The sequence below is a fragment of the Rattus rattus genome, chromosome 6 (genome assembly GCF_011064425.1).
Source record: "Rattus rattus isolate New Zealand chromosome 6, Rrattus_CSIRO_v1, whole genome shotgun sequence".
In the NCBI taxonomy this organism is placed as follows: domain Eukaryota; kingdom Metazoa; phylum Chordata; class Mammalia; order Rodentia; family Muridae; genus Rattus; species Rattus rattus.
The window spans coordinates 158,674,072-158,817,946 of record NC_046159.1 but is presented as its reverse complement, the minus strand read 5'-3'; the positions used below and the strand labels follow the sequence as shown (position 1 = coordinate 158,817,946).

The 143,875-nt window shown below is 44.2% G+C and overlaps 1 protein-coding gene and 1 pseudogene across 4 annotated transcripts; both read left to right on the top strand.

Moving 5' to 3' along the window:
* The first annotated feature begins 2,959 nt into the window (after positions 1 to 2,959).
* Positions 2,960 to 8,993, top strand: LOC116904500 (annotated as a pseudogene).
* Positions 8,994 to 60,363: 51,370 nt separating this feature from the next.
* Dnajb6 (DnaJ heat shock protein family (Hsp40) member B6) lies at positions 60,364 to 125,289 on the top strand. Of its 4 annotated transcripts, none has more exons than XM_032907203.1 (10): positions 60,364 to 61,009; positions 72,306 to 72,396; positions 74,411 to 74,520; positions 75,857 to 75,919; positions 77,019 to 77,129; positions 87,583 to 87,714; positions 97,531 to 97,672; positions 98,686 to 98,756; positions 120,092 to 120,388; positions 123,875 to 125,289. In XM_032907203.1, exons 2-10 carry the CDS (start codon positions 72,332 to 72,334, stop codon positions 123,955 to 123,957), a joined length of 1,074 nt encoding a protein of 357 aa, XP_032763094.1. In that variant the 5' UTR covers positions 60,364 to 61,009; positions 72,306 to 72,331; the 3' UTR covers positions 123,958 to 125,289. The 4 variants fall into 4 exon arrangements, with proteins under 4 accessions (XP_032763094.1, XP_032763093.1, XP_032763095.1 ...); XM_032907202.1 differs by lacking the exon at positions 123,875 to 125,289 and adding an exon at positions 70,315 to 70,371 and having other exon boundaries at positions 120,092 to 120,637; XM_032907204.1 differs by lacking the exon at positions 120,092 to 120,388.
* Positions 125,290 to 143,875: the final 18,586 nt, after the last annotated feature.

The window sequence follows — 143,875 nt, the reverse complement described above, 5'->3', positions numbered from 1 at the left end:
CAAGTCCCACAGAGAGGATGTGCCAGCCTCAAAACGCCCCAGGTACTTTTGCTGCAGGACACAGGAAGGAGAATGGAGACCTCTGGATATGGGAAGGAAGAGGGAGGAAGCAAGATGCAGCATGGGGGATTAAGGATACAGGATCTGTGGTGGACAATATAAGACATGGGCTAGAAGGACAATGCAGGACACAAGGTGCAAGACGCAGGGTAGATGAAACAGAGCACAGGAGGGAGGATGCAAGGTAAACACAGAACAGAAGATGCAGGATGAAGGACATAGGGAGGTGCATGGGAGATGAAGAACACAGGACACAAAATGGAAGGTAGATGACACAGAAGAGAGGATGCAGGAAGGAGGACACAGGGAAGTAACAGACAGTTTTGCTTATCCAAAGCAGCCATCTAACAGCCCCAGCATAAGAAATGAACAAAAATTCCCTGCTGACTCGTTCAAACCCTGAAGAGAGCAGTTGGTAGGCTGGGAGCAGGGCTTTCCTGTGGAAGGCTGTGTGCCTGTGTGCCCAGTACCTCAGTGCACTGCCCTGGAAAACCTCAGGGTTCCTGTCCGGGTGCCCTGCCCAGACCTAGAACTTACCTTTGCCCTGAAAGGGCCTCTGTCTAGGCCTCTGAGATGGCAGAGTTGGCTTGTTCTGGCTATCGTGTAAATGACTGAATGACTAGGAGCCTAGCCAAGAGCAGAGGAGGACCCAGAAGCCCACTGTTAGGGAGACCATAAGGACTTTCTCAGGGTTATTTGGAGGATGTTTCTTAAGGGTGGCATTGGGTGGAGGCTGCTGCTCAGTCCCAGCTTGTCCCAGAAGAGTGGATGGGAGGAATTAGGGACTCCTCAGCAATGTAAGTGTGAAAGATGGTGGAATGTGGGTGGCATGAGTCATAGGTAGGTAGAGCAAACAGGTCTGCCGGGCTGTGCTGGGAAGCAGGCCTCAGGAATAGCTGGTTGAGTGACCTTAGAGGTCAGATGTGACTATCTGTCTGAAAGGGCTTCTGTCCTAGTTATTCCCTCATCTGTTAGTCAATGTCTGGAAACATCCACACAGCACACCACACTCAGCATCAACAGTCTTAGAGAAAAGGCCGTGCTCCTAGATGGGTGCACAGCTATGTGTCTCACCTGAAACACCTATGACCAGAGAAGGGCTGGACAGATGCCATGGCCAGATGCCCAGGAGGGTGGGGAGAGAAGAGACACCACCCCATGCAGCAGGGGCAGAGCTGGGCTTGGAACTACCCTGGTCCCTGGAGAGCCAACGGCACAGGCCTTGGCCTTCTACTCTGAGCTACGTCACTATGAGGTTTCACAATCCTCAGGACTGCCCTCCTGGTGGCTAGCATATGGTGGAGCCCTCACAGCCCAGAGGTGACAGTCCAGAAAAATAATGGCAAAATGGAATGGAGACAGACTCCCAGGTCACTTAGCCTTGCCGAGGAAGGACATTCTGTGCAGGCTGCATGCAGATGGTCAGGTCCAAAGGAAGCTCCAGTTCCCCGAGTCCCAAAAGACAAGACAATCCAAATATCCAGAGATGGGCTCAACCTGGGCTATAGGAGGATCTCCGACAGTTAGATAAAAGCCAGTGTTCCTCAGAGACTGTGAGGCTGTTCTGTACCGAAAGGAGTCATTGCCCCTACATATGGTTACCTGTGACGTCTTTGGCATTTCAAAACTTATGATGGTCTCCAGGTTCCTCAATATCCTAAGTACCTGTTATACATTTCAAAATCCACACCAGTACTCTGGCCCTTTTCACATCCTCCCCTACCTCAGCCACTCCTTCCTGCTCATGGACTTCCTTCCTCTCAGCTACTCATTCTCCCATTCTCCTTACAACCTTGTCATCCACCCCACCCCACCCCTGTCTATCTCTCTCTCTTCTCCTGCTTCTCTCACTGTGGTTTCTCCATTATCTTCTCTAGTCTCTTTTTTGGGGGGGTGGGAGTGGGGGTTGAGACAGAGTTTCTCTGTATAGCTTTGGCTGTCCTAGAACTCACCTTGTAGACCAGGCAGTCCTTGAGTTTGGAGACCCACCTGCCTCTTTAACAGCGCTGGAATTGACGATGTGTGCTGCCACCACGTCTGGTTTTGTATTTGTTTAGTTGTATTTTGTATTTTTTGTTTTGTATTGGTTTTGTTTTGTATGGCCACTATATCTCATTTTATGTTTGTTTAGTTGGTTGGTTTTTTTTTTTTTCCTCTATTCTATACCCTGCTATTCTCTCCTCTGTCACAGATAGCTTGGCCATGTTCAGTCTACTATTTTTTTTTTTAATTTCCTGTATATAAGTATACTGTAGCTGTCTTCAGACAGAAGAAGAGGGTGTCAGGTCCCATTACGGATGGTTGTGAACCATCATGTGGTTGCTGGGAATTGAACTCAGGACCTCTGGAAAAGCAGTCTGTGCTCTTAACCACTGAGCCATCTCTCCAGCCCTTAGTCTACTAATTTCTCCCTCTGCTCTGTACTCTTCCAGATGCCTCTGACTGTGTTCTTTTTCATCTCTACAATAAAACCCTCTCCCTTATCCAGGGAGTGGTAGTTCATACCTTTAATCCCAGCACTCAGGTAGCAGAAGCAGGTGAATCTCTAAGTTCAAGGCCAGCCTGGTCTACAGAGCAAGTTCCAGAACAGCCCAGGGTACACGGAGAAACCCTGTTTCTAAATAAATAAATAAATAAATAACCCTTATCCTTAACCATATCAGTTTATACAGAGATGAGTCTTGAGGACCCTGCAGCACTGCACCAGTGTGGTGAGTCAGTCAGAAAGCACAGGTCCTAGAGGAGCTTAGGGGAAAAATTAAGGTTGTAATTTTATTGTCTCCTGCCTATAATTCCCCAGCAGCTCTGGGATGACATTTACCCACTGGAGAGAAAGGAGAGAGCAACTGAGGCTTTTGGGAAAAAGAAAACAGCGTTTTTAGTAGAAAGATGTGCCCACATGGGTGTAGAGAGATACCCGGTGCAGCAAATCAGAGCCAAGAGATACGACAGGATATCCAAGCACCTGTTGTTGGAAACCAAGTGCTCCCGCCTCACCCGCCTCGGCCGCGCCCCGCCCACTTTTAGAGGCTCAGTGGGAGGAGCCACATCATCACCCAGCACCAAATGGATCTCCACTATCACCAGGAGTCCCATAGTCTCCAAGTGTGCATGGGGTATGAGTGCCCTTTTAGAAGGGTCACCACAGCCTGCTCTGTCTCCCATCTCTGCCAAGCTTGGTCTCTCAATTCTGAGGCAGCCTTTGCCTATAAACTACCCCCAATAAATCTCTTCTGTGAGATATGTTGCCTGGTGTGACTTTTCAGTATATCTTAGCCCACAACTGCAAAGGTACTCCAAGGTTTTTATGTTTTTATATTTGATATTTTTTTTTTTTTCTTTTTCTTTTTTTCGGAGCTGGGGACTGAACCCAGGGCCTTGCATTTGCTAGGCAAGCACTCTACCACTGAACTAAACCCCCAACCCCTTGATATTTCTTATATGTGAATGGGCAGGTGTACACAGGCATGAGTGTGGGGACCTATGTGTGTGCGTGTGTGTGTGTGTGTGTGTGTGTGCACGCGTGCAGGCATGATAGTGATGTGTATATGTGGATGTGCATATGTATGTCCTGTTGTGGGTTCACAGGACTCTACAGCACAGCTGGGAAAGCCATTTGCAGGTCCCAGAGGGAGTATAAGGCTCTCAAGCCTACACTGGTGTTAAAGCTTCCATACTTAGCCCTTAAGTCTGTCTTTCCAGGTGTCCTCAGAAGAGTCCACGGCAGCATAGACAGCAATGTCATGAGGAAGTGCTAAGGGCACAGATGGCTGCTGTGGACAGAGCTGTAGCTCGCTGGGGCCGTGAGTGTTCAAGAAGGGCCTGCCTTGTCTGGTGCAGATGCGAGCTGGTACAGGCTGGAGGCAGTCAGGGTGTGGCTGCCCATGGGGATTCTCAGGTCTACCCCACAACGCCTTCCTAGACTGACTGAGCTGCCTCAGGGTATTTGCCTAGACTGACATCAGCCAAGACATCCATAAAGAATGATTGTCTTCCAGGAAGGCCAAGGGCCTCAAGGTTGGCTTTCCCCCTCATGGTAATGTGTCCTTAAGCCTACTGGCCCTGATTAGGCACAGAAGGGTGCCACACACATTGTATTCTGACTGTTTGAATGTACTGCATCAAGGCTAAGTGGATTCTGGGAGAAGTGGCTGCTGGGCAAAGGAAAGCAAGTATCCCTTCCTGCCTAGTGATCTGTTTGAGATCAAACTCCATGGCTATATGTGATGCCTCCTCACATAAGCATTGGCCCTGAGGGACCCTCAGTCCAGCTCATCAAACTTCTAGGGAGGCTCTCCTCTTGGAGAAGAAACTTCTTAAGAATGCAGGGCTTCCTGGTACTCAGGGTGGATATGCTACTCACAATGAGGAAGGCCTCAATGGAAGTCACAATCAGCCCAGCCCTGTGTCTGACAGACATGCCTCTGTGTGACTTGGTCACTCATTTGGTTGTTCACCACTGATCTATGCTGGGCATCTACTATGTATGGTGCAGTGTCTACTGACAGCCAGGACCAGATTCAGCCTGTGGTACAGGAGACTGTGCTAGTACAGGTGATTCCCCTGGCCTGCTCTCAGAGACCCAGAACTGCTTTTATTATCACCTGCCATGGCCAGGTGTGTGCTGGGAAGAACGGACCACCAGCTACCCCAGCTCTCTTTGTTCCCATTCATCTGTCTATCTACATGTCCACTTTCCACTTGTATGCCTCTATTTTTTTTCTTTTTATTTATATGTTAGTATACTGTAGTTCTCTTCAGACACTTCAGAAGAGAACATCCCATTACAGATGGTTGTGAGCCACCATGTGGTTGCTGGGAATTGAACTCAGGACCTCTGGAAGAGCAGTCAGTGCTCTTAACCGCTGAGCCATCTCTCCAGCCCCCTCTATCCCTTTTGTAGATGCCCCCTTCCCTCAACAAATCACTTTTACACCAGATCTGTTGTACGGTGTAATTTCTCAGGGCTACAAGTTGACATAGGCTGGCCAAAAATACCCCGCAAGGGGCATATTTTTTGTCATAACAGTGCTGAGCCAAGTTACACAGTACACCTCACTTATCCCTCAGAGAGTGCCACAAAAGCCAGGTGTGATTGCACGCAACAGTGGTCTCAGCACTCAGTCCAGCCAGTCAGATGTCCAAGGATAGCCCCACTAGTGAGAAGTAGCAAGTCCGGGTATTATAAACTCATGTCTCAAAAAAACAAAATATTTTTTATTTTTTACAAATACAATTTGGAGGGGCTGGAGAGATGGCTCAGCGGGTAAGAGCACTGACTGCTCTTCCAGAGGTCCTGAGTTCAATTCCCAACAACCACATGATGGCTCACAACCATCTGTAATGGGATCTGACACCCTCTTCTGCTGTGTCTGAAGACAGCTACAGTGCACTCATATACTCATATACATAAAATAAATCTTAAAAAAGTATGATTTGGAGCCAGGCATCCGATAGATAGAGATAGACAGACAGACAGATGGAGACAGACAGACAGACAGACAGACAGACAGACAGACAGGGGCTGGAGAAATGGCTGAGCAGTTAAGAGTACTGGCTGTTCTGGTAGAGGACCAAGGTTCAGTTTACAGTATCTACACTGGATTTGGCACCTTTTTCTCACCTCCTTGAGCACTGACTGTATATGGTACACAGACATACAGGCAGACAAAAACATCTATACATATTAATTAAAAATAAATAATAAATAAATAAAATATGAGCTAGAGAGATGACTGAGCAGTTAAGAACGCAGACTGCTCTTCCATCAGCTGTGGATTGATTTCCAGCACCAACAGTCCATCAGACAATCATCAGTAACTTCAATTCTCGGGGATCAGAGGTCTTCTTTTGGTCTCCAATGGGCACTGCATGAATATACACACAGGCAAAACACCCACACACATAAAATAAAATAAATCTTAAGAATGAATAGAGACAGTATAGTTTTTGCATGCCCTTATTCCTAGCACTTGGAAGGAAGAAAGGTGATCTTGGTGAGTTTGAAACCAGCATAGTCTACATAGAGAGTTTTGGGACAGATAGGGCTACATAGAGAAATCCTGTCTCAAATGAGCAATAAACAACAAACAAACAAACAAATAAGATTTGGGGTAAACTCTGAAAAATGAGGGGAATCTAACTAGTGGTGGGTCAGATAGGGAGAGGATCCCAGAAGAAGGACATAACTGTCCAAAGGAACAGATATAAAGAAAGGACAGGAGGCCTGGGTTGCTGAGCAAGGCATCTGCTTGTTTTGGGGTTGACTGCCTGACAAAGTAGAGTGTGGTATTTTAAGCTGGGGCTTTCTGGCCCTGGAAATACAGCTTGGTAGAATGCTTGCCTGGCACACATGAACCCTAGCATCAATCTCCATCACTGTATAAACCAGGCATAGTGACTCAGACCTGTAATGCAGTATAGACCCTACTCAAAAAAAAAAAAAAAAAAGTGGGCCCAATCTTGCATTAACCTAACCCCTCTTTCAGAGTCCAGCTCTAGACAAAGCCTGCCCACAGCACCACAGGCCAGTGAGCCACATCCCAGATGACAAAGAGAGAGGCCCAGGAAACAGGAACCTCTCACCAGGACATGCTCAGCCAGGAATTATCAGAAATCACATGACCTAGTCTTCAGGGCTAAGAGCTAGAACCTTTCTAGCTCTGAAACCCAGGGTGGGTATTCACACATTAGCTCTCCTATATACAGAGGAGCCCTTGGCAGGAGCCCTCCCCAGGTCTGATGGACTCTGAGTCACCAGGGCCCAGTCACTCTGGAGGCTGATGTCACCTCCAGTGCTTGTGAAAACAGTGTTTTATTGCTGGGATGGCATCCAGAGCCTGCTGTATACTAGAGGCCCCCACTATGGAGTTGTCGTGACATTGTTGTTGGTCACCCAAGACTGTCCTTAGACCTCATTCACCCTTGGAAGAACCTGGAGATGTAAGATTTTTTCTACCCCTCCTCTGAACTGCACTCCGTTTCTAGCCTCCATTCTGGTAGCAAGACTTCTCCACCCAACTCCCATTCCACTCACCTACCAGCACCCACCACAGCCCGAGGCCTAGCTCCAGAGATTCCAGGGGAAATTTGCTGGGCTGAAAACAGAGGTGCAAAGGTTTGACCGATGAAACTCTTCCCAGTGTTCCCATTGTGGCAATCAGCAGCCTACTAAGATCTTCAGATCCCAGGGCAAGAACGGGTTGCCATTAGGAGGTACCTAGGCAGCAGAGGCCACATGGCAAGATGGGTGGCTACATGTGGTCTATGACCAAGTTGACCTTGCTAGGGCATTGATTCACAACTGTTAGTCTATGTAAATCTTCTGTCATTTGGTTGTGAAAAGTATGTTTTAACATTTGTAATGTCGGGGTTGGGATTTAGCTCAGTGGTAGAGCGCTTGCCTAGGAAGCGCAAGGCCCTGGGGGGTTCGGGTCCCCAGCTCCGGAAAAAAAAAAAAAAAAAAAAAAAAAAAAAACATTTATCATGTCAACCTTGCTAACTTAGCACAGCCTCAAGTCATCTGAGAGAAGTCTCAACTGAAGAATTACTTGGATCAAATTGGCCTGTGGCCATGTTGCCATGTTGAGAAACTATCTTGATTAGTAAATGATATAGGAGGACCTAGTACATTGTGGGAGGTACCAGCCCTAGGCAGGAGATCCTTGGCGATGTAAGGAAGCAAGTTATGCATGTGCCTATAAGTGATTAAGCCAGAACGCTATTCCTCCATGACTTCTGCTTCAGGTTCCTGCCTGAGTTCCTGCTCTGACTTCCCTCAGTGATGGACTATCACCGAGGATTGTAGGTCAGGTAAAACCTTCTCTCCTCTAAGCAGCTTTCTATTAAAATGTTTTATTACACTCACTGAGGTTTTTTCAAAGGACCCAAATTCTCAACATCCACATAGCAGCTAACAACCATGTGTACTTCTAGTTCCAGGGGCTCAGATGACCTCATCTGACTTCTGACTTCTGTGGGTACTGGGTACATGGTAGCACACAACTTCAGGCAGATCTCTGTGATTTCAAGGTCAACTGAGTCTACAGAGTGAGTTCCCAGACAGCCAGAGCTAAATAGTGAGAGTGTGTGTTGAAAAAAACAAAAACAAATCAAAACAAAATTTTAATTAGTGCGGTTTTCCAGTAATTTCATTATTTATTGAATGAGACAATCCCAAGGGACCCAAAGCCTACTATAAATTCAGTGATAATTTATCTTTTGTTTTCTTTTGCCATGCTGGAAATGGGACCCAGTGCCTCCCATATGCCAGGTAAGCTCTGTACCACCAACCTGGATCCTAGCTCTCAGTAAAGCTTAAATGAGACTTCAGTCTCTGCTAGTTGGGACCTGAGTTTAGGTCTTTCCAAAGATTAACTAGCAATTTTGTTCAGAGCGAGTGTTTGAGGCTTCTGCCCACTGCTGTGGACGAGCCATCAGAGAAAGTCGACCCGGTTGTGTACCAGAAGCTCAGATGAAAGATGGATCTCAGAGGAAAGGTGAAGAGGACTCATCCGATGATTCAGAAATCCTACAACCAGAGACACTAGTAAAGGTCATGAAAAAGCTAACCCTGAACCCCAGTGCCAAGTGGCCAACATATTGTTGTCGTCATAGCCTTCGTCACCAGATTCAGAACCAGCCTGTGGAGAACAGAAGTGAAAGAATCATGAGGGAAGTTCAAAGCGCTTTTCCCAAGAGAAGGGTCCGCACACTGTTGTTGGTGCTGAAAGAACCTGTAGCAAGGATGAGAAGATTTGTTCGGATTGAGCAGAGACAAAGACAGCTTGAAGGAAATGAGAACAGAGATGAGCCATTCAGATGTCTCTGCACTCTCTGCCATTATCACAGATGGGATCCTTCTGAGAATGCTAAAATCGGGCAGAACAGGAAGAATTAGGACAGTTCGAATTGTACACTGTCCTTGCCATTAACGGTGCCACGCAGCAGATGTGAAAGCTGTTTTTTGTTTGTTAAGATTAAACTTTTCTTAGTGCTGGGGAATCTCTTCTACTTGTTAACCTTTAAATTATATATGATGTGTGACATTTAGATTCATTGAGAATTGAGCATGAGTCAAAGCCTTCTGTGAATTTTAGAACCTCAAACCTGGGGCTGAGAAACAATGTAACTAGTTTGATTTGGAAGGTAATTGGAATAGATCTTTAGGTTTTCTAGTTTGCAGAGAAATTTGTAATAAAGGCAAATTTGTTATCTTTAATAAATACACAGAACAGATTAGAATAGGCCATTGGAGATGGGGGACTTGTTTTTACAGGTGCATGTGTGGGTGTGTACACACTTGTGATGGTCAGAGTTCAATGTGTGCTACCACCCCTGTTTATTTCTGCTTGAGGAAAGGTTTCCATGAGGCCTAGCTGGACTCTTAACTCCTAGTCCTGCATCAAGTTTCTCGAGTTTTGACACCATAGGCTTGTCAGCAAGATCTGGAAAATGCTTGATTTTTGTGTTTGTTCATGCTGTGTAGTAAACAGTTGGTTGATAAAAAAATAGCTTAAATGACTTTGTGCCTCATTAATTAAAACAGCCTAAACTGTTGTATGTAGTATTATATAACCTTCCTAGTTCCTGGACCGGCTGAGCTACCAACCTACCTACCTTGGTTCCAGGAGGTGACCACACACTACCTTCTAAGCTTCCCTTGAAGCCTCGGATAAAACACACACACACACACACACACACACACACACACACACACAATTTGTTACTTTACAACTTGCCTTTTAGGCTCAATTGCTAGGTGTTACTCTCTCCTGCCTAGAAAAGTGTGCCCTTACCAATTTATTATCTCTGTCTCTCCACCTGCCCTAAACTTCAGTGGCTAGTCCTACTAGCCCCTACCAAACATCCTTGGCTACCCCCCTGTAGTGGAGGCTCCAGCTCCCCTGCTTCCCCAAAGACCTCACATGGTTGCTGCGTTCTTCTTCTTCCAAAGCATAATGGAAAGACTCTCTCTCCTTCCTCATGTCTGCCTTTTCCTCCTGGGACTTGGAAATCCTGCCTGTACCATTCCCCCAACAACTAGCTCCTGGTTTTCTTTACTGACAAATCAAGAACCAATTGTGGAACAGGACCTTAGCATCAGAACCACTCCCTTCACTAAATGTTCCATGCCAATCATTTGTAGGCACTTATTATTCACCCACAAAGTTAACAATGTGTGTGAGTTTGCAAAGTCAATGTGAATCAGCTGTGGGTCTTGAAGACTGCAGTTCCAGTGAGGGTTTATCCTCCTGGACTGCTGCTTATTCTGAACCCAGACAGCCCGCAGGGGCAGCAAAGTCTTCATTAGGTATAAACAAGCCTCTGAAGCTGTAGTCTCTAAAAGCTATATTGATGTTCCAGTCTCGTGTGGGAAATAGGGCTTTTGCAGAGTAGGTAGTTAAGATGAGGTCATGCTGGATTAGGGTGACCCTGAGTACAATGACTGCTTTTCTTCTAAGCAGAGGGAAAGCTGGGGTGTGGCCCAGCAGTAGAATGCTTACCCAGCACACATGAGGGCTCTGACTCCAGCTGTATCAATGTGTTAGTTACTTTCTGTTGCCGTGATAAAAACACCAGGACCAGGGCTGGAGAGGTCCTAAAACACCATGACCAGGCTCACAATGGTTAAAAGCGCTTACTGTTTGTGCAGATGACCTGAGTTCAGTTCCCAGCACCTGTGTTCACAGTTCACAATCCCCTATAAATCCAGCTAAGGGAATGGGATGTCCTCTTCTGGTCTCTGTGGGTACATCTATACAGATATACATACACGGGATACATACATACATGCATACATACATACTCAAAAAATGTCTTAAATGACCAGAACCAATTTAAGGAAGAAGAAATTTATCTGAGATGTAGAGTTCGTGATGGTGGGGGACAAATGGGAGCTGACAGCTAAAGCATGAGGCTAAGAGGTAACACCTAAAACCATACACAGAACACAGAGAAAACAAACTGGAAGGAGGACTGGCTATGAACTCTCAAAGCTGGCCACCAGTGACTGACTTCCTCTGACAAGGCTCCACCTCCTAAGGTTCCATAATCTCCTGAAATAGTGCCACCAATGGAGGACCAGTCATTTAAATAGGTGAGCCTATGGGGAACACTTCTCGTCAAACACCTGAATGAACAACTGAATAATTATGATAGGAAAGCAAGCTGTGAGGGCCATCTGGCTGCCACATCTGTCATCTCATTGATGGAGAAATTTGAATAACTGATTTGGCTGGCGAGACCTGTCTGTCTTCCTCACAACTCCATTTAGGTCCATCTCAAAGCTGTTGATTGGTGGGAGATAGTGACCTTCCTCAATAAAGGAGAACCAGTCTTTGATCAAGAGTGTCAAAGCTATATGAATGGCTGCACCTCCCTGCTAGAACATCCAAACCAGCTCTCAAGGAAACAGGCTGTGTGACAACAGGTTGCTTAGAGAGAGGTGTGTTTACTCCAGGGATACCAGGACTTATGGCTAAGGCAGGCCTTCCAGAGGATAGACCCTCCTCTAGAAGGAATGGCCTGATGACACTTGATTCCAAATGATGCTAGACCGTATTTCTTTAGGGTAAGCCTCATGAGTGGGTGCTTTGCAGCCCAAGAAAACTAAAATGGGGCTGGAGAGATGGCTCAGCGGTTAAGAGCACTGATTGCTCTTCCGAAGATCCTGAGTTCAATTCCCAGCAACCACATGGTGGCTCACAACCATCTGTAATGGGATCTGATCCCTCTTCTGGTGTGTCTCAAGACAGTGACAGTGTACTTGCATACATAAAATAAATAATTAAATCTTAAAAAAAAATCCTAAGATAGTTTTGTGCCTTTTTAAAAAATAATTATGGGCAAACGCACCAACTCTCCCTCTTGAAAGTAACAGGGCCATTCAGTACAGGACATATTCAGACACCAAATTCTCAGCACAAAGGAGATGTGTTACCCTGGATAAGCCAGCAGAGAGTGTGTGTGTGTGTGTGTGTGTGTGTGTGTGTGTGTGTGTGTGTGTGTGAAGGAGTGCAGCAGAAGCAAGCAGAGGCAAGCAAGGAAAGTAAGAGAGTTGTTTCTGCAGGATGGGTTTTCAAGGGGAGTCTACATTAGGATGAATTGGCAAATACTGACTGGACATGTTAGCCAAATAATGAATTTTGACTGTTGGACCTTGATGTTTTGTCTCAGGAATGAGTCAGTAGCCAAATAAGGGAATAGACTTGAGGAACTCGCTTAAGGACTGTACCAGTTTTCAGGATGGAAGAGGAAAATGAGTTAAAGAGCAAAGCCTGTGGCAATGGCTGCTCCTCTCGAGCCAGCCGGAGCCCTCCAGGCCTGTCACAGCGAAGTCTACGAATCTCTGAGTCTCACTTCAACTCTCTAGTTTTTACGATAGTTTGTTGGCTTTTTTGCCTTGAACGCACAAACACTAGGACAAATCCCCATCACTGCACAAACCAGATGTCGGATGGTATAGGCCTGTAATCCCAGGACCAGAGAGGTAGAAGTAGGAGAATTGAAAGCTGAAGGTCATACTCAGCTGTACACCAAGTTTGAGGCCAGTCTGGGCTACTTGAGAGTTTGACTCATAAAAAAATCTAGTCAAGATGAATAAATAAGAATATAACAAAGTGACTAGAGAAAACACCAGGTATTGTGGAGATGTTTGGGCAGATAACAAAACCACAAGATAAACATTAAGAAACAAAACCTAAGGGCTGGAGAGATGGCTCAGAGGTTAAAAGCCCTGACTATTCTTCCTGAATTCAATTCCCAGCAACCACATGGTGGTTTACAACCATGTATAATGGGATCTGATACCCTCTTCTGGCATGCAGGCTTATATGTAGGCAGAATACTGTGTACATAATAAATAAATGAGAGAGAGAGAGAGAGAAAGAGAGAAAGAGAGAGAGAGAAAGAGAGAGAGAGAGAGAGAGAGAGAGAGAGAGAGAGAGAGAGAGAGAGAGAGAGAGAGAGAAGTCTATCAGGGCATGGTGTACCACACCCCCACACTTTCAATCCCTAAACTGGGGAGGCAGAGAAAGGAGAATCTCTGAGTTTGAAACCACCTTGGTCTATATAGCAAGTTCCTGGTCAACCAGAGTTACATGACAAGACTCTATCTCAGAGAGCAGGGTGGGAGGAGATGAGACAGAGGCCACATCTGAATACAGAGAAGAGAGCTAAGGCTGTTACTCAGTGGACGAACTCCTGACTCACATGTGCTAAGTCTTGGGTCTCATCCCCAACCCAGAAAAATAAAAGGGGATGGAGAGAAAATTCAAAATCCTTGACTTTTAATTCCATGCAGCATCCAGAGTGTATTTTTTTACATTTGTGGCTAGTATTTTATGTATATGTACCACATGTGAAATGCTCACAGTGCCCAGAAGAGGGGGTTGGGTCCCTGGTGTGGGCTGGGGGGTAGCTGTGGGGCTGATGAAGGCAGGTGTCTCTGTGTCCTTCCAAAAGGAAGCAAGAAGGCAGTTTGGTGCAACACAACTCCGTAGGGCTGGTGCAAACACGTCTTTCCCTTGTAGATGCCAGAGTCTGACGCAGGCTGACCTCTTCTAGGCTTGCTTAAGTACAGCGTTTCTTGGTGAAAACCATCTGGTGATAATTCAATCTCATGTGCACAACAAAACATAAATAAATCTCCTTGAGAAACACAGGAAGCTAAATACAGATCAGACGTGAGTACATCAAACGCTTTGTAAAGTCCATAAAGATATTCTATAGATCAAATGAGAAAAACAAACTCATGATAAGATCTGTTGCTAGGAAAGTCCCCAGGCCACACAGCTAGTACAGAGGTTACAGCACTAGAAAGCACGTCCACTCCAACCTTCTGGGTAGAAAACCGGTTTTGTATTCTTTCCCTTGAGGAACAATCCCTTGTGCTCAATATTCCAAGTTCCCATAGTGTCTGCCTATCTGTAAGAACAAAGACCTCTGTGCCCCTACACTCTGGAACTGAAGTTTATATATGCTTTGTGAGTGTTGGGAACCACATGTAAATCCTCTGTGAAAGCTGCTAGCATTCTTAACTGCCAAGCCATCTCTCCAACCACAGCTTAGAGTATTTACTCTGCTCTTCCACTAAGCATAGATTGTCTAGGACAGACAAGGGTATATAAACTTCATGCTTTGTGTAGGTATGAAAGAGAAAGTAGGGCTGGAGAGGTGGCTCAACAGTTAAGAGCACTGTCTGCTCTTCCAGAGGTCCTGAGTTCAGTTCCCAGCAACCACATGGTGGCTCACAACCATCTGTAACGAGATCTGATGCCCTCTTTTGTTGTGTCTGAAGATAGCTACAGTGTACTCATATACATTAAATAAATCTTAAAAAAAGAAAGAAAGAAAGAAGAGAAAGAGAGAAAGAAGAGAAAGAGAGAAAGAAGAGAAAGAAGAGAAAGAGAGAAAGAGAAAGTAGACATGGCCAGCAGATTGGACATGGCCAGGACTACTTAAAAAAGAGGCGAGAATAGCAAGGGATAGAGAACAGAGGCAACAGAGGCAACGTTGTAAAAGAAGTAGGAGGAGAGAACAGAGAGAAGAAACATGAGAATAGCAGGGTTGTAAGGAAGATAGCTGGGGAGAGGGAAGCTCATGAGCAGGAGGCAGTTTAAGGTAGGGGAGGAAGTAAAAGGGGACAGGGTGCTACCATGGACTTTGAAATGTATTATGTACCTGAGATACTGAGGGAGCCTAGAGAGCAGCATGACCTTTGACATGCTAATAGGCAGCAGTGGTAGCCAAAGGTGGTGGTTTGAATAGGAATGGTCCCCCATAGGCTCATAGATTTGAATGCTTGCTAATTATGGAGTGGCATTACTGGGAAAGATTAGAAGGTGTGGCATTTTGGAGGAAGTATATCACTGAGGTAGGCATTGGGGTTTCTTTTCTTGAAGGGGATTGAGACAGGGTTTCTCTGTGTAACCCTGGCTGTTCTGGAACTCGATCTATAGTCTAAGCTGGCCTTGAACTTAGAAATCACCCTGCCTCTGTATTTTGAGTGTTGCAATTAAAGGTATACCACCATGGCCCAGCCTGGCTTAGTTTTGGGGTTTCTAGAGCTCAAGCCAGGCTCAGTCTCTCTTTCTTTTCCTGCTGCATGCAGATCTGGATATAGAACTCTCAGCTATCCTGTGCTGCCATGCTGCCATGCTCCCTGCCATGAGGGCTGTGGGTCCCCTTCTGCCCAGGGTCATTGGCCACCAACCCAAGAGGACAAAGGGAGTACACTCAACTAAAGGGGTGTAGGAAAGCTGGTGAGCATGAACGGAAATGACGACATTCCGGAATCAGCTTCAGGGAGACAGATCAACTTTATTCAGGTGAATCAAGTGTGATATAGTTTTGGAGACAGGAGTATTAATACCGAGGGTGGGCAAAGGTCATTGGCTAAAGGCTAACGATGAGATACCTCATCAGCGTGGAGGGGGGGCATTCCAGGAATCTCAGGTGCTTCCTGAACCTGAACGAGTTCCTACTGGGAGAAAGGAGCTGAACCTATCACCTTACCAAGCCTACGTGGCATTCTGCTGGTAGAGGGATTGCAGGCCCCTCATACAAGTTCAGAGAAGAAGCCCTATTGGTAAAGGTAGTCCTCCATTTTGCACCAAGCTTAGGGTGGTCTTAGCAGGGCTCAACAGAGTATAATGAACTAAACCTCTGAAACTGTGGTCAAACCCCAATTAAACTCTTTCATTTATAAGAGTTACTATGATTGTGGTTTCTTTTTCCCAGCAATAGAAAAGACTAAGATACCACACGTCCTTTCTGCTAGGAGTAAGGGAAATGATTCCTTTTGGTAGAGGGAAACTGTTTGCAAGTTTGTGAGGAATGCTGGCTTTTCTCTACCTGCTGAAATTCCTCCTAGAGTCCATGTTGATATCATTTCTGGATGTTTGGATACCTTTTGGAGTTTTGGAAATTGGAGTTTTCTTTGGACCCAACAGAGGGCCATAGACTTGTATATTCAACACAAAAGGACAGATGGACAGACAGATATATACTCAGGTAAGAAAAGTAAGTGGTTTTTCTGAGTTCCAGAAAATAGTCTCAGATCATGTTTCAGGCTTTGAGGGATCTGCCCCAGGCTGCTCCTAAAGCTGGACATCCATCCTATCCCTTCAATCCTTTCCATTGTATGTACCTGTCCCTGGAGTAGCTTCCCCTTTATAGAAAGAGCTGTTGGATGAGGACCAGGCCTAGTGACCATTCTGAGGTCCTGGGGAGTGGGACTTCAACATACAAAACAGGGGGCCCGGATTCAGCATACAGCACAGCTGTAGTTGAAGTCAGGAAGTATAGTTCAGTCACACCGACAACCTTCTCTAAGAGGCAGGCTGGAGGGTGGAGCCACAATACTTACTCAGTCCTGGGCCCATCCCCAGCATCCCAGAGACAACGAGCTCTGCAGACTGCAAAGAAATACAGTGTTTATTTGTGTATTTGTTGGTGTTTTGAGACAAGGTCTCACTATATAGCCCTGGCTGGCCTGGAATTCACTGTCTTGCTGTGTAGACTAGGTTGGTCTCACACTCATAGCCACAGGAACCACTGGCCCTGAGACCCCTTTCTTGGGCCCTACTTAGTAGACACTGCAGAAGCAAGATGGTTCTGAGCTCTCTGTGCCAGAAAAGTGGGACATCCTGCAGCAAGCTCTATGACTAAGGTGCTGGTGGTGTGTTTCAAGTGACACACATGCTCATGTTCTTAGTCATCTGGTTGGCTTTTCTTTTCCTGGATTTACTTAAACATCTTTTGTTTTGTTTCATTGTTTTTGAAACAGGGTCTTGTGTAGCTCAGAATGGCCTCAAATTTACTATGTAGCTGAGTATGACCTTGAACTCTTGATCCTCCTGATTTCCAGGAATTTAGTGCTAGGATCACAGTGTTCGCAGTGTTCCTGGGCCTGGCTGCTTTGACTTTCTCATCCTCATCCCATCCCCACCTTTGGCTTTAACATGTTGTATGTGTACCGTGTACATGCCTAGTGTCTGAAGAGGTCAGAAGAGGGTGGCAGATTCCTGTAAGCAGCAGGAGCAGCTCTGCTTTTGTGTGGTGTATGTAAGGGAGTTCCACTGTCTGTTGGTCTGGGGCCTTCAGTGGGTTTATAGGTTTGGTTCCGTTTCTTTCTTTCTTTTTTTGTCTTAATACACTCATGTGTCCCTGCGTTCCTGATATAATTTGGTAAGTATGTATGTGATAAAACTTTGTATGGGGGGTTGGGATTTAGCTCAGTGGTAGAGCACTTGCCTAGTAAGCGCAAGGCCCTGGGTTTGTCCCTCAGTTCAAAAAAAAAAAAAAAAAAAAAAAAAAAAAACAAAAACTTTGTATGAACTAATTAGTTACATCAGTCTTAATAATCATGGATGTTTCCTGCCCAGTGCAGAGCCTACTGTCTCAACATTTACACTCAAAATAAGAGTGAAGAGTTGCTTTGTAAAATGGAGTCACTCTGGACAAGACATTGCCTGCAAGCTGTTGTCTGGTACAAAATGGAGAAACTTGGAGGCTCCTTTTTTCACCTTTGCTAACTTGTGAGAAGGGAAATGTTCAGCAGACATTGTGATTTCCTTTTGTATATGTTCTCCTATATTCTTCCTTGAGTATGGCTGGAGACTGTGTGACATTGGTGGTTATTAAATGCTATTCCACCCTACAGTTCTAGTGGGTCTCTGTGAGAGCTCAAAGTCTGTGTGTGCCTTCTTTCTTCCCAGAAACAGTCTCTCACTTCTTAAAGTGGGTCACAGGAAAACTTGCTAGGGGGGGCTGGAGAGATGACTCAGAGGCTAAGAGCACTGATTGCTCTCCCAGAGGTCCTAAGTTCAATTCTCAGCAACCACATGGTGGCTCACAACCATCTGTTATGGGATCCGATGCCCTCTTCTGGTGTGTCTGAAGACAGCTACAGTATATTCATATACATAAAATAAATAAATAAATCTTTTAAAAATAAAACTTTCTAGGGAAAAAATGGCTAAATTGCAGTCAGAAACTCCAGGAGTAGCCCCATAATCCTGTTTCCACGTCCTAGAGATACCCACATTCCTAAGAAAGGCTGAAATCCATTGACATATACTTTGTAATATACTCCGCTATTGGATCCAGGAAGACTTTTTTTTTAAAGATTTATTCATTTATTATATATAAGTACACTGTAGCTGTCTTCAGACACACCAGAAGAGGGCATCAGATCTCTTTTTTACAGATGGTTGTGAGCCACCATGTGGTTGCTGGGAATTGAACTCAGGACCTCTGGAAGAGCAGTCAGGTCTCTTAACCGCTGAGCCATCTCTCCAGCTCCCCAGGAAGACTTTTATGCTCAAAAAGAATATATTATTTCCCTCAGCTTTAATACCAGCACTCAGGTGGCAGAGGCAGGAATAGCTCTGTGAGTTCAAGGCCAACCTGGTCTACACAGCAAGTTTTGGACCAACCAGGGTGGCACAGTAAGACACTGTCTAAAAGAGAGGGAAAAAAAGAGGGCAGATCTGTGGTCGAACTTTAATCCTAGCACTCAGGAGGCAGAGGCAGGCAGATCTCTATGAGTTCAAGGCCAGCCAGGGCTACTCAGAGAAACCATGTTTTGAAAAACAACAAAAAAGAAATAACCATAGAAAGTATTGTGCAAGTGACATTTCATACCTATCAGGTTTGCCAGACATAGAAGCTGAATTACAGTGGTGAGTGCAGCTTTTCCTGAGCCATTTTGCATGACTGTAAATTAGAACAATTTTAGGGGCAGACAATATGTATTCCAATATAAATGGAGCATCTGGCCCAGGCTGCCTTGAGTGCTTTGCTCCCCAGAAGAGGCTCTACCAAGATCTCTATAGAGCAGAGACAGTCATCCTATACTTAGCAAACATTTTGATTAGGCACATGTCTTTAATTCCAGCACCCAGAGCCAGAGGCAGATGGATCTTTATGAGTTCAATGCCAGCCTGGTCTACAAATCAAGTTCCAGGACAGCCAGGGCTGCACAAAGTAACCCTGTCTGGGGCTGTGGGTGCAGAGGGGGTAGTCTTGCTTGGAAGTGGGGTCTGTTTAGATGTCTGAGTTAGAATTAGATCATAGTGAGTCATGGAGGCTTATATCTGCCATCTCAGTTCTTGGAAAGCTACAATAAGAAGGTGACTGTCAGTATTGAGCCAGCCTAGGCTAAAATATAAAACCAGTAGAAACAAACAACAAAAACAAAACCAAAAACCAAAAACTATGGGCTAGAGGGATGGGCCAGTGAGTGACAGTCCCTTATATATAGCCCTGAGGACCTGGTTCCATCCTCTGGTACTACAAGGTGACAGGAGAGGAAGTTATCTTCTGACATTCATACTACCGTAAACACATAATAAATACATGGATGAATAAGGATGGGCATGATGGCACACACCTTTAATCCTACATAGTACTTGAGAGGCAGAGGCAAGCAGATCTCTATTATTTCAAAGTCATCTAGTTCTGCAGAGAGAGCTCCAGACCACGCAGGGCCTGAGACTCTGTCTCAGTACATAAGTAAAATCGAAGGGGGAAAGTGGGGTCATGCTGCCTTAGGGTGGCTCTAAGCCATGTGGCAATATCCATTCCAGAACTTGAAGAAACATGTAGAGGGGAGAGGGACAGACAGAGTGGCATGAACTGCTGCAACAGTGAGCCAAGCAGTGTCCCAAAAGCAGGACAAAAAGTGTCCCCTCCAAGCATGCAGAAAAATGGCCCTATGACATCATGACCTTGGCTTCTGCTGTCCAGCCAGAATCAGTTGTGTTGAGTCAGGGGACTGTCCAGTTCCCTGCCTCAGCCTCCTTGGGGCTGGGACTGCAGGTGAGGCACCACATCTAACTCAGAGGTTTTGAGTGACCCCTTTCTGAGAACTGTCTCCACAGCCTATAACTTCTGTGTAAGTAAGAAAGCAAGTCCTGAAGTGCCTCCAACTTTCAATATGCTTATTCAAAATTGTATAATAGGGCTGGAGAGATGGCCCAGCCTGGAGCTGAAGGAGACTGGTGTCAGGTTGTAGAGATTCACTTGCCTCTGGCTTCCGAAACCACCGCACTGCCATGCGTGGACATTTTGTTTGCAGGTATGTTTGTACAGCATGTGCAGGCTTGGTAGGAGAGGAAGTCAGAAGAGGGCATCCAATCCCCTTGAGCTAGATGGTTGTGAAATACCATTTATGTACTGGGAATTGAGCCTGGATCCTCCACAAGAGCAGCAATTGCTCTCAACCACTGTGCCAACTCTCTAGCCCCTTAGGAGACAGGATTTCGGGGTTGGGGATTTAGCTCAGTGGTAGAGCGCTTGCCTAGGAAGCGCAAGGCCCTGGGTTCGGTCCCCAGCTCCGGAAAAAAAAAAAAGGAGACAGGATTTCACTATGTACCCATCCCTGGCTAGCCTTAAACTTGCTGTATAGACTATTTAAGTAGGTTGGCCTCAAACTTGGGGATCTTTCTGTCTTTCTGAGTACTGGGATCAAAGGCATGCACCACCACATCCAGCTTTGAGAATTTTTTTTTTTTTAAATTGTGTGATTGTGCGCGTTTGTGTCTGTGGAGGGGGAATGGGAATGGGAATGCAATGCTCACATAGGCCAGTGACATCAGGTACCCTGGAGCTGGAGTTGCAAGCAGTTGGGAGCCACCTGACATTGGTGCTAAGAATCAAACTATGGTCCTTTCTTTGCAAGAGCTCTGAGCCTACTCTCCAGTCCCATACACCCATGTCTAAAGATAGACTGTAATGAAATGTGGCTCAGTGAAAAAGACACTTGCATGAGGCCCTGGGTTTCATCCCCAGTACTGGAAAAAAGTAACTATTATGGTATGCTAGGTGAAAGGACCCTATCTTCTTTGGAGATGATAGTATTATATGAGGGTTCAAAGATGTTCACCACTTCCAGTCATCTTACCCATGCTACCTCCCTAATCCCCACCAACCACAGCTCCTCCTTGTTTTTAAGCAAATTTTAGACCTTTTTGGGGCTTATTAGATGACATTTCTTGGGAGCTATTATTCTTTTTTTTATTAAAAATTTTATTTCTCTGATACAGACAGAATTCCTATAGTCCAAATAAGGAAAACAGACCAAACCCAAAACACTATTAAATCATAAAACAAAACAGCATGTGAGATAAAGTCAAATAATATAGTCCACACCTGGTAAATTTATTCCCATCAATTATCATATTTCTAATAAGAGTAATTTTTTTTCAAGTTTCAAGTCCTAAACAATTAATAACACATTCTTTAAAATGAATGAAAAACTATAACCAACAGAAGACATACAAGTATTTAGCACAGGCATGTGACTGTTCTGGGTGTTGTCAAAATAGAAGGTCTTCGTTAAAAGCTGCTGACATTTGTCAGTAGTAACCATATGGAGACTGCTGGTTGTGACCATACTGTGTGCACTGTTGTTGACAGCAGGGCTCTGGTCTCTGCTGCGGGTAGTTGTTACCCCATGACTGTCCATGCCACTGATTTGAACCATTGTTACTTGGCCATCCTCATCTGTTATCCCTACCTCTAAACTGTCTGTTATCTTGGAGCTGGTTGCCTCTATTTCTTTGGTTACTATTGCTATTCCATTCTTCAACAATAGGAGGGATTCAGGAGGGTGTTTCAAGTATTCCTGGTATTGTCATCTTGTGTGAATCTGCTTGCAAGCAGAAGCTGGTATTCTAAAGTGGTTCTATTTGGCCCAGCAGACTGACCCAATGCACTGTCACTCCTGCTGGCCAGATACCAAAACAGCAAACTTTGAATGAGGCCATGTTTCCAAGAATCAGAGATTGAAACAACAGATGAAAAGAACTGGTTAAGAAAGCCCCTGCTCATGTCCTCCTGAGGAGAAAAGGCTACAAGCTTACCTAAGGTCTTCACACCACTGTGCCTCTGAAGATACCTCTGCCCTGCTCTGTTCACCAGACCTTCCTAAGTCTTCAGATGAGAGGAACCAGGCAGCCGAATCCTAACAGCAGCCAGTTTCAGGGCTGGGTGTGGCCCGGCAGCAGAGCCTGTCATGAAGGGAGCCCTTGGATGTGTCTCCAGCCTGACCAGAACAAAGCTGACTGAATGTATGTACCCCCTGGGCACTTCTGAGTCCAGAATTGTGTGACTGAGAACACGGGGCTGGGGCTGGAGCGATGGCTCAGCCGTTAAAGGCTCGGCTCACAACCAAAAAACATAAGAGAACACGGGGCTGTGCTCCCTAGGGGTCCTTTCCGCTCTGCCTGCAGACAGGCATGTGCCAGTTCTGGGTGTTCCTCAGCTTGCAGGAAAAGCTAAGAAAGGTCTAGCTTCAGAGCCCTTCACTTCAGGGTAGGGTCACACTGAGACAGACCTCACACTGATCCAGGACTACCCATCTCCACTTGTCTTTTGGGAGACACCATTTAGCCTTTGCTACCAGCCTGTGGAGCTTCCTGAAGACGTCTCTGACCATCAGGCAGGGGGATTTCCAGAAGACAGCTCATGCTGGCTGGGAGAGCACTGCTCACTGCTCCTTGAATCTTGGACTTAGGCTAAAGGAGATGTCCGTAGCTGTTATTTACCTGCTGGGGGCAAGTGAGTCCTATGTCAGCTCACAACAGCTTCGGGATCAGACAGCAGTGTGTCCTTTCACCCATTCTGTTCCTCTCCCCAAAGCACTCCCAAGCCCGTGTGCATGTGCACGTGCGTGTTTGAGTTTGTGTGTGTGTGGTGTGTGTATATGTGTGTACATGTGTGTGCATGTGTTTGTGTATATGTGTGTATATGTTTGTGTGTGCATGTGTGTGTAAATGTGACTATGTGTGTGTGATTGTGTGTATGTGTGTTCTGCTGCACTCACTCCCAAGAACAAATGTCCTTGCTCCTTAGGTTGACGCTCCGTCTCATGTTGCCTCATGTTGGGGTAGTGCTGGAACCCTCAATCCAGCTGTACCCTGCGCTGTCTCCTCTGCCAGAGCTGTCAGTCATGGCTACTTCATCAAGCTTACTTCTTTGCTGGCCACTGTCTGAGTAACATGGGCCTTGGGAGGGTTCCCAGAACCCTTCCGTCTCCTCACACCCTGCTCTACCTCCCCTTAAGGTAGTATTGACTTTTAACATGTATAGATAGATAGTTGTTGGGTGGGGCCTTGTGGAACAATCTTGACTTGAGCTTTTTTTTATTTGCAGTTTTCCTTCTTTTATGTGCTAGAAACAGGCATTTGGGAGCTCTCCTTCCCAGAAATTATTAGCTCCTCCTGGGGGGCTGCGGGATGAAAGGCCGAGTGAGGTCTCTATTTTTCCATGTCCGTCCAGCTCTCTCACTTTGGCTGAAGACCAAGACATCAGTGTCTTTTATCCTGAGTCACCTAGGGTCTTTGAACATGAAAACCTGCAAGGCAGACGAGCCCCCAGGTTGTGTTTGGAAGACTAGAATATGCCCTACAGCTGAAGTCATCATGTGCTGAGAGCCAGAGATCCCTTCAAGAAACAGAGCAGGAAAATGAGAAGGGAAAGAAACAGAACCTAGCTTGCTTTTCCTCCTGAGAATCAAAGAGCTCCACACATCCGATAGCCAAAGATGACGTGCTTTCTCTGTGCCTCTGTCTTTCTTTCTTTCAAGACAGGATTTCTCTGTACAGCCCTAGCTGTCCTGGAACTTAATTTGTGACCTGAAACTCAGATCCACATTCCTCTGCCTCCCCAGTGCTGGGATTAAAGGATTGTGCCAGCACTGACCAGTGATGTGTGCTTTCTAAAGACATCTCAAATAAGGATAGCAAACACAACAGAAAGACAGCACTGAACTACGTTTATGCAGTTCAGGGTTGTAACGTTGAGCTTAGTAACATCAACATGCCCCTACCCCACTCCTGCCCCGGGCTTTCTCTGCATAGCCCTGACTATCTTGCAACTTATTCTGTAGTCAAAATCAGCTCACCTCTGCTGGGACTAAAGGCCTAGGCTGGCCCAGCACCCCTGTTTTATCTTTAAACAGTGGTCTTCATAAGACAGCTTTATAAAGGAAAAGTCTTTCAGAGAAACAACTGAGTTGGGTGGTGGTGGTGCACAGCCTCAGTCTTAACCAGCACTTGGGAGGCAGAGGCAGCTCTGAGTTGGAGGCCAGCCTGGTCTACAGAGGTTGTACACGACCATGAGCCTTATACATGCTGAAAACCGAGCCCAGGTCCTCTATAAGATCAAGTGCTCTTAACTGCCCCCTAATTGAAAAGTAAAACATAAAATTAAGTTAAATTTTAAAAAAACCTTTCAGACTTTGGTGTGGATAAGTACATAGTGCATATTTGATATATTTTATACTGAAAGTGTAAAATGCACGTGGTGGCCCCATAGCTTCTGCTCTGAGTGCTTAATTCTAACTGTAGGAAGGTTTGTTGAGTTGTATAAACTTTAGGTCTGGTTAACTTTGGTGTGTGATTTTTTTTATGTATCTGTAAGTTTTGTATAATATAATTTATACAATTAAATTATGTTCACTCTTGAAAGATTTATCTGACCGGAGATCCTGAGGTGGGAAAGACGGCTCCTGGGCTTTCGTTGGCAGAGCCATTACCAGCAGCCGTTAACCATCCATGGCTTTTCTCTCTTCCTCTTTCAAAATACTCAACATCCTTTCCAGACATGATCACACATCTAGGGTCAAGAATCAAGAGGGCTGCCCAGCGGCCCTGGAATCTGTCTTTGAAATATTTGTTGAAATGAACTGAGGCAAGCCTTTGAAGCACACACCTTCAGTCCCTCAGGAGGCAGAGGCAGGTGGCTCTCTGGGTTTGAAGGCAGCCTACTCTATAGAGTAAGGTCCAGGAAAATCCTCGATGAGGAGGGAGAAGAGATAAAAATGAAGTTTTAAAAAATAGCCACACCTATGCTGAGTATCCCACAAAGCCGACCTGCTGAGGAGAACTTCTGTTTGGTGGAGAATTGGAATAATGTTACAGGCTGAAAGCCAAAAATCTTATGATATCTTCATTCAGTGGCCACCTCTGTGGGTGACCTAGCCTCTTTTCAGAATGTGCACACAAGACCAGTAGCTTCCTCCAAATCAAAGGGTATGTGTCATCAGCTCTGGGGTCTGTGACAGAATCTTCTGGCTTTGCTGTGTCTAGCCTACCCAATGTCTCTGCTCATGTATTTTAAAAGTCCTGATTCATGACTTTATTTCATCTGATTATTATGAAAACATCTTGAAACTGTTAGCCTGCCAAAACATGGTATTTGTGGGAGCTGAATTTGTGTTCCCAGGCCACAATCACTAATTATTTGAATAAACTATCCCATTGAGGAAACTGTGTTTTTGTGTGGACAAAGAAAACCCTCTCCATTTTTCTATAGAGTCAGCCTCCTCCTAGAGCAGGAGCTGAGGGAGGGAGTGTGTCCTAAGGAATGAGATTCTTCCTGTTCTTGAGGCCTCAGATCACTCCTGTTTAGAGTGAGCTAAAAAAATGAAGCATATTTACTTATTTATTTGGTGTGTGTGTGTGTGTGTGTGTGTGTGTGTGTGTGTGTGTGTGTGAATGCCTTTGTGAGTGAGTCTGCAGGTCAGAGAATAACTTTTGGGGGTTGGTTCTGTACTTCCTGGGTGTGATCCAGGAATTGAACTCGGGTTATCAGCTTCAAGTGCTCTTACAAGCTGAACCATTTCTCCTACCCTTAACATCTCCCTATAAGTAAATCTGTCTCCTTTTTCATCCATCCACCCCCTCCACAGTTGGGAATGTTGGTGCCGCTAATCCCAAAACAAAGGTCTTGGAGCACACCTGAACTGAGTTTTCCAGGGCAGCTCGGAAACACCCTGCTGTGGGGAGATTTGCAACATCATAAATTGGTGTTCTTGCCTCAAGAAATAATTTAATCATCCTCATGGCAAGGCATTCTTTATGCAGCCCTTAATTCCTTTCCTTTCCTCCTGCTTCTCAAATTTCTCACTGCACACACACACACACACACACACACACACACACACACACACACACGCAGCTTAGAAGCTCAATCTCTGGCCCTGCTTTACTAAGGTAAAAACACCTAAGGTGTTTTTCTCCTGTTAAATAGGTTGTGTCAATTGACCCTGGAGACTAAAGCAAAGATGCGGTGGAACCTGATGCATTCAGAAAGGAGTTGTTTTTCTTCCTGTGGCCATCACTGGAGCCATCTGGTTGGCTGACCATGGATTCTGAGTTCTCTTTTCTCTTCCTCTTCTTCTTCTTCAAGATTTATTTATTTATTATATGTAAGTACACTGTAGCTGTCTTCAGACACACCAGAAGAGGGCATCAGACCTTATTACAGATGGTTGCTAGCCACCATGTGGTTGCTGGGATTTGAACTCAGGACCTCTGGAAGAGCAGTCAGTGCTCTTAACCACTGAGCCATCTCTCCAGCCCTCTTCTTTTCTCTTCTTGACTCAATCTGGGATGGATTCCATGGTACTTTCTTTTTTTTTTCAGAGCTGGGGACCGAACCCAGGGCCTTGCGCTTCCTAGGTAAGCGCTCTACCACTGAGCTAAATCCCCAGCCCTCCATGGTACTTTCTACTCTGTGGGTTAGTCAGTACTGAGCCAACCAGAGACAGAGACCTACACTTGAGATGAAATTCCCTTTGGAGACTGGGGATTGAATAGAACTCTCTGTGTGGAGTTAAAATGCTGCAAATTCAAAGTCAAAATTATCATCCTTGAACAGTCAGTTGTCACCCACCCCTGTTCTTGACCTGACATCCCTGTGACTGAAGGCTGGTTGTGGTACATTCAGCCTTTTATCCCAGCACTCAGGCAGGTGGATCTCTCTGAATTCCATTGAGCCTGGTTTACATTACATATTCAGTCCCAGGACAGCCAGGACTACACATTGAGACCCTATCTCAAAACAAATAAGATTTAATAGGAGTTTTTAGCCCAGGCTCAGAAGTCAGTTGGTCACAGAGAGAAGAGGAGCAGACAAAGGGTCCAGTGCCCTCCAAGTTCATCTTCACAGTGCTGACATGGGTTTTGTGTTTAAAAGAGGAGGAACTAGGGCAAGGGGAAGAGTGTGCATACTGAGCTGTTCTAGTCTTAGCAAGCTCCTTCCGGTCACAGCCACAGTTCTGCAAAGTGGCTCAAAAAATGCTTCTTCCAGTCTTCATTTGGGGACTGTCACCTAGTTCCTACAAGAGGATCACTTCTGCTTTAGGATGGAGCCTCATCCTTGTGGAAGAATTGTCTTTATCAAGGTGATCTCAGCTTTGGGACATGCTTATTTCTCTTTATCTGTGCCTTCAGTCAAAGTAAAAGGCAGAGACACAAAATGAAGAGATGGTTTGGTGAGATGGGGGAATTCATTCTGTAGTCTAGGCTGGCCTAGAACTCAATGGTCTTCCTGCCTCAGCCTCCAAGTGCTAGGATTACATAACAGGTGTGGATCACCATGCCCAGGCCTTTATTCAGCTTGTTCAGGGGCCAAAGTGAGAAATCAATGCACTTTTTAGTGAAAACAACTGGTAAGTGACTGTTTCAAAACCTTTGGGGTACATTAAGTTAGACCAACCCAAAGTTGCACCAACCCAAAGGCCACAACTATCATCAGCTAACATTGAGACCTTTAGCAGAGATGTATCCATTTTGCTGTAACTGTCCTGCCTGATGTTCCTGCATATTTTTTAAAAAAGCCATATATATATATATATATATATATATATATATATATGTGTGTGTGTGTGTGTGTGTGTGTGTGTGTGTGTGTGTGTGTGTGTGTGTGTGTGTACACTGTAGCTGTCTTCAGACACACCAGAAGAGGATATCAGATCTCATTACAGATGGTTGTGAGATACTGTGTGGTTGCTGGGATTTGAGATTTGAGCTCAGGACCTCTGGAAGAGAAGTCAGTGCTCTTAACCTCTGAGCCATCTCTCCAGCACCTTGTATATGTTTTTGCTAATTGCATTGATTTATAGTGTTTTGATATGTGACTATAAAAGTTCATGCAATCACTTCTACCTGATGAGACATGTCATTTCGGCAAACCGAGTCTGTGCTCCAGTCATCCATTCTTCTCAGAATTATTTTTTTTCTCTTGTTTCTTTTGTTTTTTGAGACACAGTGTCTCTGTGTAGCCTTGGCTATCCTGGAGCTCACTCTGAAGACTAAACTGTCCTCCAACTCACAGAGTTCTGCTTGCCTCTGTCTCCTGCATACTAGGATTAAAGGTGAGTGCCACTATAACCCAACTCAGAATAAACTCTTATTCCCTTTGAAGCAAGAACTGTGTTTTATTCTAAGGGCAGTGGTGGGACCCTGAATGCAGCTCTGTCTTTTAGGCCACTATCCACAGGAGATATGCCTGCCTTGCCCTCAACAACAGCAGGGTCTGACTTCAGAAATACGAGTTTCTCAGTCACAGAGTGGTAAGAATACACTGTATATAGCTACTCCATATTAAAGGTCACAGGAGGACCAGAAGTTTAGGGTTATCCTTAGTCATGTAAGAAGCTTAAGGCCAGCCTGGGCCACATGAAAGATCTTGTCACAAGAAAGAGAGAAGAAGGGCTGGAGAGATGGCTCAGTGGTTAAGAGCACTGACTTCTCTTCCAGAGGTCCTGAGTTCAATTCCCAGCAACCACTTGGTGGCTCACAACCATCTGTAATGGGATCCGATGCCCTCTTCTGGTGTGTCTGAAGACAGCTACAGTGTACTCACATAAATAAAATAAATCTTTAAAAATATATATATAAGGAAAAAAAAAAAAAATATATATATATATATATATATATATATATAAAAAAGAAAGAGAGAAGGAGAAAAGGAAGAAAGGAAGGAGAAAACAGACAGAAAATAAAGAAAGAAAAGGAATGGGGTCTAGGGGTCTAGCATGTGTTGGACCCTTGGTTTAACTCTCAGTATCACCACTAAAACAAACAAACAAACAAAACTAGTTCTGAAAACACTCCTAATTACAGCACCTCTTCAACCAGCCCTCCTTAGTTATGTGGCCAGGCTTGGCTACAGAAATGCTAAGAGCTCTGACCTAAGATTCTATTTCTGAGAATACAATTCCCACCTTAATCTATCTGCTCTAGAATTCAAAACACTCTCCAACCTGTGTCCTGAGCTCCCTACCTCCCCACATCCTTCCTACCCCAGGGGAGGCTGAGGTTAGCTTCCATCTATCCTGAAAATCTGGCCTTAGAACCTGACAGACACTGTCAGTGCCTCACCTCCCTGCAGAGGCATCTGCAGCTCATGGGTCTGCAGCCATCAATGCCCTCCACGGCCACACCACAGGCTGCAGTTATGTCCAGTGTATATTGCCCAGGTGACTGACAGTTTGGGGGAACCGGAACAGATATGGATGGACTGGTATAGAGTGGAGTTGAAGCTCTGTGTCCAGCAGTCACAAGAGCCTGGCAGGAGCTTCTTGGGACTTAGGTGTTCTTTTCAAGATTTAATCCCAAGAGGGGATCCCAGGAGGGAGAAAAGAGACTCATTGTTGGGCTTCATTACTTGCCACCTTGGCACCTAACAATGAGACTACTGTGACTTCATTCTCACGAACGAGAAACACAGCTGCTGTGATTTTCCTACTTTAAAACAATTTTTACTCTGAAACAAGGAAAAGTACCAAACTGAAGGAAACAGGACTTTCCTGTTCTCAAGCTCAGTGGTTAAGAGCACTGACTGTTCTTCTAGAGGTCCTGAGTTAAAAAACAAGCACAATTCTTGTTTTTTGTCTTAAATGATTTATTTTTATTTTATGTGCTTTGCTGTTTTGTCTGCACATCTGTCTGTGTGAGAGTGTTGGATTCACTGGAACTGGAGCTACCAACAGTTGTAAATTGAACCAGGCTCCTCTGGAAGAGCAGCTAGTGCTCTTAACCTCTGAGCCAATTAAGGTAGAATTCCTATGTGTTCAAGCAAGTCTATTTTTATAATCTGCTATAATGTCTCATGAATTGTTGGCTGACTCTATCTATTATGTCTGAGTTAACAGTGTCTTTGAGGAGCTGGAGAGATGGCTCAGTGGCTATGTAAGACCCTGGCCCTTGGCTAGTGGTACTTACTTCAAGATGTCCCCCGAGTGAGATACTGAGACGCAGACTGATGCAAAAGCAACGAGAGGTTTATTTCCTGGCTGGTCAGGGTCAGGGTTAGACCTTCAGTTAGTTCCTGGAACTTTACCAAGGGTGTAAGGCTGGCAAAAGCCCTAGGGTCCTTTATTACTCCCCTTTTCTTGTTCCAACTCCAATCGTGGCTCAGGGGTCTCTGGTGACTCATGTTCCTCAGGTCCTGTCCTCAGGGTCTCACGTTGTTGGCACAGGACCATCAGCTGTACTGCACCTATTTTCTCTTCTGTGAAGACTATAAGCTTGTTCATTACACAGGGTCTGAAGGTCAACAACAGCAAGAGAACAATTAGGTGTCCTAACACCATGGATATGAGGGCAGTTAACCAAGGGGAGGAGTTAAACAGACTCAAAACAGCCCCGATTCAGTTCTCTTTCTCTCTTCCCTTTGGCTGGCCTTTCTCTCACCTTGGCCGTCATCACACCCCAATTTGTACAACCTGAGTCCCCAAGTTTTTCCCTCTAGCCATCTTATTGCTTCTTTGCTTTTCTGAGTGAATCTGATTATTATTGGGTTACAGGTGGCATTTGCACACGGGGTGTCTCAATATCCTCGGTCTCCCGGTAGGGCTCCTCAGCAGTGTAATTGCTTTTTATGTGATCAAGTCCCAAGAGGAGGCAGGAGTCCAGTAGGTGTGTAATGTAGTCTTGCATCCCCAGGCAGCACAGTGAAACTGGTCTGAACCCCCACATCGGTGAACTTCTGCCAGGCTCCTTCCATCTCAAGGGCAAATGAAAAATGGGGGTCTGCTGCAGGTGATAATCTCCGTGCAGAGAGTGCACATCCTATCGCCCCCACCCCAGCCCAGAGCCCTCTTTCTCCCATATGGGCAGTTTGCTTCCACCAGCACTCATGGGTAGGGATGTCCAATGAGTCAAGTCCTGCCACTAGCTGGCACAGGTCGAAAGTGAGGTCAGGCCACCAGGTGTTGAGGGGTTTGGAGGTTGTCAGGGAGGCGACCTCATCTCTAGTTCCAGTGAAAACCACAGTCCAGGACTGATGGACAGGTACATGGGGGCTGTGATGGTTTGCATATGCTTGGCCAAGGGAGTGGCACTATTAGAAGGTGTGGCCTGTGGGGGTAGGCTGGAGACCCTCCTCCTAGTTGCCTGAGGATGCTCAGTCTGTTCCTGGATTCCTTCAGATGAAGATGTAGAACTCAGCTCCTCCTGCACCATGCTTGCCTAGATGCTGCCATGCTGCCATGCTCCCGCTTTGATGATAATGGACTGAACCTCTGAACCTGTAAGCCATACCCAATTACATGTTGTCCTTCATAAAACTTACATTGGTCATGGTGTCTGTTCACAGCAATAAGACCCTAACTAAGACAGAAGTTGATACCAGGCATTGGGGTATTGCTGTGATAGGCCTGACCATATTTGGAAGAATGTGGATTTTGGGACTTTGGATTTGGAAAGCAGTGGAATGCTTTAAATGGGGCTTAATGGTCTATCTTAGTAGGAATGTGGAAGTCTTTGTTACTGAGAATGATTTGAATTGTGCAGGCCTAGCCCAAGAGGTTTCTGAGGAGAAGGATTTCAGTATGTGCTGTAAAGACTACTTTTGTGGTATTTGGTGAAGAATGTGGCTGCTGTTTGCCTTTGTTTAAAGAGTCTGCCTGAGGCTAAGGTGAAAAGACTCAGATTAATTAAATTGACAAAGGAAGTCTCAGAAATGCCCATCATAGATTTTGTTCTCTGGTTAAGTCTCATGAAGAGCATTTTAATGAAAAAAGGGAAGTTGAAAAAGGGAAAATACAAAATATATGGTTCGACTCATGGAAATGAAATGGAGTTGAATCCTGTGTTCTAGGATGTTAAATTGAATTAAGGAAGTAATGACCTGGGGGCAAGATCCGGCCCAGCTGAGTTAGCTCCGGGCAACTTAGTACAAACCTTTAATCCCAGAAGACAAGCACACAGATCTCTAAATTCAAGGTCAATCTACAGAGCAAGATCCAGGACAGCCGAGCTCTGGCAGGGAAGGAGTTAGAAAAGAGGAAGATGGTGACAATGTGATAGAACAAGGGGGCCATGTTCCAGCTCCTGCAGACAGCAGAACTCAGCAGCTTCAGCCATGTGTCCCTGGCTTTACATTCAAGAGGAGAAGGAGACGACTGGGACAATTGATGCTGGTCAGCTGGAGCATCAGCATCACTGAGGTGAAATCTCTGGGAAGTGTTTTTTGTGAGCTGCGTTTCAGAGATGCCAAGGTTGTACCTCCTGCTGTGGCTGTGGCTGTGGCTGGACTTGGTAGTGTGTAAGAGTCACCCAGGTGGTACTGGTTTTGAAGGCATGAAAGGATCATGAAGAGCAGCTCAGGTTTGGCAGTGTGAGAGGCCATGGAAGGCCATTGGTGAAGGTGCACCCTCAGTTGCAATTGATGGTCCAGGACTGAAGGAGATCAGGCAAAGGAGTTGAGGCTCGGGTTGGGGATTTAGCTCAGTGGTAGAATGCTTGCCTAGCAAGCAAGGCCCTGGGTTCGGTCCCCAGCTCCGGAAAAAAAAAAAAAAAAAGGAGTTGAGGCTCAGCACTATGAAGAGAGTCTAAGAGGTGCTATTGGTAAAACCTAGATGCAAGGGAAAACCCAAGTGTATTGGAGATGCCAATACCATGGGATGATCACCAAGAACAACAGCAACAGTGTAGTGTGGATCAACCTGAAGTTAAACTGCTACAGAGGGCAGAGCTGGAGAAGTGAAGCCAGCCCTTTGGAGGAGCATGTGTGGATCCCAGACACTGAAACAAGCTGTAACATTGAAGCTGCCTTGGAGACCCAAAGATGTTAAAGATACCAGAGCCACAGGCTATCTGCTGAGGAAAGCTGCTAACAGGGAGTGGAACCAGCTCAGGAGAAAGAGGTTTGTTGCAGTCAACAAAGATGAAAAAGGAGTTGAAGATCTGAAGACTACTTTGACCTCAGACATGGAGACGGCAGAGTTTGAAGTTTGCCCAGCTTAATTCGGGGATTACAGTTAAGTGATTGGATGGATCTTGGAAGAGACTTTGAACTTTGGACTTTTAACATTGTTGATACTGCTATAGACTATGGGGACTGTCGGCGCCTGCACCGACACGGTACCGAGAATCGGGCGATGAAAGAAACACACACACACAGGTTATTCGTGTCAAGCCAGAAGAGGAAGAGAGCTTCTGGTTTCTTTATTGACCAACTATATATCCCAAGTACAGCACTTAGCAGGTATCTGTCAAGCACAGTGGGGAACCCTGGCTGAGACTTCGGTAACAAAGGACCGACTATGTGGCCCGAATAAATTAGGGAAATAACCAGGAAGGCCAGCCTAATTCTGACTCTGGTGAGAAGTACCTGGCCAGACTTCCACATGCAAGGGCAGGGCTCAGCAGGGGTCAAACCTTGTTGGAGACCCAGAAGGGTCTTGTACCTGCTGACAACATTCCGTGAATGTAAACTCCTTGTGTTGTAAATTACAGGGAGAGGCTTTTGATCTTACAATCTAAGACTAAGGCCAAACAGTGATAAAGCAACCAGGCCCAAATCCAATACGGCTCCCACAGGGGACTTTGGAAGTTGAACTAAATGTACTTTTTTTTTTTTTGGTTCTTTTTCGGAGCTGGGGACCGAACCCAGGGCCTTGCGCCTAGGCAAGTGCTCTACCACTGAGCTAAATCCCCAACCCCTAAATGTACTTTTTTTATTGCTAAGTTTAGGTATGTCCTCCATAGACTCATGTGTTTGAACAAGCCTATTGATGCCAAGGAGTGGAATGTGATGGTTTGCATATGCTTGGCCCAGGGAGTGGCACTATTAGAAGGTGTGGCCTTGGGCTGGAGAGATGCCTCAGTGGTTAAGAGCACTGACTGCTCTTCCAGAGGTCCTAAGTTCAATTCCCAGCAACCACATGATGGCTCACAACCCTCTGTAATGGGGATACAATGCCCTCTTCTGGTGTGTCTGAAGACAGCAACAGTGTACACACATGTTAAATAAATAAATAAAATTTTAAAAAAAGGTGTGGCCTTGTTGGAGGAAGTGTGTCACTGTGGGGGTGAGCTTGGAGTCCCTCCTTCTAACTGCCTGAAGATGCTCAGTCTGTTCCTGGCTTCCTTCAGGTGAAGATGTAGAAGATGTAGAACTTAGCTCCTCCTGCACATGCCTGCCTGGATGCTGTGATGCTGCCATGATGATAATGGACTGAACCTCTGAACCTGTAAGCCAGCCCCAATTAAATGTTGTCTTTTAGAAAACTTACATTGGTCATGGTGTCTGTTCACAGTAATAAGACCCTACCTAACCCAATAAGACAGGGGCTTGCATAGGATGGGGACGGAATCAAAATCCAGAGGTACCACCAAGCAAACATGATCAGAGCTGATCTTGAGCTTGAGTGGATTGTCCCTCTTCTGTATCACCCAGTGGGGGAATCCCTGTGGAGTGGGTGTCTGCAGGTTTCACATGGGACACATGCACCCAGGCCGAAATACCATCTACCTTGAGGGCTGTGGAAGTGGTTAATAGTACCAGGAAGGGTCCCTTCCAGAGGGGTTCCAGCAACAGTGCCCAATGCCTCTGGACATAGACTCAGTCACCAGTCTGGAAATGGTGAGGGGTCTCTGGTGTTCCTGGAGCATATAAAGCAGACAGTTTTTGGGGGGGCCAAATCTCATGTATTGATTGAAGGGCTTGGAGCCTCAAGAAGAGGTTCCTATCAGTGAATTGGGATACCTCCAGGCAGGACCTAGTGGATACCAAGGGAGTTTGGGTACCAAACAGGATCTCAAAAGAGGTCAGGTTAAAATGGTAGGGGGTGTTCCTGGCTTGGAACAGGGCCAGGGGAAGGAGCACCACCTAGTCAGTGCCAGTCTCCAAAGTCAATTTAGTTAAGGTCTCTTTTAGGGTTCTGTTTATTTTCTCTACCTACACTGAACTCTGGGGATGGTATGCACAATGGAGTTTCTAATTAGTCCCCAATATCTCTGCCAACCCCTGACCTACACTTAGAAACAAAAGCAGAACTGTTATCTGATTCAATTACCTTGAGCACTCCAAACCTTGGTAAGATTTCCAATATCTTCTTGTCTACCACAGTAGCTGTTTCTTGCTTGATGGGGAAAGCCTCAACCCATCCAGAGAAAGTATCTACAAACACTAGAAGGTATTTGTAACCATATTTTCCCCGCTTAACTTCTATGAAATCGACCTCCCAATATACCCCAGGTCGTTCGCCCCTAGGTCTCTTGTTGTGTTTGCCTTGCTTTTTGCTGCATGAGCATTCACTTGCTGTCATGCCTTACACTGTCTACTGTCTCTATGGGTGAAACCCAAGGTCCATTACATATACCTTAGATCCCTTGACTGCTTGGATGAGCTTCCTATCCCCTCAATGAGTCCATTTGTGCATTTGGCCAAGTGAGACTTTTGCTTGTTTTCTGGGGAGTATAGTTTTCCCCTCTTGAGTGCACCATTGTCCTTCCTCCTCTAAGTAACAGGTGGGGGGGGGCAGCAATTTGGGCCTTTTCTTTTGCTGTATATTCTAAGTGAAGCCATCCCTTAGTCCAGTCTCATTTCCCAGTGTCTCTTGCAGGCCCATAACTGGGATAGGCTCCTGCATATCCACTTCTTGAGCCACTTGATCTGCCTGGTTATTGCCCCAGGCCACCTAGTCTCTTCTCTTCTGATGTTCCAGGCAATAAATAATACTCACAGTTGCCAGCTTCATTAGAGCATCCAAGAGATTCACAATTCCCTGCTTGTTTTTTATTTCTTTTTCCTCTAATTTGAGCAGTCCTCTCTTGGTATATAGAGTCATTGATGTAGGCTGTGGCAAAGTCATATCTGCTATCCATGTCGATGTTAACTTTCTTGCTGGGCCCAAGTTCCAAGGCTTTGGTGAGGGCAATTAGCTCTGCTTTCTGCACCGATGTGCCGGGGGTGGGGGTTAGGGATGGGTAGAGGTTCAGCCCAGATGAATTCATTTGTGAGGTCCACCACAGGCTGCCAGCACCTGCTCGTCCCTGACCTTCATGGAGAAAACTGCTTCCATCTGTAAACCATGTAACCTCGGCTCTGTGCAGGGGTCGGTCGGAGAGGTCTTTTGTCCACCCATGGGCCTCCGCCAGTATTTGACACTTGTTCTGTGGTGGCTCCAGGTAAAGGTTGGGCAGCAAGGTGGCGGGATTGAGCTCAACCAGTGGAGAATCTAGTCCAGGTCAGTTGACTGGTGGTCCCATCCTCTAGGTCTTTTCATTCAAAGGTGAAGTATTCTTGACTTTGGGGTGCCAAGGGCAGGCAGAAGAAAGCATCTTTCAAGTCTGAGACCATGTACCATATTCTGGAAGGTGGCAAAGAACTAAGAGTGTAGGGGTTAGGCACAGTAGGGTGAATGTCAGCCACTCGATGGTTTACCTCCCATACATCCTAGACTGGGTGATAATTGTTACTGCCCAGCTTCTTAACTGGCAGGAGTGGTGTATTTCAGGCCGAGCAGCACTTATGCAACACTCCAAGATGGAGAAACCTGGAGATGTCTTGTGCGTCCCAAGACATTGGGTATTGTCTGAGAGACACTGGGGTGGCCTGGGCCTTGAGTTCTGCCACCATGGGGAGATGACATTTTGCTTTGCTGATCTCTGCTGCTTCTGCCCAGGCTGACGGGAATGTTTCAAACCACGAAGTCAAGTCTAGTAGTCAGAATGTGTATGGGCTTTCCTTTTAGGCTAGTCAGTTGCAGCCCTCTGGGCCCCCATCTTGGAGAATAAGTCTTGTTCCAAGAGAGGGTAGGGACAGTCTGGGATGGCTATAAATCAATGGGGTACCTGGCCCATCCCTATGTTCACTGTTTTTTGAGTAGTCCATGAATATTGTTTAGTCCAAGTGGCCCCTTGGGTCCATGATTTTTTTGCTAGAGACTGGCCAATCAACTTGGAGGACCAAGTGTTGTGACCCAGTATCCACCAAGAATTAGGTGAGTTTCCCTTCCACTTTCAAGGTTACCCTGGGCTGGGGAGGGGGTCCAAAGCCTGTCTTCCCCCAGGGCTAACTTCACTGTTTTGGGGCGCTTTTCCCAAGGCCTGGGATTTCCGGAACCAGCTTCTGTTTGTTAGGGCACTGTCAGGCCCAGTGTCCCCTCTCCTTGCAATATGTACACTGGTCCTTTTTTTTTTTTCTTTTTTTCGGAGCTGGGGACCGAACCCAGGGCCTTGTGCTTGCTAGGCAAGCGCTCTACCACTGAGCTAAATCCCCAACCCCGTACACTGGTCCTTTTAAAGAGGCTTTCTGTCTCTCTTTGGTTAGAGTCTCTTTCTTTCCCCTAACTACTGTAGCTAAGATTCTCTGTAAATTCCTGTCACTTTTCTTTTTTCATCTTTCTTCTTCCTTTCTCTTTCTCTGCTCCTCTCCTCCTCTGTGTCTCTTTTATAGTAGACTTTCTCAGCAACCACCAAATCCCTCAGTGACTTATCCTGTAGTCCCTCTAGCCTCTGAAGCTTTTTCCTGATATCTAGTCTGGTCTATAAAAGCCATGGTCACAGTAGCTTCATGCTCCTTGCTGCTGGGGTCATAGGGTGTATATTGGTGGAATGCCTCCATAAGCCACTCCAAAAGGTGATTCATCTGATCCCTATCTAACCTCACGTGCCTTGGTCAAATTTGTGGGCCACTGGGCAGCCTTGAGACCTGCCAACAGACTGGTGGTAGACCTTAAGTTGCTCCTTACCTTTGGCTGAATTAAAGTCCCAATCGGGTTGGGTTAAAAGGAATCCTGCATCAGTGACAGCTGGGTTTGCCAAGGGAGCCCCCATGTCCGAGGGCACATTCTTTCCAGCCTCACTGAGGATCCTTTCTCTCTCCTCAGTGGTGAAGAGGACCTTTATAAGCTGTTGTATGTCATCCCAGGTGGGCTGATGGGAAAATAGGACAGTTTCAAAGAGATTAATCAAACCCTTGGGAGTATCTGAGAAAGAGGATGCTGAGACTTCCAGTTGTATAGGTCAGCAGATGAGAATGGCCAATATTGCATTGCAGGCCAATAGGCCTGATTACCTACATCATCTAGAGGCCCATATGGCCTCAGCTGGAGAGCCATCATAGTATCAGGGGAGGTGGCTTTCTGACTTAGGTCCCCATGGTGGGACTGGGAAGTTGAGGGTCTTCTCTGGCTCCTCCCTCAAGTAAAGGGGGTGAGGGTTGTATAAAAACTCTGGTCCCATGCATGGGCTGAGGATCCCAGGGCTGGCACTGGCGGGCCACGAGGGCAAGGGGATATGGAGGAGGGTCTTGGAGCAATAGGTCTGCTGTTGAAGGATCTTGGAGGATTGACTTCTCAGGTCCGGATCCCTCCTCCCGTGTTTCCTTTTTCCTGATGGCCAGAACCTGTGAGGTGGGTCTTGAGGAAAGAAAGACTTTTATCCACGGGGGAAGGGGTCCTCCACTAGATTCTTCCACTAGATTCTTCCTGTATAGGGCACTTGGTCTGGGTGCCGGAGGGATCCTGACTTAAAGATTCTTTACTGCTTTCGTCACCTGCAAGTTGAAGGTCCCCATGTCCAAAAATATTGTCAGTCCAAGTCCAAGAACATAGAATGAGATAACCAACACCAACAAACACAGAGAAAGACAATCAACACAGAGACAGTTTTCCCTTGCCACGGGTGCAGAAACCAGGTTATAGCAAGACTTAGGCAGCTCCCGCCGATACTGTGTCTTGCCATTTCCAAAAGGAGTGGAGTCCTCCTGTGGGGAGTGGGGGGCTCCTAAAGCATCCTCTAGACTTCCCATAATGTTAAGGCATGTCTGTCCGCAGCAATTGACCGTACCAGACCATACCAGATCAGAGGCTTTCCAGCAGACACCGTGCTTGCAATCCAAAAGTGAAAGCAAAAGACAGAGAGACAAACAATAGTGGTGCCTGTTGCTAAGTGAGCTGGATCTTTTCCCCTCTGATCAATCTAGTTGGTGGTTGCTGAGGGAGAGGGGGATCTCCTCAAATCCCAGATGAGCCCCCAAATGCAAGATCCCCCCTGTCAATGCTACTTACTTCAAGATGTCCCCCAAGTGACTGAGACGAAGATTGATGCAAAAGCAAGAGGTTTATTTTCTGACTAGTTAGGGGTTGACCTTCAATTAGTTTGTCAATGTGAGTGACTAGAAAGCAATCTCAAATGGTTATTACAAGCAGTTTTTTTTTTTTTTCTTTTTTTTTCGGGGCTGGGGAATCGAACCCAGGACCTTGCGCTTCCTAGGCAAGCGCTCTACCACTGAGCCAAATCCCCAACCCCTACAAGCAGTTTTTATACTTTTTAGGGGCAGAGGTTATCTCACCAAGATTGCAGCTCAAACTTATTGGCTAAGCATATTCACTTTAAATCTATTGACTAGCAAGCATTAGTCAGTGCATTCTGAGAATTTTCTATAAGGATGTTCCTATGGGTGGAGAATGGAACTTGGCCTAGGCTTGACCTGAGGTGGGAATCTGGAACTTGGCCTAGTCTTGCCCCTAGGCAGTTGGGTGTAGGTTGACAAAAGATCCTAGGGTCCTTCAGCTAAGAACACTTAGTGCTTTTCCAGAGGACCCAGTTTCAGTTCCCAGCATACACATGGTGGTTCACAATTATCTGCAACTCTAGTGTCACAGGATCCTCTGAGGGCACCGGGTACAGATATGTATAAGGCAAAACACACACACACATGAGAGAGAGAGAGAGAGAGAGAGAGAGAGAGAGAGAGAGAGAGAGAGAGAGAAACAGACAGAGAGGCACAGAGAAAGGGAGAGAGCCTTTGAATTGGGTGTGGCACTTACTCTCTGCTATAGTTTAGAGTTGGAGGCAGAGGCAGAAGGGTCAAGAGCTCAAGACCAGTCTTGGCTACATGAGGCCCAATCTTGAAGAAGATAAAAATAGAAAGAGAAAGAGAAAGAGAAAGAGAAAGAAAGAGGCAGCTGCACCAGCAGTAATACTCAAAGGATAACAGTGTTATGCTCACACAGGTGGCACGTGTCATGTCCTTGTCCAAGTCACTTACACCCCAAAGTTGTCAGCATATAGTCCTTCCAGCTCATAGCCCTGAGATGCTTGCAACCACACTTAACTCAGTTGGTGACCCTTTTGTCATTCACCAACCGGAGATATGAACAGGGTTCAGGTGATCTCACTAGAAAAGCAAGACTCTGAAGGTTAGAAAGATGACTCAGCAATTAAAAATGCATACTTCACACAGGACCTGAGTTCAATTCTCAATATATATGTCTAGCAAACCAGGCAGCTCACAAGTGCCTGTAGAGATCAGTGCATGTGCAAACCCATGCATACTCATGTACATAATTTAGAAAGAGGGAATAAACTGGAGAGATGGCTCAGTGGTGAAGAGCACATAGTGCTGGCTTGCAAAGAACCCCGATTAAGTACTCAATACCCATGTGGTGGCTTACAACTGTTCATAGCTCCAGTTCCAGGGAATTTGACACCCTCTTCTGGAACCTGAAGTAAGCCACTTCCTGTAGTGAGGTGGAACCCCCAGTAGAAGGATAAGGAAAAAACTTTCAACCCTAAATTTGTCCTGTCTACAAGAAAACAGGGACAAAGATGGAGCAGACACTGAGGGACTTGCCAATCAATAACCGGCCTAACATGAGACCTATCCCATGGGCAAGAACCAATCCCTGACACTATTTTTTTTTTTTCTTTTTCTTTTTCTTCTTCTTTTTTCTTTTTTTCGGAGCTGGGGATCGAACCCAGGGCCTTGCGCTTGCTAGGCAAGCGCTCTACCACTGAGCTAAATCCCCAACCCCATCCCTGACACTATTAATGATACTCTGTTATGCTTGCAGAAAGGAGCCTAGCATAACTGTCCTCTAAGAGGCTCCACCCAACAGCTGACTGAAACAGATGTAGAAACCCACAGCAACAGGAAAACATTGAACAGACCTCGGGGAGTCTTCTGGAAGACTTAGGGGAAGGACTAAGGAACCCAGAGGGGATATTACTCCACAGAAAGACCAACAGAGTCAACTAACCTGGACCCTTGGGACTCTGAGCCTAAACCACCAACCAAAAAGCATACACAGGCTGGACCCAGGTCCCTCCTTCCCCCCAAATATGTAATTTGGTTTTCTGGTGGGTCCCACAACAACTGGAGTGGAGGCTGTTCCTAAATTTGTTGTCTGCCTGTAAATTCTGTTCCTCTAACTGGGCTGCTTTGTCTGGCCTCAGTGGGAGAGCTATACCTAGCTCTGCAGAGACTTGATATGCAAGGGTGGAGGGGAGAAAGAGGGGCTCCACCCTCTTAGAGGAGAGGAGGAGGGAGGATGGGGAGAGGGACTGTGTGAATGGGGGAGGGTGGAGGCAGGGGGTAAAGACAGATGTGAATCAATAAATTAATTAATGGGGGAAATATCTGGATGGTGGTGGCACAGGCCTTTAATGCCAGCACTTAGGAGGTAGAGGCAGTCAGATCTCTAGATTTGAGGCCAAGCTGGTCTATACAGTGAGTTCAGGGACAGCCAGGGTTACATAGAGAAAGCCTGTGTCAAAAACAAAACAACAAAAGTATAGTATTTTTGAGACAGGGTCTCTGTCTTAGGGTTTTACCGCTGTGAACAAACCAAGGCAAGTCTAATAAAGGACAACATTTAATTGAGGCTGGCTTACAGGTTCAGAGGTTCAGTCCATTATCATCGAGGTAGGTGCATGGCAGCATCTTAGGTAGGCATGCTGCAGGCAGAGCTGAGAATTCTGCATCTTTATCTGAAGGCTGCTAGTGGAAGACTAACTTCCAGGCAGCTAGGATGAGGGTCTTAAGCCCATACCCACAGTGACATAGCTACTCCAACAAGGCCACACCTCCTAATAGTACCAGTCTCTGAGCTAAGCCTATACAAACCATCACAGTTTCATTTAACCCAGGTTGGCCTAAAATTTGCTATATAGATGAGGATGACTTTGAACTCCTGGTGTTACTGCCACAATTTCCCAAGGGCTGGGATTATGTGTGTGCTCTACCATTCTAAATTTTATTTGGTGCTTGGAATTGAACCTAGGCTTTTGAGCATGCTGGGCAAGCACTTAGCTTCTTTTCCTTTTAATTTATTTATATTTCTGATTTTGTAAGACAGGGTTTCTCCGTGTAACCATCCTGATTCTCCTAGAACTCACTTTGCAGACCAGGCTGGCCTCAAACTCACAGAGATCCACCTGCCTCTGCCTCCCCACTGCTAGGATTAAAGGTGAATGCTACTACCAGGCAGTATCTCTTCTCCTCTCCTCTCTTCTCCTCTCCTCTCCTTTCCTCTCCTCCCTTCTTTTCTCTTTCTCTCTTTCTGATAGAGTCTCACTGTGTAGCTTAGGCTGGCCTGAAACCTCAGATTCCCCTGCCTCAGCCTCCCCACTACAGAGATATAGGTATGCACATTGTCATCACTGTCCCAAACATTTATTTATTTATTTACTATTTATTTATTTATTTCTGATATTTGTGATGGGGTCTTGTTACTGGGTGAGTGGTAGAGAGGCTGCACAGTTTGGATTGAACATTCCATGGTAGATGTCTTATAATCTGTTTATAAAAAGATAAGAAAGGATATGTCCCATGTTTCAGCAGCAATTATGTTCTATGGAGGTGTGGTGAAGTATGGGGAAAGGGAAAAGGGGTGCCTCAGCAGGCCCATGCTGAGACATCCCTCCCCCTGAGAGACCAGCAACAGCAACATAGTATAGTATAGTATAGTATAGTATAGTATAGTATAGTATAGAATAGAGTTTATTCAGGGCATGGGGGTAAGTTAAGAGGGTAGTAGGGGCAGAGAGAAAGAGAGGGAGAGAGAAAGACAGAGAGAGACAGAGACAGAGACAGAAAGACAGAGAGAGACAGAGAGAGACAGAGACAGAGACAGAAAGACAGAGACAGAGACAGAGAGAGAAGTAGAGAAATAGAGTAGAGGCCGAATATGAGCACATGGAGAGAAGGAACGAAGTGGGAAGAAGGTCAGAGCAAGAGAGCAAGAGAGAACAAGAGGGAGCAAGAGAGTGAGGAGGGGGCAAGCAGCCCCTTTTATAGAGTTAAGGGTACCTGGCAGTTACCAGGTAATTGTGGGGTGGAGCATACCTGGCTGTTGCCAGGTAACTGTGGGGGTGGAGCTTAGAGAGAATGCTAACATCTTATTCATAAAAAATTAATTGCTGGGCTGAAGAGATGGCTCAGTGGTTAAGAGCACTGACTGCTTTTCCAGAGGTCCTGAGTTCAAATCCCAGCAACCACAATGAGATCTGACGCCCTCTTCTGTTATGTCTGAAGATAGTTACAGTGTACTTATATATAATAAATAAGTCTAAAAAAATGAATTGCTATGTGGGTGTGGTGGTATAGATCTTTGATCTCAATACTTGGGAGACAGAGGCAGGTGAATCTCTGTGATTTTGAGGCCAGTCTGGTCTACAGTCTAGCATACATTGAGATTATCTCAATAAAACAAAACAAAAAAAGAAAGAATAAATTGCACTTAGATTGGGAAGTGGCAAGGTCATCTTTTGCAAAGGTTTATTATTTTTCCTATGGACATACCATCCTGATGCACCGAATCTCATCCTAAAAGTTTGTTCTTGAGATCTCATTTAGAGTTTTTAGCAAGAAAGCAACACACACACACACACACACACACACACACACACACACACACATCAAACAAACAAACAAAACAAACAGCAGTGAACGAACTAAAGGAGGTGAAGTATGTGTGAGCAAACTCCTTTCCCAATTGTAATCTTGCAAACTTTAGAAACCTCACAAATGAAAGCATAAATTATTCTTTTAGCAAAAAATTTAATTCCCTGGTACCCTGTAGGGTGTTTCTAATCAGCTGTGATCCCAGATAGTGTTCTGAGGGGAACCTTTGATCTCGCTTAAGTTCTTTAGCAACTCTTCAAGATGTGACCTCAGGAGCTACCAAAATCAACTATATAGCTTTGCAGACACTCGAGGAACTGGCCCAGCACAGTGCTCTGGGTAAAGGCAAGTGGTTCTCTAAGTATAATGTGTTTACATTGTGAGTCCCAGGCCAGCCAGAGATACATAGTGAGACACTGTCTCAACACAGCAACAAAATACTTAAGAAAATATCTACCAGGGTTGGGGATTTAGCTCAGTGATAGAGCACTTGCCTAGCAAGCGCAAGGTCCTGGGTTCGGCCCCCAGCTCTAAAAAAAAGAAAAAGAAAAAAAAAAAAAAAGAAAAGAAAATATCTCCTGAGAAGCCCACCCACTTCAGGTATGTCTTTACCTCCCCTATTTTTCTCTTTCTAGTAGCCCTTGATTTCCTTTCAAGTGTGGTGAGAGCAGTGGCTCAGCAGTTAAGCACTTACTATTCTTGAAGTGGACCTGGGTTTGGTTCCCAGAATCTACATGTGGCTCACAACTATCGCTAATCTAGTTCTGGGATCACTGACCTCTGTGGGTACTACACAACCATATACAAATATGCAGGCAAAACATTCACATACATAAACAAATCTTAAGCATTTTTTTTTTTATAATTCCATGCTGACTTGTTCTGAAATTCTTTTTCTTCAAAATCATGAATCCAACCTTACCTGAGTAGAGGTCTCTTTAAAAAACAAACAAACAAAAAAAGGAAGGGGATAGGGAGCAGGTCAAGCCATTGCAGGCAGTACTGAGCTATTCTGATTCTTCTGGCTTGTGCCTATGCCACTACCACTGACAAAACAACTGACTGTGAAGAATTAAAATTTCCCTAAGAATCCCGTAAGAGAAGGAGAAGGTTGCTGTTTGTGAAGGCTCCAGTCTGAGGAGGATTTGTCTTGAGATTTCAAACTGTCCTGACAATTTGTCAATTCACTTTGCCAGAGAGACTAGAGCTGAGATAAAGATGGGTCATGATGGGTGGGACCACACCACAACTGGACTGTTTAGCTAGGCGTAACTCTTGCCCTGCACTTAAACCTAAACCTTGATGGGTGTGGTGGCTTTAATCCTACCTTCAATCATAGCAGAGAACATCTCTGTGAGTTCAAGGCCAGCTTAGTTTATATGAGTTCCAGAACAGTCAGAGCTAGAGACGCTGTCTCCAGCCAGCCAGCCAACCAACCAACACTAACCTTATGTTGCCACCCTGAAAACAGTCTTGGGAGACACCATAGAATCCCTTTATTTGTCTCTCTTTCCACTGTGAATTCTCTTTCCACACTGAATTCACCTTTCCCTGCTTTCTGCCCTTCCTTGTTAGTTTAGATGGTGTATTGAGGATGAATGGCTGACACTAGCTCCTTAGAGAGAGCTGCTGGGGCCCAGGCTTTAGCCTCACACCTTCAAGTGAGTGACAAGATTCAGTATCTGGAACAGGAAATGAGTCAGGGCTGGTGCTGCTCAGGGCTACACCAGTTCCTGTTCAATGCCAGAGGCCTTGGGATCCAGCCTCAGGCACCACAGCCCTCTAATAATAATAAATGATAATATAACTCAAAGAGAAAGAAAAAAACTGGAGGCAGTATGTGACTGTATGACGTCATGTACAAGGGACCCTGGCAGATTGTACCTTTTTTCCTAGCACTTGGGAGGCAGAAGCAAGTAGATCTCTGGATTTGAGGCCAGCTTGGTCTACATAGTCAGTTCTAGGACAGCCAGAGCTACCCAGAGAGACAGATGCTGTCTCAAAAAAACAAAAACAAGGGCTGGAGAGATGGCTCAGTGGTTAAGAGCACTGACTGCTCTTCCAAAGGTCCTGAGTTCAAATCCCAGCAACCACATGGTGGCTCACAACCATCTGTAATGGGATATGATGCCCTCTTCTGGTGTGTCTGGAAAGAGCTACAGTGTGCTCATATAAATAAAATAAACAAATCTTTAAAAAAAAAACAAAAACAAAAGCAAACAAACAAACATATCTACAAGAATAAATAATAAATAAATAAAATACTTTGGCAGGACCATCAGGGAACTCTCAGCTGCTAATAGCATTTTTAATTAAACCTTTGATTACTTCAGAATAGGGTTTTTTTTTTAAACTTATTTTTTTATTAATTTTTATTTATATGAATACACTGTTACTGTCTTTAGACACACCAGAAGAGGGCACCAGATCTCATTACAGATAGTTGTGAGGCACCATGTGGTTGTTGGGAATTGAACTCAGGGTCTCTGGAAGAGCAGTCAATGTTCTTAACCATGAGCTATCTCTCCAACCCCAGAATAGGGGTTTGTTAAATTAGGATATTCCAAAGGATTTTTTTTTTTATCACCATGTTATAGATGTAACAGAGTGGTCAAGGAATGGCTATTTAGTGAACTAAAGATAGCCTAAGATAAATTGTAATTAGATTCTCGACTTGCAACATTCCCTACTATCCACAGTCGTTGACGTTTTAATTAAACGTTTGCAGAAACAGCTTTCTAGGAATTCTGCTATAAAAGAACACATAATCATTAGGGATGACCCTTCCTTCACCCCACGTACCTTCTGATCCCAACTCTAGCAGAAGTCTCGCTTCTTGTCCCTGAGGAGGATTTGCACCAGGGCACAGGCAGAGCAAATCAGTAATCAAGGTTTACTTCCATGGGGGAGAAAGCAAGAGTGGGAAGCACTTTGAGTCTCCAGACGGAAGGCAGACTGACTGGGTGACGAAAGTCTAAGCCTAGTTAGTATGGCATCTGGAATCTTAAGTCTACCAGGTCTCTTGGGGCTGTTTTCCATCCTTGAATATGCAGAAGCTTTTCCAGAAGCCCTTCTTCCTCATTCAAAGCTCAGTCTGTTACAGTAAGAAGAATAACCCCGAGGAAGGAGTTACAAAGGCTGTGTGTGTAACGTTCCACAAGGTCACCTGTCTGAGCTATCTTAGGATCCAGTCACGTAGCACAGAGACTGGGAGCTTGAGAAGACTGAGGCAGTGAAAGCAGGCCAGGGAGGTCTGGGAGATAGTGCAGCAGGGGAAGGTGGGGGATGTGCAAGCCTACCCATTGACCTGGGTTGAATCTCTAGAACCCAGGAAAAGCTCCTCTGCAGTACACAGAGTGTGGGAGCAGCAGGAGAGACCCTGCTTCAACAATAGGAAAGAAAACAAGAGATTCCTAGAAGTTGTTTACTGACCTTCCCAGGAATGCTCACACAGGCAAGCGCTCAAAAGGACAAAGCAAACCAAAAGAACAACTGGGCATGGTATCCCATCCTTTAATCTTGAATGAATCCCAAGTCTCGGGAGGCAGAATAGGTGGATCTCCATGAGTGAATCAAGCTAGCCAAGGCTTCATAGTAAGATATCGTTTCAAAACAACAAAACTAGGAATATCCAAGGTGGCACCAGGTGACTGATGCAGCCTATGAAGTGAAGCTTTTAATTCCAGGACTTCAGAGACAGAGATAGGTGGATATCTGCAAATTCAAGGCTATGGAGTGAGACCCTGTCTTAAAACAAAAGAAAAAAGGAAGCAAGCAAACTAGCAAGCAAAGCTGGGAGTAAGTGGTTCATGCCTGTAATCCTAACTCCTGAGAGGCAGAAGAGGCCCATGCAGGAAGACTGCTGTGAGTTTCAGGGCATCCTAATCTACAGGGCAAGACCCTGCCTGGAGAAAAAGGCTCCCAATAGCTAAGCATGGTGAGACTCCTGCAATCTCAGCACTTGAGAGTTGAAGGCAGGAATAGCGAGAAATGGTCTTCAGGCTACACAGGGAGTTTGCAGCTACCCTGGAAAACATGTAACTTTGTCTCAAAAAAAAGAAAGAAAGAAAGAGGGGGTGGGGAAGAAGGAAAGAAAGAAAGAAAGAAGGAAGGAAGGAAGGGAGGAAGGAAGGAAGGAAGAATGAAAGAAAGAGAAAAAGAAGGAAGAGAGGAAGGAAGGGCAAAAATAGAAGGGTATTCTACCAGGCAATAGCTAAACATGTTTTTGAAACATGGGAATACTGGGTAGCTTGGGTTTCTTTCTGTAAGCCTCAGAGCATGGGGACTTTCTGACACTGGCCTGGATGGAGCCAGTTTTCAGAAAGAGCTGGTCTGCTTGGGGCTCTGCCATCAAGTGTGTTTGACTTTGGGGCATTTCCTCTGGGTGACTGATTTACTCTGTTGGTATCCTATGCAGGAGCTCAGCTCAAAGCAACTATGCCAAGAGCTTTAAATCTAGAGCAGCAAAGTTACATAGCAACCACCCCATTCCTAGGTTGTAAAATGATAAACACTTGGAGTGGAAATACATCTGCACCCTACTCTGCTTTCTTTTTCTCTCTTCTTTCTTGGGGGGGAACGGTAGGAGACTGTTTTGGTATGTTTATTTGTTTTTTTATCCAAGATAACTAGTCTGCCAAGATTCCACAAATCTATCCTACCTGTAAAACTTTGCTGCACATCTTTTTTTTTTTTTTTTCCGGAGCTGGGGACCGAACCCAGGGCCTTGTGCTTGCTAGGCAAGTGCTCTATCACTGACCTAAATCCCCAACCCTGCTGCACATCTTTTAATCAACATTTTGTTTATACAAAAGCACCACTGCCTTCCTAGAACCTGCTAGCCCTTCCCCTATCTTCTTCCGTTCTTTGCGCCAACTCTTTTAAACTAGCCAGTCACAAGACTGAGGTCAGATTGTCCCAGCCAACAGGAAAAAGACAAGTCTACACTGTGTCATGCTTGCTAACTTGGCTTGGGTCATGGCACACCATTCTGTAAAGAGAAATTAGATCTGTTCGTGTGTCTTTGTTGACATTGAGAATAGTGTTTTCAAGAGATTGAACCCAGGAGCTGGTGCACAAGGCTTGCCTGGAGCTCTGGCTTATACTACCAGATCCATGAATCCATTTTTTCCCAAATGGTTCAGTAGAGGGGTGTTGAATATGGTGGCTCTCACCTGTAATCTCTAAACTCTGGAGGCTAAGGCAAGAAGACCTCTGTGTTGTTACCAGTGAGGACTACATTAGCAAGACAGTAAGACCTTGCCTCAAAAATAAAAAAATTAAAAAATAAAAAGGAAAATGGAAGTGGTAACATCAGTGATGTCTGTGTTTACAGCCTGAGGATTTCTTTTCAGAGACCTATTTTTTTTTTTTTTGTTTTGTTTTTTCTCTTTTTTAAAACAGAAGTCTCATTCTACACCTTCCGTAGTTTTTGATGAGCTGAACTCACAGAGATCCTCCACCTCTCAAATTCTGGGATTAATGAGTTGTTCATTTCCAGCCTAAAAAAAGAGTTTACATAGATTTGATAATAGAGTCTTTTGAAAGAGAGGAGCTCAGAGGAAGGATAAACCAGGTATACGTGCAAACGTGCATATGTCAGAAGAGTGCATCACATTCCCTGGAGCTGGAGTTCTAGGCAGCTGTGAATCACCTGATTGTGAATTGAACTCAGGTCCTCTGGAAAGAGCAACTAATGTTCTTTACTGAGTCATCTCCTCAGACCTCGTGTTAGAATTCTTAAACATCATCTGGCAAGAGGTTTCAGCCAGACTCTGGGTGAAGGGACTCCTTTTCCCTTTCTCTGCCTTATAACTGGCTTTGTCTCTCCATGCTGCTGCAATAGAAAACTTGTGTTGATGGGCAGTCAGTAGGAGAATAGGGTGCCTTTACTGTGCCCTGGAGTATGCAAGCACACACACCTTCCACTTGTCACTAGGTCTGACTCCATTCAATCCATGGGGGGTGGGGGTGAGGTGGGGGGGTGGGGAGGATTGAGAGTCGGAAGGTGGAAAAAGAGGAGGAGGAAGATAAAGGAAAGGGTGGGAACTCTTGTGTCTAGTTTTCATTTCAGTCCCGGACAACCATCTTGTAGGACTGAAAAGTCAATTAGAAAAGAGATCTGGCCAAATTCCACCTTTTACAAAAGGGGAAGTATAGTGTTTGGGAACCTTGGTGACAGAACAAAAGCAAGGCGACTAAGGGGCTGTTTTGGAGGGCTCTGTCTGCAGAGGAGTCTGGAGAGGCATACATCCCACATGTGATTGAGCACCCCAGGATCTATGAATTCAGGACATGGGCCTCCACGTCTTCTGTGCTTGTCCTTCTCAGGCGTTGAGAAGGCAGTAGCCAACCACAGCGTTCTGGGAGCTGTATGTTCACTTTCATTCTTACTCTCCAGTGCAGTGTCAGTTGGCCTTTCGACTCTGCCGGGCATCCTTCTGGGTGTGAGTGGGAGTGCGGTGAGGACAGCCTCACCCAGCTCTTCTCTCTTCTGATGACCCAGAACAGCTGGGAAGCCACTGACATTATCTTGGAGCCTCTTCTCTGGTCTGGATAATGGAGTCCTGCTCTGCTCATTTCCAAGGCCCCTTTTGCTCTAAGTCTGGTTAATTTCATGCCAAATGAGGGTCATGGTAGAATGGACCTTAGGGCCCTGGAGAAAAATGAAAAGGCCTGCTTGGGAACTTCTCATGCTCACAATTCTTTTACTAAAAACTGGCCACTCTAGAGTTGTGTGCACTTGAAATTTTCCCTCAGGAGATACTCAAGTGATGGTTGGTACATGCCTGAAGTTTCAACTTATAAGGTGGAGGCAGAAAGATCAGACATTTCAGGTCATTTCCTGCCACATCAGTAAGGTAGAGATCAACTTGGGTTTTGTTAGACTCTGTCGCAAAGAAACAAAAGTCAGGCTGGAGTTGGAAGATCCGTAAAAGGCGTTTAGAGTACTTTGTTGTCATTAACATAGCTCTTTGCTGTACTTTGTGTGGTTAGTCCAGATGTGAGTGTTTTCTGGAAGACCACAGACAGATTTGATATGTGACTGTGACAAGGACTTCCACTGTGATACTGTCTTGTGCCACTCCACTTTTGCAGGTCACTGAGTAAGTATGGGTTGAATAAATGTATAGATGACTGACAGTAAGAGAAGCCAAGTTTGATGGATCCTGGGCTTTTACAACGATCTTTGCTTGAATACCTCTGGCAGCAGGAATCTCATTACTTTTCAGCTCATTTTTAAAATCTTATTTACTCAGAGGTGTATGTCTGTGTTTTGCTGGGGATTGAATCCAGGGTCTTGAGCATGCTAGGACTGGGAGGTCAATTCTCCGGAAGAATTCATTACAAATGATGCTCCTGCCTTTTTTGTTCCCTCTATTCACCCTGCTGAGCTTCTGGACAGAGCAGGAAACTTGGGATGATTGGTTAAAGCATACTCAAAGTGGAGACTAAAAGTCCAATGAGAGAAAACAAGGGTGGCCCTGGCTAAGGAAAACGGAGAGGGTCATTCACAGGATGACTAGAAACAGTGTTCAATCTCTGGTCATCTTCATTGTCACAGCTGATTTTCTAAAGTCTTGCATCTCATGTAGTTCCAGCTGACCTTGAACTCACTATTTAGCTGAGAATGATTGTCACATATCCCGTAATATTGGTATATACACACAAGAGCAAACAGATAAATGTACATTTTTAAAAAATTAAAAGATGGCTGGCACTGTAATTCAGAGATAGAGTTTAGCAGGCCCAGAACTTTCAGTGATGGTGGAATGAGTAGAGGCCCCCTCCCCCCTGCACCCCTACCTCCATAGGACTTCTCTGAGTAGCCCTGGCTACTAGCCAGGAACTAGATCTACAAACCAGGCTGGCCTTGAACTCACAGAGATCTCTTTGCCTTTATCTCCAGAATGCTGGACTTAAAGACCTGTGCCACTACACCTTCCTTTATTTATTTGTTTTGCATGTTTAAATTAATACCAGGGATCCAACCCAGTGTCACCACACATTAACCAAAAGGCTTCCATTGAGCCTGGTAGAATTATTTTCCTATACTCAGAAAAGAGTTTCCCAAAAGGTATCCTGAGAATGTGAAAAAGCTTGCTTTAAAAATAGTATACTATGGGGTCGGGGATTTAGCTCAGTGGTAGAGTGCTTACCTAGCAAGGACAAGACCCTGGGTTCGGTCCCCAGCTCCAAAAAAAAAAAAAGTATACTATGCCAGTTGGTGGTGGCACAGGCAAATCTCTGTGTTTGAGGCCAGCCTGGTATACAGAGTTAATTCCAGGACAGCCAGACTACACAGAGAAACTCTGTCTCTGAAAACAACCAAAACATGTCACCCATAGACATGACCTCTGCCTCTAGTATTCTCCATTGTCACCCTGGGCAGCCATTCATAGCACATACTCTCTGAGCCACTGCACTGGGTCTGGAGCCTGTATTAGAACACTAGATGGGAGTTTTCTTCCAGGATGATGCTCCTTCAGGGCCAGATCCTGTCCTGGAGTCCAGGGTAATGCTGATATACATTGGGAGTTTAAGACATGTTCAATCAAAGGCTAAGTAAAAACGTACCCCTCATACTTAACCTTGACTTTATTTTAACCACATGTACAGTATTCTGAGTCTGTTATCCATGGTTTTAATTTTGTAAATATTTCTTTTCTAGCTAAATCTGAAACCACAGCCCTATAATTCTAGCTACTTGGGAGCATAAGGAAGGAAGACCTTAAGTTTTTTTTTAAATATTTAATATTTAAATATTTTATTTATTTATTATATGTGAGTGCACTGTAGCTGTCTTCAGACACACCAGAAGAGGGCATCAGATCCCATTACAGATGGTTGTGAGCCACCATGTGGTTGCTGGGATTTGAACTCAGGACCTCTGGAAGAACAGTCTTAACCACTGAGCCCTCTCTCCAGCCCCCAAGGAAGACCTTAAGTTTAAGGCCCTCGTGAGCAGCAGTGTGTTCAAGATCAGTCTGGTCAACTTAATGAGACTCTATCTCAAAACAAACAGTAGAAGAGGCTAGAGTGCAGCTCAGTGGTAGAGCATGTGTGCTTATTGCAGGCAAGGTTCTTTTTGTGTGTGTGTTTGGAGATGATCTCACTTCATAACCCAGCCTGGTTTGGAAGGGATGTTGGACATCCCAGGATAGACCCAGGGACAGAGACCGAGCTGCCTATTTAACATATCAAAGTAGACCTGGCCTCTAGGTTCTCCCAGCATCCTTCAGTCCCTACTTGTTGCAAGGTATGGTTAGGTACCCCACCAACTATACTGGACTTTCCAGTCTGGAGTTTCCCCTCCCCCACCAGAGGCTCTTCCCTTAAATAAACCAGACATTTTGGTTCTCTGCCCCCTCCCACCCCCCACTTCCCCCTCCATCTGCCCCTTTCCTCTCCCCTCTCTCTTTCCTTTCTTTTTCTTTCCCCTTTTCTCTCCCCAACCACCTCCCTCTGCCTCCCTCATCTACTTGGTACCTTCCCTGACCTCCTGTGAGATCAGGGAACTTGCTTGAGAGTTGTCCCCAATAAACCTCCCTTTATACTCTCAATTTGGTCTTAATTGGCTTATTTCATTGGAGAAGAAAACCTGTTACTATGTTGATCAGGCTGGCCGGCTGTCTCTGGCTTCTGAGTGTTGGGATTAAAGGCTTGCACCACCATACCTGGCCTCTAAGCTAACTTTCTAAATGTTTCTATAAAGTCCATCTTAGAACCATACTGTCTCTTGTATGATGTATTGTCTCTTACAATGTTCTCCATCTCTTGGCCTCTGAGGTTATGTGGCCTCTCTCTTCAATAAAACTCATCTTCTGAAGATGAGTATCATCTCCATTCCTCATCCAAACCACAAACTGTCATTCATTTTTCATTAACAGCTAGCATTACAACCTAGAACCCATGTCAAACCTAAACACAGTAGCCAGAACGTTTATAATCCCTGGGTACCTATGGGAAGATGGAAGGTGAGACAGGAGAATCTTTGTAAGCACTCAAACTGGTTTATACAATGGGAAAAACAAAAAACAACAGAGTCTCTGTTTCAAGCAAGGTAGAAGGCAAAGACCAACACTGAACATGGTTCTCTGCCATACACATGAATATACATAGACTGAAAAATAATGAAAACATTTAAAAGCCATAAAAAGAAATATATCCTGGATATATGCTATGTCATTAAATATAGTTATATGTCTCTTCCTGATGTATTTACTTTTGCAGTGTTAGACACTGAATCCAGGCCTTCTAGTTGCTAAGCAGTCCCCTATGGCTATTTTCATGCCTTGCATTCAATTCACAGAAAGGAGGAACTAATTATTTACAAATTCAGGACTTATGTGTGTGTCTTATTTTTCTTTCCCACTTCTGCACTTATTGTCTTAGGGCAAATTTCTGCTATTAGATGAAAGATAAATTTTACAGTTTGATGAAATGGATAGACTGTCTTTTAGGACCTTCATTTAAGGTCCCTGGATTCAAGGAGGGTTGGGCAGTGTGTGTGTGTGTGTGTGTGTGTGTGTGTGACACATGTGCATGTTTGTCTACAAATCTCTCCTTGTCATTTGCACACTCTCTCAGGGTGCTATCCCCTTACCTGCATTTGTCAGAGTCCAGGAAGAAGAGCTGTTAGTTCTGAGTGTGAGTACACGTCTAGGAATGATCTAAACACACAGGTGACCTCCACCCAAGCCCATTATCTCTGCTTTACTGACGAGGAGAGAGAACACAGGAAACAGCTGGATCTCTAAAAGATCTTTCTGGAAACCACAGCTTAGTCATGTCATTGTCTCTTCTCATTGTGAACACTACTTGCAAGATGGACTCTGTTCTCTCCTATTGGCCTCCTGTTATCCCTGCTGGAGCTCTGCTTGTGAGGACAACATGCTTTCTGGCCTAACGCCTTCTTTGCTTTTGTATTTTGTCTTTTATCTCCAAACACTTTTTATTCAATTTGAGTCCTTTCTGGTGTTGGGGTCTGGGAATCGCTACACAAACACTGATCTCAGTCAAATAGGGATGGTTTATTAAACCCATACCCCAAGACTGATCGATCAGGCCCACAGTTCAGACTCTAGAGAATTGACTGCTGTGACTTTGAGTCAATGTCCCATAGGGCTTTTTAAGCCTGATATCTATAAATTATCTGTGCCGTTATTCCACCAATCAGGATTTAGGGATGCGCCTTTCTTCTTTAGGACATGTCTTGGGTGTACATTTATCCTGTTCCCATTGGTTGGGGTGTTCCCTGTAGCAGGGGACTTGTGTTGTCTAACATTCATGTCTTAACTTGTCAACTGGGATGTCAGCTACCCATGTACATGTCTCTTTCTGCCAAGTAGGATGTCAGTTCCCAGGGAGATCTTGGAACTTAAACTTTATTGGATCCCTACTCGAAATGGAAGTCTTATTTCAAATAGGTTCAGGTGTCTCCTATGTTGGGTTCCATACCAGGGGCAGCTTATAAAGGGAAGTACCATAAAAACTCACACACAGGCACAGGTGGGTGGATGGTTCAGGTCCAAGCTTATTGTGGCTAACTGTACAAAGCAGTTCTAGCTGACTTCTGTTGTGACTGGTGTCCAAGAAAACCATAGCATATCCCAGTAACAGCAGGAACAGTATATGAGAAAGTTTCCTTATGATATAAGTAACAGCACAAAATAGGTGATAGTTACTTAGGCCCTAACATCTGGTCCATGTGGAGGTCATCTTAACTCATTGTCTAGGTAAGTGACATTAGCTACAGTGTGGATCCTTAATCTCATGGCAGAGCTCTGCAATTCTTTGTTTTTAACAGAATTCACTCATGTACATAAACATAAGTTGTGTACTCATGTACACATTTATTTAGTCTGGAGTTTTCATACCTATTCTTCCCTAACTGCTGTAGGCTGTGTGTGGGGTTGGCTTTTGTCCTAGATATCTACATATTGCTTTTTTAGGTAATTTATTTATTTATTTTGTAGGGGAAGAGAGATTATCTCTGGCTATCTTGACATTGTACTATTTAAAACTCATGTTGCCTGCACCTCAAGATTAGCTCACAATGGCTGCACGGACTTATTTAAATGTGAAATGTCACATGATAGTACTGACAACACTCAGATGTAAATAAAATTCCCTTAGCAGGTTGGCAGATAGAATTAAATGTGACTGTGCCTGACTGGCTTGAGTGGTGTACAGCTGAATAAAACCTAGTTTTTGAGGAGATGATCTTAGACTCTATTATGAGATGCTAGATATTTGTGCCATTTTTTTATAATATTTATTTATTTATTTAGTATACATCATACAGCTTTCTGCCTGCATGTATGCCTGCAGGCCAGGAAAGGGCATTGGATCTCAATACAGATGGTTGTGAGCCACCAGGTGGTTGCTCGGAATTGAACTCAGGACCTCTGGAAGAGCATCTCTCTGAGCCATCTCTCCAGCCCAGGTATTTGTGTCATTTCTTTTTGAATAGACATTGTTTAACCTACTAAAAGAAAAAAAACCATAAAGCACTGTGTCTGAGTTAAGTTTAGTTTGTTTATTTATTTATTTATTGGGACAGAATCCTATTGTGACGATTGTGTACCCCAGGCTGGCCTCGAATTTACAGAGCTCTGCTTGCCTCTGCCCACCTCTCAGTGCTGGGATTAAAGGCATGTATCACCACCATGCCTGATGACTTTTCTTTTTTAAATAGTTTATTGTTAAAGCACTTGCTTAGCACTCATAAGGCCATTTACTTTCAACTCCCAGGGTGTGCATGGGCACGTGTGTGCTCACGTTCACACACACACATTTATCTAGCTTTTAGAGACAGAATCTCATGTGTCTCAGGCTGGTCTGGAACTTACTATGTAATTGATAATGAGCTTGAATATTACCCTGCCTCCACATCCCAAGTGCTAGAAGTACAGACAAGTGGTAATGTATTAGTCAGAGTTCTCTAGAATTACAGAATTTATGGAATATAATACATATGATATGTCATATATCATATATCATGTTATATAAACAGCATTTATTGGGATTACATTCAGGCTGTAGATCAACTAATTGAACAATCACTAGCTGTGAACGAAAGTATAAGAGCCTAGGAGTTGATCAGTTCCACAATGTTAGGGGACTCAGCTGGTCTCTGTATGTGCTGGAATCCCGAAGGAATAGGCTCCAATGCCAAGTGAAGGAATGGATGTGCTAGGAAAATGAGGACAAGCAGGCAAAGAGCAAAGCCTTCTTTCTACCATGTCCTTATATAGGCTTCCAGCAGAAAGTAAGGCCCAGATTACAGGTGTAATCCAAATATAGTTGACAACCAACAATAGCCATCACAGGATCTATAACTGGTTTAGGATAATGAATGCATTTCTTTTGTAACTTGGACAAGTTAGAAAGATTCATTTCTGTAGCCATTGTTATAGAAGTTAGAAGCCAGGAACTACATACACATATGCTGTTCTGTGAGATAGTATCATTCTGAGAGGCAAGCTCTTATCTTTCCTTCCCCCTAGCATGGATCCTGGGGAAATTTTAATTCCTTATTATTTATTATCTTATTCAATTCTGTATTATCTATTGCTTCAAGTCTGACAGCTGAAGAAAGGGGCACAAGGGTCTCTGTGAATATTTCCTTCCTGTGCCACCCTAGGCTACTAAATCACTCCTCCAGTACCCTCCCTCCCATTAGTAAGTACTGATGTAGAAACATTAGAACCACCAATGGGATGTTCCAGATGTCTAAAATGAGGAAACTTTAGTGGCTAAGTACAAAGTTTTCTTTTATCTTTTGAGCTAAAAGTACTGATGTCAAAGGACAAAATTACAATTTTTCCCCCTTTCCTTTTTAAGGCATCTAAAGTTTTCCTTGAATTCCTTTTTCTCTTGCCTCAGCTTTTCAAACGCTCAACTATGGGTATGAGTTCACTCTGGAACTCTATGTAGACCAGGCTGTCCTCAAACTTACAGAAATTCTCCCTTTTCTGTCTCCTGAGTGTTGGGATTAAAGGCTAACTTGATTGGCTACACTTTTTAAAATTTTTTTTTTATTTTTTTCTCCATCTTTATTAAATTGGGTATTTCTTATTTACATCATCCCCCTAACCCCTCTCCCTCCCCTTCTATATGGGTGTTCCCCTCCCCATTCTCCTATTACTGCCCTCCCCACAAGAATCCTGTTCACTGGGGTCCAGCCTTGGCAGGACCAAGGGCTTCCCCTTCCTCTGGTGCCCTTACTAGGCTATTCATTGCTACCTATACAGTTGGAGCCCAGGGTCAGTTCATGTATAGTCTTTGGGTAGTGGCTTAGTCCCTGGAAGCTCTGGTTGGTTGGCATTGTTGTTCATATGGGGTCTCAAGCCCCTTCAAGCTCTTTTAGTCCTTTTATTTTTTTTTTTTTTTATTTATTTTTTTTTTTGGTTGTTTTTTTTTTCGGAGCTGGGGACCGAACCCAGGGCCTTGCGCTTCCTGAGGCAAGCGCTCTACCACTGAGCTAAATCCCCAACCCCAGTCCTTTTATTTTTTAGACAGGGTCTCAACTTTGTAGTCCAGGTTGACTTTGGCTTTTGGTAATCCTTTTTTTTTTTTTTTTTTTTTTTTTTTTTTTTTTGGTTCTTTTTTTGTTGGAGCTGGGGACTGAACCCAGGGCCTTGCGCTTCCTAGGCAAGCGCTCTACCACTGAGCTAAATCCCCAACCCCTTGGTAATCCTTTTGTTTCAGTTTCTTAATCACCCAGTCTCTCAAATGCAGCATGTTTTAACAGTATTATATTATTATTATTATTATTATTATTATTATTATTAAGACTAATTCAAATAGTTTCAGATCACTGTGAACTCTTGGTAATCCCATGTCATCCTTTAGAATGCTGGAATTATTGGTTTGTGCTATCACCCGCAAGCCCATTTCCACCCCACCTCCGAAGCAGAGTTTTCTGTGTACATACATTCAGCTGTCCTGGAACTATCTGTGCATCAGGCTGGCCTTTGAACTCAAAGATCCCCACCTCTATCTTCCAAGTGCTGGGATTAAAGGCCTGCTCTACAACCACCACCCAGCCCAAGTTCAGTCTTAACTGACTTTATTTTCAATTCTAGAATCAGGCAAGTCTTCCTGATTTTGGTAGTTTATTGAGATGATCAAGGAAAGAAGGCATAAACAAAGAAGCCACTGGGCTTTTCAAAGTTACTTTTCTAGCATAATGGGCGGGAGAGACCCAGCCTTAGAAAGGCAACCAGTAGGTTAGAGTGAGGTTTCTGTCTAAATAAGGATTAAGGTAGAGTAACTTTATTATCATGTCAATTGAAACTGGCCAGCCAGCTGGAGGGAATCTTGTTCTAGGAAGAGCAGTTTTTAGTTAGGGTTACTATTGCTGTAATGAAAGCCACAAAACAACTTGGGGGCTAGGGTATTTGGCTTGTTTACACTTCCACAACAGTATCTAGGCAGTTCAGGTTCCTGGAGGCAGGAGCTGATGCAGAGGACATAGAGGAGTGCTGCTTCCTGCCTTGCTCCAGGGCCTTTCTTAATGGAACCCAGGAGGAACAGCTGAGGGGCAGCCATATTCACAGTGGGCTGAACCCTCCCACATCCATACTAATTAGGAAAATGCCCTACAGGATTGTCTACAGCGAGAGCCTTTTCTCCACAGAGGCCCCCTCCTTTGTGAAGGTTAGTTTGTATCAAGTTGGTCTAAACTAGCCGGCACAGACAACTTGTTTCCGTTTGACTTTTGACTTCATTTTGGCTTTTAGCTCACTATGTTGGCCAAGTGCAAAAGTTTTCTCTACATAGACAACCTGTTGTAATTTTTATCTAACAAGTCTATTAAATAGATGGACAGTAGGCACATTAACAAGAGAAAGGTATATACAATTTTGCACACATGAAGGCACTACATGAACATCAATATTCAGCCCTCCTGTTAGCTGTAGAAGTTTATATAACTTCTCCACATGGGGGGTGAGCAGTGGGTGGGCCACTGAGAAGAGTCAGAGCCCTCAAAATCAGGACAGACTGAGTATGGTGCTGACAAAGTCAGTTTTGAAGGGTGTGTCGCCAGGCAGATGCGGCTTGGGGGCACAGCATTGAAACTGTGTACGTACATTCAGCTGTCCTGGAATTAGCTGTGGACCAGGCTGTAGAAAATGTGCAAAATGCCTTTGGTTCGGCATCTCGATGAAAACTAGGCCCGGTGGTTGTGAAGGATGTCATCCCAAACCTGTAATCTCTGGAAAGTTCAAAGTCAGAGGGAGCAGCTAAGCTGCAACCTTTTCAAAAGAGGGCTGGGGTAGGCTTCTAGGGTAGTGTTTAGCATGTACAAGGCCTTGGGGTTCAATGTCTACCACTAGGAAAATCAAATTTTGCACTCAAAAACAAAACAAAAACGAGCAAAGGAAAAAAAAAGAATGCCATGTGGTAAGAAGGTGGTTGAGGGTCTGGAGAGGTGGTTCAGTGGTTAAGAGCACTGGCTGTTCTCCCAGAAGTCTTGAGTTCTATTCCCAGCATCCACATGGCAGCTCACATCACCTGTAATGGGAACCGATGTCCTCTTCTGGTGTGCCTGAAGACAGTGACAGTATACTCATATTCATAAAATAAATTCATCTTTTTTTTAAAAAGGTGGTTGAAATCCAGATTCGGCACTCCATGTAAGTAATGATGGGGCCTCTCACGGTTCAAGTAAGATCAGGGCTAGGGCTGGGGACGGGGCACTGAGGACGATCTAAGTCGGGACCACAGCTCTCAAGGTCCATTGGGAGTGTGAGTCATATTATGCTAGCAGCTCGTTATCTCAGAATCCACAGTCAGAGGCTGTGAGCGTCCTTCCTCCCAGCCTGCTTCCGGGCAAACGCAGGATTGTCTACAGGTCGCCTCAGGCTTTAGAGTCCTCCAGGCTCAGGGCTTGCGAAAGGTGGCGGCTTCCCACTCTGTTCAGTCGCCTATATAAACCCTCTAGAGTTCCACCATGCTCAGCTCCGAGAATCTTCAGGTCTGGGAGACGCGAGCTATCGGATCCGACGACCAAGGAAGCTGCTGTGCACGATAGCTTCAGGGCCGGGCGGAAGTCGACGTCGCCGCGCCGCCACCGCGTGACGCACTTCCTGTTTGTTGTTGGAGAAAAGGAGAGAAAGGAAAGCGCGAGGAGACGCCGCCACCGCCACCAGCGCACTGTGCCAGAGCCGCGAGGAGACCGGCCGCCTGACTTCCCCCCTCGCTGGCCGCCGCGTCCTCGGTGAGGTTCCGTGTATTGGGGCGGAAAGCGGGGTTGACTGCGGCGGGAGGGGAGGGTCTGCGGGTGGGCTAACCCGCTTGGCACCCACCCGGAATACGGGTTCTGGAAACCGGCTCGACAGTGGGGCCGGCGGGTATTGCTGGCTAGGGCCGAACGGGCCCCAGTCCAAGCTGTAGTCTGGTGTCTAGTTCTTGGTCTGGGCTGGTTCTAGGTTGGGTCTGTAGAGAGCGTTTGCGGTTCCTGGTCAGGCCTAGCTCGGGGCTTAGCTGCGGTCCGCTTCCCAGGCTCTCTGGTTGGCAGTGGCGGTTGGGGCCCGGCACGCGCTAGGTCGGCCGCAGAGCTCCAGGAGTCGGCGAGGCTGGTGTCACCGTGTCCTGGTGTCCTCAGTGCATTCTGTAAGCAAGGGGTCAGGTGGCATGCGAAGAGCAGAACTCCCAGGAAGGCACAGTCACTGGCCCAGGCCACCAGGCTGCGAAGGAGGCCGGTGAGAAGGCCAAGGCGGTTTGGTTTCCAGGATGCTCCTGGGACTGTTGGGAAGTTTGCTAGGCGATCTGCCTGGCTTAGTTTACTTTTAAAACTCGTTTGCTGTTGGCCTTGAAGGTCGCTTTGCTGTGGTTTATGTAATAAAGTTTATGTAACTGAAGTTTACATTAAGTCTTAATTTACTTCGGCTGTGTAGACAAGGGAACTCTGCACTGCAAACTGAAAGGTTGTCTTAAATTTTTTTTTTTTTTTTTTGAGACAGAGTGTTTTACAGAATGAGTTTGTCAAGTTTTAAAAGCTTTGTTACCGAAGCTGTTTGTGAACCGTTGATAGGGAATGGCGGGGATGGTACCAGCTAATAAGGTGGGGAATGCCTACAGTGAGGAGTGTGCGCCCACTTTCATTATTATTATTATTATTATTATTATTATTATTATTATTATTATTATCGTTTTTATTAGAATCATAGATTTGTGGTTAGGGTTTGTGCATTCGATCTAGGCCCTAGAATCTCAGGACATTCTGCTTGCTAGGGAAATAAGTGATAGCTACTATAAGGCAACCGTTTTAGTAGAAATATTGGATGTAAAAGCCAGAGGAGGGAACAGCTAAAGAGCAGGCGTCTTGACATTTGATACCTGAAATGAAGTGTATCAGACTTACTGATACCTGAAAGAAAGTTTTTATATCTGTTACCATACTCCTTGTCCTTTGGGACGTCACCACCACAGGTGGAATTGCCCTCCGGTGTGTGATTACTATGTGATCAGTACAGACACTTGCAGTGAACTTCAGGTAGAGCTTTGGGATTAGGAAGAACATGAAATACGGGAAGAAATGCTGCCTTTTGTAGGTATGGGTTAGTTAATTAACTTATTATCTATAAGTACACTGTAGCTGTCTTCACACACACCAGAAGAGGGCATCAGATCTTATTACAGATGGTTGTGAGCCACCATGTGGTTGCTGGGAATTGAACTAAGGACCTCTGGGAGAGCAGTCAGTGTTCTTAACCACTGAGCATCTCTCCAGCTCCAGTCTTCTCTTCTGTTCACTCTTTTGCCCAGGCAGACCTCTTAGATTTCAGGCCCTCTTGTGTCTCTTGGAAGTTGTTCCCCCACCCGAAACCCCTGCCCGAGACAGAAGATGGGGTTTCTTTGTGTAGCCCTGGCTGTCCTGAATTTGCTCTGTATACCAAGCTGGCCTTGAAATCAGATTCCTCTGCCTCTGCCCTCCTAAGTGCACTGAAGGCAGTACTCGCTATGTCCAGCTGAGAAAGTTGGCTTTTAAAATATTTTTATTGTGCTTATGTGTGTGTGTATATGAAATGTGTATATTATAGCCTATGCCTGGGAATCCACCTTTCTGGCCAGTATGCTCTGTTTATATAGCCGTGCACTGCCAGTGCTGAGTTTGTTCTTTTTGATTTTGAGTTTAGGGTCTCAGCGTGTTAACCTGGAACCCAATGATCAGCCTCCCAAGCGCTGAGATCAAAGGTGCACCACCACACCCTGCCCTTTTTTCTTCTACCTCTTGACTACAGGTCTCACTTTTTAGCTGTAGCTTGGTATATAGATCAGGCTGGCCTTGAATTCTGCTTCGACTTCACTAATATTCCCCATGCTTGGCCCAGAGTACATACAATGTTAGGGAGTCAGCTCTCTATTTCAGTAGGTTCCTGGGATGGAATTTAGGTTGTAAGACAAGTGGGACTGAATTGTTTGGCCAGCTGGCCAACTCCATAGCCTGACAAGTTTGCTTTTGTTTTTGTTCAGTGGAAGATGAACAAGTGAACTCAGATCATTAAGCTTTAGAGTGGAATATCTTAAAGAAATCATTGTCTGCCAGGCAATAATGGCCCATACCTTTAATCCTAGTATTCAGAAGGCAGAAGCAAGCTGATCTCTGAGAGCTGGAAGCCAACCTGGTTTACAGTTGGAGTTTAGGACAGCCAGGACTACACAGTGAAACCCTGTCTCAGAAAAACCAAACAAAAAGCCAAACAAATTATTCCTTGAGTCAGAGGTGGACCAGTGTCCTCCTGAGTTGGATGTCACCTAGGTCTGTATAGTGAGATCTTCCTTAAAAACAAAAGTATTGTTGATTTCAGTGTTAGATGTGAGCTAAATAGTATATTGGGTAATGAATTTTCTTGCAAACTGTGAAAACAGAAGTAGGAATTCCTCAGAATAGTGGCTCTACTGTCAGAGTTAAGTGACAATACCATTTCCCTATGTAAACCTGTATTGTACCCATAGCAGCTGCTAACATTTCCACCCAGCAAACTTTTGTTTTTGTTTTTCAAGACTTGGTTTCTTGTGTGCCCCTGGCTGTCCTGGAATTCACTCTGTAGAGCAGGCTGACTTCAAACTCAGAATCAGTTTGTCACTGCCTCTGCCTCTGCCTCTGCCTCTGCCTCTGCCTCCCTGTGCTGGGGTTAAATAAAGGTGTGCACCACCAGCACCAGCCACATACTTAGAATTTTAAAGAAGGCACTTGTTACACTGTTCACTACTGGTGTGATAGCATGTGCCTTTTACAGTATTTAATGCTTAAGGATGCTCCTATACTTTTAGACCATATCTGATGCCTTCCTAAAGAGCAAGCAAATAGAACAGAATAGGCCTTTCTACTTGGTTCAGCTTTGTAGGATTCTTAAAAACTGATTTTTTTACTTTGAAAGTGATCCTATGTTGTCTTAAATTTATCCAGGACCCCATCTGGTGGTGAAGGGCCTATAGTTACAGACTTTGAGTTTGTAGGAGGAATTAGATGGCAAATTAATGTTATGTTTCTTTTTTCATGTATAGAATTTAAGAGAGTTTAACCTTGGGAATAGAAACAAGGCTCAGTGAGCTGTGTAGTATTGTGTGGGTCCTTGATACCAGTAATTCAAGAGGGCGAGGTAGAATTTTGGGTAGAGGCAGTCTTGGCCTATGAGATCCTACTTCTACCAATAAACCAGAGGTTAACGAGAAGAAAAGAGCAGATGAGAAGAACATGACAGAAATATTAATGTTGTAATTGGACTGGTGTGGTGGTTAAAAACCTAAAGCATAGGAAGTACTGAGGACTAGAGAGAGCTTGATTCCTGGGACCCACATAAGGGTGGCAGGAGGGCATGGACTCTTTAAAGTCGTCTTGTCCACAGGCGTGCCCTTCCCCTAGTGAGCGTGATAGGGGGAAATGGACCATTTTCTCCTGAGGTCTCTGTAGCCCTGGCTGCCCTGGTTGAACTGCCTGGCCTGGACTCACAAATATCCTCCAGTCTCTGCCTCCCAAGAGCTGGGATTAAAGGAGTGCACCACCATGTCTGGTCTAGGAATTTTGTCTTTTTTAGATAGTGAGGAATTTCATTTTTATTACATACTGCTATGGATAAAAGTGTTTTGTCAAACTCCATAATTTTGGATGGCCAAGGAAGAGCACATGACCATGTTACTCTCCTACCTGAGAATGCAAAATGCTAAAAATACTTTTTATCTCCTAGGGTTACAGTGTTTGTGTAAAGAGGTTTCAGTTTCATGTACTTCAGTTGGCTATAGGGTGGTTTTCTCTTAAAAGGACTATCTAATCCAAGTCAGAGACCTTTCAGGCATTCTCAATAAATAAAGACCATAGCTTCTAGCTTCTAACAGTGCTGAACTGTGATGTATTAAAACTACTAGGGTACTTTAGGAATGATGAGCCTTCAGAAAGGTTTCTTTATGCAACACATGATTTTTGCCCCCTGTAAAATTTTGTATTTTTGGGGGAAAGGGGATAAGTTGCATGTGTGTTGTGTGTGTGTGTTGTGTGTGTGTGTGTGTGTGTGTGTGTGTATTTGTGTTTGCGTGTTTGCGTGCGAGCATGCGCATGTGCTTGTGAAGGCCAGGCAATTGGGTGTCCCGGTTTCTTACACACACACACACACACACACACACACACACACACACCCTCCCCCTCCTTAATGGAAGTCTCCCCACTGAATTCAGGGGCTCACCACATGGCTACACTGGCTGTGTGTTGTGCCACACAGAACAGCCTTGCTGTTCTGTCTAAGTGTGGGTGGTGGGCATCTGAATCAGTTCTAAACTGTTACCACATCCTCCTCACAACCCCAGGATTTTCTCAGTGGTGAGTTTTGAGACAAGGTGTCACTAAATGGTTCAGACTGGTCTCAGTACTTGTTCCTAGCAGGGCTGTGTGTGATTGTGCATGCCTTTAAGTGGGAGGCAGAGGCAGGCAGGTGAGGCGAGTCTGGAGTTCAGAGGCCCATCTGATCTACACAGAGAAACCTGTTTCAAAACAACAAACTAAACTAAAACAAAATTTGTCCCTAATCCTAGCTAAAATTCTCTTACCCTCAAAGGATATTATATATTGTGTATTATGTATCCCCACTTAGATTTGACAGATGTTTCACCTATGCAGGTCAGAGGACAATTTGTAGGAATTTGGACCCTGGGGATTGAACTCAGGCTTGGTGGCAAGTGCCTTAACTTGCTGAGGTCTCAGTATATTTATTATATTCTGGGAATTACATGAGATGAAGAAGATGAGGAAGAGGAGGAGAGGGACGAGGAGGAAGAGGAGGAGAGGGACGAGGAGGAAAAGGAGGAGGAGGAGGAAGAAGAGGAAGAACAACTACTACTACTCAGGAAATGATGTCTCTGGATTTATAATTTATTTCCTTCCAAATAATTTGTTACTGCTTTGATAGTTAAAGGTTTTTTTTTTTTTTTTCCTTCGGAGCTGGGGACCGAACCCAGGGCCTTGCGCTTGCTAGGCAAGTGCTCTACCACTGAGCTAAATCCCCAACCCCTGTATCTTTTTTTTTTTTTAAGATTTATTTATTTTATATATGTGAGTACACTGTAGCTGTTTTCAGGTACACCAGAAAGGGGCATCAGATCTCACTACAAATGGTTGTAAGCCACCATGTGGTTGCTGGGAATTGAACTCAGGACCTCTGGAAAAACAGTTCTTAACTGCTGAGCTATCTCTCCAGCCTGACTTTGTTAATGTTTACATGGCTTGGAATTCTACTCCTGCCTCTGCCCCCTAGCTAGGTTTTTATAGGTCAGTCTCACCTGTGTTGGTCCTCTTCACATTTGCTTCCTGCTTCCACTTTGTCAAGAAAAGAGTACTACATTTATTTAGTTTGATGCCTTCATATAAATTGAACTCCCACATGGAATTTTTTAATCTTTTTCCAAGACAGGGTCTCACTCCGTAGTGCTAGTTGACCTGTAATTGAATATGATTATGACTAATTTTGAACTTACATCTGCCTGCCTTTGCCTCCCAAGTTTCTAGATTAAAAGTGTTTGCCCCCATGCCCAGTAAAACTTAACTAAAACTTGTTTTTGTTTTTGGAGACAGGGTAGCCTTGGTTGCCTGGAATTTTCTATGTAGGCCATGCTAGCCTTGGACTCAACAAATATCCTTTTACTCCCCTGTTTTTATAATGCTGGGATTAAAGGTGTTTACCACTACACCTGGCCTTAATTTAAGAGAAAAGATAGATTTAGTCTTAGTGGATGTGGCCTTGGATTGTATTACTCTTCAGTACTGACCCTCTTTTGTGGAAAGAAAAAGAGCTATTTTTGTTGGTGACCTGGCAAGATTCTTGCAAAAGATTGTTGCCCAGTCTTTCATGGACAGAGAAATGTGTGTGCATCAGGAAAAGTCGTGTATTTGGCAACAATGAGGCCCAGGAGTATGGTTGTAGAGTTCAAAGCACAACACATGGGAGGGATGCAGTAACAACAGGTCCGCTCTGGTAAGTTTCTGGGCCTTAAGGAGAAAAGTCCGAAGGACAGAGTTGGAGTTCAATCTTGGGGACTGAATCTGTTTTATATGAAAATCAGTCCTGGAGCCAGAGTCAGTTTAGAACCGATTAAAAAGATTTGCACACATGCTGTTTATTTCCTCTTTCATTCCAGCCTGCACTCCACTCAGCTTTTCCTCTCTCAGGATGGGCAGTCTATCAAGGGGGCTTTAACAGGCTTCCCATCCAGCAGCTGGTACTGCTCTTGCAGCCTATCTGAGTTCTGATCCCGGCACTCTTCTCAGGCAGCTCCCAAGTGTCTGTTAACTTGAGCTACTAGGAGGTGCAACTTATGGTCTCCTTTCACACCTGTATTCACACATAAATTCAAAATGAAACAATTTGTATAATTTGTTTTACTTGGAATCCTACTATCTTTAAAATTAAAACTGCTTGCCACTGGAGTACCAGTTGAAGATCAGCTTGGTCTACAGAGTGAGTTCCAGGACAGCCAGGGCTACACAGAGAAACGCTGTGTGTGGGGGGTGAGGAGTGGAGGCAGGAAAGAAAAAAAAAAAAGAAAAAAAGCTGTGCTTGTTAGTGTGTGAATTGTGGCACAGCATGCGTGTTAGTGTTCAGAGGACAACTTGTGTGTGTGAGTGGGGTGTGTGTGTGGAGAGGTCAAAGGCAAGTAGGTCATCTTGCTTTTTCGGGTGTGTGTGTGGTACTTTTACATGGTTTGTGGTCTTGCTGGCCCCAAGAATGTTATAAATCAACCAGGAGTGGTTTAGCGTTCCTTGTATTTTCAGGAGATATTCAAAAGTTGGTTTCTTTTTTTGAGTTAGCAACTTATGTAAAGTTTGAACACCTTAGATTTAGTGTCCGTTTTTGTTCTCTCTCCTTATCCCTCCATACCCATACTAGTTTGTTAGGGTTATGTGGGGATTTCTGTTTGGAACTGTCTTGTAGCCCAGGTTGTTCTTGAGCTCCTGATCCTGGCAGTAATCTTCTCTGTTTGGATATTTTGCCTTCATGTGAATATGTGCACTATGTGCTTGACAGGTGTCCAAGGAAACCAGAAGAGGGTGTTGAGTCCTATTGGAATTGGAATTGCAGACAGTTGCGAGCTGCCCTGTAGGTGCTCTGAACCACCCTGGTCCTATAGAAGTGTAGCTGTGCTCTTAACTACTGATATTCCCCACCCCCACCCCCCAAGGCAAAATCTCACTATGTCTGGTCTGGAACTATGCTTGGCTTCGGTGTGTGTGTGTGTGTGTGTGTGTGTGTGTGTGTGTGTGTGTGTATGTGTGTGTGTGTGTGTGTTTGGACATTCTCATTAGAAGTGGGAGATTATAATGACTAGCCATAGGGAAAGGTTTCACACTGCTACTGCTAGTTGAATTATATAAGACAGATGCTTCTGGCAGCAGTTTGATCTTGGATAAACTAAAAAAGCTTCAGACTAAGTATAACTAATACATTGGAGCTGGGTAGCTGAGGCCTGTAATATAATCCACTCAGGAGTCTGAGGCAGGAGGACTGCCAGATACAAGGTCAACCTGAATAATTTAGGGAGACCATGCTTCAAAGAGGCCTGGGTCAGCTAGGACTGTATCTTATTGAGTGCTGCCTGGCATACTTGGTAGCCAAGTAAAATGACTACCACCACTAAATGAGAGAATTGAAGGAACTTTTTTTTCTTCTTTGTAGCCCTGGATGTCCTGGAACTCAGGCTCTAGACCTGGCTGGCCTAGAACTTGAGATCCACATACCTCTGTCTCCTGCATGCTGAGATTAAAGTAGTTTGCCTTCATGCACAGCTGAACTTTGGTATTGGTAAATACCTAGTGCACTGGGTATGGGCTTCTGGTGGGTGTTCTGGGTTCAAATAGAGTAAAGCATGTTTCCTGTTAATGTCGAGTGTATATTTGGATAGTGGATAACATTTTAGTATTTTACTTATTTGGTGTAGCTAGTCTAAATTAATCCTAAGTGGATAAGCAATTTGTGTTCACATTGTATATAATAGTCTATAGTATTAGTAGTTGTCTTTAATATGAATTGTGAGTATCTGTAGGGTTAATTATGAGTACTTGTTTGAAGTGCATCTTGGCAGACACTATCATCAATGTATTATCTTGTAGAATTGGACCAACCAGGTAGGTCCTTGAGCTTTCATTTCCACTCCAGTGACCATCTTTTCTCTGTAATTGATCTTCCATCCTCATTTCTGTTTGTTTACACGTGCTGGTTATTTATCTTTGTAGTTCATTGTTGGCCTCATCTTTCCCTTTTTTTTAATCTTCGTTCAGGTTTGATTACTTGTAATCATCTCAGTAGAAGCACTGTCAACTGGGTCTCCTTCCCTCCATACTAAGGGGTGCCTTTCTCATGTTGGCATTCCTGTATTAAGGAGTGAAAATGGGAAAGTCAAAGTTTGGTTTTTAGTGATAGCAGGAAAGGCCACAGTTAGATGAAAAATGGACAAAGGTTATATAGGTAATCACTTTATAATAATCAAAGCTGTAGGTCCTCCTGCCCCCAGATACAAGCTTGCAATATATATCATGTGCAAACATGTCTTCTTGTCTAGACTTGTGCATTGTGCTTTACTACTGAACCATATCCACTGTAGATGGTACTAATACAAAAAAATGCTAAAATAAGGGCAGAAAAGAAAATCCAGCCTTTATTATTTTTGAGGTAGTCTAAAGTAGCATAGGTGGGTCTGGAGTTGGCTGAGACAGGCTCTTGTTTTCTGAGACAGGGTCACATGTGTTTCCTGTTGCCTTCAAATTGGGGTCAGACTAGTGGCCTAAATTCCTGATCCTTCTACGACACCCAGCTTGAGGTTAGTTGAGATAGTTCCTAAACTTTATTTGGTGATCTGTAGCTTATTTTATAGCTCCTTCCCTCTGGTACCTGACCCTAGTTAATACAACAAGTGATTGTCGTCTTAATATGTCCTAGTTAGCTTAGTCCCTTGTGCCTGTTATTGCCTAGGTATTACACTTTTTGAGTCTCTGTCTTCATTGAAAAGAGGATGACCCAAAGGCTTTTTTTTCTGCAGGAGTAAGGGCTGAGGGCCATGCTGAAGATGTTTTGAAAGAGTTATTTTCTTTATGTGGTAGGTATAACAACATAGAATTTACTAGAGAAAGACATGTTGGTTGGAGTGGGGAGACTCAATAGTTAAGTTTTGGTCATGTTCTATTTGAAACAGCACGCTCAGTATCCAAGTGGCTATTTTGTGCAGTCTTGTGTCTATTTACTGGGTTAGGCTTTCATTTGGGACTCAGGGTGTTATATAATGGGCAGTAGATGTCGAGATGAGTGAGGCTTTGAGCACATTTGAGGAAATTCATCATAGAATGCAGATCTGAGAAGACTGGAAAAGATTTGGGAAGTCAGAAGAGCCCTTAAATGTATGGGGGAGGGGTTAGGAATTCCTGAGCTTAAATCAGGTGATTTCAAATGATGAGGTAGGACAGAAGTAGAAACTTGCGAGTGAGTCAGGCTGTGGAGAAAGAAATACATTGGACTTAAATTAGTCTATTTCAAGGGGTTTGGTGGTTGAGAGGTTGGCAGCTCTCAAAGTGTCTCGAGTTCTCCAAATGAATTAACTCAAGGGGTATTCTTCATTTAAGAAGGCCAGCATTCAAGTGTTGGCTGAATATCAACTGCCAGTTGGTGCTGTGTACCCCACTGCCTTGAAGTCAGGATTCATGGCTGGTTCATTTGGCTCTCCTGTCAGCTCTAGTTTTTGCATCACTCATAGTAGGAACATGGACATTGGTGGAAATATTAGACCACCTGGAAGGAGAAGGAGCGGGCATGTGCTTTGACTAGCACTTCACAGTGGCTGTTGTTTCACTTTGTAAGGCTCACATATTTGGAGTCAGAAACAGTCTTGGGATTTATTGTTCTCTAAGAGTAGATTAGTACAACAATGTTTGCCTTGTCTGTGTTGGGTCCTGTAGTTATTAGCATTGGTTTTTAAAATGCTGCTTTAGACAGATCCTTTGTAGCCCAACTTTTATCATTTAATGGAGTAGAGAGGAAGAGGTGATGTTTTTTCCCCTGGTGTTGATGACCAAACTTAGGGCCTTACATGTACTCACAGGCTCTCTACCATTGAACATATCTCCAGTCTTTATTTTGGTATTATTTGCTATTTTTGTGTTTGTTTTTGAGACAAGTACCATTGTGCAGCCAGGTGGGGCATAAAGTCTGAAAGGGTAGGATAATGGTTGTTTGTTATCAAGGTGGTATTTGATGTTGTAAAAGATTGTGCTTTTCCATTTTGCTTGTCAAGACCCTTTTCAAAGTTCATCGTCCTTTTCTTCCGAAGGTGAGTGGCAGTTTTTCTTGTTTTCCTTCTGAGGATGGTAGCCTTTGAGGAATCACATTTCCTGTAGGGCTCTCAATAGTAGCTTTCCTGTGCCTGAAAGGCTAATGAGAGAATGAGTAAGGTTGAAAACCCCAGACCTTGTGGACTGGTGCTCAGGCTGCTATTGTGTTAGGATTGTAAACTCCCTGGTGCTTTCCAGTAACTGAGCTGTGCCTCCTTCCTGTTTTGTCTGCCTTCCCTCAGTTTATATCATATAATATATAATTTTATATATGTATTTAGTTTTTGAGACAGGATTTCTCTGTGCAGCAGAGCCCCCTGGCTGTCCTGTACTTGATTTGTAGACTGGTCTGGCCTCTAATACACAGAGATTCTCCTTCCTCTGCCTCCCTAGTGCTAGGATCATAGGTGTGCACCATCACATCTGGCTGTCCTGAACTCACTCTGTAGACCAGGCTGGCATAGAAATCAGATGTGCCTGCGATTTGCATCTCTGGCACTGCAATTAAAGGTGTGTCTCATCATATGGATGGGAAATGATTGTTGAACCCAGTTTTTGGACAGAGGTCCTGCCTAAGATACAGGCTAGTGACTGGCTACCAGAAGCTCTTTCTGGGTCAGTAGGTGCAGAGGAGGAGCTGACTCTTACTCATTCTCTCATTTTTCACTGATTAAGCAGTGTAATCATGGGTGTATTTTTTTATTTGCAGGATTTGTTCCAACAGTCTGTTAAAACATGGTGGATTACTATGAAGTGCTGGGCGTGCAGAGACATGCCTCACCTGAGGACATTAAAAAGGCGTAAGTAATTCTATTTCTGAGATGATGTTCTATACCATGGTTCGTTGGTAACTCGATAATGTAAAGATTAGGTTTATTCATTTTATGTGTGAATGTTTTGCTTGCCTGAATGTATGTGTGTATGCTCAGTGTTTGAAGGAGGTCAGAAGACAGTATATGATCCCCTAGAACTGACTTTGTGGATAGTTGCAAACCACCATATGGGTGCTGGGAATCAAACTTTGGATCTCAGTAAGAGCAAGTGCTCTCAGACCCTGAACAAGGCAGCCATCCTGTACTGGGATCTAATCTAGGTCCTATGGTTTAATTTTAAATGTTTAAGTTCTAATATTTCTCAGACTTGGGGATCTTTGGCATTCTTTCTAATTGGTGATCTTTAGGTTGAAAGACCTAACCACTCTTAAAAAAATGAAGTAGATGATTCTTAGGAGGTTAAGCTGGCTTTCATACTCATACACACTGTACACGCATACATATGTATATATACACATGCACCCCCAAAACCTGACAACTTATACCATGTTCCAAAAAAGAAATGTTAAAATTGCCCCTGTATGCTAGAGGTCCTAGGTTCCATCTGGAGTTCCTCGTACTATCTATATTTACTTTGTGATACCTCCTTCTGTCCCTGGTGTTTCCTGAATTCCAACCTAGGCCTGTTGTCTCCACTGAACTGTATCTGTAGCTCTTCACCATTATCTTTTAAAATGTTGGTGTATGCTGGGTGATGTTAATCCCAGTACTCAGAGTAGGCAGATCTCAGTGACTTTGGGACCAGCCTGTTCTACAAAGTGAGTCCCAGACAGCCAGGACTCTGTTACACAGAGGGTTGGTGTGTCAGCAGGGACATAACCAGTTGAGGCTTAGTGTTCTAGTTTATTTATTTATTTATTTATTTATTTATTTATTTATTTTAAAGATTTATTTATTTTGTATATGAGTACACTGTAGCTGTCTTCTGACACACCAGAAGAGGGCATCGGATTCCATTACAGATGGTTGTGAGCCACCATGTGGTTGCTGGGATTTGAACTCAGGACCTCTGGAAGGGCAGTCAGTGCTCTTAACCACTGAGCCATCTCTCCAGCCCCAGTGTTCTAGTTCTGATGCTGTGATGAACTACCCAAAAGAAACAGAAAAGGGTTTACCTCATGATAGAGGTCACATAATCATCACTGTGGAGAAGTCATGGCAGAAGCTTCAAACAGCTAGTTCGATTATATCTACTATAGTTCAGATAAATGTGTGTAGATGGCTGTGTTCTTGCTTGTTCTCAGCTTGCTTTCTTTGCAGTGTAGGGGTGCTGTCTACTGAACGGTGCTGTACCTAATCCACATCGGCTTCCTTGAGACCATTCTCCAAGTAATTCTATATTCTAGCCACAAAAGTTGACATTTCAATCTTGTTTAAGCATTAAATCTAGAACAGGTGGCTATTTAAAAGCTATTAGGAGTCCGGATTGTGCTGTGGGAGATGTTCTTCCTTTATATTGATGATGAGTGGAGGATTGAATGGCTGGGGAAAAAATAGAAATACGAGGGAATTTATTTAAATTGTATCTGTTCTGCTCAGTGGACAGGGAGTTGTCTACATTTTGTACACGCTTAGCCTGATCACCAGAGCCTGTAATTTGAATACTTGGATCATCCGACATGCAAGTTTTCAAACTAATTATTCTTGCCAGTTCTTGTGCAAGTATCTGAAATTAGAACTTGCTTATTTCATTCGCAGGAAAAGGGGGCTTTACTGCTAAAATATTCTTATACCTAATGGTATAGTCATTTTCTGTTTAAGGGTAGGGTGTTTTTTCTTTTTCTTTTTTCTTTTTCCTTTTTTTGAGACAGGATTTTTACGGCGTGCATGGCTGGCCTGGAGCTCAGTATGTAGACCAGGCTAGTCTTAACTCATAGACCCATTGCTGGAATTAAAGGTGTGCTACTACCATGGCTAGCTGCTTATATTAAAGTTCTATGGACTTCAGTGTACTCAGTATACACCTTTTTCATCTTTCAAGGTATCGAAAACAGGCACTCAAATGGCACCCAGACAAAAATCCTGAAAATAAAGAAGAAGCGGAGCGGAAATTCAAACAAGTAGCTGAGGCATATGAAGTGTTATCGGATGGTAAGTAAGCCTGAGCAGGAAGGGCTCTGAGAGGGTGCATCAGAATAGGACTTCTAAGAGAGCACAGACAGAAAATTTGTTTGCTCCCAGCTAAACTGCTTCCCCTTCCCAAAGGTTTTTATTTTCTTGTGGACTTTGTATCTGGTACATCTAACCATGGGTGCTGAGGAGCTATGGGCCATGCATGAGCTGTAGACGTTGTTCTGCTGCAGGGATTTGTTAATGGGGTTTTAATACTTGCACAAGGAAGGGGTGCTCCAATTTAGACTTTGATACAAACACACACTTTGACACATACATACACACACACATCCCACTTTGGATCTAGAGCATAGACATTAGATGCCTCTGAAGGTTGTTTGCAGTTGGGTGAAGGGTTAGCTGTCAGCTAGGGGCAGCCATAACATTTGTGGTTAAGGAAAGATTTTGCATCTAAAAGGCTGGGAATAGTGCCAGAGATGTGAAAAGTACTGCCTATATCCTAAGCACTATCCTGCTGGGTGGCCTGGCATGAGTCAAGGCAGAGGTATTTAAAAGGTTAGGTACTAATTGACTGATTATAGGAAATAATAGGTCACCATCTTAAAAAAAAATCTTTTTCTAGAAGGAACCTGACCTAAAATGCAATGAGCCAGCTTATTGGCATACAACTCCTTGCATTATCAATACTCTAATATGTAACCTTTCCAGTTTTAAAGGCAACCCACGAAACTTCACAAGTATCAATTTTTTCCCCCACTTAATGAAGACATTGATAACTGAAATCCTGCAAATGTGGCAAGGTCTTAATACTGTTGGGGCTTTGAGCTCTAGTGACTGGAGCCTGGACTTCAGAGCTTATGTTACTGTTCTTACAAGGGCTCTTCTTACTCAAGATGGGGTTGTTCTTCACTTTGTTTCCCCTGTTGTAGAATAGTATAAGATTTTTGGGGGAAGACAGAAGGATGTGGCAGCTGTGTTGTATGGCTATCCCAGAAGCACAAAGGCAGCAAGCAGGGCTTGGGCATACCAGCATAGCACCTGTGAACCAAGTGAGTGAGTGGTCAGCTCAGCAGAGCCTGAGCCTGAGCCTGAGCCTGGCTGTGCAATGTAGCACAAGCCTGGCTTCTTTTATGGTATATGCTTATCCACTGTGCATTCTACCCAGTGTTTAACATCCACTCGCTGGACTTTGTAGTAAGCATCTGTAGCCGTTACAAGTAAGTTTGCCAATTCAGGAGACCTGCCTCCTTTTAAAGTCGAGGGTCTTCTAAATGGATGTAGATTTAAAATGGGAAATACTGACTGAATGTTGGAAAGAACTTAACCATACTGATTGTTTTTCTCAAATTTAAAGCTAAAAAGCGGGACATCTATGACAAATATGGCAAAGAAGGATTAAATGGTGGTGGAGGAGGAGGTATGTCAATTTTCTTTTTGGAGACAAAAGGGCTTGACAAGTTACTTGTGTAACTGAACTGTGTTCAGTTCTTAAACGATTTGTTCTTGATAGTCAATAGGGATTAGTCTTGAAAGTGGTGAGTGAGTTTCTTCTTCCTGCTTCCTCTTGTTTTCCCTTGCCCCTTTGTCACTTCTCTCTCCATTCCCCTCCCCCGTTCTCTCCATGTACTCATGGCTGGCCTCTCCTCCTCTTCTCCCTCTCTTTCTCTGCCCTACCACCTTCTTAATTCCCCTCCCCATGCCCTGAATAAACTCTGTTCTATACTTAAAAAAAAAAATGGTAAGTTGTGTGAATGAGAAGTAAACATTTACAGGAGCTGCTCCTTGGCTGGGCCTGGTGGTGCATGCTGAAAATCCTAATGCCTAAGGTGGTATAGTGCCTGTGAGTTGAAAAACCTGCCTGGTGGGTTTCAGATTACTCTATATGATTACGATTTTTCTGCGGTAATTCTGCCTCCTCAGAGTAATTTAAAAAAATATAAAAACTGAACCAAAAGCGAATTTGACAGGAGCTTTGAGAATTAAAGGCCAGCCTGCTTTACATAGTGAGGATCTGCTTCAATAAAAGGGAGGGGGGAGAAAAACCACCACACATTTTTCAAGTTAGGAGATGTATGTGGAGGTGTTTGCTTTGATAGATAGCCTTACTGTGCTTTCAGCAGTGATACTGCCTATTGTGTGAAAATGGTGTGCAGCAGATGAGCTGCCTCACTGTGATCCTTAGAATGCTTGCTGTGACCTAATGTTGTACCTATGGGGAAATTGGTAGAGTGAATATTATTCTTGGCTTTCATAAGCCTTTATAACTAATGACAAAAACAGTGAATAGTGATTTTAATTATGTTAAAGCAGCATTGTAGACAGAGACTGAGAAATTCATAGGCCTTAGAGATCTGAGCACCCATGTGGCAAATGTAGTTAGCATCAGTGAAAAGTCTCAAGATGTATGGAACATGTTCTCTCTTAGACCATGAAATATACAATAGTTTATGAACGAACAGTTGCTTTGAAATAGCAGAATTCATACGCTAAACACTTGACTTACTGTGCTTGTATAGGTGGAAGTCATTTTGACAGTCCATTTGAGTTTGGCTTCACATTCCGGAACCCAGATGATGTCTTCAGGGAATTTTTTGGTGGAAGGGACCCATTTTCATTTGACTTCTTTGGTAAGTACCTACTTGCTCCATCCTTTGGTCTGGCCCAGTGAGGGCTGGTGGTACCCTTTGCATTTAATATATTGTGTTGTGATATGGATCAGTGGAGTCCTCAGACATTTTCTGACAACCTTTTTCAGAGCTTTTGGATTTGTAACTTCAGCAATAAAGATTTTAGTGTATTATTTCCTTCTTCCATGTGTATTATTCTATCCTAGTTAATTTGTTTTTGCCCTCTAGTGAATTTATGGTTTGGACAGGATAAGATGTTGGAAATCTAATCTTAATCTTTTTTAAACATTTCTTACTTTTAGTGTTCAGGATTTGAAACCAGGATCTTGGATATACTGACATCTTTAGCATTCATCTACCTCCACTCTGCAAAGTAGTTTATTAGTGAGTTTGTGAAATGCACTAAGCATCACAGATGCTGGTCCAGAACATACAAGTTCCATACACATACCCTTTGTAACTGTTCCTGTCGTCTAGTCTAGAGTGTGAAGAAAGGGTGCATTAGTGCAAAGCAGAGGGCACTGGGATAGCAGCTGTTGATTGTGGGGAAGTAGGTCTCCTGCCTTTAGTCTGATGCCTGACCCTGGACTCTTAGGGATCGTGTACACAGGCGTAGACTTTTCCATGTCCTTGTCAGCAATCACTTAGTTACTAGAAATCTTCCTTATGGCTGAACATTGGTAAGCACTGGACTTGGGAGATCAGGGTTGAATGTGCTCTTGCTGCCTCTCTTTTGTCCTGGTGCACTGAGAGGGAAACACATCCTGTGTGTCTGAAGAGACTTGAACATCACCAGCAAACCCTCAGGAGGAGAAACAGACAGTTGTGTCTACCAGTGCTAGCAAAGGGAGACAGGTGGGACCCCTTCATGTCCTGATGTCATAGGTGTGAAGAGGAGCAAGTCACCCTGGATCTGGTAGGTCTTGGACTTTTCATGTTGTGATACCAAGTTGATCTCAATGAGTGTGTGTGGAGGAGGGGAGGGAGAGGCAGAGATTGATTTTTTCCTTTATCCTGCCTTTCAGAGAGAGATATTTTACTTTTATCTTGCCTTCCTGAGGGAAGGAAAATAGTGAATATGTCAGAACATGTTCACTCATAGTGAAATTACATAGGAGAAAGGTTACTGTGAGTGAGGGTTGGGATGTTCTGAAGAAGCATGCAGAAAGCTCCCTATAACAAATGAGTAAGAGTGCGGCCAGTGGCACGATTGTAGAGCATTTAAAATATCAGATTAGGAACAGTTTACTAGTAGTACACAATCCAAATATGACTCAGCAGGTAAAGATACCTACCACCAAACTTGAGGGCCTGAATTTGGTGGATGAGTATTTGAACAGTAACACACTAATAAACGCGTCGAAAAAAAAAGTAAAAATTTAAAGATCTATACCTATGGCCTCTACATATTTAAGATGAGCAAAAGTAATTTGTAGTAAGAGAAAATGAACATTTGTTGCATTTTCTGTAACTCTTAAAACTAAGATACAGCTAGATGTGATCATGCCTACCTAAAGTACTAGCTCTGAGTTTCAAGGTAGCCTACCCCACCTAGGAATAACCAAAACAAAGCAATAAAGTTACTTCTGTGTATTTTTGTTTTATTCAGAAATTAGTGCTTAGTAATTTATATCTTGGTTTGTTGTGGAACAGCAGTGTTAAATGGAGCCTGTTCTGATGTCCTATCTGCTGGTAGATAGCTGAGTGAAAGACTTCTCTAGTTTGGAAGTTAATAAGACAAAGGAGGCTAACTTTTCTGTCTTTGAGGAGGTCAGGCATCTGAAACACTGCTTTATCTTGCCTAATTAAAGAAAAAATTGAAGCCTGTATTGTGGTGCACATTTTTGTAATCGAGAACTTGGGAGATTGGGACAGAAGGATCATCAGTTTGAGGCCAGTTAAGGATACATAGTGAATCATAAATAACAAGAACTGAAAACTCCAGAACCTCACTTGGGGTGGAAGGTAGATAGATGACATTATTATGCCGAGACTAACCTGAGCTACTTGAGAGCGTACTCTGAGAGCCTGTCTAGAAGAAAAAAGCTAAGGGCTGTGGATGTTTGTCAGTGGTAGATGCTTGTCTATCCTATACAACTCTGATTTGTCCCTAGCATTGTCACAGAAAAGAGGCCTGTGTTCCTTTTTAGGGAATTAATATTCAGCACTTGTTTTCCTTGAGAAAAAGAATCTGACACTCTAGTCTTTGGACAGTTCTTTCTATGGAAGGCCTATATTAGAGCTTTTAATTAGATGGACCTGAGTTTGTATCAGTAGTGCAAGAAGGAATGTAGTAGGCTTACAAGTCTGCTCTACCTTAGGTATGGCTCAGGTAGGCACTCCCTCCCTGCTTTGCCGACATAAGTGTGGCAGTGATAATTCTTTAATCCATTCTTGTAGGTCTTCTAGGGGACTTCCATTTTCAGGCAGTAAGGATTTTCGCACAGGAAAAGAAGTTGCTCCATGGCTACTACGTGTATGAGGTGACCGTGCAGCCTGCTGGTGGTATGTGGAGTGTAGACTGGGCCCTTTGTGCAGGGCTGGGGGACTCAGTCAGCAGCATTTAGACCCCTTGTAAATCTGATAACAATGTCTATTGATTTTTTTAGTCTTAAGTTTTCATACAACCAGCTTTTAGGACCACCCCCCCCCTTTTGAGGGTTTGTTTTTCAAAGTAGCTCATTCTTACAAATATGCTGGATGTAGTATAATGTATTGTGCTGATTGGGAGGTTGAGACAGTCTTTTCTGGTCTGTCCCTATCCCTTTTCTATCTGTCAAAAAATCATTTTTAAGATTTTTGTTTTAAAATGTAGTTCAGACTGTCCCTGTATTTCTGGCCAGCCCTCCAAGTGCTGGCATTGCACAGTATCCCATGTCCTGTTGTGAAGCATTGTTAAGCTATACTGTGCTAAAAAAAAATTCAGGTCTCTTCCCTTGGTGATGGAGTGGAGTCCTTAGAGGAGGGAGATGCTCTGGGAACACCTTTCCCTGTGACTGGCAACTTTTCCAGGAAGGTCAGGAAATAGGCAGTTTCCACAAGGAGCTTAGTAGTGGAGGGGGAGTATATATGGAATATAGAGGTTAGCTGAATTTCCCAGAATATGGATCCCAACCACAAATGAACTTTTGTTGAAACGTTGTACATTAATTCAAATTAGATTGATCTCTTCGTGTGCTTTACTGACCCAGGACATCCTTATTTGTGTCCTGGTTATGTAGACCTGGTAATGTAAGACTGACAAGTACCTGACAGTAAGGCTTTTGGTTCTAGTAGTTCTGACAGGAAGTATCTCTTAGAGAACTGTGTGTTTAGCTCCACACTTTATTCTCATTCTCAGGAATGACCAAATTGCCTTTGGCATTGCTGTTGATTTCCCTTTATCACTTAGTATGCTCTTTCTTCACAAAGACTTTGTGAATCAAAGGATTTGGTAGTCCACTGGAAAAAGCCCTTGGTATGGAGAACCTTGGAAAAACCTTGTGGGGGAGGGTAATTGTGTGGAGGGTACTTCTTTTGAGCCATAAATTTAGTTGTAGTGAGTCAGTCATTTTACTCTCCAGGATTCGAGGAAGTGGCCAGTGAGGACTTGGAACCTAGTGAAGAACTAGACCAGCCCTGTTTTGAGGAGTCAGTAGAAGACGCCCTGAGTGACGAGCACAGTGAGGTTTTGGATGTGATATCCAGTGAGGAGCTGGACCTTAGTGAAGATGAGTCAAGTGAAGGCTGTAGCTGGGGCCAGGGCGGACTCCTCAGTGAGGACCTGGACCTCGTCTCCAGCGAGGAGGAAGCCAGTCTCGGGGATGCGGAGGAGCTCAGCGAGGAGTATGAGGAGCTGCTGAGCGAGGAGGAGCACAGTGGGCCGGAACCCGAGGCGCTGCTTGTTCAACAATAAACAAAAAGGAATGGCCTGGGTCTCTGTTTTATAAGAAAGTCTATTTTATTTAAAGTTTATCTAGAATAAAAAGAATTGCTTCTATCATCACCATGTTGTATTTGGTCAGATTACCAGAGTTGACTTGGAGACCAAGGAGGGGAGGGGTCCAGATGCCCCAGGTCAGTGCTCTTTGTAGGAGGACTGAGCTAATAGCACAGGTAGCACTGGGAGTGCTGTAACAAAGTGATTTAAACAAGAGACACCCCCCCCCCCCAAATGCTACAACCAAGGTAAAGGTATGCAGGGATCCCTGCTGACCTGAGGGCAGATGTGCTAACAGACTTCAGTGAGTCTTCATACCATCTGTGCCACAGCATCATCCTGTGACCAGTGGTGACTGATCACTGGTTCATAATTCCCTTTGATCTTGATTGTTTCAGGGAGCCAGTATTAAGAGTCCAGGGTCCTTTAAGATGAGATGATTCTAGCTCAGTAAAATTCTTAGCAGTCTATAAGAAGCTAATAGTGCATTTAGAAGTAGAAAATCTTGAAAGCTGGAGATGTTTAGAAGAGTTGAAAGTTAGGAAAAATGTAATTTCAGAGATCAGAGTGGCACCGACAAAAACAGGTAGCTTAAGCTTGCATTGTATTGGTGACTGCATCTCAAACTTGATCACATATGTCCTTAATTGCTTTAAGGACAAAGTACCATTTCTCTTCCCAGTGGGATTTGAAAGAGAGTATTGGATTTAAAAGTATATGGAAACACGTTGTGGATCAGTTTCCAGCTAGTTGTTAAAATGCTGCATTTTCATTGGATTTTAGACTACAGCTTGCCTGCATCTTTCATTAGCTCCCTTGTTCTTTCTAAAAGAAAGACAGTAGATATCACATTGAATTAGAGATTGATACTTAACTGTGCTCTCAAAAACTTGTCCTGGCTTGGAAGAAGAAGGATGGAGGTTACTTTGATTCGCCCCTCCCAATGATCTGGTTGATTCAAGATTGCTCATAATTACTCTTTAAATTTTTATTTTATGTGCATTGATGTTTTGTGTGCATGTATATCTGTATTAGGGTGTCAAATCCCATGGAACTGTTGCGAGCTGCCATGTGGGTTCTGGGAACTGAACCCTGGGTCCTCTGGAAGAGCAGCCAGTGCTCTTAACAACTAAGCCATCTGTCCAGCCCCTGAAGACATATTTGAGAAGTTCTGAGGCTTGTGGGCTTTCTCCCCCTGCAGACAAACTCACAGCATTGAGCAGTGCAGTGAGGTTTTCATTTAATTTCTAAAGTTTTTCTGTAACAATTTCTATTCCCCCAAACTGCACGTAATTGAAGAATATGAATATTTTGGTTGCACAGTACAAAGTTTGACATTTTGAGACAGGGTCACTCCATGTAGCCCCACCTGGCCTGGTAACTTGCTGTGTAGATCCAGCTGGCATCAATCTCATATTAGCCTGCCTTTGCCTCTTTCTCCTTTGTGAAGATTAGAGTGTCTCCATGTCTGGCTTAGTTCATTCACTTTTATATTGTGTTCATGATGGTGGACAACTCCAGGTGAGCCCCACATCCTTGGTGGGTATAACTATGATCTTGGACAGGAAGAATACTTTAATGAACCCTAAGCTCCCTGATGTGGGTTTAGGGAACAATGGCAATGCATTGCTCTTTATCTTGTGGAAGGGGAAGCAGCAGATTCACATTGTGTGAGAGCAGTTAACACAAAAGATAGAACTAAATACTGAATTGTCATCTTAGAACAGCACAAAGTACTCCCTATCTTCCCAACAGAGCCATTGGATATCCTAGCATGTTCATTCTAGGGGAAAGTTGTGTGATTACTATGTCTCCAGGACTACTCATGAAGTAGACTAATTATCAACAAAATCACTTTAGAAGTTGGAAGTGACGCAATTTGTTTAACATACATGACACCCTTTAGCTGTGTCTATCCTGAGTGTCCATCTGTGGCTCAGTGTGGTGCTGGGCTGTGGTTTTATTTCTGTTAATTCCAAGTAGTCATTTTCCATTCTTGAAGTGTAAAAAGATACCATTTGAAAAATGGGAGTTGTAATGAGGGAACACTTTAAATTTAGCTCTTAGGAGTGGAATTAGTCCTTTCCCTGTATATCTCCTTAGGATGTTGTTTTTCCTTTTTCCTTTTTAAATTAATTTTGTTTAGTGTTCATTGGTGTTTTGCCTGCATATATGTCTGTGAAGGCGTCAGATTCCCTGGAACTGGAGTTAGACAGTTGTAAGCTGCTGTGTGGGTGCTGGGAATTGTACCTAAATCCTCTGGAAGAGCAGTCAGAGCTTTGAGCTGCAGAGCCATCTCTTCAGTCCTTTTAGCAGTCCTTTTGCTTTAGGGCTAAGATTAGGGGACATGTGCAACTGCTTAGCAGTTTTGTGGGGAGATAGGTCCCAGTGAATTGCCCAGGTTGGACTAGCTCTCAAGACCTGAGATTTTAACCCTATGCTGTGTTGGTAATTTGGTTTTAAAGTTACTCGAGAGTTTTTAGGTGTTAGGAATTCCCACTGTGTATTCTGTCACCACCCTTACCCCTTCACCGTGCCCTTGTACTTTCCTGTTTTGGTTTTTGTATTTGGGAGTTTATATGGAAGCATAGGATAAGCATAGGGATATGTTTGGGCCATGGGTCATTAGTATATTCTGCTTGCTGTGTGAGGTGTGTGGAGCGCATAGTTTGCTCCTGGGCTTTTATTGGTAGGGAGTTCACAGAAGCATTGGATTTCAAGTTAACATTCTGTGATGTAAAATGTGGGCATTTCATTAATCTCACATGTTTACTTCATTTAGGCTTTTTGTTATTCAGTGTGGTTTTTCTCTCTTCTTTTCCTTTTCTTTTTTCTTTCTACCACTTAGATATTTTTGTTAGTCCTTGGAGTGTTGGTTACTTCAGTGTCAGAAAACAGGGTCACATAAAGTTCTTCCTTAAAACATTTAAAATGTGTGGGTGTGTGCTTGGTATTGGCAAAAGCCAGAAGAGGGAGTGATTCCCTGAGGCTGGAATTATGAATAGCTGTGAGTCATCCTGTATATACTGGGAATTGAATTCCCTGGGTCCTCTGGAAGAGCAGTCAGTACTTTTACTTGCTGAGCTTTCTCCAGCCCCTCTTAAAGTTTTGCTCAGTAATTTGCATGCAGGTGCGTGCATGCGCACCTGCCTGTCTATCTGGCGACTGTTGGAGGTCATAGGACATTCAGCAGTTTTCTCCATCCACTATGGTAGGTCTAAGGATTACATGCATGTCAGCAGACATATACACTGAGGCGTCTTAGCAGCCCTTGTTCTGTCTTTGTTCCTTGAGACAGGGTCTTATGTAATAGCTCCACTGGCTTTAAACTTGTGATCTCATCACTTGAAGATTGCTATTATCAATGACTTAAGTTATATGTCTTATTCATAGGATGGAGCACGTAGCTAGCACATGTTAAGGAAGTGTTCCTACTGAGCCACACCGAAGTCCCTATATAATCCAGAAGAGTTAATAAGGAAAAATTGTAGGCTACAACCCTTGAATTTAGTATAAATGACTCCTTTTATATTGTTTTGGTATCCTTTAAAAAACAACAAAAAACAGATCACTAAATACAACTTTAGCATTTACAAATAAAGACATGGTTGGGTCAGGACATAAGATGGCTTAGCTGGTAAAAGCACTTGCTGTGCAAGCCTGATGACTTGAGTACATTCATAGACAGTAAAGGTAGAATGAGAGAACTGTCCTGTGACCTCCATAAGCATGCTTTGTCAGTACTCCCACTCCAAATTGTGTATGTAGATAAACTTTTAAAGATTTTGGGAAAGACAAAGGCTTCATTAGTTTAAGAATAGCTGAGGAGAATTTGTTTTCACGATAATGTAAATTGTCCCCAATTTGTGAGTGATCACACAGTATGTTTTAGCTGCTTGTAATTAACTGTCACAGTCGAGATATGAGAGCCTAGGCAGGCTTCAAACTTAGCTGTGTAGCCGAGGATGAACTTTAACAGCTGATCCTTCTGCCTCTTGCAACTGCTGGGTTCACAGGCGCTGGGAATGGAACCTGAGGTTTTGTACTAAGCTGTTTGAAATACATTTTTTTTTAAAAAACAAAACAAAACAAGGTCTTACTATGTAGTCCTGATCAACCTGGAACTCCGGTTCCTCTTCTTCTGCCTCCTAAATGCTAGGATTAAAGTTATATTCACCATACTGGCTTACTGATTCTTTTGCTTGTAGTTTGGGTATTATAAATACAAGAATTGCTATCCATGTTGTAGGCCTGCTGTCTAGGAAACCTCAGTGGCATACATACTTGGTTTATTGGCTGCTAATCAGTTTGAGAGCCTCTTGGTAAATGAAATGTCCCAAGTTTTTTTAAGTTTTTAATTTTTTATTTATTTAAGTTTTTATTTACTTATTCTCTTTTAAAAGATGGAAGAACAGGAAAGAGTCTGTTTATAAAGGGTGGAGAGATGGCTCAGTGTTAAGGGCTGGCCTATACTGGAACACAACAACACAGCGTTCAGGTTAGACATGTGCTGCCCCTTTCTGGCTTCTGAGCATTATACCCAAATGAACAAACCCATACACAGACATACTCATAGAAATTTAAAAATAGATTCTGGGAAGAAAAAAAATCACAAAATACAATAAAACAAAATTCTTAAAAGATGACATCCCTTAGTTACAGCTCAGACCGCTGTTTACTCCTTGCCCTGTTTGGCATAGAGTGAGTCATGGTGAATACACAAGTTTCTTTTAACCAGCCACTGTCAGACCTTGGAAGAAGCCATCTAGGGCCACTTAGGCAGGGCCCTTAGGCAGCGTTGTACAGGATAACCTTCTTGACCAGCTTGAGCCTCTCTTTTGTGCCCATCTCAAGCTTTCTGGAGCACTGCAAGCCTTTGCTCTGGTCCATGTCGTTTACCCTGGAAAAAAGCCTTTTGGGCAATCCTAGACAGAGATGGCTGTTTTGGAACCAGGAATGGACAACTAGAATGTTGTGTTCATCTGACTTTAAGCAGGCCAGCCGGTTCTTGCTTTGTCCTCTCTCTTCCTTTTGTCATTTATGCATCTGTGACAACTTTCTGTATGCATTTATATTTGAAAGTATGTGGTCTGTGGTTCTTTACAGATTTTCTACTTTACTAGGGGAAATAAAAACACTAAGGTAAGTTTAAAAAGTAATAGTTATAAATATTATGTTGTTAGTTGTCATAATGAAAAACTGAGTATGCTGCTGCCTTTAGATTGTAGTGTTGATACTTGTTCTATGTAGAGTATTTCTTGCTGAATCATTGGTAAGCGTTTTCTTTTCAGGGCCATCATGTTTCCAATTAAGTAATGGTCACAAGTCTCAGCAAAAGTACTTCATAAGTACAGTCCTGGGCCTGCCAAATAACCACAGTTCAGATTCCATTGGTCTCATAAAAATATAAGATGCACTTTCTTGAGTGTCCTGCCTGCCTATGTGTCTGTATCAAATGGGTACTGCACATGGAGGCCAGAAGAGGGTATTGGGTCCCCTGGAACTGGAGTTGAGATGGTTGTCAGCCTCTATGTGGGTGCTGAGGACTAAATGCTCTGTAAGAGCAAACACATGCTTTTAACTTCTTGAATCAACTCCATCCCTATCTTGTAAAGAGTTTTGAGTAGATATGAGAAAGGAATTGTTGGGACAACTTCATCGGGCTCACCAGCAGTTACATCCACCAGTTGCTGTTGTTTTATACCAGGCTTGTCACAGATTCAGAGATCTGTCTGTCTTAGTATTAGTTGGGATATAAAGGTGTGGGGCACCATGCTGAACTCTGAATTATTTTGAAAGCTGCTCTTCCTCTGTGTACAAGTTTCTAAGGTGGGAGGCTGGAGAGCTCATTGATCTTCCCTTTCAGAAGATCAGTTTGCAGAACTCAAGATAGGCATTTCACAAATACCTTTAACTTCAGCTTCTGGGTGATCTGATGTGTCTGGCTTCTCTGTGTCCCTACATGCACCTGCACCTAAACTATACCTAGCTTAATGACAAGTTGGAAAACAGCAAAATTGACCTAATGTTGAGACCATCTTTTTTTTTTTTTTTCTTTCTATTTTTTTTAAGACAGGGTTTCTCTGTATAGACCTGGCTATCCTGGAACTTGCTCTGTAGACCAGGCTGGCCTTGAAATCACAGAGATCCATCTACCTGTCTTTAGGAGTGCGGGGAATTAGAGGCTTGTACCACACAAGGCTGGGCTGAAGCCCTTTCTAATGAACTGAACTGTGTACTGAGCAAAAACTTTGTTGAAGGGCCCTCTGAAGGCTTGTTGAGGTGTATGTGGGTATGTACTGTTCCTGTGAGGTGTCTGTCTGGGCTGGCCATTTGCTTTGTTGTAGCATTGAGCTTTATTTGAATGATATCAATGAGTAAAAGTTGAGCATGAGCTCGAGTGGAGTGCTAAGAGCTGTTAGGCGTTTGTGCCTAATAGACCTTTATGTGTATCAAGGCATTAACCCATTTTTCTTCCTCTATGGAAAAAACAAATAAATGTTTTCATAACACATTTTAAAAATCTGTTTCTAGAAGATCCATTTGATGACTTTTTTGGAAACCGAAGGGGTCCCCGAGGAAGTAGAAGCCGAGGTGCTGGCTCCTTTTTCTCTGCCTTCAATGGATTTCCTTCTTTTGGAAGTGGATTTCCTGCTTTTGATACAGGTATTAAAGCCTTACATTTGATGTGTCTTTTAGCTAGTATAGTTTGAAGTTTGTATGTGATGGGGCAGGTAAGTTTCTCTTTGGTTGGAAATCTGTTTCTTGTTCTGAGGGTGGGTAGTGTAGACAGATTCTTGCTTCGAGTGAAGGTAATATGCCTGTAATATGCCTACCCTGGATGCCAGGTTTGAGCCCAGTTAGGGTTTGTCAACATAAACCATGCCACCAGTTGTGGGTGTGTGTGGGTATGAAGTTGTCCTTGCGTTAAGGTGTTGCAGTAACCTTTCCAACTCAAATAAGCCTGTGCAAAGAAAACACAACTCAATTCATATGAGTACAAGCTGTGTGCCTAGATTGGGCAGATCTACCACTGATCTCAGCTGTGAGATCCCTTATAACCTGTGGTTTCTTCAGGCACAGGCTTCCGCTCCATCTTCTACCTCCTCTTCCATTGACCTCCTCTTTCCCCTCTCCCCTCTCCTCCCAATCCTTCATTTCTACCTTCCCTTTCCCTGTCCAATCACCATCTCCCACCTTTATTTTACAAATTAAAATGGGGAGAAAGTTCTGATGAGGTCACCTGAGTATGTGACTAGGCAGCACTTCTTGGGGAAGCGGAATTAGCATCAAAATACAAACAGCTCCAGGGCAATCCATAACATTTCCCCCTTTTGTCCAGTTAAAAGGCTGTTTTCCCTCAAATATAAATTGAGTACAACTATTACCATTCTACAATCTATGAAGTATAAGATACACTTAACACCCAGTCCATCAATTTTGTCCTATAAATAAAGCACTCTGCCATCTATCTTAAAAGAATATAATTCTATACCTGACTTATATCCTGGTTTTAGATCCTATGTCATTTGAAAAACCACCCTTTCAAATCTGTATTATCTTTCTCAATTCTAAACAGCTTGGGTTGGCTATGAGACTACCAGTCTTCAACTACATCAGAAATCCAAGAATGACTAATATCACCTGAAAATTTGAGAGGCACAAAACATAACTGCCAAAACTTAGACAGGTAAATTATAAAGACTGCTGATCACCTGGACAGCCCCCATTCCTCAAAACATTGGAGCATTAGTCTTCAGCCTTTTGGTCAAGGATCATATGACAGACCTTTGTAATGCAGAATTTTGAAGGGCTGATTATCCTGTCTTGGCAGAGATTATCAGTAGACTATTTTGCATAATGTGTCCCTTGCTGGACAGTATTTGTCTGTAGATGGATTGAGGCAATCCTTGCCCAGTAGCTGTCTCGCCACAATTGGAGCAACTCCACTGATGCTCAGTTTCTTAGAATCCAAGAAGGGTGCTGTCAGGAGCAGACAGGTCTCTAGTCAAATGACCTTTAATAGAGAAATATCCATAAACGTCATATTCTGTGGACTTCTGACATCTTTGAAGATTATCTAGCTACGAAAGGCATTTCTGAACTGTTAAGCCTCTACTACTCTTGGCCATTTCTAATCGAAGTACCTCAAAAACATCCTTTTAATTGACTCAGAACCATGAGTTTGCTATCTGGCCCTTAACTTGTTTAATCAACCAAAAACAGTGTATAATAGCAGTTTATAGGACTGGGTCTAAGCCTTGTGTTCCTTTATTTTTTTTTTAAAGATTTATTTATTTATTATATATAAGTATACTGTAGCTGTCTTCAGACACACCAGAAGAGGGCATCAGATCCCATTACAGATGGTTGTGAGCCACCATGTGGTTGCCGGGATTTGAGCTCAGGACTTCTGGAAGAGCAGTCTTAACCACTCTTAACCACTGAGTCATCTCTCCAGCCCTAAACCATGTATTCTTAAATGTATTGTATAGGCACAATGCCTATATGAAAGTAACAATATTAATCTCAATTTTAAATCAATAAGAAGTTACACCAATGGAAACCTTAAATTTTTATCAAATAAATTCTGTACCAATGTAAAGATTCTATCTTCAACTTTGTATGAATTACAAAGATTTCTACCAGTGTAAGATAGAGCTATGTAATGTTTTGTTTAAGAGTAAATTTGATAACCTATCCCTATTTGTCTATTCCTCTAACTTCTATGATACTGCTATACCCCCTTTCTCTTCCACCCCCTTCCCTTTTACCTAAGAAGAAAGGGTAGAGAAGAGGAAAGGAAAGGTAGCAATCCCTGAGTTTAAACTCTCTAGTTCCCTTCCTGTCCAAAGCTACATTTGTAAAGTATCCCTTAAATGACAATATATCTAAAATCCATAAAATAACCAGAACCATCCACCCCAACATAAGGAACTGGGACAATGATCTTCTTTTGTCTGCTTCCAGCTGACTTGGGGTGAAGAATTCCCTTCTGGGGGCCCAAGGGGAAATAGGAAAGTTGACTTTGTCAGAGGAGAGCTGGCTGGCATCATTTGCCTTCCAGTCACTATGTGGCAGAAAGTTCATCGCTTAGCTGACATCTTGACTATGACAGTCTAAATGGCTGGATAGGGAAGCTAGCTGTTCTGGAAAAGTTCTGGAAGCGAGTCTTTAAAAGAAGCAGCTTCAGTGTAGTTGAGGTAGAATCAGATGCGGAGCGGGAATGGAAGGTTGCAGAACCTCAGCATCCTGGAGTGTGGATCTTTTGAGAGCTGACTTTCTCTTCTTTCATTCTGCAGCACACAAAACTTACAAGCAACATATAGTCCTGTAAAGACACTCACATGGAGTGTTCAGGGTGCACAGATTGGTTAAGAAAGATGACTGATTTTCTTCAGAGGTTAGTTAGTTTGATCCCATAATCAAACTGCAATATAACTTTGTATACATGCCATCTTAAATGATGGCATGTAATAACAAGTCATGAGAAATATGTACCCAATAAGTATTATTGGCTGTGCATAGACATTTTAGACTTCAGCCAGTTCCAGAATTGTCTCCACATACAGAGACATAAACATCACCACATCATCTATTTATTTGTTGTGTTAGTCTCCCATTTCTTCTCTGTCACCAAGGTCTTCAGGAGTTCTCCCTTTGTCGTGTCTGATCTTTATCAGCTTGGAAGGAACCCACAGCTTTTCTTTTCCTGTAGAAATAAAGGCATAACCCCTTTCCCAGTGTAACACATTTACCATATTCCATTCTGACGTCAGAATATCCTTGATATAAGCAGGCTGGTTTAGTTCAGTAGTTTTTTTTTCCCACAATCCAGTATCTTTCAGCAGCTGTGGTGTTTTGTTCATCAGCATTTAAAAATTTAAGGTTAGGGTTGGGGATTTAGCTCAGCGGTAGAGCGCTTGCCTAGCGAGCACAAGGCCCTGGGTTTGGTTCCCAGCTCCGAAAAAAAAAAAAAGAAAAAAAAATTTAAGGTTAATAAAGCACTAAGTAACCTATCTTTGAGGGTTTCTGTTGCCCCTTTTGCCTGTTAAGCATCTCCTTTAGAGTTCGATTAGAACTCTCCACAATTGTTTGTCTTGTAGGATTGTGTGATATGCCTGTAACGTGTTTTATATTATAATATTCAAAAAAACTACTTCATTTATTAGAGATATACGCTGGACTGTTGTCCGTTTTAATTTGTATGGGTATTCCCAGAATGGCCATAAGTTCTAACAAATGTGTAATTATAGAATTGGCAGTTGCCCATTGAAATCCTGAACATGTGTCTATAGTAAACATTTCTGTTTACCAAACTGTAAAATGGAAGACATCCATCTGCCAAATATCATTTCTCTGAGTACCCTTAAGGTTAGTTCCTGTAGGCAATGGAGTTTGGTTATATAATGAGAACATAGACATTGCCTCACAATCTCCTTGGCTTGTTGCCAAGTGATAGAGAATTCTTCTTTAAACCTTTGCTGTTGGGGTTGGGGATTTGGCTCAGTGGTAGAGCGCTTACCTAGGAAGCGCAAGGTCCTGGGTTCGGTCCCCAGCCCCGGAAAAAAAACAAAAAACAAAAAAAAACCTTTGCTGTTAACATATGGTGTATTTCATGGAATTGAAGCCTCTAGTAACTTCCTATCAATAGCTAGTCAATGTCATTATTACCTGGCCAGAGGGCCTGGCAGACCCTCTGTATGGTATATATGTGTGTGTGTGTGTGCTGTATGGTATATAGTGTGTGTGTGTGTGTGTGTGTGTGTGTGTGTGTGTGTGTGTGTGTATATATGTATGTCTGATCTTTTTCTGTAGCTGAGTAAACAGTGAGGTCAATTCAGATCATCCTGAATAAGTTCAGCAGTCTCTGTATATTGAGAGTCAGTTACTATATTAAGAGGCTCTTGAAAATCGGACAATACCCTGAGTATTGCACACAATTCAGATTTTTAAACTGACTTATAGGAACTCACAGCCACCTTTCTTACATCTTCTGATTTATATCCTGCCTTTCCTGACTTACTGGCATCAGTAATGTGGGTGCTCCAAATATTGGAGTTACATTATATGAGGGAGAATCCAATTAGTTCGTTTTATGAACTGAAGTAGCTTGCTTTTAGAGTATCTGTTGTTAATCTCTCCTAAGAAGTTACAGTATGCTCTTTGCCAGTGTTCATCTTGTACCCATAAAGAGGCAATTTCTGCCTTAGTAAAAGGTACCACAATTTCAGCCAGATCCATTCCAACTAACTGTCAAAGTCTCATTTTTCCTTCTAGTATCAATGTAGGTCTTTAGTTTCTTAGTCTGTTTATGTGCTAAAAATATCCATTCTAAGATATAATCTTCCCTCTGCATAAGAATTTTTGGTAGGGGAATGAGTAGAAAGTAAGATGACTTAAGATGTGGGCCATCTTTAGATCAATACAATGTTTATGTGTATCCTGCAATTTCCTTTCTACCAAAGCTAGCTCTTTCTCAGCCTCAGCTCATAGTTCCCTTGGGCTATTTAAATCTTTATCTTATATCTTATAAGGTTTGAAATAAATTGCTTAGCTCTTGAGTGGTCAAGCCAATCGCAGGTCTCACCCAGTTAATATCTCCCAGTAGCTTCTGAAAATCATTAAGAGTCCTTAATTGTTTTCTTCTGATTTTTACCTTTTGTGGTCTGACCCTTTGCAGACTTATTTTATACCCTAGATAATTAATAGAATCCCCTCTTTGTATTTTTTCAGGGGCAATTTGCAATCCCCAGCAAGGCAAGGTTTTTTTTTACTTCACCAAATATCCTTTCCAGATTTATATCTGGATCAGCCAATAGGATGTCATCCATGTAATGATAAATAATTGGGGAAATTGTTTATGAATCTCCAGTGGCTGTTGTACAAAATATTGACACAAGGTGGTGCTATTTAACATTCCTTGTGGCAGGACTTCTATTGGTAACTTTTTATTGGGCGACCTCTATTGACGGTAGGCACTGAGAAAGCAAACCTTTCCTTAGCGCATTCGTGTAGAGGAATTGTGAAAAAACAATCTTCCAGGTCAATCACTGTGATAGGCCATTCCTTAGGCAACAGAGAAGGCAGTGGGATCCCAGGCTCCAGGGAACCCATGGGTTGAATAATCTTATTAATTGCTCTGAGATCTGTCAACATGCCCCATTTGCCAGACTTTTTAATGACAAATACTGGAGAATTCCAAGGACTGGTAGACTCCTATATATTGAGCCCTCAGCTGCTCCTGACTAGGTGTTCTAATACCTGTAGTTTTTTCTTTTGTCATACATCACTGATCAATCCAAATGGGCTAGTTAGCCAACCACCTTGTGGTAAGGCTGTTGTTGTCTTAGCAGCATTGATTCCTTGGGGTAGAACTAAATTGTCAGCCTCTGCTGTATCTTGTTTATGGACAGCTTGGACAGTCTGTAACTGCCATTGATAACATTCCCTGCTTCCCTGACTAATTTAAACATTTTATTAGGAGCCTGACAAGTTTCATGGCCAGACATTGAAATTGAGGTGATATTAATTTGGGTTTTCCATTGCTGTAATAGATCTCTTCCCCATAAGTTAATGGCTATATCAGTCACATATGGTGGCCTCAATTTTCCTACCTGACCTTCTGGTCCTGTACATTTAAGCTACCTGGTGCTTTGCTTTATTTGGGATAAAGTGCCAACTCCTTGAAATTAGATGTCCACTTCTTAATGTGGCCAACTAGCAGGCTGAGATTTTGGAAAGATGATGGTGACATTTCCTCCAGTGTCAACTATTCCTTCAATTTCAATATTGTTTACTAGTATTTTTAGTTTTGGCCTTTGATCCTCTATAGAAGTTTGTCAAAATATTCGTTTTTAGCTCCTTTTGAGGCTTTTGGAATTGTCTATAGAACTTGCCTCAGCCTTGTCTTGTCTCAGAACATGTTTTTGAAGCCACGACGTTTAATTTTTCTGAGGAAGAGAACTCTCCCTGCCTAGCATTAGGGCCTGTTAGATGCCTCCCCGCCCCCTGGAGTTTTTTGGTAGGTTGTTGCCCCATTTGTCTGTTATTTCTCTACATTCCCTAGTCAAATGTCAGCCTTTGCCACATCTTTGACATATTCTAGGAGGCATAGGCCCCCTTTTGGTATTACTTTGTTTTTTTTCCTGCAGTTATGTCTGTCTAGTGGCAGCTTCTCCTATCACAGTCATATCAGGCAAGATCCAACATCAGCTGTATGTTTAATCCACTCATCTATTGATGCTGACCTCGCCTTCAGTGGTCTGATTACTTCCCTGCATTCAGTATTCACATTTTCAAAGGCTGAAGACTAAATTATTGCCTGTCTTGCTACTGCGTCTGATACACTCCTTTCCACAGCTGAGGTTAGCCTTTGTAAAAAGCCAGGAAAGGTTTCTTTAGGACCTTGTATGACTTGAGTGAATGGTTCAAGCCTTTTCCCTGATTCTATGACTTTGTCCCAGGCCTTTAAGGCCGACAATCGACACAATGCCAGAGTTTCTTCATCATATACAGCCTGCACTTCTACCTCAGCAAAGCGACCTTCACCAAACAGCTGATCTGTGGAAATCTCTCTACCCCTGGCTCTATTTGGTCATGCTATCTCCCTCACCTCTTCTCTCCACCATGAAATCCATTGTAAATTTGCAGCAGTCTCTTGTATTGCTCTTGCCACATCTTTCTAGTCTTGGGGGAATTCTGTTTTTATTAGCCAAGAAATCAGGATTTGTTTTACAAATGGCGAATGCATTCCAAAATTTACTTAAATTTACTTAAGTTTCCTCAGTTCTAACACATTCATGGGTTGCCATTCAAATTCTTCATAACCCTGTGGATGATCATTGTCTGGAGGCCTTTGTTGTACATTAACTGGATAGACTAAAGTTTGTTTTCCAATAATCTTAGGTTGACTTTCTCTAATTTTATCTTCTGTCTCTACCTGAGTATTTTCCTTAATTGAGATTTTTAATTCCTCCCTTAAGGTCTGTGGTTCATATCTCTCCTTTTGTCGCTCCTCCTGTTCCTTGAGTTCCTGTATTTTCTCTCTGTTCAAGGTTCTGCCTCCACAGTTAGAATTTTCCTTTACACTGCAATCTGATAGTCTGCTGCCCATTATTTTTTGATTGATTAATTTTAAAGTTATTCTCTTGCTTCAAAACCTCATTATTTTCTCTTTTCTGGTCAGTCTGATCTGAGCTGTTGTATGTTTTGTTCTAGCATGTTTTCCAGCTCCTGTCTCCCACCTTATCCTGTCTCCCAGCTCATCTCTGTTTCTCAGACTCCTCTACGAAAAGTCTGTTCTAGTTTTACTTGTAATTTCTTTTCTAAGGCAAGGAATTTGTTATCTAGGGCCCTGTCTTTCGAGAATACATAGTAAATCGAGAGAATAAATATTATAATACCGGTAAATGATAAGGTGTCTATTTCCTTTAAATCCATCCCTGTCAGACCATTCAAAATGACATCTCATAAGGCCCAAAGATATTGTTTCTCATCTTTAAGTATCAAAAGGTGACATATCTTTATGTCAATGTATTACCTGATCCCGAGCTCTGTGTACCTTTGTCTCCCTCTGCTGTTCGATTCAGAACACTGCAGTCCTCTCCCATTCTTTATTCCCAGTCTCTTTGGGTTGCCCCTGGCAGCACTTGCTTGTGTGCTGATCTCTGGCAACCCGGCAACCCGCAGTTCAGAGAGGAAGTCTGACTGACTGTTTCCTTTGTAGACATGAGAGGATATGGGTAAGCAAATAAAGCAAGGCTCTCCAGGGCGTAGATGCCCAGACTGGTTCAATGTGTCTGCTAGAAAACTACCTTGCAGGCAGTTGTGCTCCAGGTTCTCCTGTCTCTCCCTGCCATTCTTGGTGTTGCCCCTTATTGAAGCTCTCTGCCTGGGGTTTGGAGGAGGGAATCCTCTCTGCAGTTCTTTGTAGACCTCTCAGATCCAGTCAACTCTCAATCCACCACTGCTCCAGCCTAGATCTCTGCCAGAGCCCTATTGTGGGGTGTGTGTGTGTGTGTGTAGGTGTGCTTTTATCTCAGGTTAGTTGAGTTCTAATGGATAAGTTGGGCATTAATTTGTTGCAGTAACCTTTCCAACCCAAATAAGCCTGTGCAAAGAAAACACAACTCAATTCATATGAGTACAAGCTGCGTGCCTTGATTGGGCAGATCTACCACTGATCTCAGCTGTGAGATCCCTTATAACCTGTGGTTTCTTCAGGCACGGGCTTCAGCTCCATCTTCTTTTCATCTCCTCTTCTTCTGTTGACCCCCTCTCTCCTTTTCTCTCTAGTTCTTTAGCTCCACCTTCCCTTCCCTTTCTAGGGGAAAGTGGAGTTAGCATTAAAATACAAACAGCTCCAGAGCATTCCACAACTTTAAGGTGCTCGTAAGTAAGGTGTGGTCCAAATATGACATATACTCAGGGTTCTCAAAATCTGTATATGAGAAAGCAGAGCATTATTTCCATCTTTAAAAAAAAATCTGTTGTGTTTATGCCATTGTGTGTTTGGAGGCCAGAGAAATGTCTCTTAGAGGTGGTTTTCTCCTTCAACAATGGGTTCTAGGGATAGAACTAAGGTCATCAGGTTTAATGGCAATTGCCTTACCCCTGTGCCCCTAAAACACTCTCTTTCTCCCCTCTTTCTCTTTTTCTCTCACAACTGGAAAAAAGTAGCTAATAGACCTAAAACAGTGATTTCTGGGTATGGCTTTGCTGTTCACCAGCATGTGTCAACTCCACTCCCAAGCCTTACGTCTCAGTGTGTAGATTAGGATGGGTTTGAGATCACAGAGACCTACCCGCCTTTTCATCTCACACGCTTGGATCAATTTAAAGGTATGTGCCACACCCAGACCTTGATACGTTGTTCTTTGAGGCAGCTTTTGGGAGAAAAAAATGAAAATGACATATATTTGTGCATGTGTGTGTGTACGCACAGGCACTTGTTGGGGTGCCAGTGTGTGTGTGTGTGTGTGTGTGTGTGTGTGTGTGCGCACAGGCACTTGTTAAGTGCCGTGTGCGTGTGTGTGTGTGTGTGTGTGTGTGTGTGTGTGTGTGTGTGTGTGTGTGTGTGTGCAGGCACTTGTTAGGGGTGCCAGCGTGTGTGTGTGTGTGTGTGTGTGTGTGTGTGTGTGCGCACACACAGGCACTGTTAGGTACCAGCGTGTGTGTGTGTGTGTGTGTGTGTGTGTATGCGCAGGCACTTGTTAGAAGTGCCCGTGTGTGTGTGTGTGTGTGTGTGTGTGTACGCACAGGCACTTGTTAGGGGTGCCTGGCGTGTGTGGGGTGGAGAGGACTTTGCCGCTCTCCTTCTCCCATGTGTAGAGCAGCATCCAGCCCTGAACTGGTTAAGTGCATCACCCATTTCCTCAGCTCGTTTGGCTCCCTTTGAAGCTCACAAATTTGGAATTCAGTAATTTTTACCTGAATCTTAAAAGTATGTAGCTTTTAACTGTACTTTCTGTTTCTTTATAGGCTTTACTCCATTCGGGTCACTAGGTCATGGGGGTCTCACTTCATTTTCTTCAGCGTCATTTGGCGGCGGTGGAATGGGCAACTTCAAATCAATATCAACTTCAACTAAAATAGTTAATGGCAAAAAAATCACTACAAAGAGGTATTTTCCTTAAATTAATTTATACATTTACTTTTGAGACAGCAATTCAGCTAGACCAGAAACTCACCTAGACCAGGTTGGCCTCACATTCACTGAGATCCACCTGCCTCTACCTCCAGTACATTAAATGCTTAGTTAGGATCTTAGATTTCTTGATTCTTGTGCCTCCTGAAATTACAGTACTGTAGTCACACCTTTGTGATACCATTGTTGTACTGAGGCTTGACGTGCAGGATCTTAGTCATTCTAGGCAAGTTCCCTACAGACTGAGCTATATCACCAGCCTGTTGTCGTCGTCGTCGTCACCACCACCACCACCACCACCACCACCACCACCATGGTCATTGTTTTTGTTTCTTAAAATTTTTATTGCTTTGAGACAAGGCAGGCCTAAATGACATTGAATCCCTAACCCCCTACTGCCTAACTTTCTAGTGAGGATTAATAGGATTAAAGTCATGTATCACATGTAGCTTAGTATTTTGTCCTTAGTAGCAGGGTACAATGTTACAGTATTGAATGTGCATGTAGAGCTCCCAAGGCTGAAGTGTCAACCCCATGCTTACTGGATCAGCTAAAGGTTTAAAGCTCTTTGCTTCCAATATTTGCTCAGTTTTTTCCTTTGTTGCGTGGCCAGCATGTGGTCATTTGTAATGAGCTTCCCCAGCATTGTCAGTGTCGTAAAGTGAGAATGGCTCTTTGAGCAGGAAAACCCTAATGGCCAAGTTGGGCTGAGACACTTAGCCACACTCTGGCTCAGCTGTACTCGTGGTTAGTAACATCTCCTGTATAAAGTTAGTGTAGTATTTGAGTCCAAACTTAGTTTTGGAGGATAGGAATTTTAGGAAGAACTCTTGAGCTTAGTTTTCATTGGTCTGTTGTGTAAATTCTCAAATATTATAAAAATTATTTTTGTGGTTTTAAGGCCTGAGCCCAGGGCTATAAGTTTGCTAGGAAAACTCTTGCACTACATCCCAATTGAAGAGAGGTTTCTAAATGGTCGTTTCTTACAGAATTGTGGAGAACGGTCAGGAAAGAGTAGAAGTTGAAGAAGACGGACAGTTAAAGTCCCTGACGATAAATGGTAAGGAGCACCTGCTACGCTTGGATAACAAGTAATTCAATGCACGCATTTAACAGAAATGCTAAACCATAACAAGCACCATTTGAGGAATAACAGGAACTTTTTTTTTTGAAGATTTCAAACGAACTCGACTTTCTGTATAACTGTACCTAATCTAAAGTATTTATAATACAGCTCATCGGACCCCCCATTTGTCAGATTTTTGAGTTTGTTGTTGGGACCACAAAATAGGACCTTTCTTTTTCTTTTTTCTTTTCTTTTCTTTTTTTTTCTTTAAAATTGTTGTAATCTCTGTATGCACTTTGCTTTAAACAAAACGTGATCTGAGGTGAGCTCTGTGACTCCTGAGTAGTGCTAGGACGAGATTGTCTTTAACACCAGCATGGATCTGCTTCCCACTGTGTTGAATTGTGAGTAGTGTCAGCCTGCTGTGAAGTTACCATTGCCAGATGAATGTCTACAGAAATATTTCAACTTTATTTTCAGTATTTAGTGATGTAAGCTATTACTGCATCAATGGTAATACATTTCTGGTTTAGTGTAAATTAAGGATGTTTTCTAGTTGTGCATGGATGCTGGCAACCTCGTCAGTTTGACTATTGTTTAAATATGTAATGTTAAGCTTAGGTTTAAAAAAAAAGCTGGTAATTTGGGTTTTTGTCATTTGCTTTAAAAAAAAAAAATAAATGCGAATGTGTTTGGTGCATTCTTTCATGAGTGGGGTCTGCAGCCTTCTTGTGTCTGTGTGGTTTTTGGGCCTGAGCTTCTAGTGTCACCTCATTAGTGCTTCCTTCTGTCACTGAGGTGGATTCTGAGAGGAAGTTACAACGTAGACCTGTCTTCAGTGTATACAGAGAGCGTATGAATGAAGACCTGTAAATGATGAGCAACAACTTAGCGTGGTTTGTAGGGTGGGTGTGGGGGCGGAGGTTACACGGTGACCTGGTATGAGCAGCACTTTAGTGATATCTCTCACGGGTCAGAGAGCGGTGCCAGGAATGGAATCCAGGGCTTGATGCATGCTAGACAGGCAGTTTACTCCTCATCTGTGTATTTTGAAATAACCTTTTAAGCAGCTCAGTCTAGATTTGAACTCGGGATCTTCCTGCCTTCACCTCAAATGTTGGGATTATATAGGAATGCTCTACCATGCCTCATTGTTACAGATCTTAGTTTAACATTTGTGTGAGGAAAGGGAACTGCTGGTCCAAAGGTTTTCATTGAAAAGTATTTTGAAGATTTTTAGGGATATGGTTTACAGAAGATCACTTCAGGGCAGGGCAGTGTGCATGGAACATCAGGGTAAACATAAACTTATTTCAATCTGCAAAAACAATCTGGGATTATGACAATTCCAGCTAAAAAGTTCAGTTAGGTGATATACTAAATGTACTTTTAAACCCCTGCTCCACCATTTAAGAAGTGTTTGTACATTCTGATTGTTGTAAGGATCCTGACACTCCTGGAATAAGGAATAGCCATTTTACAAATTCTCAGGAGAGAAGAAAAGTTTTGTCTCAAAGTGAATGGTCTAGAGAAAGCAGATGAATCATTTGAGCATGTTAGGAGTGAGCTGGCTGTGACTCCCATTCCTTTGTACAAGGTGGGTACCCGGAAACACTGCAGGTTTTGAAGATAGTGGGTACCCTTTGCTTTGTGACCAGAAAGCCTGTTAATAACAGGATAACACAGAAGCACTCTGGTGTTGCCTAATGATACGGGAACGGAAAGGAGTGAGACAGTAAGTACTTGGCCTCAGGTTTGGTTTTGCACATGTGTGAGTACACCTGGGATGTTGGAGCTTGAAGCATTGGAAGTCACACAACACACACTGGCCCAAAGATGGTTGGTGATGAAGAAGGAGGGCACATGGACCAGTGGACAGAGGGCTGTAGTCCTGTTCACTCTTCCATTGCTGTTTGTGTAGATGCACTTGTTCCCAGAGAGCTGAATCCCCAGGGTACATGCCACTTTTGGGAAGGTTTGAATTGCTGTGTGATGATAGTTTTATTCAGCAGTGACTTCTTAACCTTTGGTCCTAGAAAATTTGACGGAAAATTTGTGAGGGTATGCTCAGTTTCTGCACAGAGTCATCCTCTGTAGCTGGCTGCAGTGTGCGGAGCCATTGCACGGGAGGTAACCCATGTTTTGTGAATTCTCTTTGCCTTACTCATTTTCTTCTATGTCTTCCAACTTGGTTTGAGTCAGTGTAGTGAAGGATTCGTCTCCATGGTGTTTTTTTTTTTTTTTTTTTTAAGATTTATTTATTTAATGTATGTGAGTACACTGTCACTGTCTTAGACACACCAGAAGAGGGCATTGGATCCCTTTACAGATGGTTGTGAGCCACCATGTGGTTGCTGGGATTGGAACTCAGGACCTCTGGAAGAGCAGTCGGTGCTCTTAGCTGCTGAGCCACCTCTCCAGGCCCCCCCCCCTTTTTTTTTAAATAGCAAAAGTTCTAGGGTTGATTCTGGGGTTGAATGGTTTATATTACTGACATGAAATTATTATACATAATTATAAATAACCATATATTATATATACAGAATCACAATTTTATTAAGTGGCCTGCCTTGTGGAAGGAAGTTCAGGGAGGATTTCAATCTCAGTGTGTAATCAATCTGGCCATACATCAAAGTTCTCAGCCTGTGTACCTATACCTCTAAAGTAAAGGGGTGTGTGCAGGTGCTTGGGTTTGAGGTATAGTGGGATAAACCTCTTGGCAGTAACTAGTTTTGTTCAACACAATGTGGGTTGCCTCTTAAGAAATATATCTTCCAGAATTATTTTTTGGGAGGTGGTGATGATAGAGGATCTCATTTTCTCCTTTTCCTTCCTTCCCCCCAAAGTGCTGGGATGATCTATGATAAGTACAGTGTCAGCTTCCCTTCCCCACCCAAGTGCTGGGATGATCTATAATATGTACAGTGTCGGCTTCCCTTTGTGCTTTGCTTTGCTTTCCTTTTTCCCCCAGAACTGAGGACCCAGGGCCTTGCACTTGCTAGGCAAGCGCTCTACCACTGAGCTAAATCCCCAACCCCTGTGCTTTGCTTTCGAGATAGCACCTCACTGTGTATGTAGACGAGACTGTCTTGGAGCTTCATACCTGTCTCATTCCTGAGTGCTGGATTAAAAGTGTACACCATCACTCCTAGCATCTTGTTTGTCTTCTGTAGCCTTGGCTGTCCTAGAACCAGCTCTGTAGACCAGGTAACCTCAACTTCTGCAGGATACACTGAGAATCTGTGGGGTGGAGAAGAAGAACTGGGGAGGATTAAAGTGCTATTCTCGAAGGGCTTCAAAGAATTGTTCTACATTTGTAGTTGTGCCTGTTTCCCCATGTGCACTGCATGTACACACACACACACACACACACACACACACACACACACACACACACACACACACACACACACACACTCTTTTCCATTATGTGTGATTTGAGGATTAAACTCTGGTTGTCAGACCATGAATTTAGGGGGAAAAAATCAAATTGTTGATTGTGATGATTCCCCAGGGCCCCAGGGTTTCTTTCTCTGTTTAGTCCTTGCCTCTTTTCTCCCAAGTGTTGGTATTAAGGACATGCTCTGCCAGTTACATTATTCGTGATGTTTGAGTGTGTCGTAGAAAATACTTAACTCTGTCTGAGGCTTCTCCCCTACCTTTGATCATTCAGTTCCCAGATAAAAGACAACTTTTATTATGTACTATAAACCTTAATCAGCACAAGACGGGGGCAGATATCTGCCCTCTGTGCTATTAAAATCTCCTTTTCAGGCGGTAACTCCTGCGTTGTTATACTTCACCTGGGCTGCTCTACGTTTGGCCAGCCCTCATGGCCATGCTTTCTTGACTCTTAACCCACGTTGGCTGTTTCCTCTCCATCTTTTCTCGTGGTCTCCTGATCGTAAGGCCAGGAGCACCATTTTCCACCTCTCTCAATTCTGCCCAGCTATAGGCTGTAGGGATCTTATTTCAGTCAGAAATAACTTGGGGTGGGTCAAGGTCACATAGTGTCACTTGGGTCTACTTGCCTTGTCTTGGACAAGCAGGTCTTGGAAGTCTGTACATAGCATTATAGTACATAGCAACAGACCATATTTCAGCTTAGTGTGCACATGCTAAAGCATGCATGTGGAGAAATAACTTCAGCAGTCTGTTATTTCTCACTACATGGGACCTAGGGGTCCAACTTGGGCTGTGGGATGTGACAGTCCTTCCTGCTGAGCTGTCTGACTGCTCCTTTCATAAACTTGTTGCCAGCATCATCAACTGCTAGATGTGACCTGTTTTTATTCTTTCAAATGTTTATATTTTATTGTGAATTTTTGTGCGTGGGGGTGGGGTAGAGGAGTTCAAGACAGTGTGGAGGTATCCTAGGGGTTTAGCCTTTACCTATTGAGACATCTTGCTAGGTCAATTTTTACTTTCATAGTTGATTTCTAGGGTTTGTTTCTGTCCCAAGTGTGCCTTATAAGTTCAGTGTTGTGTTTTTCCTGAAAGGGCAACTCACATGAAACATTTTTAGGTTGACTTTTAATACTTACTATTTAGGTTTATGCATGTTTTCCTTGCATTTATGTTTGTACATTACATGTATGCCTGCCTGTTGTGCTACTGTGTGGGTGCTGGAAATGAACTGCTGAGATTTGAACCCAGGTCTTCTGTGGAGCTGTGCAGTCTCTTCAGAAACACCACATGTATTTCTTTGAGACAGGGATGGATGGAAACTTGCTGTGTAGACCAGGCTGGCCTAGAACCCTGGGATTAAGAGTGTTCTGGCCATCCCACTTCATCGTTTTAAGGCTTGTGTTAAGGATAGGGTGCTTGTGATACTTTCTCAGGGCCTTGGCTTAGCATGTGTCTTAGTCAGGGTTTCTATTCCTGCACAATCATCATGACCAAGAAGCAAGTTGTGGAGGGGAAAGGGTTTATTCAGCTTACACTTCCATGTTGCTGTTCATCACCAAAGGAAGTCAGGATTGGAACTCAAGCTGCTCAGGGAGCAGGAGCTGATGCAGAGGCCATGGAGGGATGTTACTTACTGGCTTGTTTCCTCTGGCTTGCTCAGCTTGCTCTCTTGTAGAACCCAGGACTACCAGCCCGGGGATGGCACCACCCACAATGGCCTGGGTCCTCCCACCTTGATCACTAGTTGAGAAAATACCTTACAGCTGGGTCTCATGGAAGCATTTCCTCAAGGGAGGCTCCTTTCTCTGTGATAACTTAAGCTTGTGTCAAGTGGACACACAAAACCAGCCAGTACAGCAAGTTTTCAGTTTTTTTTTTTTATTTTTTAAATTGTTCAGTACCTACTGTCTGTAAGCTTGACTTGTCATTGTTGATTTTTGTTTTAACTTTATGTGTGAGTGTTTTCTTCATATATGCTTGTGCACCATGAGTATGCAGTGCATGAGGAGGCCAGAATATGGCATTAGACGCCCTGGATTTGGAGTTACAGTTGAGTGACCATATGGATGCCGAGAATTCCTCTGGAAGAATGGCCAATGCTTTTGACTGCTGAGCCATCTCTCTAGCCCCCATTCTTGCCTTAAAAAATAAATAGTTTACAGATAATTGTAAAATGAATGTCATTCATGTAGCTGTACACTATTAGGGTGACAGTGGATTTAAAATAAGAACTGGGTGTTTTGTCTGTGTGTATGTCTATACTATGAGTGCCTAGTGACTTTGGAAATAAGAATTACAGTTAGTTGTAGACTGCCTTGTGGAATAGAGTCTGGGTCCTCTAGAAGAGCAAGTACTGTAACTGCTGTTCTTTTCAAGCCCCAGGATGTAGTTTGGATTATCTATTTCAGTATGCACATATGGGTTCATGTACTCCTGTAAGCTCAAGAGCGTGTTTGATTCCTTATGGCTGGGCATGGTGGTGATGAGGTCGCTGTGGTGCTGGGAACTAAACTTAGGTCATCTGGGAGAACGGCAAATGCTGGAGAGACGGCTCTCCAGCCCACTAATAGCATGTGAGTGAGGCCAGCCTGCTCTATCTACAGAGTTAGTTCCAGGACGGCCAGGGCTACACAAAGAACTTTGTTTCAATAGAACAAAAAACAATACAAAACAAAAACCAACAAAACAAAAAAGTTTTGAGGAAGTAGATCCTGAAATTTATCCATTTTCTCTGGGACTTTTCGTAATAGGATAGCTCTGATAATCTAGAACCTAGAGTGAACTGGGAGATAGGTATCTAGGTATGTCCGTGGAAGATTTCTCTTGATTATTTGAGGCGAGAACCTACACTTGTGATTGGCACCATTCTTTGACTGGGACACAAATAGTTAACATTCTGTGCTCCTCTTTCTAACTGACTGCTGCCGCTACTACCCTACTGTCTGTCAGAGTATTTCATCATGTTGACCACTGTCTGTCAGAGTATTTCATCATGTTGACCGGAAAAGACTTACCACTCTCTGGGTGGGCCAACCTGCCTCCAACGTTCCAGTATTTGGGTGGTCTAGGAGGACAGGATATGACTCAGAAGCTAGCTTTGGCATCTGCCTGGCCTTTAAAAGATTCACTTCAGTTGTGTCTGTGTGCTGGTACCACTTGGTTTACAAGGTTTCTGGGGACTTTAAGGGGAAAATGCTGCAGATAAGCCAGCGATCATAGAGACAATAAATACTCCCCAACTTATTTATTTTTGACGTAGGGTATCAAGACTGTCCTGGAACTCTAGACCCCCCAACTCAAGACATCTGCTTACCTCAACTGTCTTTGAGTGCTAAGATTAAAGGTGTGTGCCTCCACTGCTCAGCATTGCTGTGGTTTTTAGGAGATTTTTAACTGCTGAGCCATTTCCCCAGCTCCAAAAGAATTTAGGCAGTGGCATTTGTCCAGCACCTTTCAGTCCCATTTGTCTTTTTACTGGTGAGCATGTGGCAGAAGGAAGTGAAGTCTGGCTCTGCTGCCTGGGTGCTGCCTTGCATGTGTTCCCCGTGAGGTCTGGCTCTGGTCCTAGAGGGTGCTACAAGTGGCATTCAGGAATGGCCACAGCTGTAGGCTGTGGGGAGTTGCTACGCAGCACCGTCTTGTAACTAACATTTGGTCCCAGTCGTGGAAACAGTTGGTATTTTTATGATGCCCATTAGTTTCAGCTCCACTACCTGAGAAATGATGTGACTGTGGGCACCTTTACTCAGGGCTTTTGATGCATATGAGTAGTGCAGTTTGTGCGCCATAGGGGACAACTTCACTGGAACTCTTGACACTTTAGGGCGTACCAACTTTACTTGGCTGCTGGAAGTCATTTGCCTGTTTCTTTGTCCATTGTGACTCAGTGACTTCAGGATGCTTGTGACACAGGACCCAGAAGAAGCTTGTAATCAACTGGTGCTTTTCCTAGTTCTTAACCACAAAGGCAGGGTCTCTACCTTGGAGCTCATATTTGTCTAACTCAGCTCCTGTCTTAGCATCCTAAATGCTGGAATTGTAAATGCCACCCAGATCACCAGTTATTTTCATAATTGCTCTTATGTATCTCTGACCCCAAATAAATATTCTTCATAAGGCTGAGGATGTGACTCAGTGGTAGGGTACTTGTCTAGCCTGAGTTAGAAATAAAATTACTGTCCTGTTTGAAGTCAGTGCTTTAGGATTCCCTGGTCTGTAGGTCTCCTGATGAAATGTGACTTTTGCCTACTTTAATGGTGGTTTCCTAAGATGGCCCTGCTGTCTGTTCCCTTGTTCATACTCTTCTCCTAACTTTGCACCACCCTTCACTCCAGGCTGGCTATAAACATGCTGCACTCGGTCCCCACTTTCTGGCTTTCTGCCTGTGTGTCTTCTCACAAGTGTCCCCATTCTGTTGTGTTCATTTGAGGCTGACAGTGCAGAGTTACCTCTTAAGGACAAGAACCAATGGTGTGACTGACTTCATCTTGTGAGCCAGCAGGTGAAATCGTGGGTTGACGGCATTAATGGCTGAGTGAAATTGACTCTTCTTTCTCCTCGTGTATTGTGAAGTCAGTACCCACATTCAGCTGGATTCAGTGGGCTCTGAAGTTGTACTACACTCATGTGACAGCTGCTGAGTATTTCGGTCTCAGCACCTCAGTTTCTTGGTTTAGGACACTGGCAGATGGTGGTTTTGTTTTAAAATTTCATTTAATTTGTTGTACCAAGGCAGATGTTTTCTGGTGTTTCTGGTGGTTATGAGCTCTCATAACCTGTGCTGTGGCTCAGTGCTTGACTTGCCGTAGGCTCTGGTTTGGATCCCCAGCATCAAAACAATCCCACTTAAAAAAAAACAAGTGAATGTGGGTCCTGAGTTCAAATCCCCAGCAACCACACGGTGGTTCACAACCACCTGTAATGGGATCCAAAGCTCTCTTCTGGTGTGTCTGAAGAGAATGACAGTGTACACATAACATAAAATAAATCTTAAAAAAAAAAAAAAAGAATGTAAGGTGGATGGGTGTGGTGCAAGGGGTCTCTACATCTGAGGCTGCCCTGGACTACAGAGTGAGTTCTAGGACAGCCAGCACTACACACTCAAAAACAAACAAACAAAAACAAAACCCAAAGCAAAACAAAAAAAAAGTATCAGATAACTCAGAAATAAAGACTTCCTCTTTCAAGAGGACCCAGGTTCAATTTCCAGCACCCACATGTCAGCTCACAATTGTCTGTAACTCTTGATATCTTATACTCTTAAACAGACTTACATGCAGGCAAAATATTAAATATAAGTTATAAAAAAGGCATCAGTGGCTGATGTGGTAAAAACCTTTAATTCTATTAAATAAAGTAAGGTAAAAGTCTGAGTTCAAAGCCAGTTTGGTCTATGAAGAGTTCTATACCCCTCCCTTCATAAGAAAGTAAATAAATAAAAACCATGTAAGTAAAAATCATGCTAGCAGGTTGGCTAGCAGAAATTGGGCCTCTTTTCGTTTTTTGAGACAGTTTTTCTGTATAGCTCTTGTCCTATAATTCACTATGTAGACCAGGCTAGCTTCAGACTAAGAGATCTGTCTGCCTCTGCCTCTTGAGTGCTGGAATTAAAGGCATGTGCCATCATCACCTGGCTGTACTAAATTTTTAAAATGGATTTGCGTGCGCGCGTTTGTGTGTGTGTGTGTGTGTGTGTGTGTGTGTGTGTGTGTGTGTGTGTGTGTTGGCTGCATGTATTTCTGTGCACCATATGCATGCATAGTGCTCATAAAAGCCAGAATAGGGCAGATGTGGACGCTAGGAATCTTACCTGGGTCTCCTGGAAGAGCAGCAAGTACAGGCCCTTCCCTGCCTGGTAACTTACTGTCCAGAAAGGTTGTGTTGACTCTCAGATTGTTCCCCAGGTTTTGAAGGGTTGCTAGGAGGACCTGGCATTTGTGTCAGTTGCAGAACAGTTGCTTCTGTACATTCCAGAAAAGGTTTTTTTATATATCTTTTTTGTATATCTATCTTTTTTGTATATCTTTTATTAAATTATATCTGTATGTGCATATGCGTTCTTTCACACACTTGGAAGATGGAGGACAGTTGGCTTCTAGGAAACTGAGGTCGTCAGTTTTGAAGCAAGTACCCTTGTTCTGCACGTCCCTGCTGGCCCCACATGATTGATGGTTTGATGCAGGTAGCTTTGAGTGTGAGATGAGTTAAGTGTAGCAAGCCCCAGGATCCTCACCGAGATTCAGGGTGCACACACCCACGGTTCCTCCTGGACATACATGTTAGAGCTGGCAGTGGTAAGCACTCTGAGGCATGCCGGCTGTGGGCGAAGTCATGCACTCACTGCTTCCAGGCATATAGCCTTAAAGATCTCACTGACTTATGTGTCTACTGCTGGGGTTTCTGGGATGGAGCTGGTGTTTGTTTATCACAGGGTGGAGGAGGAAGACTTCAGGGTCAGTGTGCCTTGGCTAGATGGGGTTGTGGTGAGGTGAGGTGAGACACTTGTCAAGGCCACATTCTTTCTGGAGACTGCTGGCTGCTGGCTGCTGGCATTGGTTTCATTCAGGCCATGCAGGTTTGGACAGATTACTTGTGGCCTTGCAGTTGTGTGATCCGATTAGGTTTCATCCTATTAGGTTTGACAAAATTATGCTTATTTTAAGGTGAGGTTAAACTGCTGTTTGTAGAGTTGGAACTATGTCCTTCCCTGGGGTTCTGATGGGTTCTATCAAAGTACTGTCTTGTTGCACCTGTGTTTTTCTGTTACCATGGGTTTTATAGATACTTGGATTATTATGTCCATCCCAGTCTGATGTGTTAAATTGTGAAGTTAAACTTTTGTATAATCCATATCTGTTAAGGGAATAGAGCAGCGCTGGTCAGTTGAAGGGTTCTTCCTGCAGTCTTTAAATAAGAATGCTATCTAATACCAGACGATGCATTGTGTTCTGGACTATTCTGCCTGCCTAACTGTGGTGTGTGGATCCCTGGAAGAGATGGATATAACAAACCATAATGTAAGCTGGGACCACACCATCCTCACTCCTAAGTAAGTGAGGACATCTGTTTATGGCAGTGGATCTCAACCTTCCTAATGCACAATCCTTTTATACAATCCTTATGTTATGGTATGCCCCAGTGAAATATATTTTGTTGCTACTTCATAACAGTAATTTTGCTGTTATGAATGGTAACAAATATCTGACGTGCAACCCTTGTGAAGGAGTTGTTTGGCAACCCCCACCCCCAAGGGGTCATGAGGTGAGAGCTGCTGGTTTATGGTGCTTTTTTTTTTTTGTTTTTTTGTTTTTTGTTTTGATGGGACTTTCTTTTGTTCCCATGGATATTAAGGCATTCAGCCTTGTTTACAGGTTTTCATTCTTTAACTAATGTTTGGGTCCTGGGTATGGAATCCATGATGTCACTAAATGAGTCTCCCCCAGAGCTGCTGCTCTCAGTTGCTGCTCTGCCTTTTAAGATTTGATGTTCTTTCCAGCCACCAGCGCAGCCCAGGATGAGTTTTGAGGGCCCCGTGGATGAGCTCTGAGCTCTACCCTTTGTGCCATGGGCTAGTTCTACCTCTTACTCCAGGCCTGATTAGGTGTTGAGGGATAACCGTAGAGCATGTTAATGCCACAAATGATTATACTTTCAGAAGGAAGCCCACCAGGAATGTGGCCAGGGTACACAGCCACTCTGACCTCAGCCTTGCCTTTCTGTCTCTGTGTAGTCTTTGTAGGCTACATATGAGGGAATGAAGTCCTTTCTGTGGTAGGTGCTGGTTAGGACAAGTAGTGCTTGCTGCCTTCCTTCTGGGTTCTGTGGACTCTGGCTGGCTGCTCTGTGATGAGGTGGTGGTGGCGGTGTGTACCTGTCCAGCTCTGTTAGCGTGTGCTGTGAAGGCTGTGGTTGGAGCCAATCAGCCCACTGTAATGAGGAGTGATTGCTGCTTTGAGCCAGGATAGAAAGATGCAGGGATGGTTCTCACACATTTGCCAACGTCTCCAAGCTCCAAATGAATGAGTAAGGGTGAAGGTGTTGAGCCTAGGAGCTTGCCATCATTGCGAAGATGGAGGTGTAATAGTTATCTGTAGCTTGTGGGTTTCCACACAACATGCCCTGTAAAAAGCAATTTCCATGGGCTGTTGGTAGACTGGCCATGCTCCTGAACCTAGTACCTGTATTCCTCCTCATAGGCAGCCATGAAGACAAAGAACAGAGGATTCAGGACAAGAGGTAGGTTCTCAAGCAGGACAGGAACAAGCACATCATAGGGGTAGAGCGTGAAAGTCACTTTGTGGTACTTGAGAGAAATTGGTGTGCTGTGAGAGCTTTGGAGTTTGTAAGCACAGAGCAGTCAGTCCACAGGGCCATCTCTATTTGGGCTGGATCTGGGTTTGTGTACTGAGGTCAGTAGCTCAACCCAGCTTCTTCCTTCCACATGGGAATCAGGCTTGGTAATATCCCAGACACCAGTGGTCATGCTGTATCTGGTCTGGTCCAAATTGCCTTAGAGGCAGCAGTTGCTAAGTGGATAAGTTTCACAGGTCTTGTCCCAGCAGCCAGTTTGTTATTTTGGGTTGCTGACTACCAGCCACTACTTAGTTTATTGTGAGGACAGCAGGCTGGAAGCAGTGCTTGGACAAATACATGGTCATCCCTTATAGGGAGTGCCTAGTGAGGATGCTGGAGGAGAGAAATGACCTAATATTTGCTGATTCCTACCTTCATTTCTGTCCCAGGCACTGGAGTTTGTGGGACCCTGTGGCCTGTGTCCCCATGCTCTTCAGTGCTGGGCCATGGGTAGGGGAATTCCTATTGGGGATATTCAGGAAAGCCCTGAGAACTGGGTGGCACTTTGAGCAGGAAGATGGCAACTATGAGAGGGTTTGCTTTGCTGCCATAGGCCACCAAGAAGTATTGTCCTTGTGGTTTGAGTCCTGAGTTCCTGGTTTGCTAATTAGTTACCTGTCATGAGAACGAGGACCAGGTTCTGGAAGGATTGTCAAGTACAATGCCAGCTTTCTGCTAGTCTGTCTTTCTTTTTTCTTTTTCTTTTCTAAGAGCTTAGTTTTTTCTAAAGTTAGTACATTAATTTGTGAGTGTGTGTGTCCATGTGCGTGTGCATGCAAGTGCAGATCAGAGGCCAACTTGAGAGTTGCTTCTCTCCCATGAGGGTCCTGGGGATCAAGTTCAATATATCAGGCTCAGCTTCTCCGCAAAGCTTCTTTACTGTGTGAGCCACCTTGCCATTTTCCAGTGGAGAGATAAAAGCCAGCCAGTTTACTTTGCATGTTCCACGGAACTCTTTGAAGGTGCTCTGAAATCAGGTCCACTCTATTTCCAGGCTGGCGAATGTAGGGAGTACAAGTGCAGAGAATCTGTAGTAAGAAGCAAGCCATCCTTGTGATGACTGGCTTCCTTTCTTGCTGTTGATGTCCCAGCCACACTCTGAAAGCCAGAGTATAGGGAACTTGCGCAACAAGGTGCTGAGTTTGTGATACTCCTCTTCCACTGAGGGCCGAGGCCTGTAAACCTCTCTTAGGACATTTGTTTTTTCCCACTGGGGGTTGTACTTTATGGGGCGTATCTAGGTGGAACCTGCAGATCCAGCAGGACTTTTGGGAAGGGTGCTCCAGAAGCAGAATGTGGGGAGCATCCTGTCTTGTCTTGTGGATAGACCCGAGGATGTCCGTTTTGACGCTGAGGTAAGTGAGGCGAGAAGAACACAGTGTCCCCAAAATAAAGATTTGGCAGCAGTTGTATGGGGAAAATACATTTGGAAAAAAAAAGGTTTCCTTAACAACTTACAATCAGGCAACTTGCTCAACCCTACCTTTCTCCTCAGCACCCCTTACTGCCCCCCCCTTACTGTGATGAAATATGGGGGTTGTTATATAGCCTCAAGTTATATGGTCCCAGACTGGTTTAGAACTGTCTCGTGCCCCCCCAGACAGGGTTTTTCTGTGTAACAAGCCCTGGCCGTTCTGGACTCTATTTGTAGACCAGATTGGCCTTGAATTCATAGAGATCCTCCTGTTCTGCCTCCTAGCTGTTGGAATTAAAGGTGGGTGCCACCATGCCGGCCTCTATGTTTTTTGATAAAGTCATTTTTTTTATTGGATTTTTTTAAATTTACATTTCAAATGTTAGTCCCTTTCCCGGTTTCCCTGACAGAAGCCCACTATCCCATCCCCTTCTCCTTCTTCTATAAGGGTGTTCCCCTCCTCAACCACCCTCCCCTTCCTGCACCCCTCTACCCCCATTCCCCTACATTGGGGGGGGGTCCAGCCTTGGTAGGACTAAGGGCTTCTCCTTCCATTGGTGCCCAACAGGGCCATCCTCTGCTACATATGTAGCTGGAGCCATGGGTCAGTCTTTGGGTAGTAGTTTAGTCCCTGGAAGCTCTGGTTGGCATTGTTGTTCTTAAGGGGTTGCAAGCCTCTTCAGCTCTGTCAATCCTTTCTCTAATTCCTCTAAGAGAGATCCCGTTCTCAGTTCAGTTGCTGCTAGCATTTGCCTCTGTATTTGACATGCTCTGGCTGTTCCTCTCAGGAGACAGCTATATCAGGCTCTTGTCAGCATGCCCTTCTTAGCTTCATCAATTATACCTAGTTTTGGTGGCTGAATATATATGGGCTGTATACCTATGTGGGGCAGGCTCTGAATTGCCATTCCATCAGTCACTGTTCCTAACTTTGCCTCCATATCCCCTCCTATGAATATTTTTGTTCCCCCTTTTAAGAAGGAGTGAAGCATCCACACTTTGGTAGTGCCTCTTCTTGAGCTTCCTGTGGTCTGTGTATCTTGGGTAATTTGAGCTTTTGGACTAATATCCACTTATCAGTGAGTGCATATCACGTGTGTTTTTCTGTGATTGGGCTACCTCACTTAGGATGATATTTTCTAGTTCAAGCCATTTGCCTATGAATTTCATGAAGTCATTGTTTTTGATAGCTGAGTAGTACTCCATTGTGTAGATGTACCATATTTTCTGCATCCATTCCTCTGTTGAAGGGCATCTGGGTTCTTTCCAGCTTCTGGCTATTATAAATAATCCTGCTATAAACATAGTGGAGCATGTGTCTTTGTTGTATGTTGGAGCATCTTTTGTGTATATGCCTAGGAGAGGTATAGCTGGGTCCTCAGGAGGTGCAATGTCCAATTTTCTGAGGAACCTCCAGACTGATTTCCAGAGTGGTTGTACCATTTTGCAATCCCACCAACAATGGAGGAGTGTTCCTCTTTCTCCACATCCTTGACAGCATCTGTTGTCACCTGAGTTTTTGATCTTAGCCATTCTGACTGGCGTGAGGTGGAATCTCAGGGTTGTTTTGATTTGCATTTCCCTGATGACTAAGGATGTTGAGCATTTCTTTAGGTACTTCTCAGCCAAATGATATTCCTCAGCTGAGAATTCTTTGTTTAGCTCAGTACCCGATTATTAATAGGGTTATTTGGCTCTCTGGAGTCTAACTTCTTGAGTTCTTTGTATATTTTGAATATTAGCCCTCTTTTGGATGTAGGATTGGTAAAGATCTTTTCCCAATAAGTTGGTTGCTGTTTTGTCCTAATGACAGTGTCCTTGGCCCTAAAGAAGCTTTGCAGTTTTATGAGGTCCCATTTGTCGATTCTTGATATTAGAACAGAAGCCATTGATGTTTTGTTCAGGAAATTTTCTCCAGTGCCCATGTGTTCGAGATGCTTCCCCACTTTTTTTTTCTATTAGTTTGAGTATATCTGGTTTGATGTGGAGGTCCTTGATCCACTTGGACTTAAGCTCTGTACAGGGCAGTAAGAATGGATTGATCTGCACTCTTCTACATGCTGACCTCAAGTTGAACCAGCACCATTTGCTGAAAATGCTATCTTTTTTCCACTGGATGGTTTTAGCTCCTTTGTCAAAGAACAAGGGACCTAAGTTGTATGGGTTCATTTCTGGGTCTTCAATTCTATTCCACTGATCTACCTGCCTGTCTCTGTACCAATACCATACAGTTTTTATCACTATTGCTCTGTAATACTGCTTGAGGTCAGGGATGGTGATTTCCCCAGAAGTTCTTTTATTGTTGAGGATAGTTTTCCCTATCCTGGGCTTTATGTTATTCCAAATGAATTTGCAAATTGCTCTAACTCTATGAAGAATTGCATTGTAATTTTGATGTGGATTACATTGAATCTGTAGGTTGCTTTTGGCAAAATGGCCATTTTTACTATATTAATCCTGCCAATCCATGGGAGGTCTTTCCATCTTCTGAGATCTTCCTTGATTTCTTTCTTCAGAAACTTAAAGTACTTGTCATTCAGATCTTTCACTTGCTTGGTTAGAGTCCCACCAAGGTTCTTTATGTTATTTGGGACTATTATGAAGGGTGTCATTTCCCTAATTTCTTTCTCAGCCTGTTTATACTTTGAGTAGAGGAAGACTATTGATTTGTTTGAGTTAATTTTATACCCAGCCACTTTGCTGAAGTTGTTTATCAGGCTTAGTAGTTCTCTGTGGAACTTTTGGGGTCACTCAAGTATACTATCATATCATCTGCAAATAGTGATATTTTGACTTCCTTTTCCTTTGCAGCCTTTGACCTCCTTTTGTTGTCTGATTGCTCTGGCTAGAACTTCAAGAACTATATTGAATAAGTAGGAGAGAGTGGGCAGCCTTGTCTAGTCCCTGATTTTAGTGGGATTGCTTCAAGTTTCTCTCCATTTAGCTTAATTTTAGCAACTTGTTTGCTGTATATAGCTTTTACTTTTTTTTAGGTATGGGCCTTGAATTCCTATTCTTTCCAGGACTTTTATCATGAAGTGGTGTTGAATTTTGTCAAATGCTTTCTCAGCATCTAATGAAATGATCATGTGGTTTTTGTTTTTTATTTGAATTTGTTTATATAGTGTATTGCGTTGATGGATTTCCATATATTCAACCTTCTCTGCATACCTGGGATGAAGCCTACTTGATCATGATGGATAGTCATTTTGATGTGTTCTTGGATTCAGTTTTTGAGAATTTTATTGAGTATTTTTGTGTTGATATTCTTAAGGGAAATTGGTCTAAAATTTTCTCTCTTTGTTGGGTCTTTAAGTGGTTTAGGTATATGTAATTGGCTTCATAGAAGGAATTGGGTAGTGCTCCATCTGTTTCTATTTTGTGGAATAGTTTGGACAGTATTGGTATGAGTTCTTCTATGAAGGTCTGATAGAATTCTTACTAAACCCATCTGGTCCTGTGCTCTTTTTGGTTGGGAGACCTTTATTAACTGCTTCTATTTCTTTCTTTTTTTCAGAGCTGGGGATTGAACCCAGGGCCTTGCACTTGCTAGGCAAGCGCTCTACCACTGAGCTAAATCCCCAACCCCCTGCTTCTATTTCTTTAGGAGTTATGGGATTGTTTAGATGTTTATCTGGTTCTGATTTAACTTTGGTACCTGGTATTTGTCTAGAAAATTGTCCATTTTTTCCAGATTTTCCAGTTTTTTTGAGTATAGTCTTTTGTAGTAGGATCTGGGAGTTGGGGATTTAGCTCAGTGGTAGAGTGCTTGCCTAGGAAGCGCAAGGCCCTGGGTTCGGTCCCCAGCTCTGAAAAAAAAGAACCAAAAAAAAAAGAAATGTAGTAGGATCTGATGATTTTTTTGAATTTCCTCAGATGCTGTTGTTATGTCTCCCTTTTCATTTCTGATTTTGTTAATTTGGATACACTCTCTGTGACCTCTGGTTAGTCTGGCTAAGGGCTTATCTGTCTTGTGGATTTTTTTTTTTTTTTTCAAAGAACTAGCTCCTGGTTTTGTTGATTCTTTGTATAGTTCTTTTTGTTTCTACTTGGTTGATTTCAATCCTGAGTTTGATTTTCTGCCTCCTGCTCCTCTTGGGTGTATTTGCTTCTTTTTGTTCTAGAGCTTTTAGGTGTGCTGTCATGTTACTAATGTATGCTCTCTCCTGTTTCTTTTTGGAGGCACTCAGAACTATGACTTTTCCTCTTAGCATTGCTTTTATTGTGTCCCATAAGTTTGGGTATGTTGAGCCTTTATTTTCATTAAATTCTAAAGAGTCTTAATTTCTTTCTTTCTTCCTTGACCAGGTTATTGAGTGTTGTTCAGCTTCCATGTATGTGTTGGCTTTGTGTCTTTTTTTTTGTTGTTATTGAAGACCAGTCTTAGTCCGTGGTGATCTGATAGGGTGCATGGGATTATTTCAATCTTCTTTTATCTGTTGAGGCCTGCTTTGTGACTGATTATATGGTCAGTTTTGGAGAAGGTACCATGAGGTGGTGAAAAGAGGTATATTCTTTTGTTTTAGGATGAAATGTTCCATAAATATCTGTTAAATCCATTTGGTTCATTTCTGTTTCCATGATCTGTCCATTGATGAGAGTGGGGTGTTGAAATCTCCTACTACTATTGTGCGAGGTGCAATGTGTGTTTGAGCTTTTATAACATTTCTTTTATGAATGTAGGTGCCCTTGCATTTTGACCATAGATATTTAGGATTAAGAGTTCATCTTGTTGGATTTTTCTTTTGATGAATTTGAAGTACCCTTCCTTATCTTTTTTGATAACTTTTGGTTGAAAGTCCATTTTATTTGATATTAGAATGTCTACTCCAACTTGTTTCTTCAGACCGTTTGCTTGGAAAGTTGTTTCCAGCCTTTTACTCTGAGGTAGTGTCTGTCCTTGTCTCTGAGGTGTGTTTTCTGTAGGCAGCAAGATTCTGGGTCCTGTTTACATATCCAGTCTGTTAGTGTATGTTTTTTTATTGGGGAATTGAGTCCACTGATGTTAAGAGATATTAAGGAATAGTGATTGTTTTTTCCTGTTGTTTTTGTTGTTAGAGGTGGAATTATGTTTATGTGGCTCTCTTCTTTTGGGTTCATTGCTTTTTCTAGGGTGTAGTTTCTGTCCTTGTGTTGGAGTTGCTATCTCCAGGGTTGTCTCCGTTTGTGCTTTCTTTATTGTTTCTTTTTCCATTTTTAAATCCTGGATGGTTTTGTTCATTTCCTTCACCTGTTTTGTTGTGTTTTCCTGTAATTCTTTAAGGGATTTTTGTGTTTCCTCTTTAAGGGCTTCTACTTGTTTACCTATGTTGTCCTTATGTCTTTAGGGGAGTTATTTATTTCCTTCTTAAAGCTCTCTATCATCATCATAAGATGTGATTTTAAATCCAAATCTTGCTCTTTCAGTGTGTTTGAATATCCAGTATTTGCTTTGGTGGGAGAACTGGGTTCTGATGATGCCATGTAGTCTTGGTTTCTGTTGCTTAGGTTCCTGCGCTTGCCTCTCGCCATCAGGTTGCCTCTGATGTTAGCTTATCTTGCTGTCTCTGACAGTGGCTTGTAGGCCTGTGCATCAGCACTCTTGTAGACCTGTTTTCTTTCAGCCAGATCTGGAAACAGAGAGCTTCTCCTGTTTGTGTGACCTGAAGCCACCAGGCAGGTTGGTTGGTGCAGAATAGTTGGTCTTACCTCTGCTCTTAGGTGTCTAGGCCCTCCTTGCGATTGTCTTTCAGCTTTTGGTGCAGGCATAAACCCAAGGGGTCCTGCCCTTGACTGCTGCTGGGTCCCTGTGCTCAGAGGGCACCGATGGCAATAAGGTGGGTCAGGAATGTGGGAAGAAAGTAATCTCTGAGTTCTCAGAATTGTCCATCCTTCTGAGAGTCCAGCTCTCTCCCCCACAGGGTTTGGGTACCAGGAGCTATGTGACTGGTTCAGTTCAGTTCTGGGTGCAGGCAGAAACCTGCAGGTTCCTGCTGATGACTGCTCCTATATTCCTGTATCCAGGGGCCACTATACAGGTTCCTCTTGGGCCAGTAATGTGAGAAGTGGTGGTCTCCCCGAGGTATCAGAATTGTCTGCACTTTGGGAGTTCACCTCTCTCTCATAGGGGCTTTGGGTGCAGGGAGCTATGGGATAAATTCTTGCTATGTCCAGAGTGGCTTCCAGTGCACTGTCATGCCCAGTGCATTATCAATGCTGCAATCACAGCATGTCTGATCATGCCTGGGGGGTTTTCAGGTGTGGTTCTTTGTTCAGCAGAGAGTAGTCTGGCTTGGAGTCTGTCTGGGCTTCCTTCATGTGCTCAGTCTCTCCATAGTCTTGGAGTGACTGGCCAGCTGTGGGACACGGCAGGGATAGTTGACAATACCCCCAAGGCATCAAGTGAACATCCACATTATCTTCCCACGTGCCATCATTTATATCATTCAGATTCTGAACCTTGTCACCATATGTCTACCATTACCACCTGAGTTGTCAGGAAATGTGTTCAGTTTGCAGCAGAGGTTGGGTTGTTTCAGGAACCCACATGGGCTGTTCCTACCCAAACAGTGTCTTTCCTCAGCAGTCTTTGAATACAGTGTCTCAGTGTGGTGCCTGAACATGGGGTGCATGGTAATTTCCTTTCCATGGCACCCTAGATCTCAGGTCTTGTTCTCATTCAGACATGTTTGCTGAACTTGAAAAGCTTGCTCATAACAGTTTTGCCCTCTGCAAATGTGTGTGGCTCCTCCGGATCCCCAGGCCTGTAGGATGGGTGAGAACAACAGGGGCACCTCTGGACAGGCTGTAGCTGCTGGCTTATCTTTGTGCATGGTTGGTTAAATGGGTGCAACATGGTGTGTGTAAGGCCTCTGATTCATTGAATGCCAGTAAATAGCCAGATGCCTTGGTGAAGCTTGCAAGCTCAGTGCTCTGGACTTGTGACGGGTGGCCCTGTAGCCACAGGTGTGATCTATTACCCCAGTTGTCCTTCCTTCCTTCCTTCCTTCTTTCCTGCCTTCCTGCCTTCCTGCCTTCCTGCCTTCCTGCCTTCCTATCTTTATTTCATCTTTTGTTGTTTTGAGACAGGGTTTCACTGTATAACCCTCGCTATCTTGGAACTCACTTTGTAGAGCAGGTTGGCCTGCCTCTGCCTCTTGAGTGCTGAGACTAAAGGTGAGCGCCGTCATCTCCCAGCCGCATTACCCTGTTAAGATTCTGGCAGGTTCTGTTGTTCCCTACCAGGCTTCTCCACAGGTCTGGCTCCTGCAGAACCCGGGTCTGTGGGAGATGTCCAGATGAGGGCTGCTTGCTTTAAATTGCTGACCACATTGCCTTGAGCAGGTGCCTCCCAGGGATGAAAGGGAGGGGGTGCATGTGGGGTGGTTGTACCTTTTTTTGGTTTACTACCAAAGGAAGGCAGCTCTTGAAAGTCTCTGGCTGAGTTGACACATAGGCAGCAATGGGTGGTTGCAGGGCAAAGGTTTATCCTGGGTGAGCTGAGTGTCTAGAATAGAGTCACTGCCTCTAGTTTTATGCTTGGTATAAATGATAACAGCGCTGTTACTCAGTTACAGAGAATGGGAGTTAACCCTTTAAGTGTTGCTTTCTTGTTTTATTTTCAGTATCCACCTAGTGTGGAAAACCTTGTTTCTGTTTTTCCAAAGATAACAGCCTTCTGAATGATGACGGGGTTGAGAGGTGTGATGAGCTGCCTGGCTGGGAAATTTCTGGGAGATTGCCTCACAGGGATGGTGGCAGAGTAAGCGCCTGAGGCTTCCGCAGGCCTGCTAAACCATTCTATTCTTGTGCAGAGGTGATGTGTCCTTGGTTGCTGGCCTATGAACATGCTTGGCCTCTTTGCAGGCTCAATTGTTGGGTTAACAAGAACCATGCTAAGGTGTCTGCCAGGCCTGTGCCTTGATTGATCTGCTGAGAGTCTAGATGATGGTAATAAGCAGAGAGAGTCCATTTCTCTGGTATTGTTTTCTTTCCCACTGTGGGAAGAGAATGTTCAGGCCTAGTAGTGCATCGGAGGGAATGGGTAGTTTCTTTATAAATGTATGGTGGCTCTAGAGATGGAGCCATCTTTGGGGAAAGAAGGAAGGTGTGTGAAGCCTTTTGCTCCCAAGGGAGGGCTGAGGCTCACAGCTCTCCTGGTGTGCTGTGCTTTCAGGTGTGGCCGACGAGAACGCCCTTGCAGAAGAATGCCGGCGGAGAGGCCAACCCACACCAGCTCTGACCCCTGGCCCGGCCCCAGCACCAGCCCGGGTCCCCTCTCAGGCCCGACCCCCGACCCCAGCTCCCACCCCAGCTCCAGCCCAGACTCCAGCCCCTTCTGTCAGCACCCGCCCACAGAAGCCACCCAGGCCTGCCCCAACGGCCAAACTTGTGTCTAAAAGCAACTGGGAAGATGAAGAGCAGGACAGGCAGCGGGTTCCTGGCCACTCTGATGCCCCTATGACCTCAGCAGGTGTGCAGAAGGGAGCTGGTGTGGAGCACCCCCAAAGTGTTTTGCCCCCAGATCCAGGTCAGCAAGCACAGAAGTCAGGCCTATGTTGCTGCATTCTGACCTGAGCGGGCATGGGGTAGGTGCCTGGCCTGCCGAGAAGGGACAGAGAGGATGGATACCTGTGTCCAGCTCCCCTCCCACAGCTGCTGTATGTATGGCCTAGCTGCGTGGCTCAAAGCCAGCCCCATGATTAAAACAGGGGTCCCAGTATTCTGATGTGTATGGAGTATGTTGTCTGGGTTAGGTTGACTGCTAGGGAATTGCTAGGTGCTGCTTCTGTCCCTAATGATTCCCATTTCTAACTTGATGCTAGAGCTATCACTTAACCTGACTTACCCCAAGGCCACTTGCACACTTATTAGCTTCACTTTCCAGACAGAAAGCCCCAGCCGTGTTCACAGGAGAGTTACCTCAGGTGAGCCACAGGTGAAGGTAGAGCCCTGGCTCATCCCTCTGTGCTCATGATGGGATCGTCCACCATCCGGCTCTGCCCTTGGCCAGTAGCTCCATCTCTAGGAGTATTTCTTAGAGAACATTATAGGTCCTCAGCGTGTATGCATAGAACTTTCTCAGTTAGGCCCTCAGCCCTGTGGTCTGATTGCCCAGAAGTGAGACAAGTTTGTGCCTGTGGCTGTACAACACTCCAGGTCACACTACAGAGATGTGGCTTGGTGGTCTATGTCACGTTGTGTTGCAAAGTGCTCCAAGCAGGAAACAGAGGGCAAAGGTCTGTTCATTTACTTTTCAGAAGTTTGTTTCACAGTCAAGCCCTCAAGGCTCTCTGGTTCTCCTCAGAGGAGAATGAAGCAGGTGTCCTATAGGTGGGATTCTACAAGCTGAAGCAAACATACCACTGAGTTTTTGGGTAGCCAGCAAGCCACAGCCTTGCTGTGGAGAGATGCCAGCAAAACCAGATCCGTGACCGAGCTCTGTGCAGCTGAGCGGCGGATGCTTGCCTGACTGCACGGGGAGCTCCGTGTACCTTAGTGGCTGTAGACACCTCCCATGAGCACTGAGTGAGCCCAAGAGGATTGGAAAGGGTGGTAAGGGAAACAGAACAGAGCAGCCTTGTAATTTGCCACCCCCCAACCCCCAACTCTTGTTCCATTGTAAAGGTGCTGTGGCCTGGCCTATGAGGTGCCATGCCATTAATCCTCTGGTTTCTAGAAGGTATATAGAACTTGTTTATAGGTGTATAGGCCCTGCACAGCAGGATCTGGACAGGAAGTGTGACTGCAGCACATGGCCATTCTCTAGGCCCTGGCCATGCCTCTTAACCAAAGGTAACCGGCCAAGGCTGATCTGGGGACAGTAGAATTTAGTAATAAGAACAGCAAAGTGTTTTCACTCTGTTGTTCTGTCAGTGCAGATCCAGACTGTGTGTGTGTGTGTGTGTGTGTGTGCGTGTGCGTGCACATACGTGTGGACACTAGTGAACTTGTAGATCACAGTAGAAATCTTGCATGAGAGGCTGCCAAAGCTGAGTGAGGTGGTCTCCCTGTGCCTGACTCTGAGTCAGAAGCACTGCCAGCGTGGCTCTGGGTACAGCTGGCACTTCCTCTGCTTTGTCCCCTTACCTCCCGTTTTAAGTTGTGGAGCCATGCTTGCCTAGAGAAAAACTGTAACCCTTCACTACCTTCCCAGAGATCATGACCCATTTTGAAGTGGAGTTCTCAAAACTGCCATCTGAGCTACACAAGGGTTTGGCTTAACTAAATGAAAACAGAGGCCCAGTGGGAGGGATGTTAGAGACAGCTGTCACACAAATGTGGTTTCTGGTTTCCACAACAAAACTGTGACCTGGGGAACGGAGCTTGCTCTGTACTGCAAGCTGTTGTCCTCCTTTGGCTAATAAAGAAGCCTTTGCAAAGCCTCTGCTGTTGGGATCAGGGGGACCAAGTCAAAACGTTAAAATTCTGAGAGCCACTGTTGAAGAACTAAGGTATCCTGGGCCAGGCTTCCCACACTTTGCCCAGTGCAGCCTTTAAGGGCTTTGCTGTTGTTGTTGGTTTTGGTTAGATTTACAAGTCTTGGGCAAGTTTTCCTAAAAATTCACACAAGGAGAAATTTGGTGCAAGCCATCCCAATTGCACCTCCCAGTGGCTGTCAGCTGTGGAGCTGCTTGCTACAGCCTAAGTGCAGCCTGACTGGTTGGCATTAGCAAGTGGAGCTTCCTAGATGAAAAGAGTTTCACTGAGGTTTCTTCCTAGAAAAGGATTTACTGTGCAATTCAAGCCCCCTGGGGTTGTCAGGAGTTTCCTGGATTGGACTGTGGTCAGCCAGAGTGCCATGGTACAAACTGTGCTGGTGATGAGGCAAAAGTAAATGCGGTTTGATTTGCTGTGGTGTGTGTGTGTGTGTGTGTGTGTGTGTGTGTGTGTGTGTGTATCTGTGCACGCACGCTTGTGCACTGTGGACTGCCTACATGCTTGGTAAACTCTATTGCTGAGCCATGGGATCAGGATATGTAAGCCCCCCTCCCCCCTTTTTTGCAGGCTATTCTGTGGTCTTGGAAGTTTGTTCTGCAGAAGGCAAGCTGCATTTTGGAAAAGGGATTAATGATATTTTGCATTTGTTGCACACACAACACAGTCGTTAAAAATAGAAATTATTCAACATGAGAAGAGTCGTAAATGAAAGAATGAACATTTCCTTCCTTCTTCCTGCCGGACGTGGCCCTGCCTCATAGTGCTGTGGAGTGAGGCCTTCTTCACAGAGCATGGCTTGCCCTTCTCAGAGCTAGAGCATGCATCGGGTCCTGCTGTGGCCTCCTCCCTCCCCTCACTAATTCATGTGTTGAGGTTTTGGTGGATTTCACCATGGGAATTTTGAGGTATTTGTGGGTCTTGTTCAACACCAGGCCTACAACCCACCTATTTCATGTGACCAAGGTCTCAGCTTCTGCAGGCCTGAGGCAAAGCCTTTCATTTCTAGCTTATGTGCAGCATCCAGAGCTGAACCTCTGTCAGTCTTACCGTGGCTTTGGTTGGTAAGATCATGTGTCTTTTAGCTTTAATGACAGGAAAAATTAGGGTTTTTTTCAAGATAGAGAAATGGGCTGCCAGAGAGAATGGACTTCCCGTTCCGGAAGGCAGCTGTGGAGGGTATCCGATTGACTTGGCTGCGTAGGTGACAGGTTGTACATTGTGCAGGTAGGGCCTTGGTAGGGCCTCAGAGGACTGTGTTCCACAGAGCTGCGTCTGTGGCTGGGCTGCTGGGTACACGTAGGGCGCTTGCTGCGGGTTGTACCCGTCTCTGTGTTGTGGTGACATTCTGGGAGCAACATGGTTTAACATGCTATTCCAAGTAGATCGTGCTTTCTTTTTGATGTGGACACCATAAATGACTGTTCTGTTGCTTTGTACATGGGGAATTGTTTAGTGAGTGACCCACCTCATGGGGATGCAGTTGCTGGTGTGCAGTGTTTCACAAGCCATGTTTCCTTAGGGCTCAAAGAAGGTGGCAAGAGGAAGAAGCAGAAGCAGAAAGAGGACTCGAAGAAGAAGAAGTCGACCAAAGGGAACCACTAGGCTGGACTTGGCGGCAGCCACAGCAGCCGCTCTCGTGTGTGTGTTGCACACGCGCACGGCAGCGGCATCCTTTAAGTGCCGCCCAGGGTCACTTCGCTTAGCAGGATTATGGACATGTGCCCACGGATCGGTAGGATTAGGGGCGTTGGAGACGGAGGCAACAATCCTGGGTGGCCTGTATAAGCTTGTGACACAGCCTCAGCCTTGTAACTCTGCTTTTCCCCCAACACCAAATCCATAGCGTTTTCCTCGAGTCTTAAGGGTCTGCCTCATTGTTTTCAGCAGCCCAAGCCCTGCTTTGAGCTCTGAGGTAGTTGTAGTTGTAGGAGTCCATAGGGTCCAGTAGGAGCTGGGTTTGTGTTCATGACAGACTGCCTCCTGGCGGCGGTACAGTGCGCAGTTTTAAGTACAGCGGAACTTATGGTAAAGTAAGCTGTGCCTTGAGCCATGAGATGCTTTTGATTCAGGGTACTCTGGCAACGTATAGGCCATCAGGAGCCATTTCAGATGTAGAGTCTTTCCTTATTTATTGTTCAACTTTTAATCTTCTCCAGGTAGTCAAAAATTGACACCAAATATAGTTTAGTTTTTGGAAAATCTCATCGTCTTGGAGAAATATTTGTCCTTGTTCAGTCAAAAGGTTTTGCTTAGCAATAGCATTTCTAGTAATGCTAGGTCAGTGTGCTACTGGCTATTTACACAAGCACACAAGCACACAGAGGTGTGTGCAAGATAATCAGCTCTGAAGCAGGAAGCTTGACCTCAGTTCTTTAAATTGCAAATAATGGCCCCTTCACAAGCTTCATCTGGTCACAACCCATGCCACGCTGTCACCTAACCTGTGGCTTGCACTGAGCACCAGGTAGTTCAGATGCCATCTCAGTTCTGGGCTGCACATGCCTCTTTGGGGCTGTGTTCCTTTCTTTTGGCCATGAGGGTCTGTTGCTTGAACTTTGTCCCCTTGGCAGTGAGTATTTTATAAAGGGTGTTGGTGAGCTTGAGATGTACAGTGTAGAAAGGGGAAGTTCTGTGAGTTATGGGCACTGCTGTAGCTAGGAGCTGGGACAGGGTTACCTGGGTTTTGAATAAGTAACCATGAAGAGTTTGCTGTGTTTGCTTGATTTTGGTGGGAGGTGGTGTGGGCACTTATGGAGTGTGGATTGGTATTAATGTGTGTTGTGGAAATGTGACCCTCAAGGAGGAATGTATTTTAGTGCTACTGACGTAAATAAAATGTAAACGTCACTGAGTTCAGCTCTCTTGTGGTCATTCCCTGTCTGTAAGTTGCACTGTTACTATGAAAAATAAAAGCAGGTCTTGCATTTTTTTAAATATAGTTTTATACATTTATTTTTGTGTGTGTGCAAGGGTGTGCTCTGGTGCATGTGCAGAAATCAGAGGACAGCTTATGGAAGTTGGTCCTCTCCTACCTTGTGCGTTCTGAGTGTCCATTCTAGGTGGTTAGACTTGGTGGCAAACATTTTGATCCACTGAGCCAACTCACCAGCCTCTGCATTTTCAATTATGGAAGCTAAAGTGATGTTTTAGGGGGAAAGGATGTTTTGGTGCCCCATACAAAGGTCAGTTGTTGTCCAGTGAGCATGGCTTTATGAACTAGCAGCCTGATTGAGCATACCGGAGCTTGGAGGAGAGGTTCATTCTTGGCCTGGCTTTATGAATGTGACAATATACTACTCAAGTCTCCAGTACTAAAGAGGAAGGTATTAGAATGCATGTGTGAGAGACCACTTCAGATGAGGCGCCTTGGCCACTCAGCCCCCAATCTAGCTGATGATGTCATGGTCAACAGAGGTTTTAGGAACAGAGTCGCTACTATTTCAGCTACAGCAACTAAGGCCTGTCACAAGTGTGTAGCCAGCAGACTAACCCTAACCCTAACCCGAACCCTAACCCTAACCCTAACCCTAACTCTGAGTCTTTGCATGTCTTCAGGTAGCTCTGCCCAATGTGATAGCCAGTAGGAAGGAGCCAACATCTATGTAGGGCTTGCTATATACACCTAGGCCAGCACTTAGATGAAGAAACAGAAAAGCCAGGATGCTGGTCCATATGTGGGCTGGCGCATTATTCAGTCAGCACTATGTGGTCAGTAGTTTGCAATATGCTAGCTAGTCCAGGCTGGTTACTGCTTCCTAATGCGAAGGGTGTAGGATCCTGCCTGAGGGGAAATGAGTATAGAGGATATGAGTTCTGTGCCTCTCCAGTGATGTGGTGCTGCAGCACACTTTCGGCTGTTATCTTTGTGATCTTTAATGTGTGAGATGAAAGGTGGAGCTCTGGGTGTGGAAATGCCCAATGGGACTGAGGAGGAGACTCGAGGAGGCCAGGACCACACCCAGGGTCTGCCTAGTTCTTTCTGGACTCTTCCACTGATTCTGAGCGTGGTGAAGGCCCAAGGTCTGGACCTCAGCATCTTAGCTGTAGGACAGAGAGAAACCCCGGAAGGTGTTTCAGCAAAAGTGGCATTCAAAGTCACAGTTGTAGTCCCACATCGTAACACACGCCTTTAATACTAGTACTTGAGAGGCAGAGGTAGGCTGAAAATCTGATTTTCAAATCAGCTTGGTTTACATATATTTCTAGGCCAGTGAGAGCTATGCAGTAAGACACACCCTGCCTGTATACTCCCCAACCCCCAAAAGAAAAAAGGTTGCAATAAAGAATAAAAAAGCAGCTCCCACCACTTATCAAGATTTTCTGTCTCCTTTATTCTGCTTTTAGAGATACTGCTGAGAGTGTCCTGTTTGAGTGTCTCATGCATCCAAAGGTGATGCTTGGTCTGTAAAACGCTGCTGCCGGAGATGCCCCTTTCAACTGTCTGAGAGCCATGATGAAGTGGGTGGGGCCTAAGAGTCACCCTAGGGTGGATCACTGTAGGCTATGTCAAATATGTATTAGGCTCCATGTGAACAAGCTATGCACATCCCCAGTGGTCCAAGATGAAGAGGAGGGCCTGGGGCTCTGACATTGGTCTCCCTATGCTGTCTTGGCAGTGCTGTGGAACTTTTCTCTAGGCAGGTGGGTGGCATAGCCTTCCTCAGGAGTGCTTGACAGTATTTCATGCTGTCTTACTTGAGACCAGCTTTCCATTTCAATGAGTACTTCTACATCACTATGTTGCCTCCTAAACCCAGGGCTGCCAATCAGGGGTGGGTAGCTCCTAGGCAACAAAGTCAATGGTCTGCCAGCTGAGCTGTGTACCCAGCAGCACTTGCAAGAATGAGCCCTCCACTCACAGGACCCCGGCCACCCTTAAACGTACAGTCAGAACACTTCTCGTCCATAGGTGGAGAACAGATGACAGGCTGAGGAAGGAGGTCTGACTCTGGGCTTTGGCTGAACATTGTAGGAAGCCTGGGAGTCAGGAAGGGTCTACTGTACATGGCTTCTGTGTCTAGGTGACTGAGGGACTTTGGAAAGGGGAGGAGTGGATGTGAGAAGGAACTGAGGTTACAGTTGTGAGGAAAGGATAAGCCCCAGGGAAACCCAAGGGTCTGTCATGTATTTTAAAACAGGTTGAAGCCAGTCTGCTGTGACCCCTGTAGGTAGGTTCTGTTTAGGCTTGTTCTGCTACACTTAGCTTCTATTCATCTCATTCCATTTTCTATGAACCAAATAAAAACTACAGAGACTGGTGGTAGTGGCCCAAGCCTTTAATCCCAGCACAGAGTTGGAGTTCACCCTGAGTTCCAGGACAGTCAAGGCTACAAAGACAGCCCCCCCCCGCCCCGCCCCAAAAAAATCCTAAATAAAGACAGGAGGTCTGACTGTGTGTCTGCCTTTGCCTTAAATTTCTTTCTCATATAGCTTGGGCTGTGATGGATTCTCAGGGATATAGGCTACACACCTACAAAACACAACAGCCCCCAGCCGGATTAGATAACCTTGCTTAGGACAAGTGGTTTTCCTAGAATTCTGGGAACCTAAGGCAGTCACTAAGACAGCAAAGGTGGGGGTTCTTTATCACCTGTTTAAAATGTTGCCACATGTAGAGTGAGTTCCAGAATAGCCAGAACTGCACAGAAACTCTGTCTTCAAAAATAAAAACAAATGTTTGCCTAGGAAGTGCAAGGCCCTGGGTTCGATCCCCAGCTCCGGAAAAAAAAAAAAAAAGAACCAAAAAAAATAAAAACAAAAAACATTTTTTAAATCCAGTTTTCTGAGACAAGGTTTTTCTTTGTAGCCCTGGCTGTCCTAGTACTCACTCTGAAGACCAGGCTGGCCTTCAGCTTGTAGCTCTGCCTGCCTTTGCCTCCTGGGTACTGGATTTAAAGGCATGTGCCACTGATACCCAACTAAAGTAATTTTTTAATGTGATTTCAGGTTGGTTAAGAGCATTGGCTGTTCTTCCAGAGGACTCAGGTTCAATTCTTAGCACCTACATGGTAGCTTGACCCATTTGTAACTCCAATTCCGAGGGATCCAATGCCATCTTCTCCATTAGAACTTTGGCAGACAGGCATGTAGGCAAGTCACACACATAAGATATAAATGAATAAGCTGGACAGTGGTGGCGCATGCCTTTAATCCCAGCATTGGGGAGGCAGCAGTAGGAGACTCTCTTGAGTTTCAGTATGTCCAGGGTCACACAGTGAAACCCTGTAAGAGAAAAATAGTGTGTGTATACATGTGTACTATAAATATGTTATATGTAGTATATAATAAATCTTAGAAAGGCAATCTTCCTAATAAAATATGCATAGTATAAAATGTGTCATTTTAAGTCATTGCTATTCTAATAGTGATCTTGTTCCAATATCTGACAAAATGACACACTGATTACCCAGTTCTCTCCGCAGCTCTTGGCACCAACCATTCACAATCCCCTTTACTTTTTCTGAGAGACAAGGTCTCACTACATACTCTTGGCTGGGCTGGAACTCATTAGGGAGATAAAAGTGCACATCATCATGCCAGACACACATTCTCTCTCCTCTCTTCTTTTCCAACTCTGTGTGTGTGTGTGTGTGTGTGTGTGTGTGTGTGTGTGAGAGAGAGAGAGAGAGAGAGAGAGAGAGAATGTATTTGAGTGCATTAGAGAGCTTATTGCTTTCCATGGTTCCTTAGATCCTGTGAGAGAGGCTTTACCAGGGCCATCTGCACCGCACTCTTCATTTGAGGTCTACTTTTCTATTTGCCTTGTGTTGAAGATGGAATTTAGTACCTCATGCATATACCTTTTCCAGAGGGCTGCACCTCTTAGCCCAACTTAAGCTTTGAGCTGAATATTGCAGACCTGAGTCCTGAGAGAAGAGGAGGGGTAAGAAGTGCCTATAAAGACCAGGAATAGACAGCATAACCATGTCTGCTTGCGGCTGTGCAGATGTGTAGAGAAAAACATAGTGCAGAAGTGATTAAGGACCCTGTCCGGACTGTGCAAGTGTGTGGTGCACCGAGTGAGTAAGATAAGTCTTCACAGGCACAGAATAGCATCTGCAGCTTGAGCTTGGAAAGTGATAGAGAAGACCATATTAACAAGGCCACATTTCTCTCTGTCCCATGTGTACCACTTCTGGTGTTGGAAGAAAGGCTGGATACAAGGAAAACTGATTGGGCAACCTATTTCTATGTGCATTGTAGGGACACCATAAGCACACCTTACATGCCATTTCCAGGTTTCTGGCATCTCCTGGATGAATGTGTTAAGTGATGGTTTAAGTGCTATCTCAGGATGTTGACTGGATGAGACTGCTGTTCAGTTGTTAGATCTTGTTTTTCCTCTATCTGCTAGGTTAGGGCTGTCCCTGCTTAGGTTGCAGGCTGTGGACTTTTCTTGGAAAGCAGAGAACATATTGTGTGGCCATTGTAGTGGGGTTCAGATCACAGACATTTCATATATGCAAGAGGATGAGTACAAGTTCAGGGCTGGTTTTTTCCTGAGGCCCCTCTCCTCCCATAGATAGCATCATTCCCCAATGTCCTTCTGAGTTGTCTGTCTTGACCTGTTATTTCCTGATTGTCACATTTGGGGGCTAGGTAGGCCTTCAAGTAGCAGACTTTGGGGCACAGTCCAGTCCAGTCCAGTCCAGAGTGTAAGCCTGGGCTAGTTGTCAGCTGACTCAGTACCATGTTCACTACAGGGTTTGCTTTAGGGAGCCATACTCAGCTTTGCCTATTAGAGCTTCTTTGATTAGTAAGGGGCTGGCTCCAGATGGCCAGCCATGCTCCTGGGCCTTGGAATGGCCAGCTTCATTGCTCTTTCTTTGTCAATGTATCTTTGCTCTCCCACAACGTATATAGACAAGCAGACTTTGGCTTTTATGACACAAAAAAAATGACTGATTCTCTGATGGGTTAGCCATTGCACAGTGACACAGGGTCTTGATGGTGACACAGGACAAAGAATCTTCCAGTTGCTGAGAAAATGACTTTGATTTATGGAATTGGTACTCAGATGTGTAGGTTTGGGCAGATGGCTAAAGTGCCATCCTGGCTTTTGGCTGGTCTGGGTATGGCTGTAGGAGGCTAGCTTGCCTTCACCACAGGATAGCCTTCACACACAAGGCCTTTAGAATGTGGGTGTGTGTTGTGGAGCTCCTTAGCTTCTGTTTCCTGCGTATCAAGCCTAGGGTTATGTAGGGAGTTTTAGGCTTCTGGCTTCGACAGTGGAGGCAACTGTTAGAGAGTACTCCAAGATGACAGTGAAGTCCCTGGGGCCCACAGACAGGTATGGAGGCTACCCAGGATATCCCTAATATATCCCAGCCCTGTATTTTTTGTGGAAGCCCATCATAACATTCATAATGGGTTGACAGCAAGCAGCCTGGGATACAACTTAGCTAACTCTCCCAGCCTAGACATAGTCTATGTTGTTTTAAATTGGGGCTTTCCATAAAATCTAGTCACAGTTATGTTCCCAGCACCTGCAGGTGCCCTGTTGGGGACTAGAGATCTTGGGATGACTACCTCCCTGGAGAAGGTACTGTGTGTAGGTGTGCAGCCGGCTGGATTGACAGGCTACAGAGCCTGAGTCCTCCCAGTCAGCCAGCCCATTGACTTAGGAAGGCATGGCTGGCTCTGGAGCATGGGACTCCACAGAGAGGTTTCCTTCTCTGTCTTTCATCCGTGGCCCCAGACGGGAGTTCTGGGGCTGAAGGGCAGCCTGCTTCTGCGTCCTTTTGGCATCCTGTTTGTGTTGCTGTGTTGTGGTATGCTTCACACCTTTCAGTCGCACCCCACAGATTTGGGAGGTAGGAATGAAGATAGGAGAATAAGAGCATTATTTAGGTCAGGACCACCCCAGATAAGGATAGATGGGACTTCACATAATGCCATTGTTGTGTCACAGAGCACTGCAGCCTGTCACCTACAGAGTGTGATGTCTCCTTAATCTCTGTTCCTTATGATCACTGCTCTCTATCCCTGCCCCTCCCTGAGGTGTTTTGGTTTCTGCACAGATTAAAAATGGTCCTTGGGAAACTGTACATCCTGACTGTTGGGCCCCTGAATGTGACCCTATGGGGATTTCAGTTTTTGCAGATAAACATCTAGATGAGGCTTTTGAGAGTGGTTAGAGCTCAGCAAGTGACCAGAAAGTCATCTTAGGTAGAAAGGGCTGGAAATACTGGTGGGTCTTACTTCTTCTATTAACTAGGGAAGCACAAATCACTATTTGTCATGAGTGTGTGAGAACGGAATGCCTATCATTTATCACTCTTTCGGACTCCTTTGATGTGCCACCATTAGGGTCATAATCCTGAGTAGTGACTCTTGGACACAAATCTCCCTCTCCTCAGGAAAACTACGAAGGGGACAGCATAGAGGCTGTTATCCTTTCACCCTAAAACTCAATTTTAACCTCAAGTAACTTGAACATAATAAATTAAGGCAAACTGACTTACTTCTGTATGCCTGTGTGTGCGCAAGCATTTATGTGTATGCACACAAATGTTTATGTATGTGAACATACCAAGTGTGTATGCCTTTGCATGAGCATATATGTGAATGCATGTGTTCACATGTGCATTATGTGCACATGTATGGGTGGGAATGTGTGTGAAACTCAATGTGCATGCATGCATTTCTGTGAGTATGCATATGTGAATACAGGTATTGCTGTGCTCCCACATGGGTGATCATGCATGTATGCATCTTCAGAAGCAAGAGATAATCTGTGTAGTCTGTTTATGTCTTGTGACCCCTGAAACTGTTGCCTCCTGTAATGACTGAGCAGAGTCTTTTTTCTCTGTGAAACATTCAGATTCTCGGTGTGGAAATAAAAATTGTCACTAAGACAAATAAAATATGTCACATAAGACATATGAGAATTTCTCACAGAACATTTTGTTTGTGGCTAGATGCCAGGTTGGAAGGTTAAGAACACTTACTATTCTGTCATGGGAATAAAATTCAGATCCCAGCACCCACAGCCATGTTAGTAAGCCCTCCATCACTTCTCTCTGTCTCTCAGTCTTTCTCTGTGTCTCTGTGTCTCTGTGTCTCTGTCTCTGTTTCTCTCTCTCTCTCTCTCTCTCTCTCTCTCTCTCTCTCTCTCTCTCTCTCTCACACACACACACACACACACTTTTTTTTAAAAGTGAGACAAGTATTTGAGGCCAGACCAAGCAAAACAAAATCCCACCTCAAACTCTCCACCCAGGACTAGAACAAGTGAGGTGGCTTAGCTACTAAAGGCCCTTGCCACACAAGCCTGACAACCTTACCTTGATCCAAAGAACTCACATGAAGGCAGAGGGATAGAATCTATCCGACACGGTCATTCCTCTAACTGTTCCATGGGTAGTGTGACGAGTAGATCCCCATAAACACATCGGACTTTAGACATACACAATATTAAATAACCGGTGTTTTTAAGTTGGATGCTTAAGGTCCACAGAGGCTGCACTCAGTGGGTTCCAGTAGATAGCAGCATGCCCTGAGCATACAGTCAGTGCCTTGAGGTTGCTCTTTTTGTTTTCTTTTCTTTTGTTTTTTAAGAAAGGCTTCTCTGTGGAACCTTGGCTGTCCTGAAACTCTCTCTGTAGATCAGACTGGCTTCAACTTACAGATATCCACCTGCTTCTGCCCCTCTAGTACCGAGACTAAAGGCTTACACCACCTTGTATCTTAGGCTGTAGTAACAATAGGCTTCAAACGTGGAGGTTATACACTTGGAGGTTACCCATTCTCTCACAGTTACGTTGATAGGACACTAACCAATGCTCACAGAGCTGCTGGAGTCAGCCTCTGGCTGTAGGGATAGGGTGGATTGATCTTCTCATGCCACAAAACCCATTTCAGCAGGATTTGGGAAGTGCTTAGTGGAACTGTCTAGCCCACAATTGTACTCCTCTAAACATTCTATTCTCGATAGTACAGTGAACAGCCTGAGGGTTGTGAACAGCCTGAGGGATGGGATTGCTGAGGTAGATGGGAGTCACTCTACTCCTGGTTTTCAGACCCTCCTTCCTGGTTTGTCTATTGTGAGCCACGTGTGTGCTTCCTTGTATCCCTGACTCTATAAATTGTTGAGTTGTAAAATAAAATGAGAGAACCCCATAATATCCCCACCCTAGTCATATCTGAAGAAAGTCATTGCCCTCTTGTGCACCCTTTGGTCCCTATCTAAGATTTATTTATTTATTATATATAAGTACACTGTAGCTGTCTTCAGACACACCAGAAGAGGGCATCAGATCTCTTTACAGATGGTTGTGAGCCACCATGTGATTGCTGGGAATTGAACTCAGGACCTCTGGAAGAGCAGTCGGGTGCTCTTAACCGCTGAGCCATCTCTCCAGCCCTGTTCCCTATCTAAAACGTAAGAGTGGGGAGACTTGTGTCCCCACAGAGGGAGTCTCAGAGTCAGCATCAACACAGGAAATCAGAGCAGCCCAGAGACTGACTGCAGGGACTTTAGTTTTGTTTTTGCATCAGAGTCTCTGTGTATGGCTCAGACTGACTTTGAACTGTCAGCCCTCTAGTCTTAGCTTTCCCAGTGCTGGAGTCACATGTCTATGTACTACGAGTAGACCCAGGCTCCAACTTTTAAATTAAATTACATTAAATTTTATTATACATATATTTATTTATATTTTTCAGACAGGGTTTCTCTGTGTAGCCTTAATTGCTTGAAACTCACTGTAGACCAGGCTGGTTTTGAATTCGGAGATCTGCCTGCCCCTGCCTCTGAGTGCTGGATTAAAGGTATGTGCCACCACATCTGGTAAATATAATAATAATAATAATAATATATGGGGTTTCACTATGTAGCCTTGACTGGCCTGAAATTCACTATGTAGATCCATTTGCCCCTGCCTCCAGACTTAAGACCACATCCGACACCAGGTTTTGATTTTTTTTAAAAAAACTTAGAATGTTTTGTGTGTGTGTGTGTGAATTTGTTGGTGTGAGTATATGTGTGATGGGTAAACAGATATGCACAGTGGGCATGTAAAATCAGAGGACGACTGAGAGATGGTTCTCTTCCAGCAAGCGGATCCCAGGGAACAAACTCAGGCTGTTGAGCTTGGTAGCAAGCAAGCATTTCTGTCCACTGCCCGCCCTCTTGCCTGTCCTCTGGCTTCAGATTGGAGGAAGGTCAGCTGGTTTATGATTGACGTGAGGGTAGTTAGTCAAGTCTCACATGAAGTTTATTGTTAGAACCGGAAGTAGCAAAATTCAACAGTAGCAGTGGGCTCTCCAGGACTTCTCTGCGTGACTTCAGAAGCCATGCTGTGTAGTGGTAGTTGGTTAATCTGCTTTAATCTCCCAGATGGCAGTGGTGGCAGCAGTGGGCGTGGCATGTTCCTCACCACTTCTCCAATGTTGTAGATTCTTGAATGAAACACACACACACACACACACACACACACACACACACACAGCCTTATACCTTAGTTGGTTCAATGGTTGGGCCACTCCTAAACTTCCATGTTGCTAACTCCCCTCCAGTACTCTTTACTAAAATGTATATTCCATCTTGACTCATTGAGAGGGTGTTGGCCACTCTTTCCCGGCTCTTACATAGTTGTATGCTCTCTCGTCTACATATCTCAAGCCTGCATCTTCCTTTTCTGGCAATGGAGAGATTCTCCCTCTCCCTCAGTTGCTTGTGAATCCACCTCTGTCTCCGTGCCCAGACATTGGCCACCTGCAACTTTACTCACAAATCAAAGCCAACTGGGAGCAGGGACCCTCAGTGTCCTACCTGCAGACATTCGGGTTCCCATGTAATTTTGAGAACCCAACTAACACAAGTAGAATTAGAACCATCCACAACAGTGCTGCTTTGGTAGGAGGTTCCACTTAGCCCCCCCCCACCCCAACTGCCTTCTAGGCATAGGCTCAACACACACAATGGTTGATGTGGGACTGGGAAGGGAACAGCTAGAAGGAGACTCACTTTAGCCTCATGTGCTTAATCCTTACTGTAATGATAGCTTTAAATGCTATATACCTCAGAGACCTTAAGCCCAAGACACACTCAAGCCAGGATTATTTCACATAGCTGTGTAACTGTGTTACACCTAGAGGCTGCTGACATGCTGGTGGTTTGATTCTCTGTATCTCTGTTCAACTCACTTGTATATCCATCCAGATGATAACGTCAGGATCTGGCTGGGCCCTGCATATGGAGACTCTCCTATGTGTACCTCACCTTTGGCAGCCTCTTATATCTCCTCTTCAGCACCGGTTCTGTTTATCACAGCCGGTTTAGTCAGAGTTGGAGTTAATTAGGATGCAGCTCAAATGTCAGGTCATTAAACAAAACTGTAAAAAACATATTGTTGTTGTAAAATATGACCATGTGGGTAAAACAGTAATTGCTTTGAAATAGATATTTTCATTATCTCTTTCAAGGACACCTTAATCAAATTTCAAATTTGATATGAATGACAGATGATAGTTGTCACAAGAAATCATGGAACTTGAGTCTAAAACATTACCGAAGGCTGATTTGGTAGTCAATTAAAATACAGTTTTTGCTAAAGGAGTGCTTGTATACTTAAGTCAGTTCTTTGAGTTCTATGAACATGGGGCAAGATTGAAAGCTCAATCTTGTCAAAGATTGAGTGAAGAGCAAGAGTTGAAAGAATTGAAAGATGGAACTGGAATAGAGTCATCTGTGGCCATCAGTACTGAGCAGCAGAGTCACATTGGCTGGATGTTTCTCTGTCACACATCATCTGTACCCACTGAGGGGAAAAATGGTTACCAACAGTCTCAGAAGTCTCAGAAGCTGTGAATCTCAGTCTTGTTCCATGGGGACAGATGATCCAGATGTAGTCTGTTCTGCTGGCTACTGTGACTCACACTATGCTCAGTTGGGAACATGTCCATCTTAGGTGCTAAGCAACTCCCAGATTAGGTGGCTGGGAGTCAGGGACCCATTTTCAGGTCAACAGTACTCACATATGGATACAGCATCCATGTTAATGTAAGGAGATGCCCCCTTGGTAGACACAGTGTAATCACTGAAGACCTTTGTACACCTCTCACCTTTGTAACTCCACCCACCCCTTGCACATGACAGAGCTTCCCCAGTTGCAGCCTGTGGCAGTGAGAGCTGCAGTCCTGTAGAAGCCTTGCCTAGCTAAGCTGCTGTAACTAACTTTTTCAAACCTTATTTTTAATGATGGCTCTTAGATGCTTTAACCTCCCTTATAGACCACAACCCAGAGGGAAAAGGATACAAGAGAAGTGGACATGTTTAGAAACGGTTCTTTGGCGCAACTCCCATCTGTGTTGTCTGGAAGTAGGCAATTTAGTTCACAGGTCAGCAGCAGCAGCTCGATCCACTCACAAACACCTCACAGATAAACCAGCAGTCTAGACTGGTAGAGTCAGAACAGCAAACATGAATCAGCAGTGGTGGTACTACGTAGCAGAGACAGCCAGGCCTCAGCCTCAGCTCAAGTCAGCAGGAGGGACCAGGGAGGAAAACCAGAAGTTCTCAGCTGTGCCTCTCTCAGCAAAGCAAAGATCAACGAAGATGTGAAACCAACAAGTGTTGCACAGTTACTCTATAAGCAAGCCTAGCTCAGCCCCCTTACTGTCGAATCCCTTTTTTATACTCTCCAAACATCACGTGTTCTCCATGGGTCTTGCCTTAGCATGTGTCTTGCCTCAGCACATATGTCTGTCTTAGCTGACATCACTCTGCCAATCAGCCCAAGTCTGAAGAATTGACAGGAAACTGCAGCACACCACCAGAAGAAGATTTTTGGTGCATTTCTTTCTCTGGAGTCCCAATTAATGCAGCTCAACTACGAAATGTAAGGCCAATGTAAGGTGGAGCAATACATGCGAGTTGTTAGAGAAGAATCCTTCCTCATGTGTCCTTCCATGTGTTTGGTTTAGCATCCTCTCTCCTGTGTCTGCTTCCGTGAAATGCTCCTGCCTTAGTCTTTCACCTGTGTCCACTTCAGGAAAACACTCCTCCACGTGTTTGCCCCAGCAGAGCACCACCTGACTGACTTTCAAAAGAATCCTTAAGTTCCCACTTCAGATGTCATATGAACTTCTGAGCCTGGAGCACAGGGAAGCGTCAGTGTGCTGTGCGCAGGGCACCAGATGGAAGACTCCTAAGCAGAAGGTGCTCTGGAGGCCTCTGCTAGGGGTGGCCACCAGTGAGGATTCAGTCCCTTTCTCGTGTAGCAGGATCAAGCTGCCCCAGCAGGCCCAAGGAATCTACCAGCCTCTCCACTGCTGGAAGAAAGCCTTGCTTGTGTACATCAAGGTGGCTGCTCCCCCGTGGTAGTCATACAGAGTACAGATGCCTGCCTACAGCTGCCCTAGTCACATGTGCTTCAGGACACATATGCCATCACCCCAAGGTCATAGCCTTTGATTTGGGATGAAATACCATCTTTTTCAACAATATATTTCTGCTCAAAGGACCTGCTGAGGTGGGGGCAATCTCTGAAGATGGGCAGATGGAATTCTTTACCTGACGTCTGCAGGGACATCTGTCTCCAGCGAGTGCAGCTCATCTTTCAGGACAAGCTAAGGCTGCTAAGATCTGTGGGTGGAGAGAGTGAGAACAGGTGTCTGTGTACTGCCTGGTGTTGGTCAGATCTCTAAACATGAAGCAGTGACAGCAGGACAATGTGTTCTGTGCTATTTGGGAAGTTGAGACAGGGAAGTGGGTATTGAGCTCAGCTTCCTTTGTTGTACTTTTTTGAGACATGGTCTCCCTGGCTGTCCTAGAACCTACTATGTAGAGCAGAATGGCCTTGAACAGAGATCTGCCTGCCGTTGCCTCCCCAGTGCTAGAATTAAAAGTTGGCTGGACTCAGCTTTAACCATTCACTGATTAGATTGGATTTTCTGAAGACAGTGTTCAAGGAAGGAGTTCTGAGTGCACACTCTCCCCTCTGTGGGGCCTTGAACTTACTTCAGTCTGAAGTAGCTGACATAAGATGCATGGTATCGTATCTAAGTACCAGTTTCTCTTTGCCAAACTTTTTGTTGAAAGAAGGCCTCCACCCAAGTATAGTCACTCTCTACCAAGTGTAGTCTTACCCTAGGATGGTCCTTGGCCACTGATTTCCCTCTAGCTCTTGGAGAGTGGGGCATCTTCAGGATAATACCTGTTCCCTGTTTCTATCTGTGCTACTGACAGCTGATTCAGAGCTACAGCCAAGCCTAAAGTTAGTATTAGAAAGTCAGAGGCTATGGTGTAGCTCAGTTTGTGCACTGCCTGCCAAATGTGCTCAAGGTTCTATGTTAGACAACAGCACCACATAAAACTGGGTGTGGTGGCACGTACCTGTTATCCTAGTACTAGGGAGGTAGAAACAAGAAGACCAGAAGTTCTAGGCTAGCCTAAGACACATGAGATTCTACCTTAAAACAGAAAAGAGAAAAAAGAATTGGAGCTGGAAGTGGTCAGAGGAAGATTGCTATTAGTCCACGGTCTATGCTGTCTCTAGGGGTGGAAGTGATAACAGAGGTATCTCATGGCTAGGGGCTGGGTTTATTATTCAAAGACATGTTGAAGTCATCTCCACACTCATACATGTGAAGAAGATTTGGAGACAAGGTCTCTACAGTTCAGTTCAGATTAAATAGTCCAGGACTGGAGCCCCAGCAACCAATGTTTGATGTCCTTATAAAACATCTGTATGAAGTTACGCAGAAGAGGAGGAGGGTGGGAGGCAGAGACTGCATGGTGGCAGGAAGAAGCTGGATGGAGACAGAAGCGGCCCTATGGAGACACTGATGAGGAATGAAGACAGAAGAGGAGGAACCATGTGGAAACAGAAGGAGGCGCCATGGGGACAGAGAAAGAGGGGAAGGGGGATGCTTGGAGCAGAGGAGGGTGATGAGGCCATGCAGATACAGAAGTGGTGGCCTCATGAAACAGAGCAGGCCACACAGAGACGGAAGCTGGCAGAAGAGTGGAATGCCCCTCCTCAGAGCTTTGTTTGTGTTAGAGGAAATGAGGATACTTTGAGTTGAGATGTGAAGTTCCCAGAGCTGTAGGCCAGTGAACTACTGAAGGGACTGAGGTAGCAGAATAAACTCCATTTTGTTCTTAAGACTCCATTCTAAGTTAACTTGCCCTTAGAGAAGCATGACCCCTCCCTTGAGGTCTGAGAAAAAAAAAATCACAAAATGTCCCTGCTTGCTGTGTTTTCCTTTATAAACTTCCTTCACTTAGACCTGGGGATTCATTCTCCTTCCTATTCCATCAGGAAGGTTGGTGGCCCAATCTTGAGCTTGAATAAAGACTCTCATGTGATTATATTGGGTTCTGATTCCTGGTGGTCTCTTGGGGGTTTTTACGACCTAGGCACAACACTACTCTTGTCTCAAACCACTCTGTTACGATATCTCAAGAGCCAGGTAATCTCATCCATAGCCCATACTGGTTGCTGTCTAAAGTGGGCCATGTGCCTTTGTGTGCTCTGATAAGCTTCTTACCCACCATTATCCTCCACTGACTGGGCGGTGGGGAGGGCTCTGGGTTGGGCTTGGACCATTTGGCTGCCATTTGACTATCTGCTGACAGTAAGTGCTGTTTCCCAGACTGCACTGTGATAGCTGTTGCTTTTCTTTGGATTCTTAATACTGCCATCTTTCTCTATCCTCCGGCTTCAACACCTACTGTGAAGAAAACACCAGGCGGAAGAGGAAAGCCTCTAGGAACAGAGGGACTTTGTGTCAGAGACTTGGATAGTCTTGGCCCACGGAGCAATGAGTTTCGTGTTCATACTCATATGGTGGACCCTGTTGTCTGGCCAAATCTCCACATGCATCCTGCTTTCCTAGGCAGCTGCACTGCCTTGTCACCATTGCTTCTGAGCTCAGCTGTCATTTATTAGTGTTAGTGTGGTGATAGGGCTCTTCGGGTCCTGTGGTCCTCTCATTTGCATCAGGCTCTGAGTGAATGTCTTCCCGAGTGGCTGTCTGTGTCTTTCTCCATCTCTTTTTGACTTTTTTTGGCTCATGGTCCAGTGAAACTGAAATAAGGAGGATTTATGGTGCAGCCTCTGTGCGTTCAGAAACCAAGGGCACACTGATCCTTCGCAGCCTGCCAGGGATCCTCCTTTCATCTTGTGGAACCCTGAAGGAGTGTCTGTCCTCTGCTGTGGAGTCTGGAGTTAGAAGAATAGGCCCTGCTCTGGAGACAACAGCTGTTCCTAGCTAGGGAGCTTCCTGGCTTCAAATACGACTGATGGTTCTTAAAGTTGGACACAGTCCATCACAAAGGGCACCATCTTTGGCTCTTGACCAAAAGGCCACTGCAAGAAGGAAGAAATCTGAGGAGGGTTTATTTTAGGCTGAAAAGATGTGGTGTTTCTGTATACAATGACCAGCCACATCGTTTCCAAATTAGGCACATGCGTACATTGTTTCCTTGAAGGGTTATTTTTGCGTTTTGTTTTATTGAGACAAATCTCATGTAGCCCATGCTAGCCTTACTCACTGTGTAGCCTATGATGATCTTGAACTTCTGTCCTCTTGCTTCTACTTGGATCACAGGCAGGTGCTACCACACCCAGTTTGCACATTGTTGGAAATTAAAACTAGGGCTTCATGCATGTTGGTCAGAACTCTACCCAGTGAGTTACAGTCCTAGCTCTTTGGGGGGCATTTTAGTATGTAAATGCTTTCCTCCCTCTTTGAATAGGTGAAATAAAAGATGGGAACCATCTGTTTGTGGCCTGTGGACTCCACCCCCCTTCCCTGGGAGTGAGTGTGTGCCTTTGGTGTTTGTTTCTAGATTTATTTCTTTTTATTTTATATGTATGAGTGTTTGCTTGCCTGCATGTATGTATGTGTACCACCTGTGTGCCTGGCCAGGAAGACCAGAAGGGGTTGGATTCTCTGGAACCATGGTTGCAGAGCGTTATGAGTCATCATGTGGGTGCTGGGAGCTGAACCTGGGTCCTCTGGAAGAGCAGCCAGTGCTTAACCACTTCTCTCTAGCCCCTTCCTGAGTGTCTCCTTAAAACATTTTTATTCTAATAAGTTGGGCAGTGGTGGCTTATGTAGCACTCTGGAGACAGAGGCAGGCAGATCTCTTTGAGTTTGAGGCCAGCTTGGTCTACACAGAGAAACCCTGTCTCAAAACAACAACAACAACAAATGTTATTGCTGTTATTGTTATTATTATTGTTGTTACTGTGGGGGACACATATAGCACACATGTGTTGGCCAGAGGACAACTTGGGGGCATCAGTTTTCTTCTTTCTCCTTTATGTGGATTTGGAGATTAAATTTAGGTCACTAGGCTTGAGTAGCAAGTGCCTTTTTATTTACTGAGCTAGCTCTCTCCCAGGTGTCTTGAGGATGGATTAATTACACACGAACTCCCGTGCTGTTTTGGAGTGTGGCCTCAGGTGGGTTAGTGTATGGTTTGGGGTCCTGCCTCCACTCTGCCACTGGAAAGTTTGACTGCACTCTGGGGTGGGCATGGGCTGTAGTAAAGCACTGGGGACATCCCTCTGGGGGCAGGGAAGCTAGAGCTGGTTGCAGGGAATGGGGTGCAGACCTGTGAGGAGGCTGGGGCTATGGGGTTCTCAGGCTTTTGGACATCCAGGCACTGCTGGGAATCTCAGAAGAGCTGAGAAAGGAGTTGTGTCTCGGCCTAGCCTGGGGACAGGAAGGTGGGAGAAGGGGAGCTCTGGCCAGTCCCAGGGTGACTAATCAATGGGTCTTTGGCTCAATGGGTGGCCCTCTTGTTGGTAGTTGTGGCTGGGAGAAGAGAGAGGCCTTCTATGGGAGGCTAGACAACAGCTCTGTAGGCAAAGGCTACCATGGCTCCCCACAGCAGATCCTGATGAAAAGAGATGTCCATGGTTCTAAGACCTTTATTGTCACGGTGAAAAGTGGATGTGTAAAACTGTACCCCACTTCTCAGATGGGCCTGAGATTAAATACCTTTTGCAGGAAGGAATGTCTGGGAAGGAAAGCTTATTGGCTACACCCTCTGGGCCTCTAGGTAGCTCATCAGCATGGAGACCTCTGTCTTGAGCCTATATGACCTGTAGTCACGTCTCATTTATGTGAGAAGCATGGCATGTGTGTTCCAAGTTAGGAATATGGCAGGGAGCTGAGAGTCACCTAAGCCCCCTGAGTCTCAGATCTCGACTTACCAAATTTCCTGGCATGAACTGTAGAATAAGTCACATAGTCCACATTTTCTGTATCCATTCCTCTGTTGAAGGGCATCTGGGTTGTTTCCAGCTTCTGGCTATTATAAATAAGGCTGCTATGAACATAGTGGAGCACGTGTCTTTGTTATATGTTGGGGCATCTTGTGGGTATATGCCCAAGAGAGGTTTAGCTGGGTCCTCAGGTAGTTCAATGTCCAATTTTCTGAGGAACCTCCAGACTGATTTCCAGAATGGTTGTACCAGTCTGCAATCCCACCAACAATGGAGGAGTGTTCCTCTTTCTCCACATCTCACTGGTGTGAGGTGAAATCTCAGGGTTGTTTTATTTGCATTTCCCTTATGACAAAGATGTTGAACATTTCTTTAGGTGTTTCTTAGCCATTCGGCATTCCTCAGCTGTGAATTCTTTGTTTAGCTCTGAACCCCAATTTTTAATAGGGTTATTTGTCTCCCTGCGGTCTAACTTCTTGAGTTCTTTGTATATTTTGGATATAAGCCCTCTACCTGTTGTAGGATTGGTAAAGATCTTTTCCCAATCTGTTGATTGCCGTTTTGTCCTAACCACAGTGTCCTTTGCCTTACAGAAGCTTTGCAGTTTTATGAGATGCCATTTGTTGATTCTTGATCTTAGAGCCTAAACCATTGGTGTTTTGTTCAGGAAATTTTTTCCAGTGCCCATGTGTTCCAGATACTTCCCCACTTTTTCTTCTATTAGTTTGAGTGTATCTGGTTTGATGTGGAGGTCCTTGATCCACTTGGACTTAAGCTTTGTACAGGGTGATAAGCATGTATCGATCTGCATTCTTCTACATGTTGTCCTCCAGTTGAACCAGCACCATTTGCTGAAAATGCTATCTTTTTTCCATTGGATGGTTTTGGCTCCTTTGTCAAAAATCAAGTGCCCATAGGTGTGTGGGTTCATTTCTGGGTCTTCAATTCTGTTCCACTGGTCTATCTGTCTGTCTCTGTACCAATACCATGCAGTTTTTATCACTATTGCTCTGTAATACTGCTTGAGTTTAGGGATAGTGATTCCCCCTGAAGTCCTTTTATTGTTGAGGATAGTTTAAGCTATCCTGGGTTTTTTGTTATTCCAGATGAATTTGCAAATTGTTCTGTCTAACTCTTTGAAGAATTGGATTGGTATTTTGATGGGGATTGCATTGAATCTGTAGATCGCTTTTGGTAAAATGGCCATTTTTACTCTATTATTCCTACCAATCCATGAGCATGGGAGAACTTTCCATCTTCTGAGGTCTTCTTCAATTTCTTTCTTCAGAGGCTTGAAGTTCTTATTGTACAGATCTTTTACTTGCTTGGTTAAAGTC

What these genes read in the sequence shown, in the direction of transcription:
- Dnajb6 (XM_032907201.1), top strand. Translation starts at nt 72,332, where the DNA reads ATGGTGGATTACTATGAAGTGCTGGGCGTGCAGAGACATGCCTCACCT. An exon ending in ATATGAAGTGTTATCGGATG is followed by an intron (nt 74,521 to 75,856) that starts GTAAGTAAGCCT and finishes TCAAATTTAAAG; the next exon opens with CTAAAAAGCGGGACATCTAT. An exon ending in AAAAAAATCACTACAAAGAG is followed by an intron (nt 97,673 to 98,685) that starts GTATTTTCCTTA and finishes CGTTTCTTACAG; the next exon opens with AATTGTGGAGAACGGTCAGG.